The sequence below is a fragment of the Lepisma saccharinum genome, chromosome 14, assembly GCF_977018435.1.
Source record: "Lepisma saccharinum chromosome 14, izLepSacc3.1, whole genome shotgun sequence".
Classification (NCBI taxonomy): Eukaryota; Metazoa; Arthropoda; class Insecta; order Zygentoma; family Lepismatidae; genus Lepisma; species Lepisma saccharinum.
In genome coordinates, this window is record NC_139242.1 from 55,115,544 (window position 1) to 55,228,305 (window position 112,762).

Below are 112,762 nucleotides of genomic sequence, written 5' to 3' on the forward strand. Positions count from 1 at the left end.
GTCTAGCTAGGCATATACCGCCTCCAAACTACAGATGATATACCGGCTTAGTAAAAAAGAAGGAGCAGTTTTCAATATATTTCCAACAAGCCATACACGACAGGAACATAATCCGCACATCAATGGATTGAGGAAGGTTCCAAGTTTGAAATTTGATTATGACGAGATGACTGTTCGTTGAATCTACGGCGGAATTCACGTGTCACTTGTACAATGGATTCACACTTCGCAAATTTTAGGACATACATAAACGACTTTTCCTATGGCATCGTCATTTACCCACAACAAGAAAAAAAGTCATTGTTAGTGCACGAACGAAACCAATTGTCGTAGAACAAAACTTTGAACCTTAATGTATCCAATGATTTGCGGATTATGGTTCTGTTGTGTGTGTGTTGGAAATAACATTTTGAAAACTGCTTCTTCTTTTATACTAACCCTATATTTCCTTGTCTCTCAGTCTATTTCGGTGTTCGTGGTCTCTTTGACAACTTATTCGTCAAGGCTGGCAGCACGAGGAGAATATTTGGGTCTGTTGGGCTCGATCCCATCCAACAATTTCCCTGTTATTATATTTTATTTTAAAAATGAAGCCCTGTTCTTAAGAAAACGTATCATCATTATATGTCTAAAGAATTCTCACAACGTAATTACTGACTGAGTGTTATCAAAATATCCTATAAAAATTTGTTACCTCTCCAATATATTACTTTTCAGTGACCTGTATTATTTACACTAGCCGTGGTTACATCGTTATTACGAAAGTAAGGGAGAATAAAGGGCTTATGTCGAGGATGAGGATAGATAGGACTAAAAGTCTTGAAATAGCACCGAAAAATACAAGATGGGCACTAAAATCGATAAACATCCACAGATTTTCCGTCAATTTCGAGGATTAGTCACTCAAGAAGCAGTTATCTGCAAACTAGACACTTATAACAAAAAATAGGCAAAAACAGCCGCTATAAAATTCATGTCTTTCTCCCAGAAATGGCCCGAAAGGGGTTTTAAACGTAAAAACCTACATTTTGTGTCCCGGGAACAAAAAATGGAATTTAAGGCAAATCTTCAGCCTTACCTTACCTTACCAACTGGCTCTACAGCTCTGGGTGAGCTTTGGCCTCCTGTACTATCAGCCTCCAAGCATCTCGGTCCAATATATTCTCCCTCCATCCATGGACTCCCATTCTTTGTAGATCTTGTACAACACTATCCCGCCATCTTAGTTTGGTCTGCCTCTTCTTCTTGTGGAATACATTCACTCATACATGATTCTTCGAGGCATTCTATGCTTATTCATACGTTCTATGTGACCCATCTAACTAATTCTTCTGGCTTTAATAAATCTTACTATATCCTTTTGGTTTAAGATTGAATTTATCTCTTCATTGTTTCGACTTCTCCAAAAATCTCCATCCTTGATTAGTCCACATATTTTTCTGATTATTCTTCTTTCTGTTTTCCTTAATTGTTGTTCATCTTCTAAAATCATTGTCCATACCTGTAAGTTATTACCGGGCTTATAAGTGTTCTGTAAATCAATAGTTTTGTATATCTGCTAATTAACTTGCTTTTTAGTAATTGTATATTGGCATAATATGCTTTGTTCCCTGCGTTTATTCTTTCTCTAATTGTATCATGTATAATATTTTGGTAATTTATCGTCATTCCAAGATTCTTGAAGTTTGTTACTGCTTCGAATTTCTTGTAAATTGGTGGTAACGTTTTTACCTTGTTTTGGTGTCAGTAGTATGAATTTGGTTTTGTTCACGTTTATCTGTATCCCAATTATATTTGCTTCTTCTTCTAATATCCTGTATGTTCTCTTAAATTCTTCTTCTGTTCTGGATATGATAACTTCGTCGTCGGCATATGCGTTAATTTGGCTAAGTTTCGTGAATATTTTTCCCCTTTTGTCTATTTTGCTTATTATTCCATGTAGTGCTATGTTAAATAAGCATGTAGATAGTCCACCTCCTTGGTTTACTCCTGTGTTATATTCTGTTAGTTCACCCATATCACTCCATATTTTGACCTTGAAATATGTGTGTTGCAGTGTCATGTTTGTTAATCTGATCAATTTCTTAGGTATTTGTAATTCTGTCATAGTCTGCAATAATTTATGCCTTTAATACTATCAAAAGCACTACGAAACATGTAGAGATTTGTATTATGTTCATAATGTTTTTCCATTAGTATTTGTCTTATTGTGAATAATTGATCTACGGTGCTTCTTCTTTGTCTAAAGCCTGCTTGGTATTCTCCTATTATGTTTTCTGTTATTGCTGTTAACCTTCTATGTATAATGCTAGTCAATATTTTGTAAGTTGTATTAAGTAACATGATACCTCTATAATTACTACATTCTGTTTTGTCACCTTTCTTGTGTATTGGGCACAATATTTCATTATTCCATGCTTCTGGTATGTGTTCTTCTTGCCAGATTTGTTTTATCAGTTTATATATTTCTTCTATCATATTTGGTCCAGAATATCTTAGTATTTCTGCTGTTATTTCATCTTCTCCTGGTGATTTATTGTTTTTTAGATTTTTATTATCTTCTCAACTTCTCTTGTTGGTGTTCCTTCTGTGTTTTGTTCGTCGTTATCTTCTGTTTGTTCTTCTCTATATATTTCATTGTATAGTTGTTCTTGGAAGTGTTCTGTCCATCTTTCTAGTACTCTTTCTTTGTCTCATATTATCTTGCCGTCTCTACTTTTACATCCTCTCTTTTTGGGTTGATATCCCTTATTTATTCTCTATATTGCTGCATAGTACTTTCTAATCTCTGACTGTCCACTAAGTTCTTCTATTTCTTCGATATTCTTTTATCTTTTTCTTTCATAAATTATTTGCCTGTTGCCTTAGTTCCTTGTATTTGTTACAATACTTATTGTTTCTCTTTGCAGCATCTTCATTCTTGAAGCATTTTTTTGGTTAATTACTTACTGACAATCTTTTTCAAAGCAGTCTTTCTTCCTTGATGTTTTCTCTTTGCCTATTACTTCTTCTGCAGCTTCTGTTAACACTTTTTTCTAATTATTTTCCACTTCTCTTCTATTGTTTATTCTTGAGTATTTTGTTGTAACTTATCTTTAATTGCTGTTTGGTAATTCATCTTATTTTATTGATTGTCAAGCTTTGTATAGTTCCATTTTGTTCTTCGTATGTTCTGTTTGGTTGGGTTATTACATAATCTTGCTCTTAGTTTAATTTTTACAAGAAAATGGTCTGAATCACAATTTGGTCCTCTTTGGCTTCTTACATCTATGATTGTTGAGGAGTGTCTCTTATCTATTAAAACATGATCTATTTGATTTAATGTATCATCGTCTGCTGATTTCCATGTGCCCATATGTATTTTCTTATGTGGAAAGTAGGTGCTTTTAATTACCAACATATTTCTTATTGCGAATTGTGTTAGAAGTAAGACATTTTCATTAAGGCTTTTGTGTAGGGAATGATTACCGATTATATCTGTGTCACTATTTATCACTCCTATTTTTGCGTTGTAATCACCTGCAATTATTATGATATCATATTTTGCTATATTTCTATATTTTCTATTGTTCTTTCTAGTTGATCATAGAAGTGTTCTTTTTCTACCTCTTCTTTTTCATTAGTTGGAGCATGTACTGACAGTATACTAATATTTTGGAATTTACCCTTGTTTCTTATTTTACATATCCTCTCATTAATTGGTTCGAATGATAAAACTCTTTCTCTTAGTTCTTTTTCTTATTATAAACCCTGTTCCATGTTGCTATGGACCAATCATATACCTTGTTCTTGCCTGGTTCGTCATCTGTGTTTCCCATCCTTATCAGAGGCTGATGTGCAGGTTTCTTAACAAGTTGTTTTTTTACGAGGTGAGGTTGTCAGCCTAACGCTCAACCATTTTAACCCTTGGCGGGTTTTTTCTGTTAGGGTTTACTCCCCTAGACGGTCGCCTACCAAGGCTATGGGGCCATCTCCCCATGGCTTTTGATTCTGGTTTCCGTCCCTTAGACCAGTTGCTTTTACCACAGCTCTTGAGCCTGGTCCGCCCTTGTTTTGCTAGTTTTGGTCCGCCCCGGTTACCCGGTACCCTCCATATCTGGAGGGCGTTCCCTTATCCGCCACCTAGGGAGGCGCCCGATGGGGGACTAGCAACCCCGCACGGAAAATCCTCAGCCTACTTATGGCATATATTATTGCATAAAATAATAAAACAGATCTCCGATTTCAGCCCACCTAATGTTTTTATCAAAAGTTGGCACCACTGTACACTATTGAATATCCCAATACACTCATTCCCCACGCACATTGTAAATATTATTCACGTGACAGAATTTGCTCTTGGATAAAAAAGTGTAGACCTTCGTTTCTTCTTCTAATTTCGACAGTCCGTAAATAGTATGTGAAGCCAGTGAATTTATTGCTCGAACACGCGAAGGCGAGGAAAGGAAACAGAGAGGTAAGTTCAAGTGCTCTGGGCAAGGAAATTCGAAATTCTGGAAGTCCTGTATTATATCCGATCGGCAAACCACAAGGAAGCCTCATTAGGTGTAAATGCTCACTCAGTGTTGCCTGTCACTGGCATAATGGCTGAAGACCAGTTGATCGTCGTAAAGCATGAGTCGCTGAAGGGAAAGTGAGATCCTACTTACATTTTTTTTTTACCGTTAACTGGTCAGCAGCTACGCAACATGTAAAAAGCCGAGTTGTACAGGGTGATCCAGAAGTCGGTCAGCCCTACTTTTGATCGTCATTAACAGGACAATCATACAAACCTATACCAAGTTTCTTGCATTATACGTACACCCTTGTCCATTGACACATTTAAAAATAATTTGTTTAAACAAATAAATACGGAAACGTAAAAAAGGTCAAGTTCCCAGTGCATATAGCACCGTGACATGAACACACATTTAGGGGATGTGGGGGTAAGGCCCCACGCATTCTTGATCTCGGCCATTTTGGAGGCGACGTGATCAGCACCACGCTGCGACAGCCTTCACTCGCCCCAGGGTTGCCCCCAGGTACCTATTGATGTGAGCCCCAGAGCCACTTTATGCGGGGACACTGCCGGAAAAATTTCGACCTTAGATAACCCACACCGGGAAGGGAACTCGGGTCTCCCGCTTGGCAGTCAGACACCCTACCGACACCCTAACGACTAGACCACCGCGGCTTCGTCAACGTCAAGAAACTAATTATGATGTACAGTCACCGGCAATAAAAATTGTACACCTAGATCCTGAAATACTGTCTTCCATATATGGATTATGTGGGTTGCCTATCTCTACGGGAACGAGGAATTTTCAGTAGAAAGTCTTACATAGCATGTTTGCCATCGCCGTAAATTAGGCAACACACATAACGTTATTCACGAAAGAAATTATTTCAGGGTCTATTTCTTTTTATTGAGGCTGACTGTACGCCACCGTAATTTTTAAATTTGATTTTTTCCTGTACCTACAAATTTCTTAGAATGTGAAATATTAATTGAAACTTTTACTAATTATTTAACTTCTTTCGGTTTTCAATAGCTCTTCATAATCATGATGTTTGAAAGTGTGGAGGTGAAGGAATTGGAAAATGGTCGTTTTACACAAAAATACAGAACTCTTATCCACGTGATATCCAGTTTGAATGAAGACACCCTCTGATACACGATCGATACATCTTACTATTACACTTCTTGCAAATTGCAAATCCAGAAAAATTGAGTTGCTCATGAATTTGGATTAGTCAAATTTAACCTGAATAAAATTACGTATTAGCAATGATTCCAAGAAATCAACTTTTAACACCATAGATTATATTTTGATTGATTGATCCAGTTTATATTGCGTCAGTGTTCTGCCTCTTTTGACTAATCGCGTCGATGAAGATGAATTATGACGAAATGACGATCATAAACGCATAGACTGCACAACACAAGTCCTACAGAGAATTATACTGGCTGCGGGTCCAGTCGCCAGAGCCTCATTCGTCTGCAAGATTGCAGTTGCCGGGGTGTACTGAGTGGAATTGAGGTTGACTTTTGGGTGCCTCCCCAGAAGGTTACCCCTTATAACTCAAATTTTATTTTGAAATCACGTTATTGTTTATTTTTATTGTACTCAGTTAATTTCTCTAAACAGCAGATGTGGACTGCAAGTCAGAGGACTAAACTTATCACACAAAACTATTTATTTATTCAGGTTGCTATCAGGGAGAAAGTATTTTTGTTCCTTTCCATTTACAACTTGTGATCGAAACCTACATTCTGACACTAGACATCATCTCATGAGAGCACGCTTTGGTGACACGAAAACAACATTTTGTTGGCTCATTGTTACTAAAGATTATTCAAAATTTTTAGAACGTTTTCTCTGTTCTATAACTATTTTATTCAATTCTCAGGGTGGAAAATAAGACATAGAGGGTACGAGTTCATTACTAGGATAGAAACTTGCTTGCAGACGGTATTTATCAACTTGTGTTTCCAGAGTCAATTACAAATTCCAGGTTTTGAAACAACCAGTTGGCATTTACAAATAACTACATGTTTTCGTGCATTCTTCACGAAATGTTTAACAACAATATCTCTTTCGAAAATCTTATCTGCCGTTTCTCGTTTTTCCACCGAATATAACAACGTGTCTTCCTCTCTACAACGCAGTGAGTGTTGGGAAGGAAGGGGTTTTTGGGGGGGGGGGGCGAAAACTGCGGTAGCCCCAAGCAGTCGAATCATGTTTGTTAGAATACTAACCTACTTGCTCAACGACTAAATCTTATTTACGTGTGAAACTGGAAATCTTAATAAATTTAAAAGTGAAAGTTCATTTTATGCTCTGTGCTAGAGAAAAATTTGAGTTGAACACTTTTATACATAACCTTTTGTCTTAAATAAGTTTCTTTTACGAATCAATTTTTTGTTCGATTTTCAGAAAAAGAAATATACTGGTAAATGATAATTTATTCGAACATGCTCTGAGGAAGTTGTGACGTAGGTCCTACTATTATTCATAACATGCAGGAAGTTCAGCAAGCTTGAATTCAACATAATATTTAGTATAATATATATAATATATAATAATACAGTGGTGGTCCCTCTATAATCCGGTACTTCGCCAATCCGGCGCCTCCAGTAGTCCGGCATTGAGCGAGTGGGGAGCGTGAAAGGGAAAACAAGTTACTACGTACATATTTTGTGCAATAAACATAGGTTTTGCTATTAAAATGCGTTTTTTTTTTTTTAAATAAACCTCCACTAATCCGGTGTTCTCGTCAATCCGGCAGTCCTCTGGTCTGATATCTGCCGTATTACTGAGGGATTACTGTATAGATAAATTAATATTTATAATATTTGATTTACAAACGTTCATGTAATTTGTTTTTATCATACCAAAATAAACATTAGAAGTGATGAACTGATAATTGTTCAGCATACGTATATGCGGAATATTTGAAAATGACAATTTTATAAAATTTTGTACAAGGAAAGATACGAAATAATGATGGAAACATGTAATTAAGCATTTAGAAACGAACGGCCAGATATGCAAATATAGAGATTGTCTATATGGGACCTACTAAGTGGTCTGGCGGGAACATACGTACGTATAATAATCCAAATGTTCAATAGATTATAGTTAGTTTAAATAGAACCTACGAAACGAACACGAGATGATAATAATAATAATAAATTATAAGATGTACTCAATGAAAACGGCTTATCATACTCAAAAGATAAGTCAAAGTTTGATATAACTCCATCTTGTGAGCAGATAGGCTAACCGGGACTGGAATTACAGTTTCAAGTAAGATTCGAACCACACCGGCGATCGAAACAGGGACCGTTTGATCACAAGACGACATCGTTACCACTACGCTATCGGGGAAGTCTTGGGAGATTTCTTTCCAATTGCCAGAATGTCTTAGCTTGCAACGAACAGTTGTATTTTTTTCAACTGAGATTTACCAACCTTCGAAGTATCTCGAAAGGAATTTCACCATCATACTTATTAGCAAAGCCGCAGGAATATACTGTTTTAAGTTTTCTTCGTTACAGAAAATAGTTCTACTGCTTTCCTAAGGCACCAACAGGTTTTTGGTTGGTATGTTTCTGGTGTTGATTAGGACGGGCAAATGGACGGATGTGGACCTAAAGGTTCTAGAACGATTAGTGACAGAAGAAGCGGATGTAAGGCTACTTTTGAACGGCACACACGCAAATGCCAATCTCTACCTTGTACTACATTTTGGAAACTGTATTATTTTCGGATAACGAGGTTCTGGCGCCTGGATCACGACAGAATTATCCTGTGTGAAGCTGTATGGACACACTTGAGATGCATGCATTGCTCACAGTTTTGATAAGCTGTTCATACCACAAGATGAGTTAAAGTACTAAATCCTTTAATTTGCATGTTCTATTCTGTTTCGCTTTAGGTCAAGCGAGTTGCTTATCACCGTTCAAAGTGACGGGAACAAATAGTCAAAGCGCCGGCAAAGTTATACTTTTACTTTCAATCAACCAATCGGCAAAACGATCGTGTACTTAAGGGAAAAGGACAGGGCGAACCGATGCGTATTAGCAAGAATAAACACGAAAGCACGTGGTTGTCCAGTTGTTTGACTGCCGCGTACGGAGAGCTGGGTTCGATTCGCGGATAGTCAATGCCCATAATTTTTGTCCTTCGATATCCTTGCATAAGATGCTCGTCCAACACTTTTGTCATAGGAAACCAGACAAATCTGTAAAGAATAATGTTGGGATGGTAAAGAGGCAAAACTTGTCAGTGTCTCAGTCTTGTTTCGAAATGTAAGTGCCTGTTTCGTTCTTGGCGTTGTCTCCATTTATAAATATCCGACTCTAGTCTCGAAATATATGGAATGAACAACACACTCACCACACAAACGTTCACAGCGTATAGAGGTCAGAAGGCAAACAATTTTTCTTGATTAAGTTTTTTGATTTAGCCCCTGTTTTTGGCACTACGAGCCCTCGAAAAAGAAACATGAAAGTTTATGCAAACCACGTAGCACAGGTTCCACTGCCACCTAATGTATTAAGTCTGTTTTACTATGATCACAATATGTGAATTTTCTACAAATAATCAAATCAGCTTGGTGTGATGAAGCAAAGTGAAGTTTGGTTTAGGACATTTTATTTCAATATCATTCCAAAGTCTAGAACGAGATCGAGAGTATCGGACTCTAATCTCGGCCTCTTCTCGATTTTACGTAAGTCTACCTCGGTCTCGTCATGTATCGATTTTTACAAGTCTATCTCGGCACCAATTCTCTTATGGCATAGATCAAGAATGTGTGCAAACATAACTCCACACCCGCTACAGGCCTATGAACGGCCAAAGTTCAGAGAACAACCAATCACATTTCTTTTGAACTACTGTTCCTGTAATTTGCTTCGTCACAAAACACAAAATCCATTAATATGTTGTGTTTTTCATATTTTGATCGAGAGCTTGTATGTAAATGGCTGGACGAGGAATTTGCTGTCTCCAATTATGGTACCTTCGCACAGTGAAAATACCGCAGCCATTAAACAATCATCATTGGGCAGACTAAATTGATTGATTGAATTATGTTCTTTCTTACGTCACTTTTCTGCCACTTCTGGCTAATCACAACGATCGGGATGAGCGATGATGTGATGAAATTGAAGAACACACACAAGAATATCCATACGCCGGCCGGGATTCGAACCCGGGACCCCTGGCGTCGTAGCGCGCTGTGCTAACCACACCGGCACAGAGGTTGGCAGGTATACTAAACCTCCTATAAAATCATGAAGACATGGATTTGATAAACAGGCGAGAATTCATTTCTGCTTTAGTAAACTAATAGTATATTATAATTTCTTAACGTCGCTTTTTACTACATTTGGCTAATGGCGACGTTGAGGAAGAATGGTGATTAGACGAAATTGACGAAGGCGGATTGACAAACACCCTACTTAGACCGCGACTCGAATCCAGAACCTTAGGTGACGAGATCGTGAATCAACCGCTCGACGACGTAAACGTTGGCTAAATAATAATTAATTATGTTACTATGAAGAATTCCAAGCCACGACCTAAGCAAATATAAATTCGTTATGCAAGTTCATAACTGCATATGTAATAGCGGATCCATTCCTAGAAAGAAAAGGGAATTAATGTTTCTGAAAGAGAAATTACATACCGAAAATACCTCTCGATGTTCTGCACAACCCTGAATCGAAGTATCACGAAAACGGAAATTCGATGGGAGTCAAACGAAGACAGATAACAGAAGGACTGATCGAAAAGAAGAAAAAAATAAAATAAAGGAGGAAGAGGTAAGGGGGGTGGATGAAATAAGTTCAAGGCAGACTTGTGCAGCAGACGCTCCGCCCTGTGCACTTGAAAATCATCTCGTATTTTCCTTTCTCCCAGCAGCTATTTCCGCGGTGGAAGCGCCTGGGTTCGAGAGTAGGTCAGTGGCGGGACGAGAAAGCGGTAAATGCTCCCATGGACTCGAGGCGGGTATAAAACCTGCGATCGGGCGAGGAGCGGCATTAGTGCTTTCAGTGCCGAAGAAACAGTGCGAGCAACAATGCAGACCTACGTGCTTGTGTTATTAGCTGTAGCTGGGATTGGTATGTAACTTCCACACACATTTATCACACACACACATTTACATACCTGCACACGCATAACGAAGAAACATCGACTCATCTCAGTGCATTCTTTACGGAAGGCTTCTTTTCCTTTTCGTTTTTTTCCCATTGTGCTTTTTTGCAAGTGAAGAAAGTTGGACAGGATTAAGGAGATATAGCAACGTGAAATCTAATCGTGTGTGCACTTCGAAACAACACAGGAGTTGGCTGAACGAAAAAAGTGTCTTGGATAAGTGTTTATATTTTCACACTTTTTCTGGATTCAAATGGACTGTTCATGTATTCCGAAAAGAAATAAATGAAGAAGTAAGTGATCTAAAATTATCCAAGTTGAAATTTGTGTCTGAAAGCACATTGAGATTGCGTCGATGTTGTTCGTTAATCATTTACATGAAACACAGTGAAACTATTGTTCACTTAGATAGCATTGTTGACTACATGCAACCTAAAAAATTAACTTGAATTTGTATTTTTCTTATTTCGAGTCACTATTTTGTCACTTATGGCAAATCGCGAAGATGAGGATGAATAGTGAAATTGATTCACAAACAAACATGCCCAAGCCAGAACTCAAACCTGGGACCCTCGGTAGAAATCGTGAGTCCAGCACTTTGCAAACTCGGCCATCTAGCCGACAGTTCCAACTTGCTTTCAAGGTGTCTGCATCGTGTACCTATTCCTTACTTTTCACTTTGCCATAATCTTATATAGGTCTTTTCATAATTTGGACTCATTTGTAAATCAATGTAGATACAAATTATTAGAAAACTAGATTAGTTTCATTTCTATTGCACATATTTCATAAGCGCACTCATTAGTGATTATTCTGGCTTCTAAAATCTCTTTGGACTCATCTTTAGTATCTCACTATCAGTTTTCATCTACGTTAATTGTTCATATCTCTTTTTTACCGCATAAACCTGACTATTACTAGAAATGTGAAAAAGTTAACATTATTTTTATTTTGTATATAATGTGTAATTTTATACAAAGTTATATTACTCTGTCCACTGACATCGACAATTAGACTGTAGACAACTACATACCAGAAAACATACACTGAACAAGAACAATTTCTTTGACGATATTATTATTACACAATAAATATGTACAGTAATTGCAATTTGTACTAAAACGTTATTTATGAAGTGGATCCATCTAAAAATTATTATTGATAAAAAAACATAAATGGGGATCAAAGCTGTGGGATTTAATTCGGAATAGTTCTCACCCAATTTACTAATTAAAGATTTGTGATTACCACTTGATCTCAGATTTATTCATTGCACAAACAGTATATGCTTAAAATGTTTGAGGTTGTAGCTTTCATAACAGTTTAACACATCACCAAACCTTCCATCAAAGTGTAGTGAATTCTCTCAATTACTTTTGCGACACATTTTCAATGATTCTCGTCCTTGAACAAACTAGTTTCTCGTATTAAGAAATAATTATGACTTAGAGTCGTACTAAATTTTGACGAAATGTTGGTTAAATTATATGTAAAGGTTTGTGAAAACTTCCATGTATTTGTTTGCTCCTGTCAAATTTCGCCATACAAACTGAAGCATTATGCATATAGGGTTACTATTATTAACATCACGAATTTATAAACTCGAACTACGAACATCATCACATGTAACGTTATCAAGTATAATCTCTCTCTTTTCTTGCAATACTATTATATGCTCAATTTATGGCCACTTCATTAACTTTTTCGTTAACAGTTTTTCTTAATCCTAATTAACAGATTCGTGTGTGGATGATTCAGAATCTCACTTCTATAGCAGTGTTAAACGCCCTACCTCCAATTATACAATTTTCACGATTGTATGGCATATATAGTATAATTGAAATAGTGCTATTGGAATGAAACAAAGTGAAGAATAGTAGTCGATCACAGAGTACAGAAATTAACTTCTGAAAAAAAAAACCTCGCGCGAGATAATTTTCCTTTCTATCAAGCTTACAATGGACACTTTGGTTCCATAAATACTTATAAAGTATTTTATTCGATTTAATTTCATTACATATTTATGTTAACAATTATCAAGTGCGTAAAAGATCAACAGTGTGTACATGTAGAGGAAATGCCATTTGCACCGATGTCCAACCCGGGCAGTAAATGAGCACGCCACTGGCTACAATAACAATAATTCAGCTTCTATCACATTATAGTTCCTGGTTCGATTCCCGGTTGGTTTGCATTTTACTTTAAACTGTAGATGAAGTCCCGATTAGCGCGTCTGTGTAAAAAGTGGACCTGAAGCAAACGTTGCTCATCATCTTAGTTCGACATCCTCCAAGAAGTGACTGTTCTTCAACTATTTCCCAGAAGCCAGAATGCACTGTGGAATCCACCTCCATGCCCTACATAGCTATGTGAAATTAGCGAAGGCATTGAGGCTATCAATCACGTCAAGATTTGGGTCGCAACATATGCTGCATAGCTAGTTGCACGAGTGATTCTGTTCCACCGCAGCAAGCAGTGCATAGAAAATACATCAATGTAATCGGCTACCATCCTTGACTTGGAGAATCAGCGTTTCTTAAGTGTAACACTGGCAAGACGTGATAAGAATAGTCTTGAAACCGGTCAATTTTGGCTCGGACAGTTAATGGTGATTTGTCTGAGGCCCGAAGGTCGGGTTGTTAAAAACAAGGAGTGGTTTCTTACACAATGCCAGTGTCTGCAACAGACTGCGATATTATGAAGAGAGATGACGCCATTTCAGTACTCTTTCCATAAATTGTGAAGTAATATCTTACCTATGCTACATGTGTCCAAATTCTACATACGTATAATTATATTTGTAAATATATCAATACTTTCCTTAGATTATTCGCATTCAAACATTTGTCTGGTTATACAATCAAGGACACTTCTGGGTTGGAGCGATAGCATTCAAAGCCAATACGAATTTTACAACCCAGAAGTGTCCGTGAATATATACATGTAGTTATGATAATCATATGACGTGTTTAGTGAAGTAACCAGAGTGAATCTATGGCTCACAACTTACTCAGTGGCATTAAGCAATAAGCATATCATATTTTTTCTCTTCACGTTAGACCCTTTATTCATTTTCAAAAGAAGTTAAAAATTTCAATTTCCGCAATCCTTTCAATCTTTAATTTCCAGTCCAAAACTTCCATATATACATTTTTATCTACGTACGTGCCACATACTCTGCCCATGTCGGTGACCCGCTGATTATACATTATGAGTAGCGGAATGTAAATCGTGTACATTTACAGAAATCAAGCTGTAAAAGTTACCGTATCCGGTATGGAATTTACTCATTAATAGGTCGATTATTGTAATGTTGTGGCTGTATGAGAATTGAGGCTATTAACATCAATCAATGCACATTATTACTATTCATAATAGGGCTTTGGTGAGCCAACAACTCTCCAACTGTACCAAGTTTAAAAATAGTAGTTTTTGGTATGGTACAGCTTGTTATGATCAATAACTACCTATCTGTTGAGAAAACTAAATGGCTAATATTAATTTGGTATAATACTAATCCACGTTTGTTAATTAGAAATAAAATTACATTTTACTAAATACCCTGGCCAACAGCTCTTCGGCAGGTCTTGCAAGCGGGCATTCATCGTTCGCGCAACGACTCCCATTTCCGCTAGACTGGCCAAATTTGGCAGAGTTTAAGTCCGATTTATGCTCGGGTAGGTTTAATTGCGGGTGGATCTAGTTTGAATGGAGATCCAAACCAGTGTGCAATTTACCTCCACCGGGAATCGAACTCAGGTCACCATTATTACATGAGACAGTGTTAGCCACGCACCGTGGAGTTCGCCACAGCCAGATTCCCGATCGTCTTCACGATGTTCAGTCACATCTGAATTATTTGGATATCCCACTGAGAAAAAAATGTGGATCCACTCTCGACAGGAACAATCATCAAAGAGTTCGAAGCACTTTACAAAGTGGTTCGGATCCTACTTGAAACTGTAGGCCCAGTCCCGATTACCTTGTCTGAAGATAAAGTGGTCTAAAGACAAACTTTTCCAAAACTTTTGGAATTTAGCTACGGAGAGACATTTTACAATTTAAAACAAAATACAAAACACTTCCACAAATACTTGATAATTTCTATTATTTACATATAATGTACTTGAAGAAGGTTACTACATTAATGGCATCTAATGTCGAATCGAATATAACTTAATTGTAACATAATCTAGTGCAAGATATATATATATATATATATATATATATATATATATATATATATATATATATTAAATAAATCCCAAGAAACGCTAAAATCATAATTGTGTTTGATTATTATTACACTTCACTATTTGGGAGAGGATGACTTTAAGGTTTCTGGCCAATTTTATCACCAATTCATGTCCTTACCATCTCCAACTATAATACTTTAGAGTTTAGCCCTATATCCCGTACTGGCCTTGTGAGTCTGCGTGTATCTATCTGTCGAGTAGCTTCCGTCATTGTCGTCCTCGCGCGACCTTTCATCGTGCCATATTTAACGGTGGGAAATGTCATCATTGCAATGTTTTGAGTTTTGTCTTGTTTTCGTTGCCTTGTCCTAAATTTGATGGACTTGACAATTGCCAGTAACCTTTCTGAAGCCATAATCTTTGGAAAAAACCACCGATTGTGCGATAGATGGTATATCTGGGATTTTGCAGCTTCCATGGATACAATTACTGTCACGAGGTAGGATTTAACCCAACCTTTCCGAAATTGCATCGCAATCGGAAAAAAATTACATCCATTACAACGTATGGTCATGGACACAATACCATATATTATGAATGGCAAACCATCCCGATAGATGTCTTCGTTAAATACCTTAGCAGCACGCTTCATTACAATACACTTTCCATATAACTTTCTAAAAGATCGAGCCTTGTCGTGTGCTAAGTAATACTACCAACTACAAATTTCGGCGGGTACAAAGAACAAACGAACTCTAATTAACAAGCGAGAGTTTCTATTAGGTCAACGTACGGAAACAATGATAATTTGACCTAATAGAAAGGCGTAAATTGACCTGGTCAATCGGCTTGAATTTTTCTGGATGTAGAGACAAATCTGTTCTGTATTCAGCGCGGATCTGGTAGGCACTCTGGATCCACCTGATCAGAATTGTAATGTCGCCCACACTACTCTAGTCTTGTGAATAAATCGGTCTGCCTTCAAGGTATGGGTCACAGCGTATGGGACATGTTCATCAATTCGTATTTTAGAAAAGAAAATAGGAAAAATTATGTCAGATTCCAATAATAATAATTTCCTAACTTTAGCACCGCTAAGTTGTATTTCTTATCTTCTCTAACGGTTATCATTAACTTGCACTAACCATCGATGTTGAATTACAAACTTCTAGCTGTTCTCAAAATAAACCATGTTCTCACGAACATGTAAGGGTTCTTCGATGGAATCATGCAACAATGCAATGGAAGAAATAAGCTTCCTGACACACAAATGTCGAAATAATGTCAACTCTTATGTCATTTACAAGTGTGCTGACTCTTCCTTCACACGAGTTTTTTTTAACAATGTGAAACATCTTGGAGCAATTATTTCGTCACCGTGCGTGTCTTAATTATAGTCATCTGACTGTCATTGTTTTTTCTGACATGTTATCTGGACGTTTATGTACACTCTAGACATATGTTCCGGCAGTTCACAGATTCATTGCAGTTATTTTGAAATAAAACGAGAAAATCTGTGCAGATTTCATCAGTGCAACATGTGATACGTGACTCATGAGAGCATACATGTAGTGGTGAAGCACCACACTTTATGGTATTCGAAACATCTCTTATGTTCGTTAGGTGAGGAAACTTGGAGATGCCTACATGATGATAAAGTTCGGTAGATGTATGTGTAAATATTTTTGCACCTTTTTGTTTCGAAAAAATAGTTTTGTCTTACATTTGTGCAAAAAATTAAGCTTACATGACACAAATGTTGATGCGATAACTTCCACTATATTATGCAAACATAGCACTGTTTTAAAAAATGCAAGCGTGGATAAAGATCTATGAAGATCGCGCGAAATGTTAATGCTGACGACTCCGTGTCTCTTCTTTCGTTTTGCAACATTAAATGTCTAGAAAATATTCATATCTGAGTTCGATTCTCGGAACTGATGATCTCGGAAAATTTCCCATACCCATCCCCTACCCTTCAATGTGTACCTTCATGTCATGGTACAATGCGCAGGAAATTACTTGTCACTGCTCCAATCGTAACTGGCATTTTGAATAAAATATCGCTACACGTGTCAGTTCATACTAGTGGATCCGTCAGAGAAAGCAATGGTCAATGAATGAACCTACTTTTAGGAAGAAAGTAAGGCATTAAATCTATGAGAATAAGCATTGGACACTTATAAAGTAGGCCTTATTACACTCTGACAAGCAGCCGAAACTTCTAAGTCATTTCTTCAGTCATGATACTAACGATAAGCTTTTATCTTCTTCTTTCCCAAACTTCACCACACGTGATAGCATATGACGATCGGTTCTTACATGAAATGATCTATCAGTGAACGAGGCTTGAACAATTCAACTGAGTACAAATAAGGTCACTGCATTAACCCACCATAAAAGGAAAAGGGGTATTTTTATTGTATGTTCACGAAAGATTCAAAAGACGCAATCACAGGGTATTCACTGATGCCTATCAGAGAACAATAGCAGTGATTAGGATCGTGGCAATTTCTTCCTTCAGCAAGACTTTGTTATTGTTGGTAAACAACTCGAGGTCTGCCATTTATTGCCTCGCTGTCTAGTTTGGACAGATTGAAAAGGAAAGTACATGTAAGCCATTTTGAATAAACCATGGGGAATGTTTGATATATACAGCATAAGCAGTCACATCCAATGGAATCTAGAGTCATCTATGAAGCTACTTCGATAGATTAGGAATTGTCTGTCCGTTAGGTGACGCTGTTTTATATACTTAATATAAACATACATTGCATATTTTTCAACCGTCTAATCTAAATATCGATAACTGATAGTAATTAACTGTGACTTTACTTAAAATAAGATGACAAACGCAAACGCAAATAAATTCAACCGACATGTTTAGAAAAACAGACTATGGAAAGAGATAGTCTGCGAAAAGTTGTTCAATATTGTTACCTATGTGTTATTTCTGGTGGTGATTCGTTAAATATGCTTGGATTGGCTATTTTATTCTTGTGCTTCTACAGTACAAAAACGCAACCTTTCCGGAAAATCGTGCATTAAGCATTCATATTTTGTATTGCACTTTGAACTTCGCAGTCGTAACTTCTTTTGTTTCTTCCGTGTTTGCCGTTGCTTCATGTAACCACATTGTTCTCTGCCTCCAGCACATGTGTGTTCCCGATGACAGCCGGTTACCTCAAGAAGTAATGAGCTCTTCGGTCCAAAAAAAGGTCCCTACATGTTGCTCCTTCCAGAAATGGTTATTCATACCAAGAGAAAACAACAGTCGGCAGAGACATATGGATTTCCTGATTGGCCAAAGCATGGATAGTCGGTCGGCTTCAGGAATCTGCGATCTGGCACGTGATCTTTTCGTTTCGGTTACGTCACTGGATCCCAAATACCGCCGCGAAGTCGTGGCTGTTGCTCTTTTTCCTTCCTGGGTTGCACAAGACCGCGATGGGAGAAAGTCAAAAAGTTCCCGTTCGAAGCGGGATTCAGATGTTGTCGGGGACGTAGGCGAGCATTGGTATTCGTCGTGAGTTGCCCGCCACACCTAGAGGAAAGAGCGTGTGCCAGCATTTGGAAGTCGCAGCCTAGCCGACTGCATTCTTCAGAGTCGTGGATCAGAAGAGAGCAGGGTTCTCCTGGTCTTCTGCCTGAGGAAACCCATATTGTATTTTCACTCCTCCAGTTACCGTCACTGGAAAGCAAAATTCGTGCATAGCGGTAATTCTACCGTTGGAAAACTGACTGCGAGAACGGCGTAGACGGGGGAAAAATAAACAAAAAGTTTTCACTTTCGCCCAGTGACCTCGTTTAAGTCTTCTGGCTGACCACATCTGAAAAAAGAGGACAAGTGGCTGTATTTTTTCTCAGTTCTGTTGTACATTGTTACTTCTTTTGTCATTGTCGCTCGTTTCGCTTGTCATGCCACCAAATCCAAATATTTTCTTCAAATTCTTTGACTTCACGGTCTTTTAGCAACTGACATACAGTGTCAAAAAAATGCCCTCTCCCACGAACTATAGAATTACCATGTCCTTTCGAAAAACCTACAATTGCAGCATGAACTTGAATTTAGCACAGTGATATTTGTGTGGTTTAAAAAATGGACAATTACCTGTGCTTGAGGTAAGAGGAGGAAGCTTTAATTAACCACACCCAATTAATTATCCTGTCAAAAGTCACTTATGAATTTAAAGCTATGCACTAGATACATTTCAATGATGCGTTACAACGTTTGCGATAGGTAAAAATAATATGCTAATAAGCCTGTAGAAGGTTATGCAAACACAAATGCTGATTGGAGATAAATAAGAATTATTTAGCCCCATAATTGAACTCGGATCGCACGTATGACTAATGTGGGTATATTTAAAAAATGTAAACATTTACTTCAACAGCAAGCTGCTTGCAAATACCTAAGTCACGAACATAACACTCCGCATGCCATCAAATCGGCAACCAATCGTAAATTACTTGCGCCAAAATGCTCTACCATATATGGTACAGTGTGTAGCGTAAATATTACAAGATATACTTCCATCGTCGCGTTAGTTTATTTAATGTGAAGCTCAAGAATTGAAAAATAAAAGCGTCACCGTAGGCGTAAGTAACCTCTGCTTCACCATCAATATAATTACATGCTTTAAATAACGCATACGCTGTAAGATAAAAAAAGAAACGATTAAAAACAATTTTGGACAATTTGCGTGGTGATATTTCTGCATAACACCGTACGAGCTTACTATGTTACCAATTTGCTAGTTCACCGACCGTCTCACGAACTTTCTACAAATATTTTTGAACCATCAGAATGTAACTAGAACCGAACTAGCTTCTATTGTGTACGAGAATTTTTTAGAAATGCTTAGTACTATAAGACGTACACCGTCACGCAATGCTTGATAAACATAAGCAATGCATTCTTTAGAAGCGAGAAAGCTTTTCTTCTTTTAATTCCGGCAATAAAAATTATGGCGATCCCGTGTACCAGAATGTTGGAATTTAGATATTGCACCTCTAGCTGTAAAAATGGCATTACACCACTTTACCAGTTCGCCATCACAAAGGGATCATGGGAAAAAAAGAAAAAGGCTAGAAAAAGAGGTCGCTGTGAGACAAGGATATCGCATTGTTGAATTACTACCTTGTACAATATTCTGTCACCGTCCTTGGTGTTCTAGAATGACACACTCATGGAGAGACTCGGGTGCACACAAGTAGATTTTTTCTCCTAACCGGAGAAAGTCTTCTTTCTCTATCAGGAGATATTTACGACGGCCTGTTTTGGCTCCATCTGCCTCGCAGGCGATGTCACGGTCGGGAATGAGTTCCCCGCGCTCCTTAATCAGCCAAGGATGAAGGCTACCGTAGTTCGTCGTGCAAGAAATGGATGCCTTTTGAATCGGGAAACCATGCCACATGCAAGAAAAAAGGGTGGTTTCCTTTTTTTCCCCTTCTCTATTACCAACACGGCCATTCACACTCATGCTAAGACGGTGCCATATTCTCCTCAGGCTTTTCGATTTCTTACCACAAACAAACGTGTGCGCAAACTATCATAATTTTAATTTCCTTTTCTACGGTGCGTTCGTTTTAGCTCTGGACCGAGATAGCGCGTGACATGGCGCAGATGCCGGCAATTTCGTCCCGTATCGTCTCGCTTATTTACGCACGTATCTTTAGCTCGACAACAATTATATTTATATTGCATAAAGAGTACTAACCTGTGTTATAAGAGTTGTTCAAAGTTGTTCACGCGCTATCTCGGCCCAGATCCAAAACGAACGCACTGTATGAGAACTGTGTGTTTGCGCAGGACGAAATTATTTCAGGCTCTGATGTAAATGATATCATCTGCTTTGTGTGGAAGTTTTTGTTCAACGTAAACGTATTTTTGTGGTAAACCATATACTATATATGACTTCCTCCACTATTAGAGAGAGAGATACCGGCAATAATTAATAATAATGCAATAACAATTAAATTTGTTATGTACTACTAATGAATACGGACCCATCTCACATTGGATTGCATAAACAAATAATACTTGCATCTCAAATTTTGCTTAAAGGATGTTAACTTTAGAACTGTGTGTACAAAAATAAACATTCAAAAATAAAGTACCCACTTTTACAAATTTTCCAGAAATATTACGCGTTTATGGCTATTCTTAACAAAAATATTACTTGGGAGATATTTATTTATATCACTAGGCATTTTCGTACTTTATATTTCTTGTTAGTTTTATGTTGTTGTTCTACCTTTAGGTGAGACTCAGTGGCGGCGATTTAGGGGGCGTGAGGGGCAATTGCCCCTCACTTCTTGCCTATCTATCAAGAGAACGTAAACTGTCCTTGCCCCGCGTTCCCCCGTTTTGGCACCCAATCGGCGCTACTGATGGTAATGATGAATTAGAAAATATAAAGCATTGGATATCCCTGCCTTTCTAGGATTCGAACTTAGGACCTCTGTGAATAGACACTACTATTAGGTTTATCATGCCACTTTAAAGAAAAATAGAAATGTGAAAAAGGGGTACTGCTAAGGAAACCACCTCTTCGTCCTGATATCTGTCAATATTTTCCCCAATCCGAATACTATTGGAGAGAAACATAGACATACACTGATGTATATTTCGAGTCGATATCACGTTGTTATTGCTAACGATTGTAATTTATAGCTTCAGTTTACCCGTAGTTGATTATTGGCTACCTAATGCTCATGTCTGTAGCCTCACAACATTTCGGAAAACAATGATAAAAATAAACATACCTAAATAAAAACAGGCCCTCTATACTTTCGGGTAAATAATATAAAGGAATTTATATTCTTTTAAAATTTGCTAAGTACTTTCTAAAACACGTTCTCTTCTGTACCAGACACGGAGAACAAGGCATGTTGTAACTGATGTTTTTTATGATTCTTGAATACGCAAGAAACTTGCGCTTTACTAGGTGGTGTTAGGCACTGTGTGAATCCAATCCAAACCGAATACGGGAAAACAGTAAACAATTTAGAAGTTCCCATGTTCTTTGTTTACGGATAAAAAATGTAACAACGGAGGGATTTTAAAATAGCTTATGTTACATCTCTGAAATGAATGAATACTTCTTAACTATTATTTTGTGTGTACTTATTGACGATGTTTCAATATAATGGGACGTAGGTAACATCCACTTAAACATGGAGTTCTTCAAGGCATGGATGAACTCACCGATTATACTTGTTTCAACATATACTTATAGCAAAATAAAATCAAGAAATATAAGTAGAACTTCAGAATAAGAGTTTGGAAAACGTGAATCCAAATCGGTATCTGAATTATCTCCATTAATATATCATTTAAAAACTACCATAAGACTACTCCTGTTGTAAATTAGACTAGCACATACTAATACAATACTAACATGTAGAGAAAATATTATCAAAAAAAGTAAATTATACGTTACTTTTTCACCCACCAAACATAAGGAGAAAATTTCAAAATTCAAAATTTCGTCTATAACTTTGAAGTGTGGTTAAGATCTGATATACCTTTGGAGCTTTTTTGTAAAACCACAGTTACACCCAACTCTGCGAGTTTTAAAACCTGACGTCCAGCTCATATAACACCAATTAATCAAAATATAAGTAGTATGACCAATATGTATGGGAATTTTAGCGTGTGTTTCAATTATTCCATAGTAACGATAAATTATACGTAATGGTACATAACGTATTTTCGATAATGAACCGCGGCAATATGTAGGAGGAACTTCACATTGAATGCCATTTCTTGCGGAATACTCTACTATCCGAAAATAATTGCATAATCATTACTGGAGTGGTTAGCACATCGTGCTACGATGCCAGCAGTCCCTTGTTCGTATTCCGGCCTGGGCATGGGTGTTTGTGAGTGTCCATTAATCAATTTCATCATATCATCACTCATCCCCATCTTCGCAAATTAGCCAAAAAGTGGCACAAAAGGCGAAGGAAAATAAAGCAAATCAATCATAATAATAAGGGCCTTTAGATAGCGCAGTGGTAGCGTCGTCGCCTTGTAATTAAGGGGTCCCGGGTTCGATACCCAGTGGAGGCACATAGTGGTTCGGATCCCACTTTAAACTGTAAGTCCAGTCCCTATTAGTCATACTGTGCATAAACTGGACTTAAAACACCAAATCAATCAATCAATAATCATTACTATAATTTACACACAGAGATTCTAATGAAACTGGGAATGAAATTTACTCCTAGGAAAGCAAATTACATCTGCAAGAATTCGTTCAAGGAAGCATGTAATTAAAACTTAAATACATAAAAGATTCTTCAACTACGTCATAAGTATTATACGCAATGACTTTAAGGTGTGCAAGATGTGTAATTGTCACTAACTTTAGAAAGTGATTTCAAAATTCTGATAACACTCATGCATTATTTAACAAGGGAGGGAGTATATGGATAATTTCGCCTGAGGTACTTGCTCTTAATCTACTCATGAGGCCAAGGTTTCTAGCGAGGAAGGTAAATGTCACAATGGCTACCTACAAGCCTCGATTAACATATCTATGATTGCCGTCACACCTTCAAAATCAGAACCGTGATTCCAATCTAAATTCAAGTTCCACTCGAACAGTAACAGGAGAGTCTTTGATCATGGAGTTATTGAAGCTTATCAAGCACTTCATGTCTCGTCTGCAAATATTTCATTCTTAATCGTTTTGTTTCTCCGTGTCGACTCTCAAGTTCTCTCACTTTTGTCAGCTCTCTGGTTTGTGCTAGGCGTGGCTTGGGTCGAAGTACCATATCTGGGTCAGGCCTTCCCATTCCGTACTACCAACTCGTTGCAGAGTAGGCGAAATCCAACCACATGAGCCCCACAGGACAGGAATTGGCTTTTTTTTCCTCGTCGTCCCTTCGGCCAGAAACTATCGAGGAGAGAAAGTGTCTAAGCATTGCTTCACGGGAATTAACATATCAGAAGCAGAAGCGACAAGTTTGGGTATTTATTTTGCGTAGTTTCCTTAGAGCATGCCCGTTTGGCGACCAGTACGGGCATTAGTTTCAATCTAGGAAGCCGCACGCGTTAACAAATCTTTATTGCACTTTCTGCTGCCCAAATCACGCACCTACCTACCAGGATCCACATTCCAGTACTAGCTGTAGCCGAGTAGCTTCCTGCTGTTTTCAAAGTTGTTGATTTAACCTGTTTCGGTCTGTCTAAAGTCAACATCGGGGCACATCCACGTCGCATAAGAAATAACAACGGAACAGGAAGTGTGTGGCACGCACAGTCAGCAAATGGAAACGTATTAGGTTCTTACAACCGATCGCTTTCACTTTTGTTCAACATCTTCGAGTAGTTCACGAAAGGAATTTCCTGATCTGTTATCTTGACCTGCGAGTTACAAATGCGTTCATCACTTGAACTAATTGTTCCAATGAAATTATCACGCAAAATTAGACAGCTCCTGGAATATCTTGCGCAATTCATGTCAAGGTGGACCGGTTGTAGATCTGATTAGATGTATTTTCATCGCAGTTTCTGGGTTCGTGCCAAGTTTTGTCCACGAGCTAGGTAGGTGCAATGTTGCAAATCTCAAAGAAAAGGATGATGACATAATTATACTTAGATCAAACTTATGAAAACATAGATATTCGTACTAAATCTCGAACAGACACCAAGCAAGCTTATTTTATCTTAAAGTGAAAATAATAAAGCTTTCATTGAAACAGGATTTTCATTACAACCTTTACACCTTCAGGCACCGGAAGCTTTGGAAAATCCTCAGCAACGCCTGAGGTGCAGAAGATTGTAGCAAAGCTTCTTAGCTTTTCTCTTCACGTCAATCTATCGTAAAATCAACCAAACCATTACATTTAATCGGAATCGAATATTGTTACCCTTCACAATTAAAATAATAAAACAAACAAGTACTTAGGCATTCTCTACACATGGACTTTTAAACAGTGATTATGCATGTTGAAGCTTTTCCAAGAACATTCGCAAGTTCCATGGTTCCAAATTTTGAAGAAACTTGAACTACACGTGACGCAAGAAAGCAGACTATTAGATTTTTCATATTTAAGTTTCCTCTATAACAATTACCTAATATTTCGAAAATATAAATAATTAGTTAATTAACAGTAAAAAATGTATGGCGCACAGATAAAATATACTTTATCCTTATTGGTAACGTTTTGGATCTTTTGGAGTGAAAGCATGTACACTCGCCTCAATTAGTACTCCGGCAGTTTGTTTCTTTTACAGCATATTTGCAGAAGATACAATTCAAAATACAAGTTTATCAATATACGCTGTGTAAAACACAACTTATTACTAACTTCGTTGACCATGTACAACCAAATCACGAGTTCAATATTTATGAGAGTTTTAATAGTCAGCCATCACACTTTTGCCCTCACACCATTATTACCTTTGTTCCATTTGGAAATGGAAGGTCAACAATTTATTATATATGTAATGTATTTATGTAAAGAAATCTCATAGATACATATTATCTGCTACTTGCAGATAGGTTGCTTATTACTTCGATTCAACACAACGCGGACTTTTCCAAGAATATGCAAAACTCGTGTTCAATTTCATTCATTGGTTATTATTTGCTTTACGAAGTGTAAAATGAAGAGTGCTGCAAACACTAGAGAGACTCTTTGCTAAAGAAAAAATATCCCTCATTTGAATACATCGTTTTTCTAACTTCACTTTCGTTTCACAGCCACTGACCTACAGACACTGTTTTCTTGTTTGGTAAAAGACAACAAAAGAAAAGTTGGAGAAGTCAAATTTTCCCTCGGTAATTTAACTTTCTCGCTTGTTTTTTGATCAGCAAACTACCATAACACTGACTGGTGATAGCTGAGTGCCATGCAAGAAAAAAGCACCACTGTGGTAGTTCAAGGACGCTATCATAAAAATAAATATTGAAAATACGTCGTGATACTTTGTATATCTATCATATTTCATACGAAAGATGAGTAACGATGTTTAATCCAAGTATGTTCCACCACTAGAATCATTCATCGGACAATACTAAAGATTTTTCATTATAGAAACAATTCGTATGACCACAGTTAATCACATGCAAACGCAGATTACTTTCTTAAATCCAAAAATTAAAGTACGTCGAAAGAACAAGAAGAACTACATTATGAAGTGCGTTGTGGGTTTAAAAGTAACGTGCACTGAAAAAATAAACTCTCATAAAAAAAAAACAACATGTAAGTTGGGTTGCATACTTTCAGGCAAATCCATAAAGGTTGGGAACTGCTTACAAATAAACAGACTGGGGCCTCCCCGATGGCGCAGTGGTAGCATCGTCGCCTTGTAATCAAGGGGGTCCGGGTTCGATACCCGCTGGAGGCACATAGCGGTTCGGAGCCCTCTTTAAATTGTAGGTCTAGTCCCAATTAGCGTTACTGTGCATAAAGTGGACTTAAAACACCAATTCAACCAACCAACATAAACAGACTGTTTTACTTACAAAGGTACTGCCAAATATGAAAGAACTATTCAGCAGATTGACACATGATTGACAACCGACAAAATCACGAAGCTTTATTAAGCAAGATGAAAAACCCAGGATCAAAATCGAGAAAAACTGAGCTATACTCTTAACTGCTATTGTATATACATATTCCTCTCATTTCCTTTCAGGAACTTCATGCATTCAATTTTCTATGAATTCATGTAATTTTGCTTTGTACATAAGTACACGTACCTTCGCCTTTGATTAGTACTTCTATGTTTCAATATTATATATTTCGAACAGGAACAAAAATATTAAATTTCTTAATATATATTTAATTTCTGGAAGAATCTTATTGAAATAATACTTTTTCCGTTCATGAGCATGTTTACTGAACCTGTTCGAAATAATTATATTTTACTATCCAACTCTATTAAAAATGTAATGCTTACTGTAAACTTGTAGCTTTATAAAATCCTGAATTTCTATGGTCTTTCATTGCTTTTGTCTGTCCTTTTTTATTTTTGTGAATGATTCTGGCATGATAATATGTATATCAATATCACTTTTATGCCACATGCTTGTTTATTTGTGGTTGGTAGTTTACTTTTTCATTTACAAAACGTTCATATTTAAAATGTTTAGTTTTGTGGTTGGTAACTTTCTACATTAATAAAGTTTGACAGGTTGAAAGATATCGAAAATATTTTACACGTTTATGCTAAATGATTCAAGATTGAACAAGAATAGCAGCGTCGTTAAAGTAGGAAGTAGAAGTAAAGAAATTTTAAAATAAATCTATAAGAAGCAAAATAAATTAATACAATTTGACTGCGAATTTTGAATGATCTGATATGTCATGTCAGAAGTAGAGGTATACACATTAAAATATAATTTCTTACTTATCATGTTCCATATTCTGCCAAGACATTTCTATCATTATACAACTTGGCGAAAGTTATTTTCATGTTTTTTCAAATCTGTGCATAATATTAAACTTATTCTATGTAGATTATTGTTTTAAAATCTTTTGTCCGCACTAGGCGTGACTCTTTATTTTCATTCTATTATAGAGCACAATAAGAAAGTATTGTGAAAGTGTAAAAAAAAATCTGGATAATACCATATCTCGGAATCTATAGAAGCTTACAATGTAAAATGGTCAAATTTGAACTAAAGTATACTCAAATTTTACTTGTTGAAAGTTAAAACATAACTTTTATTATGGATTTGGAAAGATGATGTGTGTATATACAGTAATCATAGCATAAACATTATATTAATTTTCTAGGTTATAGTTATTCGAAAAGTAATGTCCTTCATAATTCAAATATGTTGAAAATTGCATAATTAGTGGGATTGAAGATTGACAGATATTGAGTTGTTGTTCATATTATAGGTGATTCTAAAGGTAAATCTTAATAGTACACTTCAAAATAGATACATAGATAATATGTGTAGAAGTTATAATCTTACTCTCTTTCTATTGAGCTATTATCTTATTGTTTTCTCTCTGCCTTGCAAACTATGTTTCTTAAAGAGCTTGCTGCTTGTTTGCATGTTTCTTGACTCGCTTCTTAACCTAACATTTTCAGCTCTCGGCCAAGAGAACTTCAAATGTCCCGACGACTACGGCTTCTATCCCCACCACAAGTCCTGTGACAAATACTGGAAGTGCGATGGAGGAGCTGCGGATCTAAAAGTGTGCGGAAATGGTCTCGCTTTCGACGCCGGCGATCCCAAGTACCTGACAGAAAACTGTGACTATCTCCATAATGTCGACTGTGGTGACAGAAGTGAAATCGGTATGGATGTAAACCATATTCTGGGAAAATGGTAGACATTAGACACATTTAGTTCTTAGAAGTAATGAAACTGAACCCAACATTCCCAAAATCCTTAGTTGCCTACTTTCCACTTCATTGTATACCCTTGAACAACTTTCCATGTTAGCAAAAAAGTATTCCTCTGTCAGTAAATATAACCAGTCCACCGTGAAATTTCTTATGCAAGTCTTTGACGCAGTACTGGATTTCTCTTCGGGGGGAAAGCAGGAAAAAATATTCAAAATAAGCAAATTATCTGATCCAACGAACGTGAAACCGACATTTCGCCTGAGAACGACCGCCTGCATATTCCTTCGGTTAAGGACAATAAGGAATTAGGAAAAGAGGAAGTAGATTTAAGTACTTTCCGAAGATAAGTATAACGAGTTCTACTTGAGCAAAAACGAAAACTGCGACCTCCTCTGAAATAACGCATAGAACCGAGAAGATGGAGCTCCGATTAGCGACTTTTCTTTGCTTATACTCCTAGAAGCATGATAGGAAGGCATTCTTGGCTTCAGTTTATTCAATTTTAAATTTGAAACACATATAGTGCTTCTTCCCACAAGGTGAAAGTGATGTATTGTTGGAGATTCACAGATAATTTCTCAAATAGTGTAACCAATGTAGATTACACTTTCGTTCAGTCGTGAAAAATGCTTTGCAAGTAATATCAAAAGACTGTCAACCGGTGCTTTAAGATACACCGCAAGATTGAATATAAAAATTGCCTGGTTTCTTCTCGGTGCTGAACATAACACAATCGTAAACCTCAAGACAGAACAAAAACCCAGACCACCGAACAACTTCCGGCAATCTTTCATACACGGAAGAACAACGGTGGGTATTCTCTCGAGGGAGCAAGTTTATAGCCACTGACTAGTGACACGAAGAAAGTAACCGAAGTGGCAATTATCGTTTTCATTTGCACGTTACTCTCAGATCTGAAACCGACCTTTCTTTCATTTTCCTCACACTATTCCGTTGTTTTCAGAGCTTCTGACAACTTTCGCCTCTCGACTTTCACGACGAAAGGGATTGCAACCAAGAAGCTTCTAGAGAAGTTGCAGCTTGTAAGCAAATATATGCATGCTACTGCGTACTTCGGCACCGTCCTTGGCAGTACAACTGGAACACATGCCCGACGGGAATAATCAAGTATGCAACCTTGAGAGGAAACTTCTTGAGTGCAGGCACCAGAAACGCGTATCTTATCTCCACGCATCAACGAGGACTGGGTTGTACTCCGTAAAGAGGAAGTGATGTGTCCACAAACCTCATTTTCCATCTCCTGAACACTCTTCCTGTATCCTTGGAAAGGCATTCATCCTCCCATTGTAACTCTCATGCATTTCTTAGGGTGATGGGTTTGTACTTGTAGGCTTAGCCCAGGACAGATCAGATTTCAAGTGTCCGGAATCGGACGGTTTCTTCCCGCACACCAAACAATGCGACCTCTACTGGCAATGCACCGAAGGAGAAGCCGAACTCAAGGTTTGTGGTAATGGGTTGGTATTTGACGATTCTGACTATACCAGAGAAAACTGCGACTATCCGTACGCAGCTGACTGCACTGGAAGGGAGGAACTAGGTAAGTTGAGAGTTTGTAAGTGGCAAATAAACTGTGAAAAGGGGATTCCTCAAAATCTACCACTACTCAACGTCATTAGTAGTTACAAGGAATTTTAATTCCAGTATAAATTGTTGTTAAAATTTATATACTGTATATTCCAGATAAGCTCAATATAATTGGCGAGAAATAGGATTACATGATACTCACAGGAGATATAAGATCTATAAATAATTGTAAAACATGCTAGTGCTAGATTGAATCGTATCTTACAATCCACACTGCCATTTTAATACCACAAGAAACTTATTTCATTTCAAGAACTTTGCCAATGATAACTAACTAACATTAACACTCTCATCTTAACAATGTTAATGATCATAGCAACTCTCATGATCTCATGGTGCTTAATTATACAGTGCCTTTTTCGGTCGAGTCGCCCGGGAAAAAGCGGCTACCTTCGGCGGGAAGTAAGATCGCATCTGCTGGCATTTAGACCTACAGATGTACGCGGACTTGCCACTGGACGCGTCAGTGCTTCGTTATCTAGATAGCTGGTCCAGTTTGCACGTGTTTGAGAAGTGTTAAGGTGTTAACAAGCGCTTTAGAATATTTTGTTTTAGTTTACGTATTACTGGTGCTTTTCTGAAGTCTAATAATGCCACGCTATACGTACAATTTGAAACAACGCACTTTTATGCACGACTCTTACATCATTACGAATTCTTTAGAGAAGTTAAAATACGTTTCGCAGCAGAATTCCCAGATGTCCCTGTTTCACACAGAGACAGTGTTCGGATACCTCTGAACAAATTTAGGTAATCAGTGTCTGTTCATGATATACGGAAATATCATACATTGAATAAGTAAACAATTATTAAAAAACTTATCTTCAGATCTCAATATATATATTAAATCAATGTAAACTTAAAATTAGTCAATATTTACACAAATGAGCAAAATTAAAATACTGTAGACGAAAGTGAAACTACATTTCAATGGAAGACAAAACAAGAACATTGGCTTTGAACATTCCTTTCACTGGAACTTTAAAAACTTTAATTTACATTTAAGATGCAAATATTCTTGCAAAAAACATCTTGAGGTAAGTGTAAAACAAGTTTCTTCCATTTCCTTGGATGAGTTAAGTATTGTGTTTACGCTTTTGAAGATAAACTTTCTTTTCAAAGTGTGTTAAAATGTTGGTAATTAGACATGTTAAGTCAGTAAACGGTAAACCAGTTGAGAAATTTACTTTCCAGAATGCATGAATATTTATGAGTTGATGCAACATGACACGTCATATTTGAACGTTTATAACTTATAACAGGTACCAATTTTAGGTTTGTTTATTTCAGAAATGATGTGCCATAAACAGGTTTCAATCTACATATCCGCTTGAGATATTTCTTACAAGCAAACACGCAAATTTTACACGAATTTGTTCCTTAAAAATATTGTTATTCTTAAATTCTTTTGATTGGCCATTGCTACTTTCATTTTGAATACATTTTAAGATTGTTACATTAATTTGATTCTAAACCTTCAGAACAAGAGAACGTTTGAGATTCTGTCTATTTAGATCAACCCATTGAATGTTTATTAAAATGTTTGAAACAATTGATAATATTTTAGATTATATTTGGAAGGAATAATATGTTTTTAGAAATGAAAAGTATAATTGTTGTTAAACATTTTATAATTTTTGTATATTTGGAATGTGTGTTATGTGTTTCAAACTTGTCTTCTAATGGTACTTGGTGTTTCAACAGAACCTGCAATAAGCACGCCTCATTGCCCACGTCTTTTCGGTATCTTCGCTGATGAACAGAAGTGCGACGTGTTTTGGAACTGTTGGGACGGTGAGGCCAGCAGATACCAGTGCTCTCCAGGTCTTGCCTACGACAGAGAAGCCAGAGTGTGCATGTGGGCTGACCAGGTCCCAGAATGCAAACACGAAGGTAAGGCAAAACACTTTCTAATTGCTCTTATTAGAAAAGCTTTTATTCAAAGTCAATTACTCGTCCAACGCTTGTTTTACATGGATATCTACGATTATTGTGATAATCCATATGATCAACATTCTTCAATTCATACAGTATTTACAGTCCGCACCGACTGCGGGCGGTCCTTACTTCAACAGCTACTGATATTAACTTGAGATGAAAAGATAGACCTGATGTGGGCCCTCAGTTGTGAATTATTCACCATTAGTGATTCAACTTTCGTTTGTTTTCGAATTAATTTCAGATCTGTGAAGTTCTTCATACTCAGATACAGTGGCGGCGATTAGGCTAAGCCTTAATGCTAAGCCTTGTCTACCAAGAAAAAGTAAAATTTCCTTGTCCCCCCCCCCCCCCAGTTTTGGCACCCAATCGCCGCTATTTCTCAGATACTTCTTCATATACGTGTATTAAACTTGTTTTCATATCTATGTATTTCCATTTATTTTCACTTCATTTTGGGATAGTGACACATGAAATTGGTGCAATGAAAGAATGCAAATTAGCAAAAGTTTCACAGTAGTAGAATTGAGCTGCTAAATCGATGCCATCAAAAATAATATTTTCAGTCGAAGGGAATGCACATCCAGATAAAAGTTGGGAAACTCAGTACCTATTACAAGTGGATATGTACTTCATATTTTTATTATGACTGTGCAACTTTGTTATCTAATAGTAATGTGAATTGTGTTATTTTGTTTCCTATTTCTTTAAATAACCCCACATGGAACCAGCAACACCTGAATGCATAAAATCAACGAATAAAATGCTGATCAGTGATTATATTACTTGGTCTGTAAACTACACCACAAATTCCGATTATATAAGTCAATGTCATTATCGGTGCAAAGACTTGACATCAAAATATCATGAAAACTTTCTCAGAGTTACTTTGCAACAAGAACTAAAAACAAACAGAGGTCTTCCCATCAAATGTGGCTGTCTTCTCAGATTGTGCCTTTCGGACATCCATCACAACATTAATGTGACAAATTATGACATTTTAGATTTATTTATGATTATTTTTGTTTCTTTATTTTATATAACTTTACTATTGATGATTTCAATATCAAATGACAACTCGAATTCTTTCATTAAATATATATTTTTTAATATTAAAGAATGAAGGTCACGTACAGGCTGTAACGCGGAAACTACGTATATGAGACAATTACTAAAAAATATAATTCGAATATTACGTAAGGGCGGAAAATCAAACTACTGCCGTTTCCTCGTGGAGCATTATCTGCATGCCTCTGATAACAATTATTGGTCCGAGTTTTTCTTGTGAAGGGCCAATCACGGTGGAAAATATCTGTCCGTTATGGAAACTAGAAAAATATGTCGGAGAACTGATTCTTGAGATACGAAACAACATGCTACTAGTTATGATTTTAAATATACGTCTCTGTTTGTTAAGGAAATCATCAGCGTCTTCTTCGATGTACATAGGACCATGTGGTAAATTTGTAATAATAATGTGCCCTTTACTGCCCCATTTCAAGACGATTTAAGATTTCTAGATATATTTTTTAATACAAATCTGTAATACCAATATCTCAATATACGATTATGATTGATATAAAATCGTGTTAAGAGAACATATAAGTTGTCGAATTTTAATACAATACGAGCCTAAATGCATAACTTATAAGCATGTTAACTTTATGTGGCAAATAGATATTCAACTACGGGTTTTAATACGAATTGGCTAAAGTTAACCACAATTCAAGTTGTTGAAATCATTAGTTATAAATACATTGCTTAATCGAAACATCGTGAATATACAGAACTACCCACAAATAAAGTTTGACTAAATTGGCACGTGATACATTGCAGTCATCCATTATAATGGAAATAAGTAGATTCGTTCACAGATATATCATAATGAGACATTCACCCTGTATTTATTTACTGCCTTAATTGTAAATATCGATATAAATGGAATTTAATAGTAGCATGGTGAGGTTTTGGAAATATTGGGATTATTTCATGACACAATGGACCGACTTTTCCCTTTGCAGAGGTTGCAAATGGTTTCGCCTGCCCTGCTCCAGGAGAAATCGCCAACAGCGGCACCTTCTCCAGACACGCTCACCCTGAGGATTGCAGAAAGTACTACGTGTGCTTGGACGGTGTCCCAAGGGAATACGGATGCCCAATCGGCACTGTGTTCAAGATTGGTGATGATGATGGTTCTGGAAGCTGCGAAGACCCTGAAGATGTTCCAGGATGGTGAGTTTCTAATTTTAAGTCGATTGAACCATATATTGAAAAAATGTATTCTTAATGTATTTTTATATTCTTGCTTCTTGCTGATGATCGTAAGCAACGTTTTGGCTTTGGAGTTGAAATATATGTTGCAAGAGGCCAACTTTCATCAACTAAATCATCTTACATGCATTAAGTACCTTGCAAAAGTATGCCAAGAGAAAGAGACCTACGTCTTTCTCTTTAGTCTCTTAAGAGTCATTAACATTTCAGTCGTTCTAAAGAGCACTTCTTCAAAACTTCATTCACTCGGAATTTCAATGTAGCCTAACACACGCTTCGCGCGAGAGAATCTCAAACACATTTACCTTCACACACTATTCTTGCAGTAAATAGTTTGTAATATTCTGTATTCAAAATTTCGGATCATAATGATTAACGTCATCATATGCATTATAATCTCAGTGTAGACTATCCGTTAGGATTATTTTATTGTGTTCAATTATAAAATGAAACAACTCTATCGCACTCAGTTTGCGGGCCACGTTTTCATATCGAAGGCTGCACGTTAGACATTGCTTGTTAAGGGCACGCAGGACCTTTGGCCAGCCAAACAGTTTTGGAAAATTCCTGTCCTTTCGGAAAGCCGCAATGACATTCCAAAATCTGAAAAAATATATTTGCTCGGAATTCCTTCTAGAGCATTCACGTGAACCTGTAAGTATTCGCAATAGTTTCGTGGATAGATATAGGTGAGCCTATTTTTCATCACAGATATCTAGACAACAGCGAAAGCAAGCCACAAGAAAACTCATGAGGAATTCTAAACATATTTAATTTATCAGAATTTGAAATATCATTGCTGTTTTTCGAAAGGAGAGAAATTTCGGAAAACGTCTAGTCTGACCTCGACTCAAGATCTACCACAGCCTCAATAGTATGCAGTTTTCCTCTGAAAAAGTCCAATTAATTTAGACTCATATTTTTAACGTTGCAAAATTACAGGCGCTAGAAAGACCTGATTGTCTAGTTTTTTACAAATAAGAAAATAATATTGAATAATTTAATAAAGTGATGGATGATCTTTTTGACAAAAACCACGAATTATTATAAGCAAAAATGAATCTTCAAATTTAAATAGGAAGGATTTACAGAGTTCGAAAATAAAGATTTCGAGGCACACCATGAAACTGCAAAATGCAACCTATCTCTCGCACAAAATTTCCTTTTAGTTAGATTCTGAATACAATTATAAAACTTAGCGCTTTATTTATTTATATATTTATAAATACAGTGCGTTTGTTTGGGCCGAGATAGCGCGTGAACAACTTATATAACACAGGTTAGTACTAGTTATGCAATATAAATATAATTGTCGACGTGCTAAAGATATGTGCGTAAATAAGCGAGACGTTACGGGACGAAAATACCGACACCTGCGCCATGTCACGCGCTATCTCGGAAGAACGCACTGAATCTTCTGTAATATTTATATGTAATTCTAATTGTTGCATTTAATTTCTTTACTGCTTCTTGACCATTTATTTTGCTTGTTTGTCAGTTCAAAGTGTTACACTTAAGTACAAAGCAAACATTTATACGTGTTGCTTTCAATTGAATAGTTTTTACGAAGTCACTGTTAAAGTAAATTAAATTACTGTGGAAGATATGATAAATGCTAAGATATTTGCTGATATTTTTGTGTACTTTTGGAAAATATAATTTCAACTTTATAATTATTTGACAGTTTTCTAAATTAACTGAAATTCAAAATACATTTCAAGTAGATTTTCTAGTCATGCTTTACCTAAAGCTAGTGTGATCATTTCTAGAGCATCTATAGTTATTATTAACTTAGTAAAATATTCACTATGCATTATCGCATGAGTCAGAAATAAGCATGATAATATTAGATGTATTATTTTTTCTATATTTTTACTCGTAGCTAGAAATGCTCCCAGACATAATACTAATAGACACGACATGACTAATGACAATTCTTTTAACCAAAACACTAATAATTTGTTTAACTATTGAATGCAAAGCTTTAATTCATTAATTTTTAATTCTCAATGATAATAACTAATTTGTATCATAAGTTGTATAAACTGTTTCATAATGGCTAAATTGACATCGTATCTTCAGAATTCATTACAAACAACATCATGAGCATATTTAAGTATTTCATTACTGAATTCATTTACATTCCACTGTGGTGATCATTGATTCAGTATCATGGTTTTTCTTATATTTGAAATATGCCATTATTAATAAGCATAAAACATATAAAAATAAAGAGAAATAAATGTTTGATTTCATAGCACAAAATTCTACAAATTTTAGGATTGAAATCTAAATTTTGAGGAAAGATTGACATTTTAAGAACATATTATATTAAAATATATTATTACATATATTTTACCATATGTATTAATACAATATATATATATATGTGTGTGTGTACATGTCCACGTTACTTTGCGACCATCAAATACATATTTTTAAAATTATATCGTGTAACTTACTACCTGAATAATACAAAAGTTGAAGAAATTCAAAATTCAGACGAATAAATAGATATTCAAGTTTTGGTATTCAAGTAATACATTTTATGATATAAGTGAGAAACTATCTCAGGTAATCACAAGAGTAGCGTGGACATAACTAATTCTGTTTAAAATAATGTATTTATTGTTAATGAAAATCTTGAAAATGATCTTGAATATTCTTGAATAATAATCAATTTCGAAAACAGAAATTATTTGACGTATCTAAAGATGCGTTTACTTTTGAATGATTTTATTGTTTTGAATAATATATTTTGGTAATAAGTAATTCTAAAGAAAATTAGTACAGAAATTAAAATCATTCTACATTTAAAGCAATATTAAATTTTGATTAAACATCACCTAAGCAAATTGTTGAAATATAAATATGTGTACAGAAAGACAACTGGAGAGTACTGAAACGTTGGAGTGAAACATGTACAGTGAATGAATGGTGTATGTATGTATGTATAAAATGAGCATTTTGGAAACTGATTTAACATATAGATTCGAAATCTTAACAGAACATGTACATAATACACTACCAAAAATATTTTATATTTTATAACGTATGTAAGATTCTGATTAATTTGTAATGCACGTGGATTGTATACTCTTGAGTTTATTTATATTTTGAGTTTGGCTCAAAGCAAATTTCGGCTGAACTACTTATCCATATCCCTTTAACCGCTTTTTCAATTCGTCAGTATTCCTACTTTGCTTCCAATGCACAAACACGTGCTTATTTTCCTGATCTTGTTTTCAGCTGTATCTTATTCATCTGTAGTTCCCTCCCGTTACAATAGTAAACACTAAATATCAAGCATAAGTCACGAACACTTCAATCATTCACCATCATCACCTTTGCAAAATCATCAACTTAAGAGTGGATGTGTGCTAGCGTGAAAGATTTCGTAAAGAGACGAGAGATAAAATTGGGGAGCTTTGAGAGTTGATCATCATCTCATCATCATCTCCTCCATCACCATCATCATTTTATTAGATGCATCACTGCATGTCTTGATCTCTTTCTCTTCTTCTCTCTTTCTCAACGTTTCTTTACGCAGTGAGGACTACTACGGGGATCTGGACTTGAAGGCCATCAAGAAGAGCGAGTTGCTGTCCGGTCTCCAAGGGAACTCCGGACACTCAAGGAACGTTCCACCGAAGGCCAACCCCAAGCCCCGACCACAGGCCGCCTCTAGAACCACACCTTCCCGTCCTTCCACCTTCCAATCATCAAAGAGCAACGATGATTATGAAGATGCTAACTAAGAATCATCTTTTTTCTCCCTTTCCTATCCTAGTATAGAACTTTCACAGGTCTCTCTCTATCTCCTTTTGTAGATCTTTGTTTCACTCATAATTTCTCCCAATCTTAAAGGACAGAATGTGAAAGCGAGCATGTGGTATGGTTTTGCAAATTTGAATGCGTCCTTTCCTTGCATGATTTTTTTTTTAAAGATTGTCAAATGATATTTCTAATGCTATCACACTTTGTTACAACTCAGTGACTAGGTACGTCAAGTTCAGGTATTCAGTTGCAGTTAGCACATTTGCCCAGAAGATATTAATACACTTCTAACACACAACTGACAGGATTATTTTTATTAGTATTTTGCACTAAAGTAACTGCCATGAAAAGTAATACAATGAAGGAGAGAAATTATTGAAGTTCTAAGGCGATATTTTGAAAATTTATCACTTAGAAAGTAGAATGTCAACTTTACCAAAAAGCTCTTCATTGTACTTAAGGGTACCATGTAGATGCACTTTCCTTGAAGTATATAAGCAAAATCATTGGCAGGAATTCACAATATATATCACGCAATCGGCTTCACAGTTTGCTTAGAGAAAAATATAAATATTGATAACAATATGTTAACGATTCGTTGTTGAATTCTTTCTCCTCACTTCAGCGAGGACTACTATGGTGATTTGGATGTGAAGATGCTGAGTAAGTTGGGATTGAAGAAATGAAGCAAATTTTAAATACATCGAAGCCACTGCTGTTAAAATTCTCCTCAATATATCTGTCATGAAGAATTGCTTCTCGAATGGATTCTTCATTCCTGTTGAAGTCTCCTCACAACAATGAAAACGAGAAAACCCTCACCCGCTGAGGAACATGTCACCATAAAGTGCTATGCTTTATTTATGCGTAAGATATTTCAACAGTTTTCACTGCCTCAGGTTGATTATTAACGCCGAACATTAATGTGAGATTCAACTACAATATATTTTCAGTAATGGCTTCGTGTTTTCAGAGATCATATTTGCTCAATTTGGCAGTGGATTAAGTTAATAATATTCTAAGTGCAATTGTTACTGCTACTGTATATGAAACTAAAAAAAATATTGCATCGGGAGCTGATTTTGTACGAACAAAGATAGGATCCGTGTCAAATTACAAACACTCGTGTGTAACAACTCTCTTTTATTGCAATTATGTGCACAAATTGAAAGTTAATTGCAACAATTGTGTCACAATAGGACAGTAACTGCAATTTTTTTAGTACATGGTGCATCCTCCTATAAATTACCGAATGTATTGCAGAAACTGTAAACTCTGTAAACTTTCTGCTCTCTATAGAACTTGTAAGTAGTGACTGTTATTTATTTACAATATTTTTTTCCCTTAGGGATTGATATTCGAATCATAATTTTAGCTCCTTTTGTTTTAGCATGGGAATGTCTATTTCGGACTAGATCTATAAATTTGCAATTACTGTCTTATTTCCTCAATTTTATCACATTCTTTGTCTTCCTGAACTATATCATTTATTTTTACTACGTTTATTGAATGCCATGAACACTTTATCAGTTCAGTTATAACACATGTGGTTGATCGAATGTGAATGTTTGTGTAAGTGTGTTTTGTAAATAAAATGTTCTATGTGTAATGATCCTGTTATTATTCTTAAACTTGTAGTTTAAGTAAAATACCCTATAAATGCATGCATATGTGTGACATACTTATAAGTACACGGAAACTTTGACACAGGCGGTGCCAGAATCTAGAATTTAGAGGTGGGGAGATTATTGTGAGGGGTACAATCTGAAAAATCACCACAGTCACGTATATTTCTTTAACCTTATAAACAGTGCTTACATGATTGATTTTGCACTTTTTAAAACTATACGGAACAGCCTTTTTGCCATACATACGAGAAGCGCACCAAGTAAGCAACCATACTGACCACCCTGTCACAATATAATGTACCAATTTCGTTATAAAAATGGAAGTGCATAGATACGATAGTAAACTTTTAAATATTCGAATCTAGTATCTCCGATATCGGAGTGTGCTCTACTCAAGCAGGATCAAGGAGGTCTGCAGTAAATTAGGCCTTTTCCCACATTTCCTATTAACACATTATACGGTTAATTGCAGAGTTCCAGTTGTGGCCGAGCCAGAAATTTTTGCTTAAATTTGCGCGTTTACTGTTCAATAGTTTATAATTTTTAATCATTACTATTACTAATCGAACCTATAATTCAACACATTTTCAATGAAATATTCGAATTTGCATAATTTGTTTGTACTTCAATATTTAAACTTCCTATACGTCAAAATACATTATTATTTGAGGACGTGACACCTTTAAATCATTCACAATCATCCACACCAGAAAGTCTGGCACCCCCACTGCTACACTCACACACATGGAAATAATGTTTTAATAATTGTCTAATATATGCTAGTCCTGTAAAAGCATATTATCAATAATGAGAAAGGCAGTATTAAAACATATTTCCGTGACTAATTTATATAAGAAACTTACTATATAAAACGGCACAAGAAAAAACGTGCATTTCTGCTTTAAAATCGATTTTTAAAAAGTAGTAATCAAGAAACGATAGTTATATTACACAGAGGCTAATTAGGGCTGGATTATACTTTGGATATGTATGTAGTTACCTAAAATGGAGGAGCAGATCACTTACAAAAGGTTCTTCTGTAAACTTGCTTTCGTACATATATATTAATTTATTTATTTTGTCATTTCTATTGAGATGAAAATTAGGAATGTTGACGTGACGTGCTAAATGAAAGCACTTCCTCGCTTAGGCTACGAACTATGAGAGCTTTCCACCATCTGATGAACCGAAATGCAAGGCTAGATAGAAATAGACAATGTCGATTTACCATTTCGTTTTGAAGTGGCACATTTCCCCCCTAATATTCATAGCGTAAGTGGAGTTCTGTACAAAATTTGAATTTGTAAGTGATTATAGCCATAAAATTTTTATGTCGGAGAGAAATTTTCGAGGAAAGGGGTGGGGGTTCACTTTATAACTCCACTGGGCGGGAGGGGGGGGGGGTATGTAAAGAGGTGAGTTTAAAGACTATTCAGTTCGAGATTTAAAATATTTTGTTTCTGCTCTCTGGGAAATTAAATACAATTAAGAATAATGCTAAAATACTTTTCAAAGCAGCTAAAGAGATAGGTTTGGAAGTTAACAAAGAGAAAACTAAATACAGAATGCTTACCGGACGAAACCAAGTGTTAGGTAATAATCAAAATCTAATTATTGATAACAACTCGTTTGAACCAGTTTCCAAATTCAAGTACTTAGGAGTAATACTAACAAATGAAAATGATATTAAAGAGGAAATAAAAAGCAGGCTTAATTCAGGAAATGCATGTTACTTTTCTCTTCATAAACTTTTGTCTTCTCGTTTAATATCTAAGAAACAAAGTTAAAATATACAGAACAGTAATTTTGCCTGTAATATTATATGGATGCGAAACTTGGTCCCTTACATTGAAAGAGGAACATAAATTGAGAGTATTTGAAAATAAAGATCCTTAGGAAAATCTTTGGACCTAAAAGGGATGAGGAGACAGGTGAGTGGAGAAGATTACATAATTTAGAAGTACATAATTTGTATTCATGTCCAGCTATTATTAGAATGATTAAATCAAGAAGACTTAGGTGGGCATGTCATGTGGCACAAATGGGAGAGGAAAGAAGAGTCTACGGGATTGTTGTTGGGAAACCTGATGATAAGAGACCAGTAGGAAGACCAAGACGAAGATGGAGGGATAATGTTGAGATGGACCTAAAGGAAATTAGTAGGGATGGAAAAGAGTATGTAGATCTTGCTCAGGATAGGGACAGGTGGAAGGTCTGTGTTGATGCAGCCATGAACCTTCGGGTTCAAGAAGGCTAGAGAGTGAGTTAGAGAGTTGTTAGTTGCTCTTGGTGATGGCATATATTGTTGGATTCAGGTGTAAACAGCAAATGAAAATTATTAATATTATTCTATACAATAATAGAGGAAAATTTTAAAATTTTAACTATGCACCAAATCATTCATTTTCTCACCCAAATATTTTCCTGTGCTATTCACATTCTACCGTTGCACTGTATGAAGTTGATTAAAGGAATGACTGTCTCAGAAATTCACTTCGGCTCAGCGATGAATTCAGGGGGTGGCTCTTGTCTGGAAATTATAAAGTCTCCCTTTTTTACTTCTTTGTTTTTCATAACGCGAGGCTTAAGAATTAAAAGCACGAATGTAAGAATAGGCAACCTTTGCTTCAGCATCAGTACCAGAGGGATCTGCCACTAGGATATAGCCTAGAGGCCGCAAGTTCAGGAGCCTGCACAAAAATAAGACACTGAAGGGGCAGAAGGGACAAACACCATCGACTGTTAAAATTTCTTAATAAGTATTGTGATAATTGCAAAATAAAAGAACATGCTTATTTCATGAAGGTAGAAGGCAAGGAGTTTCTAGCGTTTAAATAACTTCTTACATCATAACCCTATTTTGAAAGGTCACGCAACAGTGCTCGAATATAAACACACGATGAAACGAATGTAAACATTTTGAATGCCAGCAATTAAAAGTCAAGTGGAGGGATATTCACGGTTGAAATCAAATCCTTGTTTCTCAGTTTGCGGTCAGTGTGGCTTTCTCTTCCTCTCCATTAGTGTTATGTGGCGAAATGCATAGTGTAAGTGGCGCTTATAAACGAAAACTACGTTTAATTAATAATTTTTAATCAGATGTGTCTATATTTTAAATATTAGAAGTGTTATTAATGCAGAGCATGCAATTAGTATAAGAGAAGTACTATGATAACAAAACTGTTAATAATAGTTGGCAGGACCCAAAACAAAGAATAGCCTAGGGGCCCAAATATTATAAATCCCCTGATCAGTACAATTTCATTCTTTAAAAATCACGTGAGGTGTAAGAGTCAATTTGCTTGGTAATGTTTGTGCATACCGTTTCACAATAGTCAGAACGCGCTATCAACGATTGCACCGAACGTTTACAATACGAAATGGTACTTCTCCTATTCACTCAAGTATCCCGCGCCATGAAATAATTCGCGTTCTTTCGTATTTAACAGTTATAGAAGATATTTCTTGGGCAAAATTTCGCAGTGCCTGCAATTGGCTTTATCAGTGCGCGAATTTATGGGGGAACGGGGGATTCCCCCTCACAAAGAATTTTATCCCTTGCAAAAGACAAATGTTTTTATCTCTGCGAGGGATGTTTTCATCCCCCTTCAAAGAAAATGAAATTATTATTTTTGCTTTTTCATTGTTGATAATTTCAATGTAAAATGGCCACCTGTGCTGTATCTGGAATTTTCTAAATAAATAAGTATACCATTCTTAACTACACAACCAACAGGACTGAAAAATCTTTTGTGGCCATTAATGGTCCAGTTATGAAATATTTCCTTGTTGAAAAGTATGTAGCTTTGTGAATTAAAAAAAATATCACAATTTTGCAGCTGAACAACTCGTCGAGCCAACAGCAGGCTGTTTTCCACTAACGTTTGCATGGCATAGTTTTGATATTTTACATGTATTAAAGTTCACAAAACTTGTAGGTATATTGAAAATACAAATTTGGTCATGTTTTTGGTGTAACTAGTTCAATACCTGTTTTTTTTATTGAGTTTGAGTTTTCGTGGAATTTAAGTAAATATATGTACTAAGTGTTTCTAAATTACGTTTAAATTCTATCGTAAAATTTAATGGTCTAGGATAGAACTAATGTTCTAAGGCACTTAGAACTGCTAGGCAATAACTGACTGGTAACATATACAAATTTGCATACCCCCCCCCCAAAAAGTAAAGAGTCAATAACATAATATTGAAATGTATCTATTACATTATTATGAGGGGAATAAAATAACCGATATGTTTATCCACGATGTCACCAGCCTTCGTTCAATTCCTCTTATTCCGGAGAAGTTTCACAGTCTTGTTAACGAAATATCGTTGTATGCACACACATATACACAAAAACACACGGAAAACCTAACCAAGAAAAGTGTAAAATGACTATCAACGTTTTATTTAACACTCCTAACCGAACAATCTAAATTTTAATAACATTAAATTCCTAACCAAATAAAACCAACCCTACCTAAAATAACACTATCGTCAAGAAATGTACAAACGTACGAGAACATACCTCGAAAATATACATTTCTCGCTACGTAGTTGCAGGGCGAAGAGGATATTCGCGAACGTCAGTGGCCGAGTTCGTATAATATAATTGGTCGTATTCCAGAGCACTCTCAGTTTTCCCCACATAAAATATCGTTGTGAGGGCACGCACAAAGCCAAGAAACCGTGCAAATTATATCAGCATTAAACCTCACACTCTTAAGTTAAGAGTTAAGACTTAACGTAACAAATAAGTAAAATTTCTATCAGCAACGTCGTCACGATATGATATTTCGATGAAATTGGTGCAGCGTTAGAACGTTCCCCAAACAAACCTCTACGCCGTGTTTCACAGGAGATGGGCGTGTCCAATTCATCAGCACATACAGCCACTAAGCTACTAAAATTAAAACCGTACAGAGTTTCTATAGTGCAAGAATTACGGCCCCCTGACAACGTAAGTAAAGTAAATTTCTGTAATTGGGTTTTGCAGAATATTGTAGATAGTATTGTTGATCCACAGTAAATATTTTTTTCGGATGAGGCATGGTTTCACTTGTGTGGTCATGTTTGTTCACAGAACAATAGATACTGGAGCACTGAAAATCCCTGAATAATACACATAGTTCCTTTACATGATGCAAAAATTGGTGTGTGGTGTGCTGTAGGTGCAAAAAGAATAAGAGGGCCTATATTTTTTGAAGACACAATAAATTCAGAGAGGTACCGCACACAAATACTCGCGCCGTTTTTTCAGTTGTTATCAGATAATGAGAGACAATATGGGTATTTTCAACAAGATTCGGCCACAGCCCATACCGCCGCTGATTCTTTGGACGCTATAAGGGAGGTGTTTGATGACAGAATAATTTCTAGAGGTTTATGGCCTCCACGTTCGATAGCGTTACCGTATGTGACTATTATTTGTGGGGAACCTTAAAAAATAGAGTCTACCGAAATAACCCTCATAGCATCAACGAACTAAGACAATATAAGGGCAGAACTTGGAAGAATTACGGAAGAAGAACTTTTGCGTGTGTATCAAAATTTCATCAAACGATGCCAGGAATGTGTGAATGTAGGTGAACATCACTTTGAACAACTCTTATAACACAGGTTAGTGCTCGTTTTGCAATATTTATATAAATGTCTGCATATGTCCATAAAAATAAGCGGGCATTACAGGCCGCAAATGTCGGCATCTCAGTCAGCGCCGCCCGCCACGCTTCTCCCGATCTCTCGGCTGAAGATCGAAATGGATGCACGGTAGTACCTCATAAAACGACCCCTTCTTCGCTATGACACATCTCTGCGAGCTAAAAACAGAAAACGTTTATATCCCACACAATATTCATAAACAATGCAAAGCTTTCAACTTTCTCGCAGTAGTACGAAGGGTCACTAGCACCAAACCTAATCTCGAGGTTTGCCCTTGACATCTACCAAATTTTATCTCACCCCCCTCCACTTTCCCGTATAAACACGCACAAACAGGTAAAGAACTTTACACTTACCTGTTGAACGATGCCCAATTCTTCCCGCTTCGGCTGGGTTTTCGCTCCGATTTTCACACTGTGCGTCGAACAGGTTAAAATGAACGAGAGTTCCACTGGGTACTTGTGTAGAAGTACGGAAGCATTTCACGACCTTTTGACCGGTACGCACCACGGCCATTTTGATTCCAGTTCGAGCAAAGAAGGGCTATTTAAGACACATATTTATTCGTACATGACACTCGGGATACCACGTTTCGAATTAGCTATGGAACGAACTTTTGATTTCACTAGAACAATCCTGTTTTTACTGGTCGGCAGTTGCTTCGGTTTTAACACAACGATAGCCGTGACTCCCAGTTGCAAACTAATACAACTAATCCCATAATTACAGTAAATCTTTACTCTGCAATTTACTTCCGTACAAAATAACTTTTCATACTTTTAAGGATGCAAAGATACAGCACAACAAACACAAAGATCTTATCACACAGTATAACATCTGAAACCACCTGTTACCAACTGCAGCAAAACGTCCAAAGCAGTACGCAGATGGCGCTTCTCTGCTCAAGCAGAGCGCGTTCGTTTGAGTATATTCGGTATTTTACCCCTCTAATTTGGATCGTCGTGTTCAAAATTGACATGAGTGAATGATGATGAATGGAACAATTATGTACTTTGTAGGGGTTTCAAATTCAGGAGCTCTCATTTTGTGACAATTCAGTAAACGCTAAAACGACTTTAAAGGACAGGAGAAGGCAAAAAGAAGGGGTAAAAACAGACTAATGCAAAATAATTTGTGAAAGTTGCCATCTATTTTCTTTTTGTCATGTATGTGTACGTACATAATTTTAGATTAATTACAAGAACTGAACAAATATTGAACTTAAGGAAAAATATGAAGGCACATCAGTGTCTTAACTGGAGTCAGGAGAATAATGCAAGAATTTGAAGGGGAAAAGAAATAAAATAGTTTTAGTTCATCAGTATTACGTCAACGTCATGCTCTAATATTTGACGCACGCTTATAATGTTCGGGGGAGGGGGGAGGGTAACCAACAAACCACCATGACATAAAAATTACATCTCCTTAACTCTGGCTAAAATTGTGACGTACGTTATAGACTACATATAAACTTTCAGGTGAAATAAATGTCTCTCACAGTATATCATCACTCAATTAAAGAGATTTGAATAAGAAAAATATATACTTGATTATTTGAAAGATATAATAAATTTCCATGTACTTACAATCGAATAGCACAAGACTTAATGGACTCATATGTACATATGTATGGATGTTTGATATAAAAGTATCCATGTGTTGGAAAGCAAATTGAGTAATTACATTTTGTTCAAGTTAGTTTTACACAAAATATTCAAAGTCAAGGTATATAAATTAGTTGGTACTTTCCATCTTCTCAGACGAAAAATATCACCTTGTCTCATTTTGGTTTACGCCGAACTGATCATGTACTGGAAGAGAAATGATAGGATTATTACTAACATTTTCTATGATAACACAGCAACAATATCAGGGGAAAGCACAGGTGATAGGTGGTTGAATAAATCTAAGCTAAGCTGTCTAGACAAAATAGTCACTATATAGTTGAATTTTATGAAATAAATAACATCTTCGGAAGTTGATTCGCTGTAAACCAAAAGCAACAATATATTAAAAATTAGCAAATGTATACACATTTCATGTGAAACTGCTTTCCTATGTATTTGATTTATTTGAAATGACAGGTACGAGTCGCAAATTTTAAACTGATTGTAAACTACATTGAAACATTTGTGTCACAGACACTGAGGGATTCTTTTGACACAGATATGCAACTGGAACATGCTAACATAAGGGAGTTGAGAAATATAAAGAAATATAAACAAAATCAAACATATCCCTCTTCTCTACACAACAGGTTCATGTTTCTACCTGTTAAACATCATGGCATTCAAAACTACATGAAAATTCGGAATATGAAACACAAGTAATTCAAACGTTTAAACTTCACAATGAAAGACAATGGACTGGTTTAAAAGGTTTCATTCTTTTAGCAAAAATTACAATTAAATTATGTGTTTTGCTAATCGCGAGGATTATGATGAGTAATGATATGATGAAATTGATGAAAGAACACTCACAAAGAATATCCATGACCCACACCAGGATTCGAACCTGGGACCGCTGGTGTCGTAGCGCTCTGTGCTAACCAATCCTCCACGGAGCTTGGTGTGTATATATATATATACATTTTATGTCACATATTTGTTAAAGGAATTAAACCGTTTAAACAATAAAATGTTATTCATAGGGTAGTCAAGTATGAACGAGTCGACTCCCGGGTCGAGCGCATTTAGTGTTCGACTCACGATCTTGAATCCGAAGATACTGGATTCGGGTCACTGTCGGGACACGTGTAGGTTCATCTACCAATTTTCGCTAAGTAGGATACTCGATTCCCGTAGCGGAGTGGTTATTAGAGCGCGCTACGACGCCAGGGGTCTCGGATTCGAATCCCGGTCTGAGCATTGGTGTTCTTTGTGAGTGTTCCTTCATCAATTTCATCATATCATCACTCATCATTTCCGCGATAATATAAAAGTGGCAGAAAACGAAGTAAAGTAAACCAAAGCAATCAATGATGCTAAGAACATAATTGTGAAGTCAAACGTTTTATTGCTTGGCATAGATGAATAGTAGAAGAACATTGCCAACGGACTCACCATCCGGGGACGGTCTCCAGGTCTTCGCAGCCCTCCGTCTCGTCGCTGAAGCCCTTAGTCTCGCCGCAGCTGAAGAGGCGCGGTTTCCCGTCCAGGCAGATGAAGTACTTGTGGCAGTCGCTCTTGTGTCTGAAGAAGCTGAACTGGCTGGAGGGGAAGTTGTCCACGCTCTTCGTCTCGGGACACTTGAACCCAAGATACGCTGAAAGTGAAAACTCGTTGCTTAAAACAATACGTGAGGATAGTATAAATTGGCAGACCATGTATTCCTTCATAAAATTGTTAATGGTACCATCAGAAGTGACCGCCTTCTTCAGGAAATGAACTTTCGAGTGCCATTTCGCAAAACAATATATCCGATATACCAATTGCTATTTACTATTACTATTAATTTTTCTACACATTTCCCCCCAAAATTTCATTTTTTCTGCTTTCTAAAAAAAAAAAACAGTTTCAAACAAACCAGCATTTTTTTCTATAAAATTCTACATATATCACTGCATCTATTTCTATAAAAAGAAGCCAGTGTGTTCTTGCAATAAATTTTAATATATATCCAATCTATATTCGGCTTATATCACTATCAATTCAAATTCAGTGTAATAGTTGAAATTTAAAAATGCAGCTAATCACAAAATTTTAAACATTTTAAAATTTAAAAACCCCAACAAAATTTTTTCTTTTGTTTTAAACAAAAATTTTCTGTTCTCAAAAAAATACACAGCCGGTCAGACTCGGAATAAAAACAATTTGGACCGTCGACACGATGTACCATCCCATGTCTTAATTATTTTAGTACATTTATTTCTTTTATTTTTATTCAACCACAACATAAATAAACATCCATACCCAATATTAAACAAATTTCGAACTTGTACATCCTACCCCCCATTATAACAAGAAGCACTCAACTTTTGCTTCTCAGAAGCCAAGGTTAAGCCTCATCCAACGTTCCTTGCTCTACAGACTACCCAGCCAATTCAACATGTTAACAGGTCAAATTGACATTTTTGATAATCAGGCACGTTTTAAAAGGCTATTGTACAAAAACATGTAAGGGTCTTTATATGATGTAATTTTTGTTTGTGTTATTATTTTGTTGTTATTTTTATTGTTCTTTTCTACTGTTATACATTCTAATGTCAAATGGTTAACGCTGTATTTTGAATTCTTGTTAAATAAATAAATAAATATAATATTAACAATAGTAATATTTTCACTTCTCATAGTATGTGACGTTTGCATGACAAAAATAGCTTGACTTAAAAAGGCGAAACAACCTGGGAGGAATATGTGTTGTAACCAGGGCTATAAGTGGGTGGGGCGCGGGGATAGTACCCCCCCCCCCCAGTTTAGAAAATAATTCATAAAGCATACGCTCAGCTAGTATTGTTTGCATAGGCACCTACTGCATTGTGTGCATATGTTTATCCATACAAGTATCAACTCACGCTCGATCAAACATCCTCCCAGATAGGAATTCTCACTTCCAGCACTGTTTGTTACTAGCCATGGATTTGTCCTTCATGAGCATAGAATTTCTTAATAAGTAACCATACTCGCCAATAATATTTGCCTATTAATGGCATTACAAGTTGGGAACTAGTAATTTAATTTTTTACGTAAAAGCATATTTAAGCACAGATTTGATACAATTATTGCTTTACTTCCTTAAACTTTAGTTCTTATATTGCAAAATCATGATGAAAAATAGAAAAAGCTGTGATAGAATAGCTATTTTTAGGGCAAGGGAACTTTCTTTCTCAGATTGGGAACATTGCATAGTTATCAATGTCACCGCAAAAAAAACTAATTCTGAAGAGGATATTGTAGTACGAAGGGACTAAATATTTACATTATTTATTGATATAATGGATAATAATAATAACTAGAATGACAGAAAAGTACATTGCATTTATGATTCAAAAATATGTTTTTTTTTAATAGTGATGTTAGATTTGTGTGCGCGAAGAAATGTTATTAGCTATATAATTAATTTCAAATAGTACTTACTTGTTTTGGTTTAGTTTGATTTGGTGTTTTAAGTCCACTTTTTGCACAGTAAGGCTAATCGGGACTGGACCTACAATTTAAAGTGGGATCCGAACCACTATGTGCCTCCACCGGGTATCGAGCCCGGGACTCCTTGATTACAAGTACTTACTTGTATTTGAAAGGAAATAATGTCTAAGTAAGACCCTTAACGAGGACTGTACAATATTTATTATCTTTATTTATTATGAATAGTACAAACTGGATCCGAACTATAATGCAATGTGACTCCACTAGGGACTCCTTGATTTCAAGGTAACAGTGTTACTGCCACTGAGCATCGGGAAGCCCATTATGAATACGATGACATACTCAAGTCACACATTCTAAACTAGATCCTTTTGAGGTAATAACATTGTCGAGCAATGTACGCACGTACCTTCCGAGTCGCAGCTCGCGACTTGGTCCGGCCAGTCGCACTGGAGCGTGTCCTCGTTGAACGCAAGGCCTTCTGGGCAGTTGAACATGTACCCGTGACCGTTGACGCAGTTCATGAACAGCCCGCAGTCGTTGTTGCTGCCCGCTCTGAAGAACCCGAACTGGTGAGGGCAGTCTCCGCTAGGCTGGTCAGGTTCTGAAATACGAAACCACCGAGTAATTTGTCACAAACCATCCCAGGGCGTCTGCACTATCCCTCCATGAACCAGTGTGAGCCCACCCTAATGCCATCCGAAATAAGCTATAAGAGAAAGGCTTATAGTAAAATTACAACTTATTAATGACTAAGGCAGCAAGGAGGTGTGCAACAGAGCTCTCTGGAAACTATTCACAAACCATCCTTGTACCACTCACGGGGGATTTGTAATCTCGAATACTTAAAAACAAATGAAAATATGATAAAATCAGAGATAGGAGAAAGAAAAAGAGAGAGAGAGAGAGAGAGAGAGAGGAGAGAGAGAGAGAGAGAGAGAGAGAGAGAGAGAGAGAGAGAGAGAGATTATAGAGAACCAAGAGGGAACGAAGGATAAGCACGATACACTGGAAAGGGAATGAGGGACTGAGACAGAGGGAGAATGGAAGAGACTGGAAAGCAGAGGAAGCGAAGCAAATGAGTGGGAAGGATCGAAAGGGAAAGAGGGAAGGAGAGGAGCAAAAGATGAAAAACAACAGGAACCGAGAAAAAGAGGGGGCGCAAAATCAAAGAAAAACATACCCGCACGCAGAGAGAGAGAGAGAGAGAGAGAGAGAGAAAGAGAGAGAGAGAGAGAGAGAGAGAGAGAGCTGTGACATAGAAGAGCAAAGGGAGAGAGAGAGACAGACAGAGAGATGAAACATGAAAAGAAAAACAAAGGGGAAGACAGAAAGAGGTGAAACAGTGAAAACCAAAGTGAAGAGAGAGACAGTAAAAGGAAAGAGAGAGAGAGATAGGGTGAGAGAGAAAGATCTCGGAAAAGAAGGATAAACATTTGAGAAAGAGAGAGCGCGGAAAAGAAAAAGTAAAACGGGAGAAAGATAGAGCGAGAAAGAAGAGATAAAGCGAGAAGGGAGATATAGAGGGAAAGGAAATATGGAGACAAGACAGGCAGGCAGAGAGAGAGAGAGAGAGAGAGAGAGAGAGAGAGAGAGAGAGAGAGAGAGAGAGGGAGGGGGAAAGAGAGAGGGTGAGAAGGACAACAAGAAAGGGACAGAAATAAAGAAAGACTGGTGAGGAGAGAGTAAGATAGAGATAGCGAGCTGAACATCGAGCAGAAAGGAGAGAGAAACTTACGCAGTGCAGTTCTGCTGCCACAGTCTACATCCACGGGGTACTTGCAAGGGTAGGTAAAGTACCTCGCCTTCTCGTCGAACACGAGACCCTCTGGACAAAGCTTCTCCTCCGGCACTCCGTCCTGGCACTCCACGTACTTGTCACATTGCTTGCTGTCGGCTATTCTCGTGTTCTTCTCCGGACACGACTGGGAAAGGGCTGAAAGCATCAATGAAAAGAGCAATGACAAAAAGAATGCATACATCATACCGACAATAAAATATGAAAATTTCAAAACGTGTGGTAGAGAACACACTACTGGAAAATTCATAATCACATAATTTAGTATGGATCAAATTATTATCACTAGAGCACGAATTTTCAATACAGCAGGAAAAAATGCATAAAATTTATAGCATGAACTAATTATATGTGCACTCCAGTATTTAACATTACAAAAATATACACTTTCGATCTATATTTTTGTTACTTTAAATATCTCTTTTCTGTCTTCCCAGTTTAACAGCAACGTTGAAGATTGATGATGGCTAGATGAAAGAACAAATGAATACCTTACCAAGGTTTCGAGCCTAGGACCCCTGGCTGTTTGAAGCGCGCTACGTTAAGCATTTGACCACAAAGGTTGGCCATTGTCAAAAGTATAACTTTTTATATGTGCAGTTATACTTGTTCCTATTTGTGTAACGGGAATGTTCTATTTACTTTCCAAAAATATTTCATGTGTTTTGTTTCAGGTCAATAGGGAAAGGCGAACTTAAGAACTCCAAATAGCCACCCACCACTTTTGTTTGTGACTATACATGTATAGTATAATAATAATAATAATAATAATAATAATAATAATAATAATAATAATAATAATAATAATAATGATAATAGTTTATTTAAAGTACTGAGAACAGTTTTAAAAAAACTTATACAGCACTTTGTCATAAAGAGTAATATCAGAGGATTAACTCATAATGGTTTTTACAGCAAATCACATCCTATACCTAAATAATATTTTAAGGGAAGTCAAAATTGAAATCATCGTTTAATGTTTTTATAAATTCACCACCATTTTTCAATTTTACTGATAATAATGATTGTTTTCTTGTTTTATATTTTGGAACGTTATATACTATTGTATTTATAAAGTATTCACTATCAATCCTATTTGACAAAATTTTTGTATCAATACATCAATTTTATCTTTCCTTCTTGAGCTCAAGATGGTTAAATTAAGTATCTCCAACCACTCCATATAATTTAGTGACATAATAATAGATAATAGATATAATTATGATAGATAATAATAATGATGATAATAATAACAAGTAGGCGAGGTTCAGCCTGCGGTTGCTCTGGCACCTAACCCTTGTCATTATGATATGTCACTTAAGTTTCATAGTAAGTACATTGTAAGCATAGTAGTAAGCTACATATAAAATTACACACGCACTCGCGCGTGCGCCTGTAAGAAAGACGCAATGGAAATTAAATAAGAATACAAACCTTTTAAATATAAATACAAAAGAAAATAATAAAGTACAATTTTACATAATGTGTTACTACCTTCATATGTACCATGACTGTGCCATTGTTCCATTAAAGGTAAATCTTCTACTTTCATTCTGAAAAGTTTAAGATTGTTTACGCACTCAATGTTCGAAAGTGATGAATTCTTTAGGAACCGAAAATGAGATAGACGTGATTGAGTGTTGGATACATCAAAATTTTTCACGAGTAAGATATTCATGGACAGCCTTCCGAGAATACAGTTTCTTACAGGTACTGCGGATTGCCTTCTGCTAATACAGGGTAAGTATAAAAGAATGAATCAACTTTACACAGTTATTACGACGTAACTGTTTACGATAGAAAATCAAACAAGACATTAGTAAAACTCTGGAAGTTTTATTCCCACATGGTGCTCTTATGCTGCTTTACCGCTGCTCCGCTAGGATCGCTAGTGTCGCAAAATAGCGAGTGATCAGCAGAAGGAGGAAATTGTGTGCCACAGTTAAGAATGAAAATGGAAGAATATCATCGGATCTTCTTTGTTGGAAAACGTATCTATCTCATATTTTGTAGCATAAAAATTATCACAATAGTAAAAAATTCGGTACTTAAATGCCTGGACAGGAAGATGAAGATACACTGACTGTGGTGCAAGAATACGGAATTGCTTGACATTCAGAATCCTTTGTGGCGTTCTTAAAATTTCTGGAGACTTTGCCACGCGATCAATGTTCTTGACACACCCTGGGAAATTACTGAGACCTTGGTTTTCCTGTTCAAGTATCCTGGGAAAATTAATGCTTCAAAACTCTCCGCGGCAAAGGAAGGGTCTTTGAGCAACATTTTCGATGATGGTTTCTTCATAAGAATTAAATCACAAGAATTCCAGAAGAACTTTATCACTTCTATTTCAACCAAAATTTACTTTTCAAAATGTTGGTCATTTGGTGTGTACTTTACACATGAATGCTACTGATAGTCTGACAGCAAACAACAATATCTGAAAGATTTTAATTTTTCTGCAGATTAAACTGCAATGATTTGACCGTACTTTATCATTATCATACTTTAGTTATTTTACGCCATTTTGTACCTCACGAATCGCAACAATGAGAATGCATGATGGATTGATATAATACGTAGACCTATATAACCAGGGATTCGAACTCGAGACTATACTAACTGCTGCAGTACGCAAATAGCGAGACCTTCCAACAACGACAATTTCAAAATTGAATATTTTGTTCTCATCTGAATAGTTAAAAAGCAAAGCTTTGTTCACTGGGTATTTATTTTACTTCCTTAATAATAAAAGACCTTGATATGTTTATATTTTTTCTTATTTTGAATCCAATTCTTGCCACTTTTGGCTAATCGTGACAATGAAGATGAATGATAATTAGAATAAATTGATGAAGAAACACTCATACGTAGGCCGGGACTCGAATCTGGGAACTTTGACGGAGAGCTCGAGAGTCGGTCGCTCAATGTAGTCAGCCACTTCGGCGGCATGTAAGGTAGGTGAGCCAAAGGTAGCCCGTGTCCCCAACTTGGCCCACGTTACGAAAATCATATTAGCATTTAGCAGCTAACAAATGGCACTACATTAATATATCCATTCCCATTCAGGTGAACCATGTAGAAAACGAACTGTCTCTGGCTGCCAGCAGCCATTTTATTTAAGTTATTGTGGAAGCCCTGGCATCATAGAGACTGTGCAGACCAGTCCTCCACGGAGGTCGGATATTCGTCGTTACTGTATATAATGCATTTCAACAATCAAAGGTTTGACACCAATAATTTTCTCTAATAAGATGTAGAAACTTGAATAAACATGAATAAATATGTTTTCTTGAGCACAAGCATCATTTTCTAAGCCAACTATAAGTCGTGGGCCACTTTTAGGGCCCATGTGCCCCCTTGGGAACAGATATAACGGTTTTGTAATTCTCATTTAAAAAAATCTTACAAGCAATGTTACATAATATCCATTTAGTACGCGTTGTTAATTAGTTATATGAGTTATTTCTTTTAATTTCAGAAATGTATCTCTCATTAGAGATTTGTAACTTGCCCTAGAAGCTTAACTAGGGCCACCTTTATTTCACCTACCTTATTTGTTTTTACGTATTTATTTGTGTTTTAAGTCTGGGGACCATTTGATTTTAGCGTTAGCCACTACTTTATCTGGGAGTCTTGTTAGGAAGTAAATATTTAATTGAAAAAGAGCTACATGTAACTTTATCAGAGTCGTTGGTTTAGGATTGAGCCAGAAACCATCGTATACAGCAACAAATGGGGCTTCTCGATAGCGTAGTGGTAACGCTTTCTTCCTGTGATCAAGGAATCGATCCTCGGTAGAGGAACATGGTAGTTCGTATCTAACTTTAAGAACTGCGGGTCGAGTCCCGATTAGCCTATCTATGCATAAAGTGAACTTGAAACAGACTTTGACGGTCACATAGTGCCCAGACGTTGTCGGAGAGTATCGACTCCATTGTAGGGCTACAGCCCCCTGGCCTGAAACACTGGCGTACGCAGGATTTCGGAGGGGGCCGGAATTGTAAAGGTGAATATTACGTAGCTGCGGTTGTAAGGGGCGGGATACGCAATAGGATATTTCGCAATTGCAATTAAACTAACCTTCGTCTTATAAGTTGTTCAAAGACAAAATTGTTAATTGGGAGCAGTGATTTATTCACACACCACCAACACCCTCTGACTCTAAAACTTTCCCAAAATTTCCTCAACACACTCTAAATTTTTTTAAAGATTCTCAATTTATGGACATTTTGGCTCTAAATTTGGGTTTACAGCCCCAATAAGTTCCCCCCATGTACGCCAGTGGGCTTAGATACCATATCCCATAAAACTGGGCATCAAACCAAGAGCCTAACGGTCGGAGGATGAGTCGCGTGCGAACACTATGAGAAAATTTCTAAATGAGGTAACATTTACAGCAGTCGCACGCGCAATATTCTCCAGGTCCTCAGCTGTGCGTGCGACTCAAGGCCTTCCAGAATCTCAAGATCTCCACGGAGACCTTGCCAGAAGATGCTGGAACAAATCAGAATGGAACATTGGAGCCAAGTTTCGCTCGCTTCCTGGAAAAAGGTGATGTAACTAAAGGCGAGGAGCAACACAGGAGCTAACATCGAACGCGAGCTTGTAACTAGAGAGTTATGAACTATGTAAACAACAGGTGGAGTGCTTTTGTAACGACAGCTTTTCACACAGAGAAATATGGAAGGTTTGATTGATTTGATGATTTAAGTGCACATTATGCACAGTAAGACTAATCGGGACTGGACCTACAGTTTAAAGTGGCACCCGAACCACTATGTGCCTCCACCGTGTATCGAACCCCCTTGATTACAAAGCGACGACGGCCACTATGATGTGATGGCTGCGGGCAATAACAATGAAAAAGCACATGAAAGGAAGTAACAAAAATTATGTGTTTCAGTTCATGCAATTCGACATCAACACTTATCACTAATAGTACAAGTGAGAGCCAGCATATTGAACTCAATTTTCCACGGCCCGTGAGTTAATCAATCACACATCTCGTATTTAATCACTGTTTCACAAGAATTTTCTCGTACAGAACACTACATTACCAATAAATATAACTTATTGCAAACATTGGAATCAAGGGATCCCCGTGCAGGCACATTGTTGCAAGTAGCTGGAATCTCTCTTTTGAACCTGTTAAGTCCGGTCCCGATTTGTCTATCTGCGCATAAAGTGGACTTAAAACAAAAACTCAAACTATTTTTTTTCCTAGCTTGACATGTCCTTCCTGGGACCCCCCCTTGTGGTTGCGCCGAGATCGAGAGCAAGTTTATTTTCCCAATATAGACTTATGAACAGAGTTCTTTTTAGTTGGGAGAAGCTTGTCCTTGCACATTGTAATTGTGCCGAACTGTTGTGTTGGTGCCATATTTGTGTGTGATCAACACGAACACTTAACTCAATGTAAAAAGCTTGACGTGGCTTGTTTGGTTCACCATGGAATCGTGTGTATGTATTTTTTGTAGAAATGAAAGGACATATTCCGTACGCAGTTTTAAGCATTCTTTTAACAAGACTAACCCCATATGCTAATAAAATTATAGGTGATTATGAATGTGGATTTAAACGTAACAGATCAACTACAGATCAAATTTTTCACATAAGACAGACACTTGAAAAAAGTGGGAATATAATCAAAATGTCCATCAGCTATTCATTGATTTCAAAAAAGCTTATGATTCGGACAAAAGAGATAAGTTATATAATATATTAGTAGAGTTTGGAATCCCTAAAAAGCTTGTTAGTATGATAAGAGTAGGGGAGACCGGGGCACATTGTCACAAGGGGCACGTTGTCACAGTAGCAATTCTGAGAAAAGCCTAAACGTCAGCGAGCTGGTGCTGCTTTCTCTTTTACCTACTAGATATCACTTCCAACTGTACTCGTTTAGAGGTGTGCGGGAAACACATGGCTGAGTCAGTTGAGCTTTGTCTGTTTTCGGTGCTTCAGTGTAAATTTTTTCAGTCCTGGAATTTTCCTACTGTGTGTTCGTGAAAGCGTGAGCGGTAAGTATCTTCGTGTGTGTTATGTAGGTTAAAAATAGAGCTTTATAATGTGGTACTCTGAATGAGCTTAATCTTATTGCTTGGTACAGATATTTTTAAAAAAGAGGAACTACGACGCGTGGGGCAAGTTGTCAGAAATAAGACGGGGCATGTTGTCACTGTGACAATGTGCCCCACTGTGTGTTAGTCATGATACAAGTGGTGTATTCCTCTTTTAATAAGTGGTTCTGTTGCTTCGCAGATGGTGAGAACATACAAGAGAAAGACTGAGAGGAATGCCCCGCCCATGGGAGACCTACTGGCTGCAGCAAGAGCCGTGTAAAGAAACAATAACCCCGTATCAATACGTAAAGCTGCCAAAGAATTTCATATCCACTACAGAAAATTGGCGAGATTTTGTGCACGTGTTACAGATAGTGAACTACAGTCCGGGCAATACTCATTCACATTGGGTTACTCAACATGTAACAGAGTATTTGCGGAACATGAGGAAGACTTACTAGTATCATACCTAAAACAAGCTTCGGACATATATATAGGAATATTTTTGCAATTTATTAACTCTAAAATCACAAGGAAGTTGAATGCCACTGGCAAATTTCGTGTGTTGGAAGTGTAGGCCCTATCTTTTGCAAATGTTGTTACTGAAACAGTTTTCTGTAACCTTTAAGTTTGTAGTTTTGATTCATTAGCTACTCTGTAAGTTAGTGTTGTTTTCATGAAAGTTCTGGTATACCTATAAAGATTGGGATGAAGAAAATATACAGGCCCACCTACTTTATTTCCTGTTTAAGTAGCATAATTTACCTTTTAATTTAATTAGCTTTAAAGTCTCTTTTACATGCTAAGTATTTAGTGCTAGTAACATTGCCAGTCTTTTTCTAGGAGTTGCATTAATAATACATCCCTATTTAATGAAACTGCCAATGGAATAGCATGTGACAACTTGCCCCAGATATTGTGACGACTTACCCCGCATATGGGGTAAATTGTCACAACTGTATTGATCATAAAGAAGAGTTAATAAGTCCAGTTCAGGATGAGTTACATTGTACAGAGGAACATATGTTGTGCACAAGATAACTAAGTATTTGCATGTAAAAAATTATAATTTTCGGCCTTACGTGAGAGCCACAAAAAAATAAAATGTGAAAATTGTGACAAAGTGCCCCGGTCTCCCCTATGCACCAGTGAAACAGAAAGTAAAATTCGTGTGGGTATTAATGTGTCTGACAAATTTACAATTCATGATGGGTTAAAACAAGGAGATGCATTATCTCCATTGCTCTTTAATTTTGCCTTAGAATATGCTGTTAGGAAGGTAAAAGAAACTAAAGAAGGACTAAAATTAAATGGTGTGACTCAGTTGTTAGCATATGCAGATGATGTAGACTTACTGGGGGATGATGTGAATACAATTAAGAATAATGCTAAAATATTTTTCAAAACTGCTAAAGAGATAGGTTTGGAAGTTAACAAAGAGAAAACTAAATATATGCTTACAGGCCGAAACCAAGTGTTAGGTAATAATCAAAATCTAATTATTGATAACAACTCGTTTGAACCAGTTTCCAAATTAAAATACTTAGGAGTAATATTAAATAATGAAAATTATGATAAAAAGGAAATAAAAAGTAGGCTTAATTCAGGAAATGCATGTTACTTCTCTCTTCATAAACTTTTGTCTTCTCGTTTAATATCTAAGAAACTAAAAGTTAAAATATACAAAACAGTAATTTTGCCTGTAGTATTATATGGATGTGAAACTAGGTCCCTTACATTGAAAGAGGAACATAAATTGAGAGTATTTGAAAATAAGATCCTTAGGAAAATCTTTGGACCTAAAAGGGATGAGGAGACAGGTGAGTGGAGAAGGTTACATAATTTTGAAGTACATAATTTGTATTCATGTCCAGGTATTATTAGAATGATTATATCAAGAAGACTTAGGTGAGCAGGCCATGTGGCACGAATGGGAGAGGAAAGAGGAGTTTACAGGATTTTTGTTGGGAAACCTGATGGTAAAAGACCTGTAGGAAGACCAAGACGAAGGTGGATGGACAACGTTGAGATGGACCTAAAGGAAATCAGTAGGGATGGAAAAAGAGTATATAGATCTTGCTCAAGATAGGGACAGATGGAAGGCCTGTGTTGCTGCAACCATGAACCTTCGGGTTTAAGAAGGCTAGAGAGTTAGTTAGTTAGTTTTATGCACGCGAGAATTTATGTTATTGTTTTTGTGTAATTTTGAATCTATTTGTGTTGCAGATTTCGATTTATTTCTGTATTTTATTTACTTTCGAATCTTTGAGTGACGTCAGACTGTTGAAGTACACGGTCCCACCTTGTGTATGTTAATCTTGTAGCTGACGTCACATTAATAGTTTTTATAGTTTTCTAGTAAAATTTTGAGTTATTTAAAGAATGTTTTAATTGTAAAATGCTTTCTATAATTTTGTGCTGTTAATGTGTCTTTTGTGCATTTTGTTATAATGTATTAATGTTTTTTCACGCTTTTGCATATATGATTTCCACTCCGATGCTAGTCGTCTGTGGCGACGAAAAAAGTATAAATACGAGCCAGTCGGCCCAGATTCTGAACCATTTTTTATTTGTAATTTGATGTGCATAAATGTCTAATGTGCTTTGCTTAGTTTCTCCTTGGTGTTAGTTGGGGTGAGGCTCGTGCGGAGGACCGGTGTAGGGTGAAAAAACACCTTACGGCACTCTTGTTATACCCTGGCACTCGCTGAGGAGTTTGTAGTTGCTTATTTGACATTATGTGTGATTATTTCAATGTTGAATTTTGACATGTGCATGGTCCCGAGATGCGTTGGTGCTCGTAGGGGTGAGGTTAGTGTGGAGTACTAAAGTCGTTTTCACGTTCAGAAGACACAACGGCGCTTATGGAGAAACCGCATAGTGTTGCCAATACAGCGCTAGCTCATGTCGCCGGGAAATGATGACCTTCCTTCACAATGAAGGTGTTACAAATTTTGTATATATAATGATAATTATATGTAATTATTAATATTAATATTATACTGTGAACGTTACAGTTACCCTTTTTACTATGATCCATTGCGATCACTACACACGCGAGTGTAATGCACGAATATGACACTTCAGAAATCACTTAAAAAAGTAAAAATCACTGAGAGCTCACACAACTGAAAATACTTTTTCGAGAGAGGGAAAAAGTCTAAACAGACCAAAGCAGATCTCTCACTCAAGAGATTCAAGTTGCAACCCAAACAAACAAATGAGTTATGGCCCACGTGAACTGATAAGACGTGAATGACTCAAGCAAGGCATGTCATATTATGTCATATTTCTATCTTGAAGCCCCATATTTTGTCACGTGTTGGAAAGCCTTTCAAAGGTTAATATGGTGTCTATGAATTTATGTGTACGTTGGAAACTGAAAGGTGATCTTCATTTCAGCATTAATGTCGACAGTAATGTAAACAAAAACAACGTGTATTTGCGACAGCACTAATGTTGCTCACAACAGCAGCATTGGAAATAATTGTCAATTATTAAATTTAAGTAATTTCAATTCTATTATAACAAACTGCATGAAGTTCATATTTTTACTGAATGGAAATAAAATGACAACTCGAAAACTTGGTGGTGATTAGCCGGAATGCTGCGGTGAGTCAGCTCAAGATGGCCAGACAACATCTCCTTACTTCGCGCGCGGTTCGGGTTAAAAAGAAACTCTAAATGCATGGAAGTAACATTTCTGGGAACCTTTGAGTGGTTATAAAAAATAATTTCATTATTTTCTCCACAACTTTGTCGCTGGAAGTTTTTACTTGGAATTACAGAACAAAAAATGGCCAGCGACGACATTTTCTACTGCACGAATATAAAAAATCCCCACATACTTTATTTGAATATTTTTTAATGCAAATATGCTTTAAAGTATTGATAAATTCTGAGTACCACCGTCACCTATGACAATTAAAAAACAGTGTCAATTTTTTTAATAATGAATGCTTCAATTTTACGGCATGTTTCAACGTTAGAAATGAAAACAATGTAAAAATTGTGTTTTCACAGAAAATTTGCGTTTTTAATTTATCTAAAATTATGTAAGCAAGTTACCAGTTTTTTGTGTTCACCATCGTATTCTCTACAAAATTTCCTGCAAAACTGCAGGTACCAATTTTACTTAAGCTAAATTTGTAAATCCAGAAATTTCACAACAGCGCGCTCGTATTTCCCATAAGAAAAGCATTGCCCATAAGAGCCCATTGTGTCTTCTGAACGTGAAAACGACTTTTTTTTTTTTTTCTAGTGTGGGGTGCAATACACCCTACCGGCCTTAGTTTGTACACAACTCGTTTTCGCCCAGGCGCTTATAGAGGGTCTCTGCGCGGACGACTTTGTTTCATCTCTTATCGTCGGGTCACGAACCCTCAACCCTTGCCGAGACCTCTGTCTCGGGGCGTGATATTGTCTATGTTTCTACATTATTTTGTCATTGTGTGTCTATTCTGACTGAGTTGATATATTTTGTGGACATTATTATGCCTTTGTACCCTTATGTACATTTTTATTATGAACTGCATAGTCGTGATAAATAGATTCTGAAGTAATGTTAAACGAAAGTTCTGAGTTTTGTTTTGGCTGCAAATCTTAATAATCTCCCGTGCCCTGAGAGGTGTCAATTGTATACCATCGTAGAATCTCATGCTGTTCATGTATTAATATATTGACATTATTAGTAGTGCTACTACGTTTCTATTGTTGAAGCTTATACATATATTGGCGAGTGTGTGTCAAGCTTTCCACATTTATTACTACCTATCTACCCTCTCCATATCTCTCTCTCTCTCTCTCTCTCTCTCTCTCTCTCTCTCTCTCTCTCCCCCCCCCCCCACTTCTCTCTTTATTTGTCTCTCATTATTTATTTGTTTTCATCATTTTTATCCCTCTGTGATTATTGTTCTACCATAAATTCAGAAAATTTTCCACCGGCAATGACGCCCTTATATCCAATAAAGGAGGAAGATTATGAAAGATGGCAACAGTTCAATCTAGCCCTGGTGCTGGCTTGAGGGGGGGTTGAGTAGCTTAAGGGGGTATGAGCTGTTAAGAATCTAGCCCTGATTCAGGAAGCCTTGTCCTTCGCGTGGGCTCCTCTCGATGGCCCCTCCAGGTAAGATCCCCACTTTCACTGGAAAAGACCTGAAACGCAACTGGTATTTGGGCGAAGAGGGGGCTCCTGACCTTCAACTTTCCCTCGGCAGCAGCCGTGAGGAGACTGTTGATGTCCATCGACTTCTTAATGGAGGAGCAGCACCTTTGGCAACGCTCCACAGACGGGGCAGGAATGTCGCTCTCTTGTCTGCATTTGAAGCGAATCGGTCTTTCAGAGGAACAAAGAAGTTGCGTACCACATTACGACGTTGAAGAGGGTAATTCTATGACCAGACTGAGGATTTATGGGCACTAGAATCCAGTAGATGCATGCAAAGATACCATAAGAAACTAAAAGGAATATGCACAGAAAGTGCACATTTAGGATAATTAGACTCTGCGTAAGTGTCCGGTGTATTTTAGAGGACCCTGCAAGCGATCAAAGGTATTGACCGGTATCGGCAAATAAAATACAACCGATACATTTGCACCGGACGATACCTAATTTAAAGCCATAATTCCGAATATAATTGTACCGCTCTCCTATAGAATAAGAAGATATGGCAACTTTGGCACCCAAACCAGACAATATGTGAAATTGTCTCTTTTACTGCCACTGTTACATACAAAAAGTGCTTTCATGTTGCAACTAAGATTTTCTTCTCCTACATTTACAACAGTAAATTTCCTTCGTTATATCTGTTCATACTAGTTTGTAGATAGGCCCGTAGCAAGGGGTAGGCAAGGAGGACTGGAGCCTAGGGCGGCATGTACAAAGGGCACCATTCAAAGCTTTTTCTTTTTTAAAAAAGAAAACAACAATAAATTCAGAATATAGGACGGATAAATTTATACTTGGAATTTTATGTTTCCCATAGTTGTAGCAATAGTACGTTTTTAAAGATGTTTCTCAGGCACTAAGACATAACTAAAATATTCTAATATATGCTTTACTTTCTTAAAATCAGAAATGCAAAACTACAAATCTTTAAATATTATATTATAGTATTTAAAATTAGTTTCTCTGTTTCCCCGGATGTAAATATAACAAAGTATGGAATGAGAAGAAAATATCGAAGGAACCAAGAAAATGTCGGTGCTTCTTGTGTTATACCACAAACCTTCCTAGGGCTCCAAAATATGTAGCTACGGGGTTGTTTGTAGGTTCTGAAATATATCAAACGTTACACGTCGTAACGGGAATGAATTTCGTGCTGCAAACACACACACACACACAAACATTTAATTGTACGTACCTTATCAACATTTCAAAATATGACTTGCTATCGTAGTGTAACACTTCTACAGGGAAATAACTTAACAGTGACAATACAAGAAGGGGACAAGAAATATATTATTGTAATAACTGTAATAATGGTAACAATAAAGTAGTAGTCATACATTATCCACTTGCTCATTGTTTCAGTTTTGGGATATTTTTTCGTGACACTTTGTATTTGGCCAAAAATATCCTGACAAATTTTGTGCAAAATTTACGTGCAAAATAAAATAAAATAATATAAAACATACATTTGTGGCAAAATTACCAAAATAGCAAAATAAGTGTTTCTATTTACGTTTTACAAAAACGCATTAGAAAACAATTATTTTTTAAATGTACCTTTTTAATTAAAATAGGCATTGCATAGAAATACCCAGAGAAACGAACAAAAATGGAATCAATTTTTTTGGCCGTTTCCATAAATTGAAAAGTTTCAGTTGATTCGAAAAAAAGGCTTACATAGTGATAGTTCAGACAACCACTGTTTTGTGGTTATTTAAACGTGCAATTAAAGGAATTTTTCGCAAATATGTACGAATTGGGGCTAGAAACAAATTTCACTGCAAAATTTATTATAACAGGAAAATATGAGGATAATATTTTCCTTGCACGCAAAGGAGTGCGTGAAGGTCAAAGCTATTAATTTAGCATGTAAATAATTTAGTACTGATAGATTTGAAGGCAGCATTATTGTTGAACTGTCGCGTTCACCCGGGAGATATGCAACCTGAAAGACACAATTTATCCCCTGCAGGTATACAACCGGTTATACGAGAAAATTAAAGCCTGCATACTTTGGCAGTGCATCGAAGAAAGTAGAGATAATCGACTTCTTATTATAAATGCTGCTGCTGCTGTTGCTAACAATAATAATAATATACTTAAGTGACTACCCAACACGCGGAGACAGAACGAGTCTGTGAAATCTTGGTGTGTATGTACAGATCGCAGTGGTTAAAAGTCAAAACAATTCATTGTGACTACTCACGCCAAGAAAACTGTTTAAAACAGCTGAATTGATTAATTGATTTGGTTTATTTTACTTCGCCTTTCTGCCACTTTTGGCTAATCGCAAAGATAAGTATGAGTGATGATATCATTAAATTGATGAATATACACTCACAAATAACATCCATGCCCAGGCTGGGATTCGAACCCAGGACCCCTGACGTTGTAGCGCGCTGTGATAACCACTCCGTCACAAATGTCGGCTTAAAACAGCTTAAATATTGTGTCATAGACAAATATGTACCTTAAATACTAATAAAAGTAAGTGCAAATATCACTTATATTATTTATTCATGAACATGTTGGTGCTAGGGGCCGACCTCCTTGGTGGAGTGGTTAGTACAGCACGCTACGAAACCAACCCTGGACATGGATGTCCTTTGTGAGTGTGGCTTCATCAATATTCACCATATCACCACTAATCCTCATCATCCCGATTAGGAAAAAAGTGAAAGAAAAGCGACGTGAAATAACCTAATTGAATAAATCGTTGTCGCCTAGTAATCAAGGGGTCCCTGTTTTGATACCCGGTGGAGGCACATAGTGGTTCGGATCCCACTTTAAACTGTAGGTCCAGTCCCAATTAGTCCTTCTGTGCATAAAGTGGACTTAAAACATCAATTCAAACAATCAATCAAAATAATTCAATCAATCAATGTTGGTGCTAGGCATAAATTGTGATTCTATGGACTCTGTTTTATCAGTTTCATTATTTCGTGTGTTCGAACTTGATGGACGTTGTCGAAATCATTTCCTCCCTCCTTTTACAATATAATAAACACTAGATACAGCAGTATAACAAAAATATTTTTTAGTGAGTTTATACGACCTAAGAATCGCTAACATATGGAAAAGAATCCATTAAATGCCCTAAAATATTTAAAAAAATCTTAACGGCAATGAAAATTTCCTAACGGTTCGATATCCGGTGGAGGTACATAGTACTTTGTATCCAACTTTAAACTGTAGATCCAATCACCAATTAGCATTCTGTGCATAAAGTGGACGTAAAACATAAACTCAAACTGAAACTCAATATTCGGACTGGCAGAAGTACTTCAGGATTTGCATCCTCTTCTGCTAACAGCACGTGATTCCTCGACCTCTGCATTTCATTCTGGCGAAACAGAGAGGGGAGGAAGATGCCAACAATGAATAAGCGAAAAACGGAAGATGCTTAACATGAGAAACCTGGAGCACGCAGCGTGTATCGCCTGACGTGTTCTTCCTGGTGTCCCTGGCGGCCTTGAATGATGAACGCAATGTGGAAAGATGATGGTATTTTGGTTTTTCCAGAAGTATTCTCTCTGGCAGCGTTGTAGCGGGGCCGTTGTGAAGCTTGCTCAATGCAGACACACGCTAGGAGTCATTCGGTATATTTAATATTTCAGTGGAATAATCAAAAGTGAGAGGTATATAAAGGATGAGAATAAAAGCAGAAAAGTTGTAAGGGGGAGGGAAAAAGGAATGGCTGAGTGAGATAGGAGAGAAACCAAGGCAAAAGAGAGAAAGAAATGAATACGAGTGAGATAAAGAAAGAGAAAAGATATAAATAAATAAATAGGAGCGAGATAAAGAAAGAGAAAAAGAGAAATATAAAGGAGCGAGGTAAAGAAAGAGAAAAGAGAGAACTAAATGGGAACGAGATAAAGAGAGAAGAGAAAAGAGAGAAATAAATAGGAACGAGATAAAGAGAGAAGAGAAAAGAGAGAAATAAATAGGAACGATATAAAGAGAGAAGAGAAAACAGAGAAATAAATAGGAACGAGATAAAGAGAGAAGAGAAAAGAGAGAAATAAATAGGAACGATATAAAGAGAGAAGAGAAAACAGAGAAATAAATAGGAACGAGATAAAGAGAAAAGAGAAAAATAAATAGGAACGATATAAAGAGAGAAGAGAAAAGAGAGAAATAAATAGGAACGAGATAAAGAGAGAAGAGAAAAGAGAGAACTAAGTAAGAGCGAGATAAAGAAAGAGAGAGAGAGAGAGAGTGAGAGAGAGTGTGTGAGAGAGAGACAGGTGTCTTAGACAAAATAGGTAAGATGAAAAGTAAAGTAATAAGAGATCGAGAATTGGAGCAAGATGGAAAGGGAATGAGAGATATGGAGAAAGGAAGTGTGTGTGTGTGTGTGTGTGTGTGTGTGAGAGAGAGAGAGAGAGAGAGAGAGAGAGAGAGAGAGAATAAAAAGGGACATAGACAGATATAAAAATAACAAAATTAATAGAAAGAAAGAATAACAGATAGAATGATAAAAGAAGGGTAGGATGGGAAAGAGATAGATGAAGTCAGAAATGGCACTGTATGATCAGAGAGAGAGAGAGAAAGAGAGAGAGAGAGAGGGAGAGAGAGAGAGATAAATTGAAGGGGGCATAAACGACATCCCTATTTGGGATTCGCCTTTTCCTTGGCCGCGGTGGCTCAGTCGGTAACGCGTCTGACTACCATGCTAAAGGTCCCGGGTTCGATCCCCGGCCGGTTCAAATCCGGGAACTTTTCTAACGGTGGAAGCGGCCCCGGCGCCCACCCAGCGTCGAATAACATGGGTACCTGGGGGGTAAAGGCGGTCAGGGGCGTGATGCTGATCACATCACCCCCACTCACGACTGGATGAAGAAAGTGTGGGGCGTTACCCCCGTTAAGTTACCCCCACACCCCCTATACGCCTTCATGGCGTGGTGCTATGCACGGGGGAACACTTTACCTTTTTTTACTTTACCTATTCCGTGGCCGAGCGCGTTAAGTAGTCGATCATCATTCTCGCCACCGAAGTTCCCGAGTTCCAGTCCCCACCTGGCCATGGGTATTCCTTGTCCATCAGTTCATCTAATCATCACTCATCCTTATCAAAGTGATAGAAAAGCGATGCTAATGCGGGATTCGAAAATATGCTGGTCGATCTTACTCCAGGCACCTCAATGAATAAGATTGATCGTCCTTGGGTTAAACAACCACCCCTGAGAAAAGAAAAGCTACGGGGTGGTTTCCCCAATGACAGCCCCCATCACAGCTCATCCCTGAGGCGGGGGTTTTAAGAAGAAAGCGAAGAGCATTTTGACCCAATAAAAGCAGATCAAGGCCCTTGTCTCCCTCTGCATCGTTGAATAGCTGGCAGGATAGTGGTGAGGAGCAGCCTCAGGGCCTGAGAGGAGAAAGTGTGCCGTCGCTCCTTACAGACGAGGCATTTGTCGTCCATCTGTTGGTACATCGTTATGTAAGAACCTTACAAAAGGTTTCCATGCCGCCTAACCTGATGGAAAAGTTCACTCGCTTCACAGAAAAGAGAAAAGGCACGAATATGGAATTTTCTGTCTCTGGAAGAAGCTGCCTTGCACATTGCATCAGCCGAAATACCTTCGAACAGGACTTAGTTCTGAAGAGCAAGTCAATCCTGTAGCACATAGCACAGTAACCAAATGAATAAATCAATCCTCAACAAAGCATTGACCAGATAGTTCTTCGCTGAGTAGGAGATGAAACAATACGATGAGAACTAGATCACTTTCGCAGTGCCTTTTCCCACACGAACCCCTGCACAAAACCACCATACAGTTTCAGCAACAAGGGCTCAATTCATGATAATTTCATAACAAGTCTACTTAAATACGTTTTGTCAGAGTTAACGACATTGGAAAATAACATAGTAGCACCAGTTCAGATTTGCTGGCAACACTTTGTATGACCTCCACATCAGTTGAAACCTTTGATGAAGATATTTAAGTTAACGTTCTAATATATAAAATCTTAACTAATTTATTTTGTAGGAATGAACATCCGGAAGGGGGGCAAGGGGGACCACGCCCCTTCCTCCGGAAAATGAATGCCGACCCAAAATTATATATTTCACACATATAATTTCATTTATGTCACAGGAATTTGTGTTAATTATCAGAAGAGTGTTCCAGGAACATGATAACTTCAAACCTAATGAGTGTATTATGAGGGGCCAACACTATTATGGGGGAAAATATGCCTCGTTTGCCCCCTCCTGGAAAGAAATCCTGTGGTCGTCCATCCTTGTATGTATGGAAAAACACATGCCTAATCTCCAATCTTTAATAAGGCATTGCTGCACCTCTTTTTATTTGTAATTATAATTTGAAATTTTTTTCAATAACAAGGACGTTCCTTTACTTTTTAAAATTATTTTTACATATAAAACATACAGTTTCCTATCGGTGCCGAAGCCATGAAGTCATGTAAAGAATATCCTAGAAAACAGGAACATATTTTTGCATGTTTTTGGAAGTACTTATAAGCATAGATAATTTTTCGAAATTTCGATCGACTACGATATTCTTGAATACGAGAGGTTTTAGACACATTGTGGTGAGGAACGATTTAGAAAATATATTTTTGATTAATTAAGCCAACTATTCGAAATCTGAAGAAATATACCTATTTATAATTATTCTTAGAGCATTATCTTCTTCTTGTCGTCTGGATCTTTATAATAATTATAAGCTTACTAATATCACTAATTTATTGCAAATTTCCACGCAACAGAGAACATTATTTAGAATTTATTTAGAATTGTCTGAAAAGATTCTAAACAGAACTATTATTTTCAATCAATAAGAAAGATATTTGTTTGGAAAAGTCTTTTTTGATAAAGGTACAAGGTACAGTCGACCCTTACAATACCACAATCAGCACAACAAGATAAGCAACAAATTAGACACTTTGAATAAGATGATCCTCCCACCTACCTGCTGTTATATAGACTGTGATTATGTGTCCAAGGATACCCGTCACCTGCATGGTTACAAACTGACTGAAAGAACAGTAGGATTCTCCAAGAAGCTAATTCTATTGGAAACCCAGGAGCGGGAGAGGGAAGATGGACCTTGGGAGGTGTTTGGAAGAAGGAGGGGGATCCTTGCTCCGTCACGTGACTTATGTGTATGAAGGAGTGTGAGAGAGTTTTCGAGAACTCAGGACATGTGGTTGGACGTGAGTTTTGTCAACATTGGCACGTCACCGGATCATCTCTTGCCATTTCCGCGAGTGAAAGGCGATTCTGCCAAGTGACGTACTGGAACCATGCAAAAGTTCAAAGCGATTGCTGCCTGGCGGAATGTTCTTCTTCTAGGAAGGCGCTAATGTCATTGTCAGTTTCCCATACCTTTTCTTCCTTTTTCTTTGCTTTGCGAGGAGGAAGTATTACCGTAGCCAGTGCGCTGGGTGCTTGCAGATTCAACAGTGGTGCCAAAACACGACTCATTCGGGTCGTGGGTTACTTGTTAATGATCAGTCTGTTCCGGATAGTCTTGGGCAAGTTTCACACCTCTAGCCACCGCACGGCGGCTTGAACGCAATGGATGAAACCCGGACATTGCTTGACTTGGACATTATTCACTGTCTAGTGCTTTAGACTATGCTTATTCCAGCACTGCGTTTGTTCACCTCTTCTCTCGTCTTCAGGTGAACAAATTTATTTCTGCCGGTGGTGGGTATCACACCTACGAGAGACACAGAGATTTATCCACACACACCCTAACACCCCCTAACACTCCACAAAATTTCCTCAACACCCCTTCAAATATTTTACAAACGCCACAATTTTGGTAATTTTGGCTCTAAATTTACATTTACAGCTCGTAAATACGAACGTATACACCTCCCCAGATGAACAATTCCTCATACAGGGCCCGGATTTTGATGACGTAAAAATTTTTGAAAAATGACCTTGAAAATGACAAAAAAATCCTATAAAATGACCTAAAATCTTTGAAAAATGACCCAAAATTCGTACAAAACTCAATCTGCTTATTGAAAATAGTATATATATTCCAAGACACACAATTTAACGATAGCTTCTTCACCTTGTTGTGTTGTACGGACTGTGAATGAAAAACTCGACAATGTTGCATTTCGCGATTTTCAGGCAGGCTTTGTTGCGCTGGTAGTTAAACACAGAGTAAGTACTGCAAGATAGCTTTCAGACAAAACAGAAATTGTTGAACTTCTTACGTTTCAGCATGCAATGACACAAAATTTTAAAAAAATGAACTAAAAATGACGCAAAATTTTAAAAAAATACCGAAAAATAAAAAAAATTGTAAAAAAAATGACCTAAAATGACCCCAAAAAATTGCATTTCTTCAACCTGAGGATGGTGTTCAGGATTTCTGTACTAGTTAGCAATGTCTACGTTGCACCAGTTAAAAGATGAAATGTCAACAAAATCCGGGCAGATAAATCTCTTGAAGGACATGTGATTTTACTACGAATTCGGAGCACTTACCAACTACTCCACGGTGCCTCCTCCCAAGAATTCTTTACAACTTTTTGCTAATCTTTACTAATATTTCTAATTTTTGACGAGAGGGGGCCGTATTTGGTTGAATTCTACACTGGGATGACATTGAGGGTCCATTACTATGAAGGCTGCTTCTTTCATTTTCCTTAATTTCCAATATGGTTCTTGGTGTAGTATTGTTACGTTGCTCCACTGAAATCTATATGATTCATTCCATATTGCACGTTCGAATATTTTGATCCTTTCTGCGTGCTGCTTGTGTTCATCTATCCTCTTCTGCAGAGAGCGTCCTGATTCACCTATGAGTCATTCCATGCCAAATCAACACAGATATGTGCAATTTTCAACCTGACCATCTCCGATTTTCATGCAATTTGGGGAGTTGAAACTATGCATGGAACTTAGTAAATATGAAAATTTTTAGTCTCATGCGTCTTGTAATTGTTAAATTATTCAAGGTCAAAGTTCGCATAAACTGCCCTTTTTGAGCCAGCTTAGCTATACTAAATGCGCTATAACTCCGACACTATTTCGCCTAAAAAGCTCAAATAAAGCTTATTGTACAGGGAATTGAACAAGCTTTCCAGTGATATATAACAAGCCCACCTTTCGATAAAAATATAATTTTGTCACGTGACCTTGACTTTTGACCTTGAATATCTCAAAACATGTCATCACCAAAAATCGTAAAAAAAATATATTTGGTCTCTCATGCCATACTCTAAAACATATCAAAAAATCATTCTGGGACTGCAATGGGATCAGAAGATACAAAATAATATGTTTAACTATGTGATTGATAAAAGCCTCATTACATGAACTATGACGAGTCAAAAGTCCTTTAACACCCTCTACAAAATGTAAAGGAGTTATCCTGGTCATGAAAGAAATATGTTAGGCACAGTGAGATCTCTAGCTGTGTGTGTCTAGCGCAGGTCCGGCATATTGTTGACCGCCATGTTGAATTCAAACATTTCAAAGGAAAGTGGGTGATGTGAAATATCAAATCAGGTTAGAATTCCACGAGAAATGAAGCGGCGAAGGTTTTTCCAAAGTATATTTAAACAGCAAAAAATTATTAGTGAATGCTTGTAATCATTTTCTCCTTTTCGAGGTGTTAAAAACAAAGTATTAAGAATGCTCCTAACGTGTCAGGAACTCGGCGAGATCACGCTGACATCTTGGGACAGAAAGAAGCATACGCACCATTGCATATGATTTTAATCAGCAATGTTCACCAAATACTTGAATAGTGGAGAATATTGGGAAAAGTATCTCAATCAATTACGTGACACTTCCTTTGGAATGAAAAATTCTTCAGTGTCGATGCTAATTTTTATGTTCCTGGTAAAGTTAATAAAAATTATACGCAATACCTGTGATTTGATAATCTACAGTAGACAGATCCCAGCCGAATGGATATTGCTGGTAAGCTAATGATGTGGTATAGTGTATGGAGAACTGGAATGGTTGGTCCATATTCAACAAAGGGAACCTTAAATGGTGAGGGGTTCTTGGATGTGTTATGTTAAGTGAACAGGTTTTTCATCCTTGCGTACGGGGTATGGCACATTTCCAGAGTTTTCAAACAGGACAGTGTGTGACCACACTATGTGAACATTCTTCATGGTAAATTTCTAGGTAGATTGATGGGCAGATAGGGATCTATTGAAAGGCCTGCACATTCCCCAGATCTAACATCTTAGGAGGACTTTTACCTTCAGAAGCTTTTGAAGAGAATGGTGCATGCACTAAAAGTCCCTGATATTGACCATCTGAGAGAAGGCATAGTTGCCGCTTGCGATGTTGTTGCACCTGCTACATTGCCAAATGTTCTATGTGAGTGTGACAGACGTCAACGAGTGTGCTCACAGGAATATTGACAACACTATAATGTGCATATATCGTAAGTGAAAGATATGCGTATAATGTTTTGATGCCAAAAAATAAGTTGGAAAAACCTTCGCTGCTTCATTTCTCGTGGAATTCTAACCTGATTTGATATTTCACATCACCCACTTTCCTTTGAAATGTTTGCGTTGAATTCAATATGGCGGTCAACAATATGCCGGATCTGCGCTTGACACACACGGCTAGAGATCTCACTGTGCCTAACATATTTCTTTCATGACCAGGATAACTCCTTTACATTTTGTAGAGGGTGTTAAAGGACTTTTGACTCGTCATAGTTCATGTAATGAAGCTTTTATCAGTCACATAGTTAAACATATTATTTTGTATCTTCTGACCGCATGGCAGTCCCAGAATGATTTTTTGATATGTTTTAGAGTATGGCATGAGGGACCAAATATATTTTTTTCACGATTTTTGGTGATGACATGTTTTGAGATATTCAAGGTCAAAAGTCAAGGTCACGTAACAAAATTATATTTTTATCCAAAGGTAGGCTTGTTATATATCACTGGAAAGCTTGTTCAATTCCCTGTACAATAAGCTTTATTTGATCTTTCTAGACAAAATAGTGGCGGAGTTACAGCACATTTAGTATAGCTAAGCTGGCTCAAAAATGGCAATTTATGCTAACTTTGACCTTGAATAATTTAACAATTACAAGACGCACGAGACTAAACATTTTCATAGTTACTAAGTTCCATGCATAGTTTCAACTCCCCAAATTTCATGGAAATCGGAAATGGTCAGGTTGGAGGCTGTGTTGATTTCGCATGGAATGACTCCTATGTAAGCTCGCCGGCAGTCACATTGTGTGGTACATAAAGTTTTTTAAGCTAGTACGTATAGGACTTTCTGGAACAAAGTTCGTACAGAAGTTCGGGGGACGACGTGGAGCAGTTGGTTAGCGCACCGGGTTTATCACAGGTCCATCGTAGGTTTGCTCACCACCAACAACAAAAATATTTTTTCAACCTGAAGACAAAACCTCGAAACGTAGTGTTAGATTAGTTTAAAGCATTAGACAATGGATAATGCCCATAAACATTGCATGCCATTGTCACTAACATGCAGAAAATTGTCTCTCAACAAGAGATTTAATTCGTTTTCCCAGCAGAGGCGCATTTCAATGACTGGGATTCCGATCCCAACTATATTTCCCGTCCCAATCAACCTCTTTGAATAAATGGCTCAAAGCAAATCCCTGACACCATTTGATGCAATATAAGGCGCAACTTGAAATAATAATAATAATAAAATCGGAGATCGTGAGAAATTTCCACACTGGAAATAATGTTTTCAACCATACTTTCCCTTAGAACATTTGCAAACGACCACTTTAACAGTTTCATTCTTGTGTAGCTAATATTCACTCCTTCTTCGTAATGAACAATGAAACTAAAAGCAAGACAGAACCACTCAGCCACCGAGCTGGCTATAGCTCTAGCTGTTGGGTGATTTTATGTCACATGGTTAGTTATTTGTAATATTTTTTGCTACATATAAAAATCGTACAAAAACCTCTTTATTTTTGATTGAAAAAACATTTTTCTTCCCATTGAAGGCCCGGGCCTAAGGACCACCCAAGTTCTCTCCTCTCCTACCTTTAGACCAGAACAGTGAGGATGAATTCATTAATGAACAACACAAAGCAAGCTATAGTGTGCAAATGTAGTGTATTCTAATTGCATATTGAACTTAAATGAATACAACTAACGTTACACTTAGAACTGAATCCTCAGTTAGAATTGTTACTCCCAATAATGCTCCTAGAAATTCGAGCTAATAATGAGTGTATTCTGCAGTGTTTACCTGCGAGGGAAATGACCGAAAGGACGATGCACCCCACAGAAAGAAAAGAAGAAAGAACAATGAAGGAATAGACTGTAGGATGTAGGTAGTGCACTTTGTTGCTTGTTCTTGATGTAATACAATACTACAACTCGTCCGTATTCTAGAATGAAGGCACACACATACGAACGTATATGATCGTGGTCAATTTAACATGACAGAGAGAGTAAACAAGCTGTCAACTCATGGAACTCATTTCGTCAGTGTGTTGCATCTATTACTACATATTTCCTACCCTTTTTTAGAAGCTCTATGCAAGAACAAATTTACACAGGCAAGTGAAATGTATACATCAATAGGCAATACAATTGGAGAAGAGTGTATGTAATCTCCAGCAGGAAGAGGCACCATGGTGCTGTATTTTGCAACATATTTCAGCTGATTTCGTCAAAAACGAACTGCATATTTAGAAAAATTAAAAGAGAAAAAAAATTCTTCCAGAGTACGTAAATATATACTATGGTAACCTAATGTACTATTTGTACACACGTACTACAGCTGATTCTGCAAATGTTTTTATCAACAGCACAATGTTTCATAATCGTGTTTGCTTCTGAGATTTCTTTCACAAAACTTTCTTCATGGCACTTCCATTTCCACTGACGTTTCCAGCAAAGAAATTCTCCAGGAACGGGAAATTTTGGAGCCGAAAATTGCGGGAAACGGGAAAAATATGCAAAAATATATTTCTTGGGTGCGCGATACACAGATTAAATATTGAGACTCTAGTTCTTCATTACTCTTAATGGGAAAGACATTTGGTAACATCATCAGAGTAAAAATACTTGGCTATATATTGTATAGCAGCAGTAGGCCTACTATGAACCAACCATTCTTTTCTCGAAGGACCCTTGTCGTGGAAATGTGTAGAGTGTAATTCCTTAGACAAAGACGGTGAGAAGAAGCGACATATACATCAAATCGTTCGCATACAATAGTTGAGAATTGTAGTATTTGTATTTGAATTGAATTGATAATTTAAGTCTACTTTATGCACAGATAGGCTAATCGAGACTGAATCTACAGTTTAACGTTGGATCCGAACCACTGTGCCTCCATTTTTTTTTTATTTGAATACGAGCATACAGGTTCTCTTTAAGTTTTGAATTCCTTGCGTTAGTCTAATTATGACGATGAACATCGGAATTATGAAGGAAATTATTCTCCATAAAGGTTTAGTCTTTTAGACGCCTCAGGAGAACGGGGAGGCGATCTCTTTTTGGGACATCAAAGACCGAACCAATTACATTTGCGCCACTGTGCCAGAGAATGAGAATATGTGGCTACCTTCAGGGCCGGATTAAGGTGGGTGCCACTGATGCTGCAGCATTAGGCTCATTCCTGAAATAGGCCCAGATGAAAACTAACTAACTAACTAACTCTCTAGCTTTCTTAAACCCGAAGCTTCATGGCTGCAGCAACACAGGCCTTCCATCTGTCCCTATCTTGAGCAAGATCTATATACTCTTTTCCATCTCTACCGATTTCCTTTAGGTCCATCTCAACGTTGTCCCTCCATCTTCGTCTTGGCCTTCCTACAGGTCTCTTACCATCAGGTTTCCCAACAAGAATCCTGTAAACTCCTCTTTCCTCTCCCATTCGTGCCACATGGCCTGCCCACCTAAGTCTTCTTGATTTAATTATTCTAATAATATCTGGACATGAATACAAATTATGTAGTTCTAAATTATGTAACCTTCTCCACTCACCTGTCTCCTCATCCCTTTTAGGTCCAAATATTTTCCTAAGGATCTTATTTTCAAATACTTTCAATTTGTGTTCCTCTTTCAATGTAAGGAACCAAGTTTCACACCCATATGATACTACAGGCAAAATTACTGTTTTGTATATTTTAACTTTTAGTTTCTTAGATATTAAACGAGAAGACAAAAGTTTATGAAGAGAGAAGTAACATGCATTTCCTGAATTAAGCCTACTTTTTATTTCCTCTTTAATATAATTTTCATTTGTTAATATTACTCCTAAGTATTTGAATTTGGAAACTGGTTCAAACGAGTTGTTATCAATAATTAGATTTTGATTATTACCTAACACTTGGTTTCGGCCTGTAAGCATATATTTAGTTTTCTCTTTGTTAACTTCCAAACCTATCTTTTTAGTAGTTTTGAAAAATATTTTAGAATTATTCTTAATTGTATTTATATCATCCCCTAATAAGTCTACATCATCTGCATATGCTAACAACTGAGTCACACCATTTAATTTTAGTCCTTCTTTAGTTTCTTTTACCTTCCTAACAGCATATTGTAAGGCAAAATTAAAGAGCAATGGAGATAATGCATCTCCTTGTTTTAGCCCATCATGAATTGTAAATTTGTCAGGCACATTAATACCCACACGAATTTTACTTTCTGTTTCACTGGTGCATATTTTTATAATACTAACAAGCTTCTTAGGTATTCCAAACTCTACTAATATATTATATAATTTATCCCTTTTGACCGAATCATATGCTTTTTTGAAATCAATGAATAGCTGATGGACATTTTGATTATATTCCCACTTTTTTTCAAGTGTCTGTCTGATGTGAAAAATTTGATCTGTAGTTGATCTGTTACGTTTAAATCCACATTGATAATCACCTATAATTTCATTAGCATATGGGGTTAGTCTTGTTAAAATAATGTTAGATAATATTTTATATGTTGTTGAGAGTAGAGAAATTCCACAGTAATTATTGCAGTTCATTTTATCACCTTTTTTAAACACAGAAACAATTATGGATTATTTCCACTGTTGAGGTTTTTCTTCTTTATTCCATATTAAACAAATTAATTTATGAATTTGACATATTAACGTATTTCCACCATATTTAATTAACTCAGCTGGTATTAAATCAATGCCAGGTGCTTTGTTATTCTTTAGCCTTTTAATAGCATCTTTAACTTCAGTCAAGTTAGGTTCTGGAACTAAAGATTCTGCTGTGTGCACTTCATTTACTTCTGATTTATCTCCTACATGAACATTTAAAAGGTCATTAAAGTAGTTCTTCCATCTATTTAGAATATCGCATGGGTCAGCTAGAAAATCACCGTCTTTATCTTTTATCAAGTTTACTTTAGGTTGCCACCCCTTTCTAAATTCATTTACACCTTTATATAAATCTCTGATATTTTTGTTTATGCTGTGTGTTTCAATTTCGCTAATTTTGCTTTTCAAGTAATCTCTTTTTTTACTTCTAAACCTGCGGTTAACTTCTCGCTTTATTCTATTATAATTGCTTAGATTTGTATCATCAGAGTAATTTAACCACCTAAGTCTAGCCCGATTCCTTATATCTATTAGATTATGACATTCATTATCAAACCATGGCTTACTTTTTCTTGGTTTATGGTATCCTATACTTTCTTTAGCTGCTGATTCTATTGCATTACGTATGTGCTCCCAATTCTTATTTACATCTGTTTCATTTATATTTTCATCATCATTTAAATCCTGCAAAACATCAAATCTATTTGACAGTTTAATTTGGTAATCTTTCTTAATTCTTTCATCAGCAAATTTTCCTGTATTAAATTTTAGAACTTTTAGATTTTGTTGCTTATGATTTATCACTGAAAACAGATGAAAACAGACAAGAATTTTACGAAACCTGAACAGTTTTCTTTTGCTCTCGTATTAACCTGAAAATAAATCTTAGAATGAAATTTGGAGTCCCAATTTCCGACGCCTAGACACAGCGTTACTTATTATACAGTTACTATTATTCTTTTCGCTGTGACGTAACTATAACGTCGTTGTGTTTATTGTTCACCGAAGATTTCAAGCATCAGGCCCAATTTCGTCTTAATCCGGCCCTGGCTACCTTCACACCTTCAGATGTACCTTGATGGTACAATACAAGACAATGCAGAGAGAAAGACTTTTAACTCTTTGTGCTATTTTATTCAGAATTTAGAATAGAATGTTTCTTTCCGATAAACAAATTCGAGTTGGCGACTTGGTATTATCTCTCTCTTGTAGTAATTTGAAAAACTGAACTATAATAATGTGATACATGACACTTTCTCCACCACTTAGCAGGAAAAATCAAATTAACTACTTACTGTACAAGGTAACTGATGGATTTTTCAAGTTATTCTTATTATTTATGTGAGTTTCAACTTTAGAAATTTATTCGTTACAATACAGGACACTCAGCGGTTTAAGTAACACGTCAGCACCATCTTTAGGCAAGAAATGCAGAGCCTTGCGGTTTAATTATTGCAATACAAAAGTGAACAAAGAAAACTATTTTTCATGCTTTGTTCTAGTACCATCAGCTACTAAAAATATATTCTTGTGCATGGGCTTGACCCAGTAGCGCTGGAACGTTTTTCATTTGTGGGGGGGGGGGGGTACAAAATTCAGCCTCACACATATATATATATATACACACACGCGCGCGTGCATATATATACTACGTATATACTACTTCAAAGGTATTGAACCTATAGATATAATGTGAAGCGGAAATATTCCATTTTAGAACAGCACACGAATTTCCTGTTTTTTAAATTAAAATTGGCATAAATAATTTTTATTTCTTTGTTTTCCTTAGTATTTATGGTCATTTTAAAAACAGATTTTAACCAGATAACAATTCCGAAAAATATAAAGCTCTGGACCTTGTTCATGGGCTCATTTTGAATTTAAAGAAATGAAATATCAGGAGTTCGAAATGTGAAAATTGCGAACAAAGATACATTTATTGATTTTTAATGCAGGGTGAGATTAAAGGGGGTGAGGAGGATTTCCCCTTCTCCTCTATCTTCAGCTATCCCAACCAGGAATAATCGTCTCTCACCAACTGGATATAGAAACCATATTATTGAATATATCATACTTATAGAGTCCACATCAGTTCGGTTCATTTTAATTTTAAAGTCCTATAGCTAAGCATAAAAATATCTTCAAACATGGCAGATGTGTACCATATCCAATGCCTTTTAGAAGCCATGTATTCGGTATTTCTTCAGACAGCTATAGGGTGTTGTATTCTTTTTTTAAAAAAATATTGAGTTGAGATGGTTCCCGATCTACTCGTAAGAGGTCTAAGTTTGGAATGTTTGTAAAACATTTGACAAAGCATTTATTTGTACCTAACGACGTTCTTCAAGCACTGAAAATACTATCATTATATATACAAAACCGAAATCCTTCAGATCTCAGAGCAAGCAAGGAAAGCCAAACGCTCGAAGGTTGTTTTATTTATCTTGTAAATCTTCGGTGGATAATATGAAGGGCCGGCCAAGGTTTCTTTTAGTATTTAGTGGTATTAAATGCATATATATGCATGTTTTAAGGTGACTTGTCAATTCCTCGTTTACGTGAAAAGGTGAACTTTAATATAAGCAAAAGCATCTGCACGTCAAAGTTAAAGATTTTCGCATCTACAAAGAAAATCCAAAACATTCCCACCCCGCCGGCCTCCGTGGCGGAGTGATTACCATAGCGTTCTACGACGCCAGAGGTCCTCGGTTGGAATCCTGGCCTAGGCATGGGTGTTATTTGTGAGTGTCCCTTCATCAATTTCATCATACTATCACTCATCCTTATCTTCGCGATTAGCCAGAAGTGGCTGAAATTTGAAGTAAAATAAACCAAATCACTCAATCAAACATTCCCATCTTGCTCAAAGACCTTGTGAATTCAATCAAAAATCTACCAATATCTACCAACCGAATGTGAAATGTCATAAACCTAACCTTAACTGATTAGATAAATAATTTAAAAGCTTTAAACATACTTTTACTTTCCTTATATCCCCAGTGCATTGCTTTCATGCAGAAAAATATTGCAAAAAATTGAATGAAGTCTAGTCTAGATAACACAGTGGCCTTGACAAGCCAACTGGCAAACCAGGACCTGCAGTGAGTCTCATTTATCCCGTGCATTCATTTGACTAATGTATTTTTCTTCCAGTTTGACTTTAGGGTTTAACTTCAAATGGCGTTGTGTTTGTGTTGCATTCGATATCAAAATTAGATTTTAAACGATTAATGTCCAATTCTAAGTACTATATCTAATACTTAGGTAAAACTAAGTTATCGACCTCTGATAAAATCACAAATTGCACCCTGTTCTAATGTCTAGGAAAGGGGAACCTTTCATTTGACCTAGGAATGACATCGATATGAGTCGAGAGGAGAATTGTCATCTCGTCTCCTGTGCGGTGAGTTTGAGTTTGTTTGAGTTGGTGTATTAAGTCCACTTTATGTACAGTTAGGCTATTCGGGATCCGAACCACTGTGCCACGTGCCTCCACCGGGTATCGAACCCGGGACCCCTTGATTACAAGGCGACGACGTTACCACTGCGCCATCGGGGAGGCCTCCGGTGTGCTGAGGTCCTTCTCGTTCTTGTTTGTGCTTTTCTTTTGTTTCGGTGTCCACTCAGAAGTTGTTAAAATGTATTCTATGAACTTTATATCCACTTCATGGGCTAATCGGGACTGAATCTGCAGTTTAAAGTGGAATCCAAAGCTCAGTGCATGTTGGAGATTTCAATTACAAGGCGGGATATCTCGTCCTGACCCACGAAATGTTTAGTATAAGCAACACGTACATTGTGTCACCACTCAAAGTTTCACAACGTATATGTCATTAAAGCAAAACTTTTCTTAATAACGTTTTTCTGTTTATATCTTGTTTCGATGCTGTGAACCGTCGAAATACGGAATTATATTATAAATAGGTTAAACCGGGCAGCACAGGCTCGCAATTATTACTAATGCATTAACTTTGCAATTACAGTAAACAAAATACACAACATTTTGAAAAAAAGAAGTCAATAAATTTAAACGCTTGGTACGTCTGATAAGACACAGTAATTTAAATTTATTTTTACCAATTTCTTCAAATATGATACCAGAGTTTCGAACGAGATCATCTCGGGCATCAAGTATCGCCTCGCTTTGATTTTGCAGAGATTTATTTCAGTCTCGTTTCGAAATTTGAGAGGAAACACAGACTTTTCTTTATTTCGTTTCGGAAAATTCCTTACCGAATTTTTAACTTTAAGTTTAGCTTGTTCTATTCCAGCCTTAGTTCTACTGGTACTGAGCAATGAGAATGATTGTAATTTGAAAAATTCAAAAGAAAAGGTCAGTCATATACTCTTCTGATGAAGATTTATATATTATCTTTGAATCGACGCGACCACTTCTTTAGAAAAGTGTACCCCCCTTAAGCAAACGAGCATTCATCTGGAGCGTGATTTTCTGAGAGTAAACTTTATCTGATTCCATCGTTTCACAGAAATTTTACACAATTTTCATCTCCTTAAAGAGGTTTCCAAGAACACAGGTCAGTGAACTAACTACATAGTAACAAGCACAATGCAGTAGAATAAGTTTGCAATGGTTTGAATTTCTGTGGTAGCTAAGTAAGATAAATTAGATAATGCTTGTAAGTTATAAACAATATACCTAAACCTTTTTTATTGAGCGAATTGAAAATATGTTCCTTTAACAGTAGCACCTTGCGTCTGTCAAATTATCTAAGGGGGTACAGGGGGTACAACGGGATTTTCGGATTTAGGGGGGTACAGTACCCCCTTCAAAAATTTGAGGGGGTACAATGTACCCCTGAACCCCCCCGTTCCTGCGCCACTGGCCTGACCAGAATTTTATGTGAGCGTGGTCAATCCCTCGAATAGTAGAAATAACAATAATAATGATTATTATTATCATGGCTATGATTATTATTATACAATTATAACGGAAATAAATCAATTTTCTTCCAATTTATTATTATTATTACTATTATTATTATTGTTGTTGTTGAATGAATATGAAGCACAACTGTTTTCCATTATATTTTTTACATTTTATGAAGTCAGTGATATGAAAATCGTAGTTATTCTATTGTCTTATTAACTTTTACAAACCTTATTAAAGAAACTTTAAAAGTTAGGGAGAAATTTTAATCATTAAGATTATGTTGTTTGAGCTCCAATATAAATCTCTATTTTATGGAATTTTGAAAATTGTTGAACCGATTTGCATTAAATGGGAGAATATGGAAACATAACCTGGCTACTGCATTGTACGCTCATTTTTTTCGACCTCACGCTGTTTTTACTTTGGCTATTCTGTTCGAATACTAACTAGCATGGGCGTAGGTTTGTAGGGGCTAGGAGGCCTAAGAGTCCTCCTCCGTGGACGTGCAGTCTAAAGCGTTGTGCTTTGGGCTCCGATTGCGGGACTGCATGGATTCGAGTCCGTCTCTGGGTTCTCGGCCTGTGTATGGGACCGGTGGCAACCCACCATCGTGAGGAGATTGGGGAGCTACGAGTGAGTAGCGTAACCCGGTCTCGGAAATCTTCTATAACGGCTGGGGGTTCGACGTGCTGACCCCACGTCACCCCATTACTGGTTGAAGGTCTCCACACCTCTAGGTAGGATTGAGGGAGACTGGCAGTCGGGAGATCTGCCTAGGCCCTTCAAGGGCTGTCGAGCCACGCGTTATTATTATTATTATAGGAAACCTAAGACACCGGAAGCAACCATTATCCGCCCCCAAAACTCCTATGAGGTCATCAAAACGAAAACGAGAAGAACCATCCAGATTCAATGAGTCGTCTGTGTTGGCAACTACTGGAGCAACAGAGTGGTGGCAACTGGCAAGTGCCAAGCCAGAGACGGTGTTAGAGTATTGACGTGAGACTGTGTATTACAGATACCATCACCAATGACTTGGAAAAGCGATTTTCAGACGACAGCTAACGCATTGCTCGTGCTTAGATCATTTCATGAAATTGATTTCGATACTTCAACAACCTTCATCGACACATAATCGGAACTTTTCAACATAAAGAAAGATATTCTCAGAGCCGAAATGTTGGTGGAGAAAAACTGTACACTCATTTAAGAAAAATGCACACATTGCACAATGTCTGCCAGTGTCTTTGGCCACAACTGAATAGTATTTTTCTGCAATGAGACATATAATGGCTAAGGTCGACTGGCAAGGCAGATATTCTTCCTAGCACAGTTGAACATACGTAGAAAGGGAAACTTGAGTGGGTCGACAATTAATTCTTCGGGAATTTATACAGATACACAACCTATTGGATTTTTAGGTGAAATTGATGTAATGTATTTAAGTAGGTTTTTCACGGATCTATTAACAAGTGGTTTTCAGTTGTAGTGAAATCAGAAAAAATCAAAAGTTCATTGTAGAGAAATTAAGGAAATCTAAATTCTTACTATACAGGGTGCAACAAAAATATATGTCAATACTTGGGGGATATATTTTTCACATGGAGACGATGAAATAATGTTATATGAACATGGGTCCGGAAATGCGTCATTGACGCGTTAGAGCGCATTTACGAATACGCTGTACACTGTGTATGAGGCGAAAGCGGTGTAGTGTGGAATGTCGAAATAGCTGTCAGATACCATATATCCCACATCTGAACTAGCGGGAAACATGTTGGGAGACATTGTCGTTAACCCCGGGTGAAATTGGGGGGGGGGGGGAGTCGAGAAACACATCGCAGTCAGGAAACGCTTTATTGACAAATTACAGTTCGTATGCTCCATACTACACAACACCCCATACCAGAACACGTAATCCGCATGTAATGTAGTAGACGTTCTGGTGAACCCCAGATGAATGTACGGAGGAGGGGAAGGTCTGAGATGCTGAGAGTCTTCGAGTCCGTATTCTGGACGGATGAGATACGACACGGAATTCTCCAGGAATTCACGAGCGGCTCCGGGAGTGTATGCAACGGCGAGTTGCTGCATGTCTCCGTGCACATGGCGGACAATTTGAGCATTTCTTGTGAACCTGTTTGTCTGTTACCTACAGATCTGGTGTGCAGTGTTTGGTATGAGGTGCTGTGTAGTATGTAGCATACGAACTGTAACGTGTCAATAAAGCGTTTCCTGACTACGATGTGTTTCTCGACCCCCCGCCCCCAAATTTCACCCGGGGTCAACGACAATGTATCCCACCATGTTTCCCGCTAGTTCAGATGTGGGATATATATGGTATCTGACAGCTTTTTCGACATTCCACACTACACCGCTTTCGCCTCATAAACAGTGTGCAGCGTTTTCGAAAATGCGCTCTAACGCGTCAATGACGCATTTCCGGACCCATGTTAATATAACATTATTTTATCGTCTCCATGTGAGGAATATGTCCCCCAAGTATTGACATATATTTTTGTTACACCCTGTATATTTCACTGTCTGTGTATATAGTGCTTTCAAATGACTTGCAGCATTATAATTTGTTCATTATCACGAACGCAGGATTAACGTAACATACTGTGGCTCTACAGCCCTGAAAGGGCCTTGGCCTATCTCCCGACTGCCAGTCTCACTCCCACAATCCTCCCTAGAGGTGTGGTGATCTTCAACCGGCAATGGGGTGACGTAGGGTCAGCACGTCGAACCCTCAGTCGTTGTAGGAGATCTCCAAGATCGGACGAACGCAAGATTACCCATTAAAATTAAAATTATTATAAATAATTATTGGAAATAGAATTCTAAAAAAGAACTGTGTTGTTTAATACATTTTTAACCATACATTTATTCCTGTCATAAAAGTGACACTCGACATTAACACAATTTTAGTTTTGGATAAGTTGATGTGGGGATCATCTGTTTCCCCTGGAGAAGACCGTAATGTATTTCATAATGGTTAAAAGCGTGTATAATGTTAGGCCCAGTTAATCCCTTCAAGTGGACGGTCGAAACTCCGACTCTGCTAACTTAACAAGCGTTCTGCAATTTTCTAACTTAAAAAAAAATGAACGATGTTAATTTCCACCGGGGTCAACAGGTTCGAACCACCTCTTACTGACGATTATGTTACTGGGAGTGGGGGTGGGAGGTTGAACCCCCGAAAACAAAGCTTCCGTATCGGCACTCCCTTGTTTTGGAACTGGATGCTGCCAGATCTAGCAAGGGTCCCTAATGGACTTGGACAGTTTCTATAGCTGTTACAGTACAGTTAATTCAACAATGCGTTACCTACTTTCTGGTTTTCCCCGCTTGCATTTCCTTCCTCGTCTCGCTCACAGTAGCAGTGTTTAGTCTCCTAGTATGTGATTGGAATGAAAATAATGCCGGCAGTGGAATCGATCACTGCCACATGAAACTGAACGTTCTTTTGATCAGAAATTAATGCAGAATTCGCAAACCGGTAGGATGTAAGGAAATTTTCAAGGGATACCACGTTACATTTCCGACCAAAATGTTCTCGTCTTGTAATCAAGGAGTCTCGCGTTCAATACCCGGTGGAGGCACATAGTGGTCCGGACCCTACAGCGGCAACAGTGGATTTTTTTGTGGGGGGGGGGTAGTGTGATTGAACAAAAACCTTATACAGTTGCACATAATTTGATTTGATATTTGATATTTAGCGTCACTTCTCTGCTACTTTTAGCTTATCGAGACGATACGAATGAGTGATGGATGATATGATGATGATCAAGGGACACTCACAAAGAAAATCGATACACAGGCCCGGGATTCGAACACTGAGTCCCTTGCACCGTAGCGCGCTGTGATAACCACTGCGCAACGTAAGTCAGCATTGTTATACATAAATGTTTGTAAACAAACATTATGATTAATGGTACCGGTCCAATGATTAAAAAAGAATGTTTCACGAAAAATGGTGTTTGGTGTATTTAGAATTCCAATATATTGTCAGATATGCATTCATTATGTTTCGTACTATTTTCCAAGCTCTTGCCCACGTAATATAAAATGCGTACCACGCTCAAACTGTTTGTTTGGAGTTATTAATTCAAGCGAACTTTATGAACAGATAGGCTAATCGGGACTTGACTTACAGCTTAAAGTGGAATCCGAACCACTTATGTGCCTCCACCGGGTATCGAACCGGGACCCCTTGATTACAAAGCGATGACGTTACCACTACGATCATTACTGAACGGATTACAAGGAGGGTACATCTATAAAACATCAATTACGTTCTCCTCCCCTCTTCCAAGGAGACAGGAATCCTAGGGAAACAGGAATCCAACCCCCCTAAAGAATTTACATTAATGAAATTAAATAAGTTTTACTTTACTATAACTGAAATGGACGCTCAGCATTAAAATTTGATTTGCTTTATTTTACTTCGCTATTTGTGCCACTTTTGGCTAATTTGCGAAGATGGGGATGAGTGATGATATGATGAAATTGATGAATGGACACTCATTAATATCCATGCCCAGGTCAGGATTCGAACCCGTGACCCCTGGCGTCGTAGCGCGATGTGCTAATCACTCCGTCACAGCGGCTGGCAGCTTTAAAATTAAACAAGCAAGATATGTACATGTCCTTTCTTATATAATATGATGTTAATATAATTCTACCTGAATAAGAATTTGGTTAGGATGAATTAGTGTTGCATTGGCAAATTTATGCATAGTAATAAAAATACGAGTAATTTTTGATCAACTGTTAATAACAATCCTTTTGTCGTCTTATACAAATTGCATTTTTGCATTCATTTTTACATTATTTGCCTCCGTATAACCAGTTTTAAAACATAATTACAAAGAATTAATATAATAATTATTATAGCGTAGCATATCCGCTCGGTTCTAGAAATATTGACCCTAGCAGACCTTGCCAGATCCTGCTTAGAAATGTGTAGCATAAGACTTTGACAGGAAATGGTAAGAACACTGGCCTTTGGCTAGAGGTGACGGAAGGCCAGGAGAGGGATTAAATAGGTGCGCATGAGAGCGACACGGGGTCCTTTTGCCTGGAATCGTTGGAGAAGCAGGAGCAATTGGTCTATTTTCTAAACCGATCAGGGTAAGCTATCCTTCGCCCTTATCTGCCATTCGCATTGCTCAGTTCAGTATAAAACCTAATCATGAGTTTATTTTAATGTTAATTTAGATAATTGTACCTGGCCCTTTCAGGGCTGTCTCTACCATCGATAGGGTTAATCGGGAGGGGCAAGTTACACCCTTATTTAAGATCCCCGCGTTCATGTTGGAACGCTACGTAGTGAGATGCGTAGCTTTTCATCCATTTTACGGAAATGTGATGAAAAATTAGAGCTATGTGGTGGATTGATGCGGGCCTTTTCATTTTTTTGGGGGGGGAATGAAAAGCGTTATGGCTTGTTTTCTTAAACACCAAATGAGATGTGTGGGCTTTTCATCCATTTTTACGGAAATGTGATGAAAATTAGAGCTAAGTGGATTGAGATGCTGGATTTTCACTTATTTCACCTCAAAATAAATGAAAATTTAAATTTGTTAAATAGTGACATGTCAGAATTGTTTGTTTTTTTTCTCTCCGCGAATAGTTATTTGTGGGACAAGCTGCGTAGCACGCAGTTTTAATGTTAATGGTGGTTAATGTCGATACTCGGCTTTAATTCAGAGTCCTTTCTCACAACACCCACCCACTAGGCTAATCACCCGCTGCATTAAAGCACATTACAATGCGGAGGAAACGAAAATAGAATGTTTCCTTCGGTAGCCACGGGCAATGAGGCAACAGCTCTGCGGCCTAGCTTCGTCGCGGATTTCCGCGCCGGTGCGATGTGGCTTAAGGTACGTCCGTCATTCCGCGCGCCGGAAGGTTCGATGTCGGACATTAGAGAGCCATATTCCGCCCAGAATTTGGTCAGCCCGGGCACGTCTACCGACGAGCACTTGTCATTCCGCTCCTAGTAACGCCGTGGTTCGCTCGAACCCGGTACCTTTCGTCAGGCCTTGATGGCTATGACAGAACTACCACCTGGGAAATTTTCCTCATTCCCAGGATTTTATCTAAAATTTTAAAGTGGCATTTCATTTTGATGGCCCTTGTCCTTGCAGTAGTCTCTTGAAATACAATTTGGTATTTTTTTTTTACATGAATTTGGTGCGTGACTTATGATAGTTCGGCTATAAACGATACGATTCAATCACACCATGGTGTGTGTACTTCGTGGGTCACAGCAGAGAGCATTGCTGAAGTCAATTGTGTTTTTTAATTAATTAAAGTCCTTTAAAGTTTCAATTTTATTTTCATTCATAAACAGACCGTAACTTGTTAATGATCCGAAAAGTAACGACAGTTGTGTTTATGTGTTTTAAGCTTAAACTGTTAAAGATCGTCGCAAGGAGGATATTTAATTTTATCACGTATAGTTTTGAAATGCACAAGGTTCAGTGGTCGACTCACTCGTAATTAAAATGACTGAAATCTCCTCGCCCCGAAGATGGGAGCCTTGGTACTAATAATTGTAGTGCAAATTGATAAGGAGATGGTCGAGAGAATATATGAGTCAGTCGCATTGCATTTTTTATTTTTACCTTATTTAAGGAATATTTTTTTTACTAAAGTAAAGTTAATATGTTAAAAAAAACGAAGCGCTAATTATACAAGTAGTCAGAGTGACGCTACCATTCGGTTAGAGTATAACCCGCTCGTTGATTAAATGTTCTAGCTAAGGAATAATAATAGGTGTTTTAAGATGTACGCGCAGAAATACTGGTAGTGAAATATAAAAGAGTGCGCAAGTGTTTATATATATGTTTTAAGGGATAGAGGAGCAATGATGTCCTCTACTAAAGGTAGTAAGTGTGACGCTCCTGTCCATTAGTTTTAAGGTTAATTATGTCTTCCCCTACGAATTAATTGTGTACACAGAGGTACCTGTAGCAAGATGAATGACACTGTCATTGTAGTGCATGACTGTTAGTTTGTTAAAACACCATAGTTAGGCGTAAGCTAACTTGTAATGAAAAGTAGAACGAGACGTAAGCGGTATTCAAGGCGTGGAGTATTTCACATATTAACGAGATTTTATTTTTGTTATTATCCATATATATTGTCTTTCTCAGCTATTTATTAATTGATAGCTTAATATTCCTCCTTTTGCATTTTCTAGCTCTGAATTTTAAATACCTTAAATTTCATGTGTATTTATATTATGATATTTATATTTCAAGTTACGGCATTCCTTAATGTTTAAATAAACACTCCTTAGCGTTAATCAACAGATTTCGTGTGGTTACTTAATCGCATTGCAAATCACTAAATCACTAAAAAAAGTTATAAAGGTTGTCTAAATTAAGGTAGAACTGGTTGTTATTTTTTCATTAAATAACGATGACGTTTTGCGAATAGTATAATCAATCAAGCAGAATCTTGTCAGCCCTCCCCTTAGGGATAATCACGTTTACATTCCGTCAGCTTACGATAGGTTTAAACACGCAAGTTTAATCTCTGCACCGAAAGCACGATTGCTGTTTCATTCGTTGTTTTCCTTTTCGTTCCTTCGAACTCAGGATATGTGCAATCCCAAGACTCAAGTCAAAGATTTTCCTTCCATGTAAGTCGCCAGATTTCCGTCCACGAAGCGCTTGAATTTGTCCGTCTAAATACCGCTGAGCCGTTTCAACGTATCATATTACGCAGTCAAGGGCGTCCGGTATCGAAGCTGGTGATGTGAATTGTCGTGTAATTAGCCTTTGAGTCATTCCATGCCAAATCAACACAGATATGTGCAATTTTTAACCTGACCATCTCCGATTTTCATGAAATTTGGGGAGTTGAAACTATGCATAGAACTTAGTAACTATGAAAATTTTTAGTCTCGTGCGTCTTGTAATTGTTAAATTATTCAAGGTCAAAGTTTGCAGAAATTGCCTTTTTTGAGCCCGCTTAGCTATACTAAATCTACTGTAACTCCGCCCCTATTTCGCCTAGGAAGCTCAAATAAAGCTTATTGTACAGGGAATTGCACAAGCTTTCCAGTGATATATAACAAGCCTACCTTTGGAAAAAAATATAATTTTGTCACGTGACCTTGACTTTTGACCTTGAATATCTCAAAACATGTCATCACCAAAAATCGTGAAAAAAATATATTTGGTCCCTCATACCATACTCTAAAACATATCAAAAAATCATTCTGGGACTGCAATGGAATCAGAAGATACAAAATAATATGTGTAACTATGTGACTGATAAAAGCCCCATTACATGAACTATGAAGAGTCAAATGTCCCTTAACACCTCCTACAAAATGTAAAGGAGTTATCCTGGGTATAATTGGTCATAAAAGAAATAGGTTAGGCACAGGGAGATCCCTAGCCGTGTGTGTCAAGCGCAGATCCGGCATATTGTTGACCGCCATATTGAATTCAACGCAAAAATTTCAAAGGAAAGGGGGTTATGTGATATATCAAATCAGGCTAGAATTTCACGAGAAATGAAGTGACGAAGGTTTATCCAACATATATTTAACCAGCAAAAATTTATTACTGCATGCTTGTAACCATTTTCTCCTTTTCGAGGTGTTAAAAACAAAGCATTGGAATGCTCCTAACGTGTTAGGAACTCATCGAGATCACGCTGACATCTTGGGAGAGAAAGAAGTATACGCACCATTGCATATGACTTTAATTAGCTACATTCACCAAATAGTTGAATAGTGAAGAATATTTGGAAAAGTATCTCAAACAATTACGTGACACTTCCTTCGGAATGAAAAATTCTTCACTGACGAGGCAAATTTTTATGTTCACTGTGAAGTTAATAAAAATAATATGCAATACCTGTGATTTGCTCAGTCGAATGGTTGTTGCTGGTAAGCTAATTACGTGGTATAATGTATGGCGAACGGAAATGGTTGGTCCATATTCAACAACGGAACCTTAAATGGTGAGGGCTACTTGGATTTGTTAAGTGAACAGGTTTTTTCACCCTTGCTTACGGGATATGGCACTTTTCGAGAGTTTTGAAACAGGACAGAGTGTGACCACACTATGTGGACATTTTCGCAATTTCTTCATGGTAATTTTCTAGGTAGATTGATGGGCACACGGGGATCTATTAAAAGGCCTGCACATTACCCAGATCTACCATCTTAGGAGGACTTCTACCTTCAGAAACATTTGAAGAGAATGGTGCATGCACTAAAAGTCCCTGATATTGCCATCTGAGAGAAGGCATAGTTGCTGCTTGCGATGTTGTTGCACATGCTACATTACCAAATGTTCTATGCGAGTGTGAGAGACGTCAACGAGTGTGCTCACAGGAACATTGACAACATTATAATGTGCATATATCGTAAGTGAAAGATATGTGTATAACTTTTTGCTGGCGTAAGATACGTTAGAAAATCCTTCGTCACTTCATTTCTCGTGAAATCTAGCCTGATTTGATATATCACATAACCCCCTTTCCTTTGAAATTTTTGCGTTGAAATCAATATGGCGGTCAACAATATGCCGGATCTGCGCTTGACACACACGGCTAGGGATCTCCCTGTGCCTAACCTATTTCTTTCATGACCAATTATACCCAGGATAACTCCTTTACATTTTGTAGGGGGTGTTAAGGGACATTTGACTCTTCATAGTTCATGTAATGGGGCTTTTATCAGTCACATAGTTACACATATTATTTTGTATCTTCTGATTCCATTGCAGTCCCAGAATGATTTTTTGATATGTTTTAGAGTATGGTATGAGGGACCAAATATATTTTTTTCACGATTTTTGGTGATGATATGTTTTGAGATATTCAAGGTCAAAAGTCAAGGTCACGTAACAAAATTATATTTTTATCCAAAGGTAGGCTTGTTATATATCACTGGAAAGCTTGTGCAATTCCCTGTACAATAAGCTTTATTTGAGCTTCCTAGGAAAAATAGGGGCGGAGTTACAGTAGATTTAGTATAGCTAAGCGGGCTCAAAAAGGGCAATTTATGCTAACTTTGACCTTGAATAATTTAACAATTACAAGACGCACGAAACTAAAAATTTTCATAGTTACTAAGTTCTATGCATAGTTTCAACTCCCCAAATTTCATGAAAATCGGAGATGGTCAGGTCAAAGGCTGTGTTGATTTTGCATGGAATGACTCCTTTGGCTCCTCGCGGAATGTGCTTATTCGGACCCATAATCCCACATCGAGATACTCGGAATGAACATTTTGTACCGGCGAGATTCTTGCAGCATATTGAACTTTAAACTCACGTGACTTTCCTTTCATAGCCAGGCAACTTGGTGCTTTTAGAATGCAAAATAAATACGTATGGGATTACAGATTATTTTAATGCCCACTTTAACTAAATTGTAAAATAAGGAATACTTGCATTTATATTTTTTAGATTTTCCTACGTCATAAATCAACTTGCTTCATTTTCATTGTGGCTCAGGCCCTGTTTAGGCACCTGGGTTAACCGCAACGAACCATGACAACAGACGTACAAGGTGACATTTAGTTGTACATAAATTTTTCGTCGCAAAAGTTCACCGAGCTAAGTGCGACGGCCGTTATTTTATTTTTCGTTATTTTATTCCCGTTTCGTTATCTATTTTTTTTTAGCAACTGTTTGTATGCAAGTGCAATGTTTGGTGATTAAAGAACCTTAGGGATGCTCCCGTAAGCAAGGACACATTCAAAAGCAAGCCACATTTCAGTCAGCCTCACAGATTCGAACAGCGATCTCTTGGATTTAATACGTCAGAAAATGCAGAGCAAATCAGTTAATGATTTTATCACATTGTTTTGCCGTTTAAGCAACTTTAACATTTTAGTTTAAAAGTTTCGTCATTATACGCCATTAAGTCGAAAGGACATTAGTTTGGGGTTTATTTACATTTTCCGTTGATATTTTATATCATGTTACACCTTTCTGGCATGTCATATATAATGAATTCGGTTGGTTACATGATGTGACACAAAGGGGCTTCATCTTTTATGACATACACCTATTTACCCATCAATATTTAATCCCAGTTATTTTAGTTTGTTTTTTGTCCCTCCATGTAGTCACTTTAGTTCATTTTGCACATTATTCTATATTTTTGTGATGCCAGGGGCTATATAATTGTTCAATTTATATATTTTATTTTAAAAGGTTTGTCTATTTAATTTTTACTTATTCAAGGTTGTGTGGCAACAATGGGAAAAGCACCATTTTATATTATGTGCTATATCAGTTCTTGGAAATTTTATTTACTCATTTTTGTTTCATGATTTTAACTTGTCCAAATATCGATTATTTTATACCCCCTTTACATAAGTATTTCTGACTGACTGAGTAATGCATTTTAACGCTTCCCTACCTATGTTTCCTTCACCCTGTTCTGAAGTCTACGTCAGTTATGGCAGCATCGCGCCAAGTGCTCAAGTAAGTTGGCTACACAAGGAATAGTCTCCTTTCATACTGGATCGGGAAGCACCCAGCCTCTCCATGGATATCAATTACGCTAGCCGGTGGTTCTCTAGTCCAAGGAATCCAGAAACCCAGGATCTGTCCCTACATCGCGTTGAGGCTAGTCCAGAATCTACCTCAAAAGGACAACGAACGACCTAGCCCTGTGGTCGTCTCCGCCCCTGTTTCCAATTACCTCTCATCAATTGGGATAGCAGCTACAAACATCCTACCTCACGTGCCAACCCAGAAACGGAACATACTAAAGATCAGAAGAAACGTAGATTTACAGAGCAACCCCCCCCCATAACCTATAACCCCCTTATACAGTGGTTCGGAACCCACTTTAAACTGTAGTTCCAGTTCCGATTAGACTTTCTGTGCATCAAATTAAATCAAACAATTATTTTAATAATAAAATAATAATTATTATTGTTATTGAATGTGATACAGCTTGAAATGATCTTTACAAATATTTCTTTACATATGTTCCTGCTATCTTCCTGAAGTATGTCACCACATGATTCACCACCGATTCAGGAAATCAGTTTCTGCAGTTTTCGGTAACGGAGCCAGAATTCCAGTTATTTCAGAATTGCACAAAGCCAACAGCGTAGTTACCTTACCCCGTTTTCAGGTGTCAATAACCTTCTGGCGATGTTTCCAAACAAAAAAGGCTTGCTAAGAATGGAGCTTCCAGTATGTTTCCTAGACGAAAGCGGTCAATGACCTCCAACCACTGGAAATAACCAAATTTAATGGCGGCAGGTGGCGCGAAGGTAGCGGGTCTTTCTATTTCACCCTTTGCGTCCCTTATATAAGGGAGATGTGATGTTCCGTTAGGGAGTTTGTGGGTTTGCAAGTTGCTGACGGACACTTCACGATGGCTTACCTAAGGATCTTCAGCCTCGTCGCTGTTTTGGCAGGCAAGTAATAGTTAGTCCATTGCTGGCAGTTTTTGACCATGTTTTTGAATGACGTGTGAAGGGGAATCAATATTATCTTGACTGGTTTAATTTATTTCAAGATCACTGATACGTCGCATGAATTCAGGTCTTTGGTCTTCGGGAAAATTCGTTTTCTGAACTTCCTCTCCTAATAATAAGGTCGTAAGGTTGTAATTCTACAATTCTCCAGATTTACTTGACTTTTTTTAAAAATGAAAGAGGAGCATTGACATGTTGGAAAATGCAATGTTAAACGTATCTTTAAAAAGATTAAAATGATTGTAGTTCAACATGTAAAAAGTGAAGGTTAAAACTTATTATACAGCCAATGGAAAAGATAATAGTAAGCAGATTTTTAATCGCCAGGCAAGTACCAAGGCTGATGTGTTTGCGGGTGGTCAAATAGTAGTGATCTACATTCAAAGATTTTTAATAAATAATTTGGAGGTCTTTTGTAACATTAAAGTAAAGTTTTCTCTAAGTCACTGAAAGAGCAAGGCTCGGAGGAGCCAGTAGCTTGGAGAGACTCTTCTCTAAACCCACCAGACAAGTGATTACAGTTTTTTTATTATTATTTTTTTATTACATTTTATACACTGAAATGCAGTTATTTTATTCAAGAAAGAATCTTTGGAAATTAGGAAAATTTTAGTCATTTTGGAATTCTGAAAACTCATGGGACCATTTATTACACGTCGTGTTGCGTTGCGTCGGGCCGCTTTGTGACTCGTCGTGTTGCGTCGCGTCGCGTCATGTCGGATCCGGTGTGCGGCTGGCCTTAGTGGTAGAATATGAAAACGTGAAGTTTTGTTCCGGTTCATGAATCTTGCACTTAATCTTTTAGTTCTAACGCATGTCGTACTTTCATTATTCTATTTAAAACCTACTATAATAATAATAATAATAATAATAATAATAATAAGCTTCATGGTTTTTCCCTAATTTGAAGTGAAGGGTATCAATATTCATAGGGCTCAACCCTCCTCCTTCCGACGCGCCCGGTCTCGTTAGGATACATAAGCACCCGTCTCATTTTCGGATCTGTCTCGAAGAACAAATCTCGGTCTCGTCCCGAAATTGGGAAAGCTGGGTAATCCCGCACACAGAGGTAATGGCAAACACCAGGTTTTCTGCTTTGCTTCCTTGACAAGAGTGATTCAATTGGTGCCGCCACCCAGCGCCTGTAACGGACAATGCGACACTCTGGAATGCTCCTATATTCAGGGTGCGAAATCACTGCAGATTGGTGAGAAGGGGGGGGGAAGGAGCAGACACACACACACACACACACACACACACACACAATTTTATTATTATTAAATAATTAAATCAATTATTAAATAATCAAATTATATTATAATTAATTGATTGATTGATTGAGTTGGAGTTTTAAATCAACTTTGTGCACAGTAAGGCTAATCGGGACTGGACCTACAGTTGAAAGTGGTATCCGAACCACTATGTGCCTCCACCAGGTATCGAAAATTATATTATAATATACAATATATTATATGGACTGTCCATTTAAAATTCAATTCTAAATTGAAGATTTGAGTTTACTATTATCAACATGAACAATGATTTGTGTGGCTAAGGAGGGAGTGGCAAAAATTAAGAGACATTAAGAAGATAATAGTTTCCTACATAAAATTCAGATCTAAATGCTATTACGTGTTTTATTTATATATTGATATACTTTGCGGTAGCTGACGAAAGGCGATGAGAAATGGAGAAGAAATAACAAGGATGAATTTCTGAGTTCTGGGGATTGCTGGGTTCAGTGTCCTTAGAGATGAGGCTCTTTGCTGTCCGTTCTTTGTGTATGTTTTCGAAATTATTCCAGTGAAGTATAATCGACTCCCAAACTAATTGTTCATGTTGTTGTTAGAACAAAAACTGTTGGGTGGGGGGAATTTCAGGACAAGATCGTTGGTGGGGGGAATACCCCTATGTTCTCCCCGGGATTTCGCACCCTGCCTATATTATACAGGGTGGCTCAATAAGTCACTTAACACCCTCAGTACAAGGCCACTGCGGCATGGAATTTGAAATTGGCGATGACCAATCGTTATCTGGCCAAGGGGGAACCACATTAACGCCACCCACACGGTCGGCGGCCATCTTGATGTCCCCCATCTTGAATTCAACTTCAGAATTTTAAATGGGAAGGGGGTCGTGCGACATATCAAAATGGGCTAGAATTTTACGAGAAATGCAGTGGTGAAGGTTTTTCGACGTATCTTTAACCAGTAAAAAGTTATGACTGAATTCTTGTACCAATTTGCTCCTTTTCGAGGTGTTAGAAAAATGCCTTAAAATTTGTTTAGCGCATCGGTAATGCATCGAGATCAAAGTGATGTCTAGGGAGAGAAGTTCGCATGCCATTGCACATTATTTTAATCGGATACATCCATGAAGAGCTGCGCACTATGAATGGTTGTCGCGAACAATTTACAGAGTGACGCTTCCATTGAATTAAAAGTCTTTCACAGTGACAAGGCTAATGTTTATGTTCATAAGGAAGTTCATAAACAGAATATTCGATGATTTTTATCTGATAACTAACTTTGGACAAAAACTGGTTCATAACGTTCCCATAAGTGTTCTGGTGTTCTTCCCTATTGAAAAAAACTCTGTAAAAAGTACCTTCTTCCATAAGCAAGGATGAAAAAAACTGTTTATTTAACAAATTCAAGTAGCCCTAAGCATTTGAGGTTCCGTTGATGGAAAATTGACTAACCAATCGTGTTCCACACAGCACGCCACACCATTAACTTACCAGCACTAACTATTCAGCTTTGATCTGTCGAAAATGGGTTATCAGATAAAAAGCATCGAATATTCTGTTTATGAACTTCCTTATGAACATAAACATTAGCCTTGTCACTGTGAAGGACTTTTAATTCAATGGAAGCGTCACACTGTAAATTGTTCGCGACAACCATTCATAGTGCGCAGCTCTTCATGGATGTATCCGAATAAAATAATGTGCAATGGCATGCGAACGTCTCTCCCTAGACGTCACTTTGATCTCGATGCATTACCGAAGCGCTAAACAAATTTTAAGGCATTTTTCTAACACCTCGAAACGGAGCAAATTGGTACAAAAATTCAGTCATAACTTTTTACTGGTTAAAGATACGTCGAAAACACCTTCACCATTGCATTTCTCGTGAAATTCTAGCCCATTTTGATATGTCGCACGACCCCCTTCCCATTTAAAATTCTGAAGTTGAATTCAAGATGGCGGACATCAAGATGGCCGCCGACCGTGTGGGTGGCGTCAATGTGGTTCCCTCTTGGCCTGATAACGATTGGTCATCACCATTTCCATGTTGCGCGCTGCAGTGGCCTTGTACTGGGGTTGTTAAGTAACTTATTGAGCCACCCTGTATAGAGCACGCGTGGTGGTAATGAAAACAACACGGCGCAGAAAGTGGTAATGGCGATCTCAAACTTTTCAAACCTCTGAGACCTTTCCATCCAAAGACGACGTCAAGGAATCTTAATATTTTTTCTATGCCCGTTATTTCAAAATTGCATTTTTACAGTGAATGAGAATTCGGGAATTACGTTTCTGAGAAGTATTTATTTTATCTAACACCAGTTTTAGTATTTTGTTCTAGGCATCTAGTGAAAAAAGCAATTATTTCATAATATGGTATCAAGGAAACTGTTCTTACAACTACATGGTAAGTATTCGTTAGAAAAAAAGTGTTTAAATTTCTGACCTCAATGTGACGAGTGTGCTTGTTTCTTATATCATCATATTTACGTTTCTTAATGGCACAGTCTGGTGTTTTGCTTCCAGCAGAGTGTTCCTCCTAGCCGTATACGTATCACTCCTACAAAAAATGAACCAACCCAGGGCCCCTTCATAACAACGTTTCAATAGAGAGGCCAGGAATAAGTTGCGGATGTTGCTTTGAAACAAATTTGTAGGCTTTTGGGGATCAATTATAAGTAAAAATGGTACAATTTCAAAATAATCCATCTTCAAATATCTTGCTTTTTCAGTTGCTACCTGCTTGCCTCAGACCTACGTGTCTCGCCGCACCAAGGTACAGTCGAGGACATCTGGTGGCGCCGACGCGAAGTCTCTGTACGCAGACCCCATGACTCTGGCGAGGTACGGGGAGACCACGATCGACTGCCCGGCCCAGTTCGGGCTGTACCCGATAGAGGACGTCTGCTTCCAGTTCGTCAACTGTTACTACGGGAAGGCAGCCGTCAGGAACTGCCCCTTCGGGCTGGTCTTCAACCCCAGCATCTCGCAGTGTGATTGGCCGGATGTGGCACAACGCAGTGGATGCACATCCAAAGGTAAAGACCAAGAGGGTAATTAGGGTACAGGGGGCTCCCCCGATAGACTTACCAAGTACTAAAATTAAATAATGAAAATACACTTGTTTAGCATTTGTTGCATAGTTTTGTATGACAGTACCAAAGAAAATGTATGCACACTACTACTTACAATAATATGTATAAAATATTAATCAGGCACTTTAGTTTTCGTCAATTAGTTCAAATATCCTTTTCTGTTATTACAAATATTCAATTCTTTATCTTTTTGACATTAATTTCCTTGCCAGGACAGGTCTTTTAAAACAAATTTTGGCGATCTTAACTATAGCTACATAATGAATACGTACTGTAATATCTCTATTCCTGTACCGTCTTTTTACCCATTAATTTAATATTAACAATACAATATTAAATAATTTGCATATTATGAATAGAATTATAAATTATATAAATATATTAATATAAACATTTATATTATTATTATTTCTGAGACCCCCGGTGCCTGGCAACGACTTATACTTGTAGATGTGTAGATGGTGGATGGCTTTCTTATAGTTATTACCAGGGTCAGAATTGGGGGGTGGGATCATGGGATCTCCCCCTCTGGTTGCTAATTTTGGTCATCAGGTGACTATAGATATAATTATATCAGGGTTGGCGTTAGGAAACGCGAGGCCCTTGACGAACTATGTCCACGAGGCCCATGTATTTGAAAAGTGAAAATATAGACGATTTCAAATACTTGTAAAAATTCTTTACTTATGGTTTTTACAATTGTGTAATTATTACATATTTTTTGTGTACACACAAACACAAACACACACACACACACACACTGACCTTCTCTGTCAACCACCAAAAGAAATTGACACTGTGTAGAGGACATCAAGGCAAACAAATTTTCTTGCTAACTCTTTTCCTATAAATGAGGCCATGTTTCGTAGCTAGGAGTGCTTATTGCGACGATGAGATTGAAAGATGATTAGATACGGGAGTTTATACAGTATTATCAATCTCGCGGGGTGCAAAAGCATTTGCAGGGGGGGGGGGTCGTAACGGTAAATATAGCATGAAAACAGACTTGAATTTTCACTTTTTGAGATCTTGGAGGAGGATGCCGCGAAAAAATTGGAGGGGATGTTCTGGCGGTGTATAGGGTGTGTGTGATTAGATGAAATTGATAATAGAACACTCACAAAGAACACACGTGACCGGGCCGGAACTCGAACTGGGGAATTTCGGTATCGAGGTCAAAAATCGACCATTTAATACTCTTGATCACCGAGGCAGTATTTGAGGGGACCCAATGTATCTCATGCCCTCGTCAAGCTTCTATGTATCTATCAAGGAATTGACATTACCAACTATAACAGCAAAGTACCCTCTTGCCCAAAGATGGTGGGTGACCCTAGTATATTTTTCTTAGCTGTTGAAATTCTTGAAAGAGATTACGGCTGCTCTTATCTTTGATATATTGGACTAATTTTGAGAGAGCTACACTAGGAGGTAAAAGTAAGCAGAAAATGCATGTATTTACAGGATAACAAAAAGTTGTTCTTTAGCATGCATTGTTAATTGGATATTATCGAGAGAGCACCTCTCCTCTCGGTTTCGGGTGAAATTTCTTTTGCCATCGGAGGGAATCGGATCTGTGATTTTTTCTATAAATCCGTTGCTATAAATAAACGACACCTCTAGAATTCTGTACAATTTTTTTTATGCATTTCTTCTACTCTTTGCATTTTTTTATGAAATGGGACCATACGTGAATGAATTATGCACTGGGATGGATTATAGGGTTTTGGACCATTGCTATGAAAACTGCTTCTTTTATTTTCCTTAGTTTTGTATCGAAATATTCTTCAACTCGATTTCTCTCTGCAGATCTCTGGACCTTCAGATGCCCAGCGAACTTGCTAGGACCAGAATTCTTCCCGTTCGAAGGGGACTGCAGAGCCTACCTGGAGTGCCTGCCTGGAGACATCAACAACATCCGATCCTGCCCCGTGAACACCATCTTCGATCCGTTGAGGAAGAAGTGCATCGAGGCGACGGACAAGGCTTGGTGAGTAACATAAATAATACTCCTTGTTTGCCTTTAAGCATGGACGTCGCCAGAATTTTTTGTAGGAGGGCCTCAGGCCTAGATAAAATTTGGATATAGAAAAAATTACAATAATAATTATGATTATATTGGCCATGATTGTTACTACACAATAATAACTATTATAAACTAGAAACAAACCAATTGTATTTCAAATGTATTATTATCGTTGTTATTACTATTATTCTTCTTATCATTATATCTTTGGGGAGACTCTTCCATTCGATTCACAACAGTTTTTCAATTTCTTTTTTTTACATTTCTTACAGTTAGTGCACTGAAGTGCATAGTTGGTCTATTCTATTACCAACTATTACGCACAAAATTTAGTGAATATTTTTTACAATTTTGAAAATTTTCGAATCAATCATTGTTTGAATTGATGCAATAGGAAAACATAACTCGGTTCCTCTATTTTACACACTTTTAAACAATCTAATGCAGTTTCTACTTTCTTTATTCGGTTCCAATAACTAATTGAACTTTATTTATGTTATTAACAATAAAAATAACAATTGTTCTGTTTTGAATAATTCCAATTCCTAGGAGGGGAAGGGGTTTGAAGGACCTGTTTGACCCCCCTCCACCGACGCCCATCCCTCTAAGTGTTGGTCAGAAGGTAATGAGTAGGGCTAAGATTTTTAAGACCTAAAAATCACCAAAATATGCAAAATAAAATATGCTCTTATGACCTAAAATTTTACAAAATATGCACTATAATTTGAAAAATATGCCCTCATAACTGAACTGTTTCAAACGTCAATATCTAACTTATGCTGAAATATTTTCATATATATACTATTTTGGTTCACTTTATGGACCCCGATGAGTTGAATTGCACAATCAATACTTGCTGAAAATTTTCAATTAAAAATTAAAAAGATTTTGCTGCAGTAAAACAAAACTCGAATGAACATAGGAGTAAGAACGAATCCACTTGAAAAATGACTGTATATTTCTTGAAAAAGCGAAAATATGCTGAATATGACCGAAAATCCATCAAAATATGCTTTATCATGTGGAAATAGCCAAATATGCCCTTAAAAAGCACCTTAATTCAATTAATTTCCTCACAATATGAATTTCTATATATTTAGGGAACACATCGCTCTTACCAAAAAGAATATGCTAAGTCATAAAAATCCTATCCCTAGTAAGGAGTATGGACAAAATTGAAGAGCTTAGCACAATAAGGGCATATCACATTCCTTAAAACGGACCCTTTGCATTCAGAAATAAACTCTGCCAGCATCTGACTCACAGATTTTAACCGACCTACACCTCCCTCAACCTTGTAGTTCGCACACTAAATACTGGTCGTAATATTATGAAAGTGTAACATTTCCTATGAAAATATACAAAGCATTTCTGACAAAGAAGCAGACAATTGACAATTACGCACAGGTATACCGTTCGAAGTGACACATAAATTTAAAAGAACTTGATAGGCTAATTCCCACACTTTGTAGGCATTTGTTGCCAGACCAACTATGAAATAGAGTATGTTCAAGGACGTATTTAGAAGGGAGTACAGGAGGTCCGGACCCCCCTCCCCAAAAATCTTACCAACTCCAAAATTAAATAAGCAAAATATTTGTTTACTGTTACATAATATGCATAACTTTGCAGGCACTGTCCAGGACACGCATAATAAAGATCGCTGACTTGACTTTTCATCAGCCGGACCTAAAGACCTTTTTGGTATTCAATAAATAATCCAATATTATTTTTTTTACATTAATATTTTTGGTAGGACAGTTGTTTTAATACAAATTTTAGTGATCTTAATTAGTAGTAAATAGATAATGAATACATGGTATTATATCTCAATTCTTATAGCATCTTCTTGCCTGTTTATGTAATAATAGCAATACCAATAAAAATTATTAATTGACTTATTCTAATAATAATATTATTATTAATATACAGTATATCAATCTCATTAACCAATTAATGACTACTTTAGTGGTTAATACACCGTGCTATGATATCAGGGGTCCCGGTTTCGAAACCCTGCCTCGTTCTTTGTGAGTGTCCCCTTATCAGTTTCATCATTTCATACACATCTTCATCGTCGGAATTAGTTAAAGGTGGTAAAGATACGATGTTAAATAACAAAATTCAAACTAAATCAAGTTTCTACTTTATTATAATTGTTGTTGTTTATTGTTGTTGTTACTGTTATCATTATTACATTTGGGATACTTGGTTCGGATCCCTCGGAAACGAATGTTGTTTAGTACTTTTGCTGTGGCAGAATTTAGTTTTCCTACCTTCCTAAAATGGTGTTCAATATTATTCCACAGTGAGAACGTAGCGTTCGAAGACACTCTGGGAGGTTTCTGGGCGTCGGACAGAAGCCCCCTGAGCGAACTGGAGGAGTCGGAAAGCGAGGGCGTCGTCGACTACGAGACCATCATCAGCCCCGTGGAGAGGCTGGAGGACCACCAACTGGCAGCGACCCCAAATCAGAGATTGGCCAAGAGCGGAGAAGAGTCCTCAGCGTAATCTACAAATGCCTTCTGTCGGGGAAACCCTTTGATGTTGTCGATGTTCCAAGAGCAGAAAAAGCACATCCAAGAATGTTCACCAAGAGTATTGATACTAACGTAAAACGACCACATATCTATGTTCTAGGTAGTTTATACAGGGTGCGAAATCCTGGGGGGATAGGGGGTGGATTTAACCCCACCAACAATCCTGCCCTAGAAAATCCCCCACCATAGATTTCCCGGGGGAGGATAGTTTTTGTCATAACAACGAAAATAAGTAATTTGATTTGATTCAAATTTACTTGATTAAGGATAATATCGAAAACACCCAAAATAGTGTTGTGTTCTGGGTGTTGCATGCGTCTCTCTCTCTCTCTCTCTCTTTCAAATCATTAACAGATATAAGCCAATAAGAATACAGGGTGTCTCAAAAGTAATAGCGCAAACTGACACAAGTGAGAGTACACGATAATAGAAGCAAAAAAGTCTCACTAAACATGGGTCTGCAAACGAGACGTTTTCGAGATAATCGCGAATGTGTGATTGCAAGCCGCCACTGACTTCATTGTTTGTAAACGTCGTCCTAGTTGGTAAAATGCTAATAATGTGTGCGAATGTGTGGGTACAAGACGTATCACCTCTCGGAAATGTTCTGTTTGATTGCAACGCCACCTCTCGGAAATGTTCTGTTTTGTAAACAAAGAGCAAACCTCGGGCCGCGCAAGGAGTAAAGCACTCGGTGTTTACAAAATGCAATCAATGACGGCTTCTAACCACACATTCGCACACATTATTATCATTTTACCAACTAGGACGACGTTTACAAACAATGAAGTCAGTGGCGGATTGTAATCACACATTCGCGATTATCTCGAAAACGGCTCGTTTGCAGACCCATGTTTACTTATACTTTTTTTTCTACTATTATCGTGTACTTTAACCTGTGTCAGTTTGCGCTATTACTTATGAGACACCCTGTATATGCACAATGAAAGTAAAACAAGAATACAAGGCAAATATAACTCTAAAATCTAATTGATTTATATTAATAGAAAGCAAAAACTTATAAAAAATGAAACCATTTCAACTATTTTTAATTATCGTTTTTAACCAGTTCGTGAAGGAATTAGTTTGCTACTTAAAACTGATATAAAAGTAACAAATGAAATATTATTAAATATATATTTAATAATATATCTATTTTTAAATATTAGGTAATTTAATTTGTGTGTCTGTATGAGTGTGAATTAAGATATCCCTCACGCACAATATTCTTCAATGATTACGCACCTTGGTGCTAGATATGTGAGAGACAAGAAGACATGCTTCATATCATCACATATACCGTATCAGTTCTAAGTTTCTCATAGACAATGTGTACTTGGAATACAATATACTCGCACATAGAATCGAACATATATTTCATACATTTGTCTACGTCAACTTCCATGCATCTTAATTCGAAAACGACATTGTTCATATCTATCATAAACTATTCATCAGATGTACCCTACTAAATATCCTATTTTTGGAATATGAATGATATATTTAGCCTACGTACGTATATTATGTGGTCCTCATATGCATTTCATTGAACGTAGATTATCACAAAATTAAACATTGCTCATTTCCTCCATGTCTGCCGCAATATGGACATGTTATTGTATGTTATATATACACACGCAAATAAATTATTATTACAAATAATGATAGTGTTTGTTTACATATTCAATATTCAATCCATGTCCTCATTTGTATCTATCTATTAAAGTGGCGTATCGGATTATATATATATATATAAATGTACGTCTGTATGTATGTATATAAGACTCATATCTATATAAGGTTATGGTTTCATATAACTTGCTACAAAATAAGCAAACAGAAAATGAATGCTGATTATTTATTTATCTGAAGTTTCTGATAGTGCTCTCTAAAAGCATTTTGGGACTTTGCGATGGCGTAGTGGTAACGCCGTCGTCCGTTCCTTGTAATCAAGAGGTCTCGGGTTCGATACCCGGTGGAGGCACATTGCACAGTGGTTCAGATCCAACTTTAAACTGAAGGTCCAGTCCCGATTCGCCTATCTGTGCATAAAGTGGAAGTGTAAAATTTATAACATAATGAAGTACAAGCAGAGATGATGTACGGGAAATGTCTTTTTAAAGTGGTACATAAAAATGGAAATGTGTATGAACCAAGAGTGAACCGATGAGTTCGCAGAGAAGGAATTCACAACACTACCGACGCTGTTGTACGGACTCAAAAAGATTTGATATGATTTTTTAAAATTTAAAGTCACCTTTGGGTAATCGGGACAACTCACATAGAAAAATAAACTTAATTTTATACATATATAGGATGGATTTGACTTAAGTCAAATTAAGCTAAAACATACTAAACGACAGACAATACTGAAATATAAAATTGAGGGATTTGCGTAAATTGCAAACAAAATGGTATACAAACTGCTCTTGTGCCTCTAGAGTGAAAATATAATGGCCTTCGCTATGGGCACAGAGCCTCCCTGATGATGGCATAGTAGCAACGTCATCTTGTAATGAACGGTCCCGGATTTGATACCCGGTGGACGCCTATATTGATTCGGAATCTACTTTAAACTGTGGAATGTTTCTTAGTTTCTCTGTTATTCATTATATATAATATAAAATATAAATATATTAACCGTCAACTACATATAAAACATGTCTACAATATACGAGAAAACGATTGAATTGAATTGAAAGGCACAGAAAGGCTAATCTGGACTGGACCTACAGTTTAAAGTGGAACAATGTATAAAAATGTATCAACATTATAACCTATAAAAACATCAAATATGGACTACATAAGATATATATATATATATATATATATATATATATATATATATATATATATATATGAACTACTGATATAAACGTAAGTTACTACTAAATTCAGAAACGATTAAATTAATATTAAACCTTAAAAAAAGTTAAGTTGTAAATGTATTTAATTACATAAGTACGACCTACACAGTTTTCATTATATTGAACATAACCTATTCAAACATATTTTTGATTTTGTTAATATATTTTCTGACTTAGCGCACTCCTCCCAAATAAATATCAGTACAATAAAGGTGCCATGAAACGAAAACTTGGAATTAGGAAGTAAAATTGATTGCATTTCTAAATACAAACATCATATCCCATTTCTCAATTTTCAAGCTAATTTTTTGCCCTTTCTATAGCTATAGATTTATGTTATGTCATTGTTTTTTAGATATTAGCAAAAACATAATACTGTTTAATGTATAATAAGTGCACAAGATAATAATTTTGAGTGGGAAAGGCTTGAATTGATATGACTACGACACAGACATCGGCAAAGTTAGATTTTCTGTATGCTGCTTCCACCTAGTGACAAGTGACGGAATCTCATGGATGCGGCCTCAAGGATTCAGCCAAGTAACGTTACAAGCACCGTTATTTTGCCTCCAAGACTTTCCCTTGTGCACGTAACGGGTGTCTGCATCGCGTGCTCTCGTCTCAAGAACTAGTTCACGTGGCTCGGCAGCTGATTTTATACTGACTGACTTCTAAAACGCAACGAACGGTCACAGGACAAATAGGCGGTCTTTTCAAACGCTGCTCTACTCTTTATGTACACAGGGCGTCGCCCAATAAAACCGGCCAAGTTTCAGAGAGTCCACAGACATATCAGGCGACCAACTCTTCTTGATAGCGGCTTGCTCGTTGAGGTCTCTTTTCGACGCTACGAGCTCTCGAAAAACATTTTTTATTATTTGCGTATGCAACCGCGTTCCACAGATTCACGGTTGCCACTGTGTAACCAATAACTTCTGGAGTATGGATATTTCAGAAAAGCATAATAACATAGGCGTCGCGAGAATTTTTGTAGGGAGGCGTCAACTAATTGATAAAACTTGAATAGTAAAAATAATAGCAATAATAATTATTATCATGCTTATTATTATTATAAAATAACTATTATGAACTAATGAAAATAAACCCTTTATTCCAAATTTATTATTATTATTTTATTGTATCCTTGGGAAGACCTTTCTACCAGTGGCGTGCCCAGATTTTTCGAAAGGGGGGTATTATGTATACTTTCTTTAGTAGTCGGGCCTCATTTTGCCATTTTTTCCTTGCCAAAAGGTGGGTTAACACCCCCACCACCCCCACGCCTTTGGGCACGCCACTGTTTTCTACTTAATCCACCAGATAATAAAAATTTAACAATAAGAAACAACTTTTTTATTATTTTATATTTAATACAGTTAATGTACTGAAATGAATAGTTATTCTATTTTGTTAATTGTTATACACTTCGTTCTAGAAAAAGCTTTAACAGTTGGGGGGAAATTTTAGTCATAGTGTTTATGATGTGTGAACTCACATAAAACTTGTTTGTTTACAATATATTTAGTGAGGGCCTAATACCGGACGCAAAACTGCTTACCAGTCCATGTATATTCTTTGGATTAAATTGTAGAATATAGAAACATAATCTGGTTGCTGCTTTTCACATTCATTTTTTTCGAATTACCTCATTTTTGACTTTGTTATTCTGTTTGAACAAAAAGTAACTGATCTTTATTTCCGTTATTAGAAATAAAAATAACAATCTCTCTGATTTTTTGTAACTTGAAATGAATTATGCTAATTTTCAGGGGAAGGGTAGACGCACTTGCTTGACCCCCTTCTGACGCCAATGCATACTAAACTTTTCCTAATACAACATAATTTTGAAAATAATAGGATATGTAACGTAGGTACACCCAACGGCGAAAGAAAGAGTAGGCTAATTGTCTACCACCATTTTCATTCGGCCTGAATTACACAATGTGATGACAATGGATTGAAATAAAGACGTCAATAAGCAGAGAGCAATGCCTGCTTCGAACCAACATAGTTTCATTCCTTAAAACAACACAGGATGTAGAATAAAGAAGTAGTGCAAATAGCGGTGGACAATTTGCCTACCATTACCTTTGCCGTTGACTGTACGAAGGGATCCGAGTTAACCCTCCCTATGTATCGGCTGGTATAACATTGATTCTTTAGCTTAGGCTACTATCGCTTTTTATTTGTCATCCGACGGAAAAATCAAATGTCAGTGGCAAATTCGAATCTGGCAAAGTGGTTGCATACATACAGGATAAAAGTATCATTTTTCCAAGACCTGTCGCATCGAAAGTGTTATTAAGGTAACGTTTCTACTCACATTGTGCTATGTTTGGGGGGGGGGTACTCTTTGATAAATGTGTGTACAAATAAAGATATTCCAATAACAAAATTATCCAAAAGCAATTTGAACAGTGGCGGCGGTTTGGTTCCAAAACTGGGGGGGGGGGAAGACAACATATTTCCCTTTGTAGATAAGGTTTAGCATAGTTCGGGGGCAAAAGTGGCAAAAAGTGTGCGGGTAACTGTCCCTCCTTGCCCTCTAATCGCCGCCACTGAATTTGAATGAAATATTTCAATAGTTGTGAGGAAAATTAATAATTTTTTCTACGGTGACTTCAATACAAGTAAAGAAAAGGAACATTTAATTAAATTAATATGAAAAAATGCACTACAGAAAACACATGAGATATTTGTGTAAACAGTTGTTCTTATGTCAAAGTAACGGTAATGCATTACATTTTGAAGCAAAGTAGCTAGCTGTAACACGTTACATTTTTTATCGAATTAACTCTAAAACGTTACCTTTGAAGCAAAGTAACGGTATCAAGTTACTCTTTGAAGTAAAGCAGCAGTAACAAGTTACTCCTTGAGGCAAAGTAATAGTAACACCTTACTTTTAAAGCAAAGTAGGCATAACGCACTTCTTTTTGAAGCAACGTGACGGTAACATGTCACTTTTTAAAGCAAAGTACCGCTAAGAGGTTACTTTTTTTAGCAAAATAACGGTAATTAACGTGCTGCTATTTTGGAGTGGCTTAACCAACATTAGTATCTGTTTAGGCTCACAATATGTTTAGTGAGAGTTTAGAACCAGACGCGAAACTGCTTTACCAGTTAGTGAGTCTCGCGTGTGTGAGAACCAAGTTCTCGGAGTGTGATTTTTGAAAATCTAGTAAAATTCCCAATCTTCACAAGATGACTTCTGTGACAGTTCTATACTCGGAAAAGGTCGTGTAAGGGTTGGTCTGAGAAAGCACCCCAAAACAACCCCAGTTCCACTTAGTGCGCCCCGGTAACTGCATTCTTACAAGCCAATGTCCCTCTGGCGCCTGGACCCACAACCAGAAAAATAGGATCGTTTTGTCCTATGTTTGTCCTTACATGTGCTGATTACTTGCTACAGGCACAGCTTTTAACTAGGATTTGGACATTTTATTATCGTAGATAGTATAGCTAGCTTTATTTGATGGCAAGGAGTCTATGAAAGTTTTAGAATTGAGTGAGGAAGTATTTAACAGACATATTTCATTCTCTAGGCAGTGTCCTGTCCTCAATTTTATTGTAGTTGAGTTGAGTTGTTGTTTTAAGTCCACTTCATGCACAGAAAGGTTAATCGGGACTGGTCCTACAGCTAAAGTGGGATCCAAAACACTGTGCAATGTGCCGCTACCAGGTATGGAACCCTTGATTACAAGGCGCGACGTTACCACTAAGCCATCGTGGAGGCCCCTAATTTTATTTTAGTTAAAGGACTTACCTCCATGTCGTGTGAAGGGCACATGATATAAAATTAAGTCAATCAATCAAAAACTCGGGAAAAATTGTACTGGAATTAGAAACTAGGAAACGAAATAAAGAAATGTTTTGAAAGTAATTGAAGAATGATCTTATAATCAGTCCATCTTCAAAAGGAAAAGATTTTTAGATTAGTGACGATGAAAGAAAGAGAGACGTGGAGATGACTACGAGATTTGACTGGCGGAAGTAACAGTTTTCTGACATGGTGATGCGGAAGCAACTTTTCATCCCACAGAAGCCAAACGCAGATTAGAGTTGTTATTTTAAAACCGCAGAAAATCCAAACTTTCGATTTCATTGAAACTACCACAAGACTTAACGTCTTTACCCTCCGAGAAACCGAAATTTTTCCCCTGAGAAAGAAAGTCTTCAGCGCGAAGGAAAGCACATGGTCCATGGCCCATTCATCAGTTCCGGCAGCAGTGGGTTTTTGGGCAGGACACGCTTCTTGCTTTGACGAGCGTAGTAACTCCATCGGGAGCTTTTGCCAAGAGAAATTTCTTCTCCTCCCTCTACGATCCGTGCCTGGCAGCGCCACACTGTCTGCCGATTCACTCCAAGATTTTTACCTAGTGTTGCAACCTGACGAGTCTATTTTAAGACAATATTCTTGTATTTTGTATTTTTTTATGTTTACGTTTTCTATTTGAGCTAATCACAACGATGATGAGATGATATTGATGATGAGTCTCTCCATGAAACAGCCACGACCGACCAGCTCAGGCTCGAAACTGGAACGAGATAACATAATAAGCTGCTTGCTGGTTCCCCGAGGCAGAAGGACATATTGTATTGCATTATGTTGAAACTGGTTTATTCAATGTCACTTTTCTATTTGTTTAGATAGAATAATAATTACGAAGAGACACTCCCAGTGTTCGAACCAAGAACCTCTACACACAATATTCTCGATGTTTAAACTACATGTGTTTAACACCAGGGAAATTGGAACTAGCTTTCAATAAGACGAAAGGCTTTACCGACGTGATAGTGATAATGTCATCTCCGATATCTCATGTTCGAGCCCAGGTAGAACTGCGTTGTACAATGGTTCGGATCCCACTTTAAACTGTAGGTCCTGTCCCTATGATCCCATCTGAGCATAAATTGGAGTTTAAACAAATTCTTGCAATAAGATAAATAAATAAATAAGACTTTCCCATCTTCTGACTTATTATTGAAGGTTCCGAACTGAAGCTTTTGAACTGTTTTTTACTTGGAAGCTGATAACATTGGGAGCCTTTTATGATCTATCCACCGAAGTTTCCAAATTCAGCTCCTGGCCTGGGCACTGGTCCTTTGCATAAATTTAATCAGATTACCTTTCATCCTCATCGTCGCGATTAGACAGACATCGCTGAATAGCGACATAAAATAAGAAATGCAGATGTTAGTTTTATATATGATGGCCTATCAGAAGCGAACCTACGGTTTGGGAAAGAAGTGAATGCGTACTTTTACCGGAAATTGAAACGTGACTTCAATGACTACGATCACAGCTTAAAGATTCAGGGGCTTGAATCGTAGTAGCTCCAATTGTGATTGGATTACATACAGAAAAGCGGTCTATCGTGTTTTTTTTCACCTAGAAGTAGTCGCAACTGCGTTACATGAACATGGGAAAAAA

General features: G+C 37.1%; 2 protein-coding genes across 4 annotated transcripts; one reads left to right on the top strand and one right to left on the bottom strand.

Annotated features, from left to right (window-relative positions):
* Window positions 1–10,459: 10,459 nt before the first annotated feature.
* On the top strand, window positions 10,460–39,369 carry Gasp (Chitin binding Peritrophin-A domain-containing protein Gasp). Of its 3 annotated transcripts, none has more exons than XM_083135645.1 (5): window positions 10,460–10,612; window positions 27,906–28,115; window positions 31,479–31,667; window positions 33,734–33,944; window positions 37,534–39,369. In XM_083135645.1, the coding sequence occupies exons 1-5, from the start codon at window positions 10,477–10,479 to the stop codon at window positions 37,739–37,741; spliced, it is 954 nt and encodes a 317-aa protein (XP_082991771.1). In that variant the 5' UTR covers window positions 10,460–10,476; the 3' UTR covers window positions 37,742–39,369. The 3 variants fall into 3 exon arrangements, with proteins under 3 accessions (XP_082991771.1, XP_082991773.1, XP_082991772.1); XM_083135647.1 differs by having other exon boundaries at window positions 38,386–39,369; XM_083135646.1 differs by lacking the exon at window positions 27,906–28,115 and adding an exon at window positions 29,518–29,727.
* A 6,850-nt stretch (window positions 39,370–46,219) lies between these two features.
* Window positions 46,220–70,202, bottom strand: obst-E (obstructor-E). The gene is made up of 5 exons (XM_083134964.1): window positions 70,099–70,202; window positions 51,872–52,069; window positions 50,543–50,737; window positions 48,112–48,313; window positions 46,220–46,860 (listed from the first exon to the last, which is right to left on the bottom strand). The coding sequence occupies exons 1-5, from the start codon at window positions 70,148–70,150 to the stop codon at window positions 46,854–46,856; spliced, it is 654 nt and encodes a 217-aa protein (XP_082991090.1). The 5' UTR covers window positions 70,151–70,202; the 3' UTR covers window positions 46,220–46,853.
* Between the last annotated feature and the right edge of the window lie 42,560 nt (window positions 70,203–112,762).

Bases quoted from the DNA above. Each gene is read 5' to 3' on its own strand.
- Gasp (XM_083135645.1), top strand. From the start codon at position 10,477: ATGCTCCCATGGACTCGAGGCGGGTATAAAACCTGCGATCGGGCGAGG. The intron at 10,613-27,905 runs GTATGTAACTTC...TAACATTTTCAG, and splicing joins ATTAGCTGTAGCTGGGATTG to CTCTCGGCCAAGAGAACTTC. The intron at 33,945-37,533 runs GTGAGTTTCTAA...TTCTTTACGCAG, and splicing joins CCTGAAGATGTTCCAGGATG to TGAGGACTACTACGGGGATC.
- obst-E (XM_083134964.1), bottom strand. From the start codon at position 70,150: ATGCAGGTGACGGGTATCCTTGGACACATAATCACAGTCTATATAACA. The intron at 50,738-51,871 runs GTAAGTTTCTCT...TTCGTATTTCAG, and splicing joins TGGCAGCAGAACTGCACTGC to AACCTGACCAGCCTAGCGGA. The intron at 48,314-50,542 runs GTACGTGCGTAC...TTTCACTTTCAG, and splicing joins CGCGAGCTGCGACTCGGAAG to CGTATCTTGGGTTCAAGTGT.